The sequence below is a fragment of the Lepeophtheirus salmonis genome, chromosome 10 (assembly GCF_016086655.4).
Source record: "Lepeophtheirus salmonis chromosome 10, UVic_Lsal_1.4, whole genome shotgun sequence".
NCBI lineage: Eukaryota > Metazoa > Arthropoda > Copepoda > Siphonostomatoida > Caligidae > Lepeophtheirus > Lepeophtheirus salmonis.
In genome coordinates this window covers 14,733,132-14,877,310 of record NC_052140.2, presented here as the reverse complement: position 1 = coordinate 14,877,310, position 144,179 = coordinate 14,733,132, and the positions used below count along the sequence as shown (strand labels likewise).

Sequence of the window (144,179 nt, the reverse complement as noted above, 5' to 3'; positions counted from 1 at the left end):
TTCTAGGCCTGATTGAACATTCGTGTGTTCCCATAAATGCCAAAGAGTAACCTTAAGGATTTTTCTAGAATTACAGGACGTCCACAAATTGATGTTGATTTTTTAAGAAAATCATGAAATAAACTGAACAAGTCATTTTTTTTGGCAAAAACTTTATTTATATATCGGTTACAGGAAAAATAAATGAAAAAAAATTGTATAGGTATATATATATGATTTGCCAAAAACAGGACTTTTGTTCCTCCAAATTATTCCTTTGAGAATTTCTTGAACAAAAGTAGACAAGTAATAATTATTGATCTTGTGCCACAAAATTGCATAATATTAACTATGTAAATGTCGCCTTGTTTCGTCGTATTTCCTTTCAATACATTTTGTTCCTTCATTGTCTCGTAATTGACGTTTATCCTACATTTCCATAAGAACAGTCTGATATAATCTTTTGTTGATAATTCGTAATTATAATTACTCCTATATATAAATATTGGCCAACATATTATTTTTTTAAAGAAATTTTGGCTATCATTTACCTACAGATACAAGTGTATATCCACGCTTTTAATAAAATATTACAAAGCAATATTATACAACAATATCGAATTAAATACTTGGTAGGATTTTACTACTATGAAGAATACATTTATATACCTACATAGTTCATTTTAAAAATTATGGAGAAATAATATGACTATCATAGCCTTTGAGTACTGAAGAGATAAATAGCAGTTGGTGTGATTGACTTATTTGGCTAATTATCAAATGATTTCGAGCCTTTTTCTGTTGTTTTTTTTTTTCGTATGTGAGGTTGCGTGATATAATAAAGGATACTACATATTTAATCAAAACAAAAGAACTGTGCTAAGCGAATTGACGCGAATAATTTATAATTGGTAGAGTTGAATAGTTTGTAATGAAAAAAAAGAGAACAAGGAAAAGGCGAGAGCGAAACATATTAAGAATGAAGACCTTGGTTAGTATAAGCTGCTGATTACATGATTTTGAGGGGAGAAAATGAATTTTTGCTATTAAGATAAGAACCTTCTACATTTAAAATATCACTAGCTCTAGGAAAATATTGTAATTATATTTAAATTCATATTTTCATTTTATTTTGTAAGGCATTTCTAAAACAGTTTACAGGAAAAATAGGGAAAATTCTTCTTTAAGAGGGAGATGTTAAACCCACGACGACCAATTAAATAATGAACAAAAAAGAAGAAAGAGCACACGCATAAACTGTTTTTCCTTTTCTAATTTTTTCGGACAATAGCACTTTTGAGGATCTTGAAAGTAGACGGTCATTATTTGGAGGACGTTGTAAGCTAGTCTTTAATGAACTATTGAGGGAGAGAAAATATTACATACGTGCAAAATTCTAACCCATGCTCAATATTAAGCCCTCACAATCAGTCTTTATCCAACATATCGAGAAAAAATTGACAAAATTTTGATTTTTCCCACAAAAATCTGCATTATACTTTACAATTGTGATGTAAATTTTGATTTTTCCCACAAAAATCTGCATTATATTTTACAATTGTGATGTAAATTTTGTGATTCTTGTTTTTTTTATGTCCAGTAAAAAAGGGCGTGTTGCAAGGCTTCCTTGTCTCCCCTAGTCTCTCTCCTTATATATAATACATAAGTTATTATCATTGTTTGATCGTTTTTTTTCTCAAAGAAGGACTCAATTAAGTCATGCTTATTACTAATATTAAAAAAAAATGAAATAATTTCTCAATTTGATTAATTAGAAAGAAATATTTTACATATTTTGATTTTGTTTTTTAAAAGTATATCTTCAGAAAAATAAAATAAAATGGTAAATAAATAAATATGATGCTTGGGAGAATGCATCAAATATTTTCCTATGCCTTTACGAGTGCCGTATTGTTTTGTATTAATATTATTTTCATAAATTGTTTTTCTAGGTACATACAGAAAAAAAAACGAAGAAATATTTGACTAATCGTCAGAGTTATTCGATGGAAAATATAGGAAGATTAATGGAAGTCAGAGAAAAGGTATGTATTTAGATGTCCCATACTGCGGTCTTCTATGGACAGAGCATCATCCATTTACTACATATATAGGTATATATGTATACTTAAATATGTACATTAATGTACATAACTATACAACGTATGTACTTTATCAAACCCATTTATTTAAAACTGAGTTTTTATTTTATATAGAAAATTGAACAAATAAAATACTTCTTCATAGTTACTTAACGAGGTCGTTGTAATTAGCGCTGTGGAGTTGGAGTCAAAGTTTTTTTGTAGTGAGCCGAAGTCGGATACAGGAGTTGGAAAATGTATACTGACTCCGAATACGAAAATTGTTATAATTTATGTAAATAAAACTTATTAAAAAGCTAAGGCTTATATTGAGTTTTTGTAAAGTTATTTTCTAAATGGTTATTATAAGTAATAGGTATAATTGAATAGGTTGGTGAAAAAGATATTTTGTATTCTCCCCCCCCCCCCTCCTTTTTTTTTATTTCTAAGTATATCTTTTCATTATTGGCCACATTGAATCATACCATAAGGAGTAGTGTATACTAAAAACGCTTTTAGGACAGTGTTGCGTTCGGCCAGTTCAGTATTGAATTATCTTGGGTCGAGTATGGAGATCTCAAAAGCAGAAATTCTCCATATTTTACATTCTGATTTACTCGAACGGAAAAACACGTCGAAAGCGACAAAAAAAAATTATGATGTATACGGGGCTGATACTCTTTCGTTTCGTGTTCCACAACAGTGGTTCAAGCAATTTCGTTCTTGTGTTGTGGAGGTAAATGATACACCACACACTGGAAGGCCTGTAGTTGAAAATGTCGATAATATGATGGAAAATATCGAGATAGACCTTCATGTTAGCAGTAATAGCATGAACATTGATCATAGTAACTTTTTGAACCTTTTGCTGATGGCTGGATACAAGAAGAAACTCGAATAGGAGAGGAATCGTGTTTCAACAAGACAACACAAGGCCGCAAATAACGCACCAGAACCTCCAGGATCTCAGATGGGAAGTTCTTGTGCATCTGATAAAATACAGATCAGGCACAAAGTGACTAATACCTCTTACTTCTATGGCGAACGTGCATATGTAAAAATTTGACCTCAATAAACGCCTGTGAAAATTGATTGTCCGAGTGTTTTTTTCCAGTAGGGACAAGGGCTTCTACGTGAAGGGCATTATGAAGTTGGATTCTTGTTGGTAACATGCTCGTCTTAAGTCGGATGATTGTTACAAACCTTATAAAGCATTGAAATAAAGCGAAAATTACGAAATTACTTTTTCTCCAAACAATATTAAGTACTATTAATTTATAAAACTTGTTTTAGAGTTTATTTCACGAATTTTAACACGAGTTCTAGTCGGTTTCTATAGTCTATGTATACAATCAGAATTCCAGAACACCTCTAAAGTGTAAACTATTATCTTGTATAGTGCAAAGTCACAAGCCATGATAGTTCATTACTACTTCGTGTAAATAGTCCATGTCATAAGTGACAAGTATAACGTTGAAATGAGAGGTTATGTGTATTCTCGTTCATGAGTGCATAGATTATGTTCAGAAGCTTATGAATGAACTAGCAATAGGTATAAGTGATGAAACTTTTGATTACATCAATTTGATCTGCATCATATCATATTCCAAATATTTTCTTAATACCTGGCACAATTATTTATAACTAATAACTACCTACAAATATAAATTAATTCGATATTTATAGTACTTACACTCAAAATGACCTAATAGTATTTATATAGACTATAAAATATATATATGATTGTAAAATTGTATGTTGAGTTGGAGTCGGTGACATTTAAAAAATGGAGTCGGACATTTTATGTACCGTCTCCGCAGCATTGGCAACGATTCAAACGATTTTTATAATTTACGAGTGGCTGTTTCAAGCGGTCCCATAGTAAAATGAATATGAGTCGAATCTCAGCTTATTGACAAAGTTTACAACTACATTATAGCGTGGTCGTCGTAATTAAATATTGAGGTGTTCTCAGGAGTTGTGAAGGGGTAGAACTATTTTATTCTTTAAATTTTTGCTCTCGTAGATGTAGATTTGCATACTACAAGATTAAATATTCAAAGTACACTAAATGATTATAATTGATATTGTATAACATAACCTTATAAAAATTTAAGTGAGAAATAATAATGTGATGTAAAATGACTCATTTGTTTTTGATGACTTTGAGCAAACGCTTTGATATTGCATTGCATATGGCTCACAAAGTTCATTCAGGGATTTTGTTCAAAAATAGCTTTACATGTACAAAGAAGTTGCTTATTCTCTCTTTAGAAACTTTATTTGGCTTATTCTCTACTATTCCTTACACGAACCAAATTTGGTGAAGAGAGAGGCAAAACCTCCCATGCCCTCATAGGGGTTTAATGTTGTTCTTGCGCCAAGATTACATTTTAAAAACGGAATTAGATTGCGTCCCATGCTGTTGGAAGATAATATCTTGGTTTGAGAATGCTTAAATGACCCATGGTGCACACTTGCCATTAAAAACTCTAAATGAAACCTCCTGGTTGATTCTTACACCAGGAAGTATTCTATGTTTATGGAGCATCATAGCTTCTTTTCCTAACCTTTCAGCTTCCGCATCTCTACTCTCACGCATTTGAGGGGCGAAAAAATATTACAAATTTATTAAACATTCAAACAACAAATCTTAGTTATGATGTTAATTGAAGCGTCAATATTTATACTACTAGTAATATATCTCATTAAAAATCAAGGGGCAATTTAACATGGTCACCCTGTATATATATTTTTTTTTTAATGCTTCAACATATTTAACAACATACTATGTGTCCACAGTATAAGCGTATAGGGTGGCCACGATCATTTTCGGTTTCTTTTTTTTTCAGTATACCAGGAGTTATGTACAATTTAAACAAATTTATAAAAATAAATTAAGATATAATGTTATTCAAAGTCTTGGTTTTTGCTAAGATGGTTTTGAAAAAAAAAACCTTGTATAAAGTTATATTTTTTTTTTTTCAAATAAGAGCAAAAATTGACTAAACCAACTATGAGCAAATTTTATAGACGATAAAAGAACAACATTAACATCAATGATGTTCTTAGGAGGTCATTTTAATTCTGGAGTAATTTTATAAAGATCTACAGAAATGAAAAAATATGAAAATGGAAAAGTGGAGTTTATGTAGTCGCGAATGAGAAAGGGTTTTTTTTTGGGTTTTTTTCCAAAGCTGATTTATAATTTTATTCTTGAAGAGATAACAATAAGTATAAGGTAATCACTAGTGCGATTTGAAGAATGTTTTGTAGGAGAGCAGCTTCCCTGTCATGACGTTTCATAGCATCAGCTTCAAGCTGATGTTACGAGAAGAGAGGGGAGAAGGAAATAAACAAGGACATGAGGAATAATTACTCTGATGTCGATCCTCAATTCTACTCTGATTCCAACAAGGACTTACAATTATACTTACTCTTTTATAAGCTCACGCAGATATTCTCTCCGTTTTCGTATATATCGAAGATATGTTGTATTTTGTGGAAGTTCACTCCTCAGGAATTCATTAATATTGGCAACAGCTTAGGAAAATAAATTTTACTCTTATTTTGCCAAAATATTAAAAACAAAAAAAAAAATGGTAAGCCCATTTGATCACTACACTGATGATTTGTTGGTGAGTTATAAGGATAAACCCCTTTTAAAGTCAGAGTAGAATTGAAATTCGATATTTAGTCATTCTGGTCTTTACATATTTAAGGCTAAATAACAAGTGGGATAATTTTTTTATTTATTTTAGGTCATAGCTTATCACAAATTATTTATTGAAACTTCATGAGGGCTAAGCTATTCTTTTCCCCATACATTCTTGAAATTGTCAGGGTGACCACGTTAGTTTTGAGATTTATTTTTTTAGTATACTTTCATATTATAATATAATTTTCATAACTAGAGATCATTAGAGAACGTTTCCATGTGACGTCAGCGTTATTGATATCGGCCATTTTTGAAGGTATAAATAACCAAGTTACATCAAAATAAAAACGAAATATTTTCATTAAGATTTAGGAAAATGGCGGTGTATTTGAATGGAACTGAGAAATAAAAACCTCAACTGCCTATCCATAACCTATTTCGATAGCATCCAGCTTTAATATGTGTATATATATATATCAGATCCTAATATGTATTACAAATATGTTGTTATATCATTAGAAATCTAATTTACATAGTTTAGAGAATACATTAACTATTGCACTTACATGTATGATATATTGTTCTTTGATTATTCTACTTTTCTCGTCCATAATTGACCCCCAAAGAAGGATTGTCATTTAAAAATCTAACCATTTTTATGGAATTTTTGCAGCATATTAATTACATAGAATTGAAAAATCACTCCGATAGGGTTGTTACCTTTAATTATGATACAATATGAGCTCCTTGAGGACATTATATAGCAAATTGACTACAAATACAATATATTAAAGTTTTAAAATATATTCCAATTTTGAGTGTTTGAGTTACGAAGTATCGTAGATTTTTACTATATTTCATTTAAAGGTGCTGTAAGAATTATTGAGGGAAGTGTTAATATTTATTCTTTGAGTAACATAGAAGGGGGGAAATACTTCATTTGATTTATAATTTTAGTCAAATTATTGATCTTAAGAATGATAATGTTAACATTCAAAAGAAATATTGATTTTAGGGTAAGACAGTTTAGGTTTAAGGTAGTAGTTTACTAGTTTGTTATTTCAATAACAGCAATTTAAAAAAAAAAATTGAATTTCGGATTCACTTCGAATAAACGACAGCTGAAACAAAAATAAACAAGTTTATGTGTTATACCATATCTCTATATGTAAAAAAGTTGGAGAAACAACAAAAAAGTCAACACAAATGCAATCTCTTCTCCACCGATGTCAATTGACGAGAAGGCTTAAGAGACCATTAATATCTCCATTTATTCTACATACAGCATCAAGAAGTCCACCATGTATGGGAACGTTAATGAAAGGGCACGTACAGCAAAGAAGAGCCAAAACTTCTGCAACGACAATAGGACTACTGCCATGTAGCACTCCTCCAGCCTTAACCACAACCCTGTTGACTTTGTCGTAATGATGATGGCTTCCAGGCGGTAGCGGAAGGCCTAACACCCGCTGCAGATGTAGTCTGCTGTTTTGGATTCCCACTGCTGTCTCACAGTGTCTTTGATGGTGTTTGTATAACAGACACTGCAGACCCTCCCCTCAACATGCAACCAAATGATGTAGTCAAGGCCAACCCCCTCTTGACAGTCTAATGTGAAACACCGAGATTTACAAAACCCCAAAGTCCTCGTAGACTTTGTGGATTGATCTGGGCTGCTTTCTTTAACTCCTCCAGATCCACTTTGACCTTTTTGACAGTGCACTTTTCACTCATTAACATTTCAGACTTATTGACAGCGTACATTGTGGTCCTGGCGACGCCCAACTGCTTGGACTACACGTATGGAAATTTGTCAATCACATTCAAGTGTCATTTTCTCGACTTCAACGTACGCTAAAGAGCTCACGTTTGCTCTCTTTTGTACCTAATTGTTTATGCTTTAAATATCGAAATACAGATTAATTTGAATAACTTACCCTTCATTAATTATTGAATTAGTAAATGTTTAGATTTCAATGACCATCCCATACAGCAGCTCCTTTCTTTCTTTACAGCCAAGTTGTTGTAGCATTTATTCAGATTTGACTATAACAATGTCAAGTTTGTGTATATAGTGAGACCGTTTCAATATATTATATATTATGTAAAGCATTGATAATAATGACAGGATATAAAACAATTGAACTGACAAAGAATATTTAACGTTCTTTGAGTATCAAAGAATAACAAAAAAAAAATCATCTTTGTTCATTCCTCTAACTACTTATGTACATATGAACGAACTCTAGTTAAGAAAAGAAACGAAACAAAGAACTAAATATATTTATAATATTTTTTTTCATTGAGTCTTAGTATCTTGATTAAGATTTTTTGTTTGTTTCATTATCATTAAAGGCATATTTATTGTTGTTATTGATATACTTTAAATAATGTGAGAAAAAGTTATCTATACTGCCAAACAATATAATGACGAAAAACAATACTCACAAGATGTGGATCATTGGATCATACATGATGATGAAGGTGTAAGAACATAACATGGGGATATTTATAAAATACAGATTCTTTTTCGGGATTTGACAAAATAAATTATAATAATTTACTACTCTTTTAATTGAATATAAGTACCTTGCATAAAGGTAGCAACAAACAATTAAGTAATTTCCTTTCTACAAACGACAATAAAACTAGTTTTATTTTTGTTTCTACGAACAACAATAAAAAACTAGATTTTTTTTTTGCGATACTTTTTTTAATTGGTCAGATGGAGTTGCTTCAATATGTCCGTATTCATTATCAATCACGACCATTACACGTCGCCTGAAGCCCATGCAGGAGATGATGACAAACTCCGCTGACAAGTTGTCCCATACAGCAACTATGGAGGACTTCAATGAGTCCCCATTTGGATGTGAGGTCCTATTGGTTTCCCTCTCCAAGGTGCGCCAAATAGATAAGTCCAATTGGTTAAAATCTGGTGAGGAAGGGAGCCATATCTCTTTAGACCAGAATCTAGCTATGTTATCTTCCCTGAACTTTTGGCACTTGGCCGACGTGTGAGAGGGGGCGTCATAAGTCCACAAGTATTTGCCCTCAGGGTATTTGGTGTACCTAAACATCCTATAGTAGGTCTCCTGGCCGATTTTCTGTCCAGCCTTGAAAAAGCACGGTGACATCTTCTTTCCATTAGTGGCCACAACGCCGGGTACCATTGTGTGGGTCGGTTATTTGATGGGGTAACCCCCTTATACCTCTTTTGTTTCTGCAAATCAGTGGTCGTTCCGGTGGTTGTGGAATTGATTACCTGTGGAAATCTTCTTGTCCGATATTCACAATTGACCCATTTGGCTTGATCCATGTAAGGATTTCCCTTCACCTCTAGAGCCTTCCGGCTTTCATACCCTCTGTCAGAATGTGGCATGGAGTCCTTGTGAAAGAAACTAATCCCGAGTTCTGCGATTATAGCCTTCCATTGGTATTTGGAGCCACACAAAAGTCATTGGTTAGGCGATTCATCGACTTAGTGGAATCTTCCTTTATATTATTATCCAAACTTTACAAGAATTTAGTATCCCTCTTTAAATTATGCCCTCCACTTCTTGAAATCTTGGATTTGTCTTTTCCATTTTTTGCTTCTTTTTTTTTCTTTTTTCATCTTGCCCAACTTAAAAATCAGGCTCATAGAAAACCTAACAATGTCTGTTATCTTCATCACATCAACTCTAGCATCTAGGATATCTGAGATGTTCTGCATTTTTGCTTGTTGCTCGCTCATGATGATGAAATTACTAAATGATTAGAATAGTTTATTTATATAAAAAGGACAGGGGAAAGAGAATATCAAAAAATAATCGATAACCTTTTCATAGTAATGAGAAAATAAACATTAAATTACAGTCCACGTTTTGCTGCCCTACCCTGTATATTGGGCATCTTATTTTCTACGAAGAAATACTTAATACAGTATTGAGTAAAATGCTAAGTAGGAGTATATTTCCTTCACAAGGGAAGACCAGGGCGTAAACCTATACACATTGAGTTTGAGAGAATAATTTCTCCCGAGCACGTAGTCCATTGAGCTACGTCGTTCATTTTTTTACAGAAAGATGCATAATTTAATAAACTACATATCGTATTATGAAACTTTTTATTATTAGTTAATTAAATAATTGGTTATTGGCTATTAAAAAAAATGACTATAAATGTTAGTTTTTCTGGAATTAATCCGGCTTTGATTACTTAATTTAGAAAAATTGCACCCTTATGAAAAAAATCTGATTATATCAATTTTAAATCTCCAAAATTATTATATTTGGATTTATTTGTATCCAAGGAATTTTGAAACTTAAAATTATGAAAATGAATTGAAAAATTGTATTTTTTTTTTTTTTTTGTAGAAATGTAAGTAATTAATTGATTTTTATAAATCGCACCATTAATGACTCAGAAGAAAAATTGCAATTAGTTTAATTTGATTAAATATTATGTCAAATAAAGGGCTTAAAGGTAACAAAAAATCAAATTTATGATTTGAAATATTATTTGAAAGTCCATATCATAGCCCCCCGAAAATAACCTAAATTAAATGAAGGCTTAAACAAAGGATGTCCAACCTTTTAATATAATGGGCCGCATTACCATTTGTAACATTTAAATGTAGGCAAGAACCTATTTAATTAAATTTCATGAAAAATGACTTCATAAGACAAAACTTTATTCATTTTACTTTAAATTTATAAAAACATAAAAAACGACCCAATTTTTCCAATGAATTTTTTGAAAAAAAGTAAAATGTTTTTCCGCTGCATAGTTTCATCGAATTACCTTTTAAAAAAAAATGCATGATATTTTTTTTCTATTTTCTCATTAAAAAAATTTCAACCAGAGCGATATTATTTTTTTTAAAATTGACTTTTTCTGGAATATTTTTTAATGATTGTACGTATTATATACATTAACAAGAAAAAATTGAAAAAAAATTAGTTTTATCTCATTTTCATCAATGTCTATGACTTTAATAATATTTTTTACTTTAACACGATGAAAATTATTATGAAAAATATAGATCCATAGAATATTCTTTAAATTATTTGTCGGTGAAAATCCATCTGTTTTGCCCAGACTTAATTTCATATATAATGTTTCTCTCTGGCAAGTATGAAAGATTGGTAGTTAATTCCTTCAGAATGGTTATCATTCCAACCTGAAGACGCAACCGATCCCTTCTGGAAGGAGATTAATTGGGTGGAAGTTTGTTTTTCAACAAGACAATAACCCAAAATATACAAAATAGCTCTAAAAAAACTTATTGGAAAGGAAAGAAGCCTCTCACATCTTCTCTATTATGCAATGGCCAGCTCAATCTCCTGATTTGAAGCCATTAGAGCTATTGCGGGAACACCTTGCAAGAAAAGTTAAAAAAATAGAAAAATTAACAATTAAAAAAAATACCATTTTAATTGAGAATGAGCAGTGGGCCGCACTTAGACAGTAAGTGGGCCCGAAAGCGTCCCAAGAGCCACGGGTTATGTATCTCTTATTTAAACTATTGCTAACATTCTTAGTTATCTTAGCATGTACATAAAGTTTTAATATTAAACTGATATTTAATTCAAATATGTGGATATTCAATATTTGTTAAGTAAAAATAAAATTGTGATCTTTTCATTGTATATTTTTTTGTTTACACGCCTTTGTGTTTTTAGTTACTTACTATGTCAATTTTAACCAAAACAAAACTTGGAATTTCTTGTAGGTAAAATTACTAAGATAAATTGTATTCCACAATATCATATTAAAAGGTCAATAGATACAGTTAAAAACTAGTTTCTGTAAAAGAGTAAAATTGATAAAAAATACTTTATTTCATTACATATAATAATCCCATGGTTCAAAATAATTATTGTTTGAACATTGGTGGCACAATCCAGTTATTTAGTTCAAAATATTGATGTAATATCCCTTCAAATCTTGGGATGGAATCCTGCAATTAAAACTCCAGATAATTAAGAAAAAATTATATATTTTGGGGAGAACCATTGCAATTGTGCAAGGGGCTGTGTTTTTTTTAACATAAAAAAGTATAATGTCACAAAACAACAGTTATATTACTACAGAATCTAAATTATTGAGACCAAAATCTAGTATTTTGAAAACATTTCTTTGAGATATTGTATAAAAATTTATTTTTAGAGGAAAAATAATTTTTGGAAGGAGGAATCTTTTTGTAATAATTCATCCTTCCTTTTGCTTTAACTTACATTATTCGAACTAATGAATAATTTTGCTATCAGTTAATATAACTATATTAAGCTCACTCATTGCCGAGAAACTTTTGATGTTGTCACGTTCAGTAAGAATGTTGCAATCTTCCTTGTATTGTACAGAACTTTTTTTCTAACGTATAAATTGCATCATAATTAAAAGAGACGCCATCGTGGGGGCTTAAGGGGGATACTTTGATAACATATAATGGACAAATTTGCAAAACATCTTGACTAAACTCCATAAAACACCATTAAGAATAAAAAAATACCTTCAATGATAACAATGATTACCTCTGATATTTGAATTAAATCAAAGTAGTATGTACTAAAATTATCTAAAAAAAGATATTTTTTTTTTTTTTGATCGATTAGGAATGAGAAAAGAGTTATATTTAAAGAACAATATCATCTTTTTTCCATTGTAATAGTTAATTTTTATCTACGGCACGGAAATAAGATTGTACAAGGATATAATAACGTACTTTTAATAAATTTAGAGTCAGATATATATTAAACCTAAGCAGTAGAAAGATAAAAATCATAAATAAGCAGTAAAATTTAAGTCTTTGTGTTTGTTGGTCCCATTTTGACATGCAATAGTTTACTATGTTACATCAATAATGGCCGACCTAAACAATGATGACGTCACGTGAAAGTACTATATATTATATTTTATAATCTTATATACTTACACTTCACAGCAATTATATTTGTTAGCCAGGACCGGGTCTATAAGAAGTTTGTGCGAGGGAATTTATCCGATCAGTAATCAATAAGTCATTAATAGATAATTATATTTTAATACATTCAAAGTTAATGATTAAAACCTTTCAAAGTCTAATTATTTACTCTATAAAAAAAATATGTTTTTGTAATGTTTCCTTAATTTCTTACTCCAATTCAATTTTAAATTGATTCAAAAGTAGAAGACATATTTAAGAGTAGTGACCCAAAATTTTGCAGTAGCATTTAATGACAATTTTATCACCGTTATATTTATTTACAAGGTCATATTGCGCAACTAAACGACAGATGAAGCCAAAACAAACAAGTTTTGTATTTATGACCCATGTCTGTAACCTTAAGAATGTCGGAGTAACAATAAATAAGTCCTCTCGTCCGCGGGGTATCATTGCTGAAAAGGCTGCAAAGACCGTTTGCATCTCTATACGGACAGCCCACATCATCAAGAAGACCCAAATCGCACCATAAAGCATAGAAGAACCAAAACTTTTGATGCAATAATATGGTTGACTTCTGGCCTGCCTCTATGTGGGCATCCTTCAGTCCTGATTTCAACCCCCTGGACTTTGAAGTTTGGGTGTCTTATGAAAGAATGTCTGCTGGAGCTATTATCCAAATTTGGATGCACTCCGTGCTGCTATCATGACAGCACGGTACGACATAGACACGGCCATCCTCGTCACTAGATCCAATCTGCTCACCGGCGTGTACAGGCTATTATTGCTTGTGATAGAGGATATTTTGAATAAAAAATATAGCTACATAAAGTATTTAAGCAACTCAAAAATTGGTTTTGAGTTGTCTGTTCTTGATTTCTTAAAAATCATGTTTTTTCGGGATGTAGTCATACGACACGATGTTTTGGATGTCCACTATGTAGGTCTAATTCTAACCAGCTCCAAACAAAAACAGTCACAATTTCCTTCCATTTTCTCAATATATATATTAAATCTTTTCAAATTTCTGAAAGGTTGAGAGGAAAGTTGTGGGTGAGACATGGGACAGTGTTATTGTCTCTGTTTAAAGTTTTCTCATTATGTAGAAGGTTTATAGTTATTATTTTATTTTATTTTTGATATTATCTGACCTTTATAAATGTATATATAAAGGTGTTATGTTTAATGAATTCCATCATCTCTTTAATAATCAACTGATGTGACTGAGTAACTTTCATCCATATTAATTAAGGCATTTATTAAGAATGATAATGATATGAATTATAATAATAAAAAGAATCTAATGTTAGTCATCTACATCATCAAGCTCTGATATATCTCACACTCAACGTTGTATATAAGGAGGCTGCTCCTTGCTGCCTCCTTATACCTTTTTCTATCTCTATCTTCCTCTTAATTGAGATCTCTATTTTTTAATTATGAACGTGATAACAATACATATTTATGTACAAGGATGAAAAACTGTCTATAACACCATACATATATTACTTTATACTTTTTGTCTTTCAAAATTGATATGCAATGTCGTTCTCAAAAGATTTTTCTACATTTTTGATGAGTTTGCTTATAGGCGGATGATTAAAGGGATTTGAAGAAAGGGTTTATATAAAGAAAATATATGGATACATATATATTTTTCCTTTCTTTAACCACAGGCGATAATCAGGCCCATGACGAATGGGGAGCGGTATACCCAGTACTGTATAAAATATGTGTTGGCGGATTTAAAATTAAAAGAAGCCAAAAATGAACGGGGTAATCCAACCAATTTGAAGATTGTTTGGGAGTAGAGCAGCTTTTCTATCATGACGTTTTATTAAATCAAAATTAGATCATTAATGTAGCCGCCCTTAGAGGCAATGATGACTTCCAGACTGCAGCAGAAGGCTGTGGATGTAGTACTCTGTCATGTTCTCCTAGTGGTGGCTGAAAGTGGCTTGGAGGGCTTCAGTGTTTGGATGACATGCCTTCCCCGTCGACATGTTCCCAAAAATCCTACTCAAAGGGTTGGTATCAGAGCTGTAGGGGCCCAAAGGTGTCAAAAAGAAAGGTCAAAAGAACTCAAATGACTCATTCAAAACAGTCTTGTAACGGGGGGGATGGGTTTCTTTCATTGATAGTATCAAAAGTGGCCTTTACACCCTCACAAGGCTCTTTCCACCAACTTTTTCGATAGTTCATTGACCAGTCTGGTGAGAAGCCCATAGATTACTTGCATGGGCCCTCATAGACTTGAGGGGATTGACCTGGCTTGTTTTCTTTAACTCCAGTAGTTCCAGTTTGACCTTTTTGACAGAGCCGATCTCCCTCTACAACGTTTTGGACTTGCTGACGATAAAGACGGTGGTCTTTGAGACGCCCAACTGCATGGAGTGTGGAATGGAAATTTGTCGTTGACGTTCACGTTTTATTTTCTCGACTTGTACGTAAGCTAGAGAACTTTGTAAGTAGTTGTTTATGCTTTAATATTTCGAATTATTAATTAATTTCAATTACTCTAACTTCATTTATTAATTAGTAAGTGTTGAGATTTCAATGAACCATCCGATATAACAGCTATGAAAAATAAAAATAAACCTGTACAGTTCGATAACTAGAAATAGCAGCTTCCACTTTGTACGACAAATTTAATACACCTCTGGCAGTATAAGTCTTTTGTTGAAGGATCCTAATACCGGAAAGGGTTGAATACCCTTATAAAAAGATGGTAGATTTCCTTTGACTGTATGTACATATAGTTAAGCCTTGATTCCAGGTACGCTTTGCATATAAAATGATCAAAATAATTTTCTATTTTTATTATTATTTTATTTTTTTTAAAAGAGCTAACATTTTTTATTTGAAGTTTACGAGTCAGTGATGGTCTTATATCTTCTTAAAAAAATTACAAGACTTATTATTGTTTTGACTGTGTACATACATATATATAGAAAACAACTACTGGACCACACACATATCGAAACCAGAGTCAAGAAACAGATTATATTAATAATAACATAATATCTTTAATGCTTAGACATTTGTGGTTAAAAGATTTCAATGGTTAATTTCTATGAAATTGAATGATGGAAATTGTTCCTTTTATAAATAAAAAAACGTCAAAATGTAAATATATATATATATCGAAGCATTGGAAAATACAATTGAATAGCATTAAGCAAATGAGTATAAGATGGAACGTGACTCATGTGAACGAAGGGTTATTTATAGTTTTATACTATTTAGTCAATAAACCTTCCAATTATCTAATAGAAGGACAAGAGTGGAGCAGGTTGACCTTCTTAGATTTCTAGAAAAAGTTTCTACGAGCTGTGCTTCAGCACTTTTGTGGAATAAACATATATTAGTGATGTATTATTCATGGCTCATTGATAGTGGTGAGTAGTGTCAATTCTGAGCTTGACTCCTTTGTTTCAAATTCTTTTTTTCTTTTCTGAAACTCAATTGTGAGATAAATTTGTTGAAGCATATTTTTATTGTATGAAAATATGAGGGTCCGGTCAAAAGTTTAACGCCTGACAATCAAAGTCTACGACATTTAGTTCAAAAATGATCTTATTATTCTATATATTATTTTTTGACTGTTCCTTTAGTGATCCGGGGATTCTCCAACATCCGTATTTCATTCCCAGAAGTGAGAGTCTGGAGGGATGTGAAACAATTTAACCACGGCCCCATTAACTCTTCAGTGGATGAGAAAGACTTCCAAGAAAGAAATGTCTTTAGGTTTGTGAACAGATGGAAGTCTGAGGATGCCAAGTCAGAAGAATAAAGTCGAGGAAATAATGCCCAAAACTGGGGAAAATAAGGCAGAGTAATTTTTCTACCTTTTTCAAGATAGTCAATTAACAAAAGTTTATGGTTTCCGATGTGATTGTAGTTTTTGACCGACCTTAACGTGTTTCATCATCGAAGGATGTGCAACAACGTCAAAATTCAGCTGCCCAATGTTGACATGTAAGGAGCTGAGTCCCTGTTTGTGTTTGAGTTGGTTTTTTTACGTAAATTAATTTTAAAAATATTACATTAGAACACACTAAGGTTTATATTTATATATAAGTTTATATTTTAGAAATATTTTAGTTTTTGTAACATGGATAAAGAGATCATAAAAAGGGAAATTAATTTTAAACTAAAATAGTTTATTTATAACACAAATTTTCTGGTTTATCTATTTAATTATTTATATTTTATAATATTAAAATATATGGACCTTGCTCAAAGTAAAAAAAATCTTTCCCATCACTCAACCTTTCCTCCGGCAGTAAGAGATATTATAAACGGCCAGAAACTATGTACTGGCCAACCAATATTATTTACTCATCTTTATTTACGATTTACAATGCCATCCATGCACGAATACATGGAAAATACTATTCTTCGAGGCCCCAGTCTGCTCCACGATGGCCCTCTGGGCCATTCCGGACGGAGGAGGGCTGCTATGTCAATCTTCTTCTCATATTGTGTGCTCATGATGGGGACTAGGAAAGTGTTTTTCAATTGTTTGATAGAAATTTTAAAAATCCATAGCTATTCACAGAAAATTAAATTGATTGTGGAAAAAAATTGAAAAATTTAAATCAAATTTCAAATGTTAAATTGTCTATTAAAAACCTAAAATTTCTTATTTGAGGGGGGCGGGGTACAGCCCCTGCAGCCGAACTTTTACGGATACATCTGATTCTATATGGGATAACACCGAAAACACACTTATAAATATATATCAGATATGATGGGAATTTTGGTTGGCTTCAGAAACGTTTATAGGAGCTCGAGCCCCCGCCCCTTCAGAAAAAAGGGCCTAGCAATACCACTGGTAAGGTGATAATTTTTCCTCTACTTTTACTCCTTATTCCTGTTTTGAACGTTGATTGGTTAAAACCACGAGTTATCTCTTACAAAGGAATTATAAATTAATATCCTTACTATTATTGAGTAATATAATTCCTACGGCGTTACATCAACAACACAAAAGTTTAAAGTGTATTTTGTTATCAACTGTCGATGTGTCTACCTCTTTTTACCCAGTCAATGCGATGAATGTTGATTGGTGGAATATGAATGATCTCTTGTTTAGCCGTGAACAATTCCTAGCACGTATGGAGCAATAACCCTTTAGTTGTCTTACGGGTCAAATTGGCCAGTTTTCAACTTTAAACTACTAGGGAAAAACCTCACAATGATTTATTTTATGCTTGAAACTTCCATACTTTTCCTAAATGGTATTGAACATTAAAGTAATTAAAAAAAAATCACTATGTATCATAAAATTTTGTTTAAAATGACGTTTGTACCAACATCGTCTTACGGGTCATTTTGATATTTCTATGCATGAATATTATCAAAGTCATTTGATCCGACTTTGAGGAAAGCAAGATTATGCATTAGTCTAAAGTCGTTTAGTTCGAGCAACATTGAAATGTTGACATTGACATCCGTCGGTAGATCTTGTAATTAACACAACATCTAATTGTGGTGACACAGAGAGTCATTTTTTATTATTCATCGAATAAGTTATGTAATATATTACTGGAAAATATATTTTTTTATGTCACCTGAGGTAGTATTACAATGCGACTTAAGAAAAGGTGTGGTGTCGCAAAGATTCTTCAAGAAAAGCTACAATATAAGTTGAAGAGTTTACAATTTGTGCACAATTTTAAGGTCAAGATGAATCTTTCAGCTGTTGTAGTAGGACTACTTGATGACCTGGAAAATCCCCTTTGAGAAAGAAGAGGACCAGTTTGGAAGATAGAAATATTTACATCCAGTTAATTGTATTTATTCAAATATTGAAGACAATATATTGTGAGAAGAAAGTCCAAACGATCCTGAGCATCATTTTCAGTATCTTAGGAAGCAAGAACTTGTATTTTTTTTTGGGAGAAAATTATAAAATTATCTTTGAACTCTGCAATTTTGAAAGACTCATCGAACTCATACACTCTTCATTTGTCTATAAATGATATTTTTTGCTAAAAAAAGCATGAACACCCTATCTCGATCCGTGTTACAACTAGAGGATAGTAACTTCAAGAGTCAAATTGACGTCACTATGGTAATGGGTGAAGTCCAACTACTCACGTTGGAACAAAATCTCATTTATAGCGTTGAACGTTCCCAAACAAATTCCGTTCCGATCATTGAACACCCGTTCCATGGAACAGTTGTTCAATTTTGCGATCTATTCATAATATAGACTAACACTACCAACTGATTTTGAGTCTTTTTTTCTGTTCTCTTTCTAAATACTAGGTTGGGAGATAGAATACAAATTGCTATTTACTATTTATATACAAATAAACATACGTAAAAAGTAAAGATATTATTAAACAAAAAACTCGCTAAATGTACTGTAATAAATACATAAATATCGTCATCAAATTATGTATCTGTTCCTACATACTGTACAATACATAGGTATATACTACAGAATTAAAAAAAAAAGGAAAAAGAGCAGTTAGATGTAATGAAAATGATATCATCTTCCCCCCCCCCCTCCTTCCTTGTCGTAGAAGAACAACATGCTTAATAAATTTTCTTATTTATTCCATGTATATATGTAATACAAAAGTAATAAATTTACTTCATTTCTAGTTGATAATAATACTACATAATATGGAAAAGTTTTGGTAAATATGAAGGTACGAAGGAAAAAACGTAACTAACATTATTCTACAGCGTGTCCCAGCGAATCGTGAATGAAACTCGTGAAAGGTTTCATTGACTTAAGAAAAAAAAATTACCGATTTTATTTCTTAATATAAACTAGTAGAGTGAGAAAAACAAACATTGATTGTAAAAACAAATGTCTTTACTGGAGCAGGGACAAGTGAGATGGAGGGCAAACGAAAATCGTGCACACACTTCTTGACGGAAGAATGCGTTATCACGAGGGCTCTTGTATTGACCCATGCTCCAAGGGGCATTCAGAAGATTAAAAAGCGTAAGTCCTTATTTTTAGTCCAGTTCAGTCTTAGGACCGGTCCTTCAGACTGTCAATACTAGAACTAATGAAAACAAAGAAGAAATAAAGTTCACCAACGTCATCAACGATCGACTTTATATACTATTAGGACTGATATCCAGGACTGAACTGGACTGGCCTGAGACTGAACTGAAAGAAATGGAGTGATAATACCCCTGGAAAAGGACAACGGACTTTTGGGTTTCCATTGGAACTAAAGATCAAAATGTAAGTGTAGCTCGTCTTTTCTTGGCTTAAGGCCAACTACCCTAAAGGCAATTATGTTTTTTAGCCAGACTTACCCCGGCTACAAGGCTAAAAATACTCAAAAGTGGTGGTTAGAAAATTTGGGGAATTTCCACTGCAACTCTCTTGATTATGGGACGCCAACGAGAACACCTATGCCACCTCCCATGTGGATGCCCTAGAGGGATCGTGGAGAATAGAGTGGCTGACATGCCGGATGAACACTTGAAGAAGACTTGTAAGTCCTTCCAGCTTAGGGCTGAGAACAAGGATGGTCACTTATAGATTTAAATAGTTTTAGTTGAAGTAAAATATATATCTATAAGGTCTGAATAAGCGTACTTTTTGAGAGTCTTGATAAAGTTGAGCTTGGGAAAAAAATTTCAGGATTAGTAGGGGCATACTAAGAAGAGGTTTTAGGGCACAGTAACTAGTTTTAATTTATTTATTATTGGTTTGACCATTTTAAGCAACATTTTATCAGCTGATTAAGCACATTCGTGCCAATTAAGAGAGCGTTAAAGACTAAAATTACAGCTATCCTGGTTGGGGAGGGGAGGGGGGATCAACTTTACTTAGAGCTGAATAATTAAAAATGACTTCATTGGGTACATTGGGAATTGGACCAAGAACAACTGAGATGGAGGGCGAAATACTGCGAACGATTATTAATGCAGGAATGAGTTATGACGAGATTTCTTGCATCGTTCCCTGCTCCATGGGTCTCATTACCAAGATTAAAAGCTGAAGGACGACAAAAATAACCTTGATAGGAAGCTTGAAAAGCCACAGGCCCAAAAAAAAATGTAATCTTTTTTTTAATGGTATTTTACTATATTTTTAAACTAAACTTTTTTGAATGAAAACAAATCATTCATTATTTTTTAATAAAGACCTTTTTAAGAAAAAGGTAATTGTTTTTACAAAAAAAAAAAAAAAAGAATAAGCTAGATACTTTTTTAAAATTTTGGTCTCCTGTTCCCTATGACGTCGCTTATAACTATTCAGGCCTTCGTTAATTTAACATCTCCTCAACGCGGATAGTTGTGGTTTTAGGCTTTAATCCTCCCCTTAATGGTCAACATGGTTTGTGAATGTATCTTAAGTGAACGTGTTTAATTAGCTAATAATATGGTGGTCAAAATGGTAGAAACTATAAAAATCAAAAATAGATTTAAATCGTTCGAAAAACTACAAAGTACAACTTGTAAAAGAATAACACATTATAAATTTATTTCACATTATATAATAACTTAAATCACAAAAGCGGCCACCCTTGGCCTTCACCATGGCATCGATCTTAGGCATATATCTATACCGGGTAGTTCATTGAAATCTGAAACACTTACTAATTCAATAGTTAATTAAGGTTAAGGGATTGAAATTAATTCATATTTCGATATATTCAAGCATAAACATTTAGTTACAAAACAAAGCAAAATTCCATTAGCGCATTCCATGCAATTCCAGGACCACCATCTACACCATGACCAAGTACAAAACGTTGGAAAGGAAGAAGGGCTCTATCATAAAGGCCAAATTGGTTTTAGAGGAGTTAAAGCTAACATTCCAGGCAAATCTCCACAAGTCCGTGAGGGTCCATGCAAGAGATCCAGGGATTTCACACCCAATTGTCAAGAGAGCTATCAAAAAAGCTGACGGAAAGAACCTTGTGAGGGTAGATAGCCCACTTTTGACACCACCAATCAAAGAAACACATCTTGTCCGTTGCAACATTCTTTTGAATGATTTTTTTGAGTTCTTTTAAACTCTTTTTGACGACACTTTTGGCCCCCCTACAGCCGTGATGTCAACCCCCCTCCGTCATACAAACACCGAGGCCCTCAAAGCCACTGTTAGCCATCACTGGAATGTCATGTCAAAGGACTATATCCACAGTGGGTTGCAGGCCTTCCACCGCCGCATGGAACCCATCATTTACGCTAAAGGCGGCTACATCAATGAAAAAGAAAGCTCAGACACATATCTATTTATTTTAATAATTTTTTTTGAAATTCTATTGTTCATTAGTAAATTATGTTTGTTGAAGTTTAAAATTCAAAGTGTTTAGATTTTAATGTACCACACGGTATAATTGAAGGTCTTCTTCATGTATTCCTCCTACATGTCACTCCACTCCTTCTGTACGGCAGTCTTTGGGGCATACAAATTCACGAAAGAGGCAGCACTCTAGATCTTATATCCAAGAGGGTTACATTCCTGTTAGGACAGGGACCCCAAACAGTGCCAGATATTCACTAAGTTGTATTCCGTCCACTTTTGATTTGTTTTTTTGGTTTGGTGGCTTCCAGACATCTTCTCAGGGTTCTTCTTGTCCTCCTCCTTTAGTGATTGAGTTTTAGCAATGAGACCCTTGGAGCATTGGACGATGTGAGAGATCACGTCATCACTAATTCCCGCGTCAATATGCGCTGATATACGATTATTTTGGCATCCTGGCCTTTCTGACGAAGATATTGTTTTCAAAAGAAACGTTTGTTTTTATAGCTTTACCAGTTGATATTCCTGGAAAAAATCAGTAAATTAATTAGTAAGTGAATGAAACCTTCTCATATTTTAATTCATGATTAGCTGGGACACGATGTATAACAAGATCATATTTTTTTGGATCTAATTTTTGGAATTTTTCCCTCTTTTGAGGCACTGTGCGTCGTTTTTTCTGGTAGCATTAAAACTGAACCAGAAAAAAGTTCCATCTTCAACCAAGTAGCAACACTAATAGCTACGCCATTTAATTATATGGCAAGTTATTCATTCATTTTAATCATAAAGAATGCAAGTATACCTATGCATAAATGTATTCTATGTCATTCTAGTTAATTAAAGATAATGTTAAAGGGAAAGAAGATTGATAATTATGTTAAATTGACCAGAAGTTTTTTTAACATAAAAAAATGAATTCATTCAGACAAAAAAAAACAATAAAAACTAAAGAAAAAAGTTTTAAAAAAGTAACTCAAGAATATAATAATGACTTAAAAAAAAATAGGATAATATTAATTGTCGAACAAATTATAATTCTCTTGATAAATGACCCTAATAGTTGATCATGAAAGATAAGGAACAAATGAATTTATGTTGTTCGTGTTTTTATAAACTTCACTTGTATGTAACTTATCTCATGACGTTACGTTACTGAGAAGAATATCCAAAAGACTATCTGCATCTATTTGTAAAGAAAATATACTTCCCTCAAAATCAAGGTCAGGATCAGTTGCCCAAGAACAAGAATGTTCTGGCTTACGGTACACTAATCCAAAGAGGCCGATATTCGATATCCACAAAAACATAAGAAGTGAGTATGGCTCTTTGAATACTAAGTCTCAACAAAGTTTGAAGAGAAAGTACGACCTGGCTATTCCTACATACTATGCATCATTTACGTCTTTAAATTCGACTAACTTACATCCTAAAGGGAGTGTTTCCTTACTAATTAAGTCAGCTTTAAACTCAAAAATCATGTTCCGAAATCACGACAGAAATCTTATCATACCATATTCTCACCATTCAAATTCTAGTTTCGACGTAATTGGTGTGTATGGACCCAACAAGGATAATCTTTATTTCTTCAAGGCTAACCTCTTTTCAATTATATCGAAGCTACGCACCATTATTGGAGGAGACTTCAACATAAAGCTTAATATATATAAGGATTGTCAACCAGGATCTGTCAATGATCATCCTTGAGCGACTGGAGAATTAAAATCGATAGTGTCGTCTTTTGGCTTCTGTGAGGCCGGATCTGTGATGAAAAACTTCTCACACACCTCTCATACTAAAGACATGTCTTCAAGAATTGACCTGTTTTTATTGAAAGGATTTTTAACTGAATCAATAATGTCTTATAAGGTAATCGATACTCAACTATCAGAACATAAGGTCATCAACATTAAATTCAATCAAAAATCAAAAGAATTGAGACAAAAAGGCCAATGGCAATTAAGTTCAGTACTTTTGGATGACTCCGATACAAATGATTAAATTATCGGCATTATTTAGAGAACAGATTATAAATTAGCTCCACATGCAGACGTATTTATGCAAGTGGAATAAATATTTTTGAAAATCAAATTTGTAAAGATAATTTTTTTTAAAATAAAAAATATTGTGTAGTTTTACAAAACTTATTTTTTTCAAAAAATACAAGAGAATTTGTTGTAGTTTATCAAAATATAACTTTTTTTGAAATGAAACTGATTTTAATAGAAAATACAAACAAATCCTCTATAAAATTTACATTTTAAAATTTTTTTCTTGAAACTTGACCAAATTTTATTAATAATGTATTACTACACATTTAATTTTATAAACATATTGATGAAACTTGGAATGCTTACGACAGGTCAAACTTCTTTTTTTTGTGGTAATACAAAATGGAAAATTTGCCTCAAAATATCAATTTACTCCAAAACGTCAGGTTTTTTTTTTTAAACATTACAAATCAATGAATATTTAAATTCAAGAATCATATGAGTTAGCAGAGAAAAGAATAGGGCTTGAGTGAACTAAAACTATATTATCCGCGAGGTGGTGGGTCAATATGTAGCTTGGAGACATAAAATAATTTTTTGAAAGTTCCCTTTATTTGAGTAACATAACATTTTATATAAAGTGATGTAATCATTCAAGGAGTTGTTTTATTTTGCCACAATACTCTCTGTCACTTTTTATTACAAACTAATATGTACACGTAAACAACTACCTAAGTCGAAAGACGAATGCTAGTAATTTATATTGGCTGACCATTAATAAATTGACTCGTGACCACGGAGAAGAATTAATTAAAACTATTTACAACTAATTATGATTGATAAATTTTTGTATTTTCAAGATAAATTATAAAAATTATAAAAGGTAAATCATTTTTATTTGATAATGTATTTACTTTATCCATAATAAAAAATCGCAATCGTTCATAAAGATGATATTGGATTGTATCTCTATTCAAAACCGATTTGTGAAATGTTTATATACAATATTAAGCTATATTTTTATGGAATATGTTATCCTTCGCAAGCAATAACAGCCTCCAAACGCCACCAAACAGTTTAGTAGCTCTTGACTATGAATACCGTATGTATGGCGTATCACACTGTAATGATGGCAGCTTGGAGCTTATCCAAATTTGAATTAGAGGTGCAGTAGACCATCTTCTCCAAAACGCCCCAAACTGCAAAATCCAGAGGGTTGAGATCAGGATTGGAGGAGGGCCACATGGAGACAGGTCAGAAGTCAGCCACGCGGTTGATTCAGAAGTATTGGTTCTCCTTGGCTGTATGAGGTTGGAATGGACTTCTGGATTCTGTAGGCAAGTGGGATGGAGATTTAAAAGGTCTTTGACGTCTTCTCAGTACTGACACCGGCGTGAAAGAGATTGGAGACCCTTTGCCTTTTTTTGTTGATCCTCTGACATTTTTACAGTGGGAGATATTGGGTTAAAACAAAACTTATTTATTTTTGCTTCAGCTGTCGTTTGGTTGCGTAATATAACCATTCTATTAGTTATTTATATTCCAACCTATTGAATAGATTAATGCTTATAATTATTCTTCCTATATTATAATTGCCTGGATAATTTAAGAAACCATTTAGTGGATTTTAGTAATTAAATTTAAATACACTCATTTTCTACGCAATTATTGTCGAATATTTATTCATAATATCCCAAAGATTGTTGAACTATACATGCCTATATTTAAGGACATATTTTCAAATCCACATAAGGAAATGAATTAAACTCCAAACATTTATATGGTAGAGAAGATTCAAAATATACCCTATGGATTAAAACAATCTACAAATAATCCATCATGAAGATTGTAATTTCTGATTAATCCTTGAATATTTTTGCAAAAAAAAAAATTTTAAATATATACAAGGAGCGGGGATCGCCAAAATATTTTTCTACAAAAAACAACACAAAATATACATTTTTTAACTTTTTTATTGAAAATCAAAACTATAACGAGCATATAGGTATAGAGTAGCCATTCATTCGATATAATCACTGTTGGCATCAGTAACGGCCTCAATACGGCCTCTGAACCGGCCGCAGGCTCTTCTGACCATCTCATTGTCCATGTTGCCGAATACCTCCTTGATGGAGTCCATCAGGCTGGCCTTGGTGCTATGGGGATGTCTGTTGGTATATCTCTCGACATAGCCCCAGACAAAATAGTCCAAAGGATTAAGGTCGGAGAGTTAGGAGGCCACAAATCCTTGGGTACGACGTCATAACAGTTCTCGGTTAACCACTGCATGGAGATTTTGGATACATGGCAGGGTGCTGAGTCCTGTTGCCACACCCAGGGCCTGTCTCCAGCCACCCCTTGGATCCTGGGCAGAACCACCTTCTCCATAACATCCAGGTAAACCTCTATATTGACCTTTAGACCCGTTTTAAAAATGTGGGGAGGCATAACATGACCTTCACTGCTGACCACCCCGAACACCATGACCATTGCAGGGAACTTGGTCTTCATTACCTTCCTCACATGGCTGGTGCAGGTGGCTATCCACCTGTTGTTCTGCTTGTTGACCTTCTGATCTTGACAGAAATTATTTTCATCAGAGAAAAACCACAGCATCCCGGGCTGCTTTGGGTGCTTGAGCTTGTTGAGCAATTTTGTTGACTTGACGGATGTTGGCACAGGTATTGTCATTTCCCATCTTCAATGTAGCCTCCATCAATTTCGATAATGATCTTCATGCTCCGTTGGAAGCTCTGTTGAATTCCAATGAGCATCAACAGAAGCCTCGGAGTCTTTGAGATTCGTTGCCTTCTCTGGCAAGCCCTGGCCTCGATATGCGGCCAGAAGGAGAAGTGGAGCGGCCTGCCATCTAACAAGTATGGTGGCTGCATTTTTTTTTTTTTTTTTTTTTTGTGCTAGAATGGAATATTGGCCTCCAAAAAGGACTGTGTAATCTTTGCTGTGTGTGGCGGTGCACCATCTTTTTGAAGCTCGTGTCGATGCCAATGCCGTAATTATTGGTCTTCTTGATGTTGTAAATAATTGGTCGACTTCTCTTGAGCAAGTTTTGGATCTCTGTTATTGTGGTTATGCGTGAAGTGGAGAAGTAGTCCTGATTCTTCTGTGTCTTTGTGAGACCATTCTTCGATTGATTCTACTAATGTTTGTAGAAGGGGGGGAGTTTGTCAGCTAATTGAATGAAATATTAAATTGTCTTATCTGTTTTTCTTATTCTTCCCATTTATAAGTGTCCAGATATATAATAAAATGTTTTTTCTCAAAAATTAAATATTGATAATATTTGTATTCTTGGATGAATTTAATTCAATTTCTATCAACAGGGTATTATTATTAATCCTTTGGGTGTGTCGCAAATTGCATTTAAATTGATTGTCACAATATAAGAATTAGAATAGAATAGATTTTGTTTGAAAGGGTACATGTTGGGGGCCAAATAGAGTGTTTCAAATCAAATTTGGTATCTATGCTGATTCCCGAAATTTGAATAATGAGGCTATAGATGTCTCAAATATTTCTATGAAGTATTGGGCTATCAGGTTTATCTGCGGGGGTAGGCTGGAGGGGCTGAAACCCCTTTCTCCCAATATACAAATTTTAAAAAAAACTTTCAACAAAAAATTCCAAAACATTTATTTTTTTATATTTAATTTTCTGTAAGTAGCTTTGAATTCTAGAAAATTTTTTCCAACAAATTTTATAAATGAATTTTTTTTTTGAACAGCTGTGGTTTTTTAACCTTTTTGCGAAAAAATTAAATATTTGACATTTTATTTTTTGTGAACCTTTTAGGATTTTGAAATTTATTTTCAAAAATTTTGACATTTTATTTTTTGTGAACCTTTTAGGATTTTGAAATTTATTTTCAAAAATTTTGACATTTTATTAATTCTAAATACTAAATTTTTGAAATTCAATTTTTTTGTAAAGCTGTAGATTTAAAAAAAAATTATAAAATTTTAATTTCTGTTTTTTGTTTCTTTTTAATATTCCAAAAACCAAGGGCTTGAAATTTAATCTTTTGGACGCTTCTTGGCTAAATGAATTATCTCCTTTTCTTGATTGGTACTCCAGTTTGTTTTTATGTTGACGCAGGATATATGTACTTTAACGTACATGGATGAATATTTCATATCAATTATACAAAAGTATATGTAGGGTACATAGATTTTACATTTCTCATCCTGCTCGCATGGAATGAAATAGAAAACACTCAATCAAAAGAAAAGTGGGATTTGATGAAAAATCAATTTTAATAAGAATAAATTATTTATGTACATATATGTATTTTTTTAAAACATTGTTTAATAAACAAACTCCGGGTGTGAGAACGAAACAAATACGTATATAAAGTAATGAAAATTTGTTTTTCTTCTAATATTTTATTATATTATTTTTTTCTTCTTATTGAATTTCAATTGATGATGCATGAAATAAGTAATAATCATAACTAAAAAAATAAAAACAATAACAAAGTACATATCAAATTATGTATTATTCATTTCCATATGTAAATAACAACATTACTTATTTCCTTCAAGACAAAAGTGATTATAACTGTGGATAGTCAACATTAAAAACAATCGTGAACAAAATCAAGAAAAGGAGAAAATCCATATATATATAACCAGTGGTGACTGCAGGATTAGATTTGGGGGCATCCTGTATGGAATTTCTACGGGAAAAAAATTAAAAATTTTGATTTTTTAATTTTTTTTTTTCAAAAATCCATAGCCAAGAAATTTAAAAAATTAAATTTTTGGGAAATAGTTGTAAAAAAAACCCTCTTCACAAAACAATAAATTATTTACGAAATTTTTTTAAAATTAAATTATTTTGAAAAAAAATTGGAAACTTTAATTATTTGGGAAAAAAAATCCCAAAATTTTAGTTTTTTTTATTTCATTTTCTGTTAGTGGAAATTCTTGAAATTTTTCAAAAAATTAAATTTTGTCGAATAAAATGTTAAATACTAAATTTTTTCTATAAAATTTTAAAAAATTCACAGTTTTTCACAGAAAAATATTTTTTCTAATAAAGTTTCATATATTAAATTTGTTTGAAAAAGTTTTTAAAGAATTCATAGCTCCTTAAGAAAAATTAAAAAATAATATTTTTAGAAATTTGGATAGTTGCTGGGGGGGCTACAGCCCCTCCAGTCTACCCCCCCCTCTCCACGGACACACCTGATAGCCCAATACTTCATAGACATATTTGAGTCATCTATAGCCTCATTATTCAAATTTATGGAATCAGCATAGATACCCAAGTATATAAGTGTTAAGATTTAAATATCTTTATTTTAACTGAGTAAAAATGATCATTCCTTTTTACCAAAATAAAAAGGAAAAAACAAGAAAAGGAATACAAGGTACTCTGATGAATAATTAATATTATCCATACACGTCAAACTTCTACAGAAGCTATAGTTTAAAACCTTTATTTGATTTGAAATACTTATTTCGACCCCATTTCAAACAAAATCCATCACTTTCCTATTTTTTTATTGTGACGATCAATTTAAGTGCAATTAGCGACACGCCCAAAGGATTTATAAAAATAACATGTCGATGTAAATTGACTCAAATTCGTCTTATATATCCAAAAATAAATATATCTATCTTCCTCCTCCGTTTTTGCTGCCTAGCAAAAGTTTTTGTCTTCATCTAGCTCTATATACTAGTAAAAATAAGAAGTGAAGGGAGGATTGTATTAGCCAGTTAGTTCGTCTTGGATGTACACTTATGAGAATTCAATATATTCAATAATTTTTTAGATAGTAACATGAAGGTAGATTGCATTAGCCAGTTAATTTGTCATGGATTAATGCAATTAAAATGAACACTTATTGCCGCTATTCAAATGAACACTTATGAACATTCTATTGAAGCATTGGATATTACTCAGGATACTAATTTTTTTTGGAGGTAAAGTAATTCTAAAGTTGTTATGTAGTTGGTGCATGTATTAGGCGATCTTTACTTTAGACAAGTTAGGAGTAGGTTAGTTTATTGACCTGGGGTTGAACAGACTTATTATTATAAGCTTTTTATCTGTGATTTAAAAAAACATCAACAAAAAATCAAAAAAAATATTAGTCAGTAATTTGATTTACCTACATAGTGAGAGAATTGTCACGTAGCTACTGATTATTTGGTATCTTTGCAATTTGTTGAATCGTCTTCAAAGCATACGTAACTGTACAATACACAATACCTGTTCAGGAATAATTATAACGAACATAACCTTTTTTTTTATCAAACCCAGGCGGCTACCCAAAAAAAAACGTTCTTGGGCTTTTAATTATTGTTCTGGAAAAAATTGTATACTTTAACATTCGTTTCAAATAAACAAACATAAGTTATGAATAACATTATTTATTTGAATTTTTTGACCACCACTATTTTGTGTCTAACTGCGTCCCCAGCCCATGCGTCCATGAAGGGGCAGGGCCATACTAGTCCCAGAATACAAATATTATTTATACTTAATTTTGATAAAAGTAATTCTTGCTTCCTTTTATGTTGACAAGGAATATACAAGGTGAGATTTTAAATTTGGAACAAGTTAATACCTTAATTTCTTGGGAGCCTTGAGATATATATTTATAAAAGAGTGCTAATCAGATTCAACTGACAAAACTGTATACGAAAAATACAAAATCCTTGAGGTGCCCTCCAAACATAACCCCCTGTGGCCATTATTGTGTGCCTCCATGACAGATGAACGCCCAACGAGGCATATAACTCCATTGATAAATATTTTAGAGAGCTTAAATTAATGGATACATGGTAGAATTTTAAATTGGTGCAATTTGGTTTCCAAATCGGGTAATTGAAACCAAATTGATTCTGGGAAAACACACATTTTTGAGACCCTTATATTTTAGGTAAAGGAAATGCGGCTGCCTAGCTCGCTGGATCTGAACTCTTCGGACTACATTGTGTGCCCAAAATAATAAAGTCTTGGAGAAAGTGTCCAGTAAACGTCTACATAACACTGTTGACTCCTTACGTGCTTCCACTCTCGAGGATTTGGTCAACATGGAATTTAGGGTGAGCCAAAAACTAGGAAGTTAGAAAATCCAATATGGGCACTTATATTTCAATGTGGCGCATAAAAACAAGATGAATGAGAAAAAGCTTTTCCCTGCCGATACAGGATTGAAATATTGCATGGTAATTCAAAAAAATAATGCTTAATCGTCAATACACTATAAAAACTTTAATTGGCATCTTGCTTATACGAATTTTAAAAAGTACTGGTTATTGGTTCTCAATCTTGTTCTTTGACGTGGCCTTTAAAAATTGTTTGAGCCACGTATATATGTCCTACCTAGTCCCAAATATTTTTTTAGTAAAGAAATGTATATTTTTGGGAATATGTATACCCTGCCCCTTGGAGTATCTCCAGGTACAGATTTTACAGTTTTTTTATGTCAGTATAGTTTATAAAAAAGTATAGGGAGTTAAATTGTGAGTAGAGCTGACTTTATTATTGATTTTCTGAAGAACATCGAAGAATTTTATTTTTTTCCACCATTCATTGGGGACTTTATTTTTATTTTGTAGTACATTTGCTGCCAAGATTGTTACATTTGTTTCATCGTTTAAAAACTCTAGTTAGTTTCCTGTGCAAAACCAAATAAGATATATAAATTGCATTTTTGGTTTTTTACTGAAGTGCGCCTCAAAGAAATGGGCATTTTTTAGATTTAAAATGTTGCACTAGAGTGCGTACATTTAAGTTTGATTTTATGTAACAATGGATTCTTACGTACTTTTAAATACTTGAGAAACTGCCCTATTCTGCCTGCTCCTGCTCATATGATCAAATCAAAATTATACTATTTAGTAATTTTGGTTCTATTTATACTTTTTTGTCTCCGACGAATATATATTTATGTATTTAAATTTGAATGCAGTAGATTCGGATTGAAGTCTTCTTGGTTAATTTTCCGAGAGTGATTAGCGTGAATGGATCGTCGGTATTTATTGTTATCCTCTAAACCGCACTAAAAATATTCTTCTACTCCTGAACATCCGTTTCGTTCCATCAGTTTTTCATGGGCTTAATTTACAAAAATATATATTAAATATACATGACATCACGGAAAAAAAATTAAGAGGGAATGCATAAATAAAAACCATAAAGAAACATTCCAGCTTAAAATTGTTACCCACAATGATAGCCCACCATCCCATTTTTATTTCTTTGAAACATACAACACACAAAAAAAAATCATTAAAATATGCAAACATTGAGAGAGCTAAAACAAACACGTAATGATTAAAATTACATTGTAAAATCAAAAATACACAACTCAGCCACAACTAAAAAAATTGACTTAAAAACGTTCATAATAATACTATCAAAAGATCTAAAAGGCGTTGCTCAAATCATTTGTTACTTTTCAGGAATCATTCTATTATAGTGTTTAGTTTATGATAATATCCGACCGACCAAGAAGGAAAATATTGATCCAAATTCGAGGCAAAGTCCCAATTCAAGGAATTTTCCTTAGGAATACACAAGGACAAAGTGGCATATCTAGCATCAGATGCAATAATTGCCTTCCTAATTTCCCCGAATCGTAGTTCATTGCCAGAAGTAAGCCGACTTGCTTCAAGAGCTTTATTAGCTTATTATTGCATAATTTTCTGCACAAATTTCGAAGCAGGAACTCCTTTGTAGGAAACCCCGAACAAAATATGAGCTTTCCTGTAGTTTGAAAGCAAACCCACCAAGGTCAACCCCTCAACATTATGCCTTTATAAATATAACATCTCCAATACCGCTCGACCCTCCACGAAAGCATGTAAGACTGAATTGTATATCATCCCACAATCCTTGTAAGGGGTATTCAATCAGTAGACTGATGTTAATCCAACTATCATCAACAAAGCTGCTAAGGATTATTTGATAATTTACAATGTAAAAGAGACGACATCTTGTAATATGGAACTTTATTTTGAATGTGTTCACTATAAAATATACCAGAGTCTCTATAGAATCTCGGAAAATGCTTTTCTATGACAATTTACATACTAAAGGTGCTGTTGTTTGTTTTTTTTCGATTGATTTGCACAGGAGCTACTGGTGAAGTTGTTGAGTTATGGTTGGGTATGCTTTAAATTATAGTACTTTTAAAGATCCAGGAAATATTAATTTTGCAATTTGATTTCTCTATAGCCATATATTGGTCACCATGAACAAGAATTCAAATGTAAGGATGGGGCAAGGAATATATTTCAAGCTATGATTCTTCTAGTTATAGAAGAAATTGCCTATTTTTCTCGTCCTGAAAGATAGACCTAAGATGCTAAAACGGCATTATATATTCACATGCTAGTCTTTCACAATCGTACCTTAAATTGTTGAAGATACCTTCGTTAAATTTTTAATTAGAGTTAACTTTATGAAAATTATAAAAGTAGAGATGGCTGACCCCCCCCTCCTCTCACCACCCACCAATCCATTACAAAATATGTATCGGATAAGTTAATTGATAGCAATATCATATCACAATTCAAGAGCTGTTCATTTTAGACAATACACTCGAAATCTTAGAAACTTAGACTTTTTTGACTACCCTGCATATAAAAATATTCCTATAAAAGTGCTTAAAATGCCCCCCTCCCAAGACAAATCCTACTCGCCGCTTACTCCGGCTAACGCCTCTGATGATATCGCCCATAAATAATTTGGCCCCTCACTTGCAATAAATTACTGCGCATTTCTATGTACATATCTATAGACCAGTCTATACACAACACCTCAAAAAATAAGAGAAAGGGGGTTTCGTACTGCGTTCCTAACCCATTCCGTGATGATCCAATCAAAAAATCCCTTTTCATTCTCTCGGTGTTTCTACATCTGTAGAGTACATATAAAAATCGAATAAATATATATAAAAAAATAAATTGTTAAAAAACAACAAAGGAATAAAAAAAAATATCAAAAGGGTGAATATTTAGAAGATTTCTAGGGATGGACATATGCAGGGTATTAAACATAGAAAGGGGGGAATAGTAATAACAAGAATAAAAAAATGGGGCAAACCCCCCATCATATCGATTGAGTTTAACCCTTTTTTGTTCCTTGTTGTTATTATTCAGAAAGAGAAATATATATCTACGTTTGTAGTTTCTTGCATTTCAAATTTATTCAGTTTTATATCATCTTTCGAAATGTGAATATGTGAAAAGTGTATTAAATAAAGAATGAGGAAGGAGTTGAAGTGAGCAAGAACGAGACTTTATTATTAAAATATAAATAAATTTGTTAAATAGTACCAAGTAAGCTCTAATACAGGGATTCTCAACCTTTTTTTTAGTGATGTACCACATGTAAAATACTTATTTAGCCTAAGTGTACCCTTATGAGCACAAATCATTTTTAGGTTCTGTGACAGGGGTTTCCTAATGATTATATTTTGGAAGGGGTTTGGTTTTTGTAATTTTTTTAAATACAAATACAAAAATAAATTTCAAAAATCCATAGTTATTCTCAAAAAATTAAATTTTTTAGACTAAAAATTTCAAAAATCTATATTTATATTGAAAAAATTAAAAAATCCCCTACTGTTGGCAATAAATTTAAAAATACATATCCATTTTAAAAAAATTAATTTAATTTCAAAAAAATTTCTAGTAAAAAAAAAAAAAAAATCTTCATTTTGGGGGGTTACAGCCCCTCCATTCTACCCCCTGCGGACTCCCCTGAGCTATGTACCACATGTAAAATGTTCTTTCAAAATCTCAAGTTCCCATTGGAGTGCCTTCAAGTAACCCAAGTGGTATACATAGCCCCATTTGAGAACCACAGCTGTAATACAATGTTCCTGCCTATAGATGAAAAAAATATGACGAGCCAGTATGTAACAAGTCGAAGGAATGTCAGGGGAAGAGAAAGGCAATAAGAAAAGTGCTCATGATTAACGTTGTAAATCCTAAGTACTTTTTTGTGATAGAGTTTTGTTTTAATTGGGAACCAGGCCCAGTTTTTATATTTAGGTCCGCAAACAAAGGTAAAAGCGGGTTTTTTTTGTCTCTGTTTGTTTATTAAGTAGTCCCCAGGATATCGGCAATTGGAGATCGATTTTGATCAAACATGGTACAAAGATTATATAAAATTACAGTAAAAGGTTAACAGAGGTCAAAGTAAAAGGTCATGGTCAAACTATACCAAACGTAAAAAATGCATAATCCACCATAACTTTGGAACAAATTGAGATACATCACTCAATTGGATTTTAGGCAGAGGGCTTGCGCTTTATACCCAGGTGATTTTAGTCTAAAGCTGTTATCATTAGTGGTGTGTCCATTTATTTGGTCCATTCATGTCTTAGGAATGGTCCTATTGTAGTCTCACTGATTTCCCCAAACGTTGGAAAAGCCATTGTACTGAAGCCCGTCTAGAACCTGCCTCGCTACTTCCCGTGCAATCACAAATATTAACCCTTAACATACAATATCATCACAAGACACATATAATAAATGAATCTGAATCTATCCCTCAACCCTATAAGTATAAATATCTAAACTCTGAAAACCTCTTTGTAGGAGATTATTTGAGCCACCCCTTGCACCCTACCGATGTGTGAATAAATACAATTGAACCTTCATCCTATTAAACATACAGGACAAACTGACATAAAAATATATAAACCTAAGAGTAATTACTTAATAATGGGAGTTATTTTACACCAAGGAGAGACTCGACAGGAATGAGTTTACAGGGAGCCCCTGTTGACATTTCTATACCAAAAGTGTTTTCACTTTTGCCCAAACATGATATACAATACCTCATATATTGGTTGGTTGTTTGTGTTATTAAAACAGTCTGTAAATGTTTCTGATTTGAAATTTGGGGAAAATGGAATTGAAATTGCTGAAATTTTGAAGCAGGGATTCTTTTGTCCAACTGGTCATTCCCTACTTTGCAACTCCCCCATTCTTTATCCGTGGGGAGTTCCTCATAGGTTAAGAGCCACTGGTGAAGACCATGAGCTACCCCCTACTACTATACCAAAACCTACCCCATCTTTCTAGAAAAAGGCCTACGTCTAGACCAAGAGCTACGCCAATTACTAAACTAATACATCCCCCTACTTCTAGACCAAGCCCTACAACTACACATGACCTTATTGCTACAACAACACCTGACCGTATTACTACAACCACGCCTGACCATACTCCCTTCCCCAAGAAAAGTACTAGGCACGGGCCCTAACGGACGCCTCTGATGACGTCTCCATTATATAATTGGCCCCTCTCTCCTGCTTAGAAATACATTACAGTTCTGCTCCTCAAGTGATTATTCCGCAAAAGTGACAAAGCACGACTCATAGGAACTTGTTAGAAAAATAAACTGTGTCAACTCGCCCCTCTCTACTGCAAAAAAAAAAATGTATTTAGCAAATAAAAATAAGGTTCATTCCATAAAAAAATTTAAAAATTAATTTTTAAACCAAAAGATTATATGAAAGTTGTCAAAAAATAATATTGATCCTAACTTTCTACAAATATTCTACCAATAACCTATTGGGAGGCCCCTGATGACATCACTATTATGTAATTTTCCCCCTTACCCCAAGTGCAAGTACATGGTGGTGCCACAGACTAATGGATTACTTCACAAAAGTGATGAATCACGACTCTAAAAAACTTGTATTCAAAATTAAAGTCTGTCAACTCACTTCTACCTATTTCATAAATATTTATTCCTTAAAATAGTCCTTAAAAACAGAGTATATTAATATTCTTTTGGTTATGGCAAGAAGGTTAATGATTATACAATCCAATAAAGAGAACTTTATTTCAAATGAAAAAAAAAAACACCTCATTAATACAAAGTTAGAACACACCACATATTTTTTTTTTTTTTTAAATCTTCGATTTGAATTCAGGTTATTAAAACATATTTTCCTGCTATATCAAAATAAGTATAGATAATGACGTTATTAGTATACTTTAAATTACAGATAATTCCCATATTTTTGTATGTATTCTTTTTTTAAACTACAAAATGGTAATATAAATTCGAGAGCTTCAATCGTGTTGTATTAAATTTTGGGGTTTGATATGTAACCACTAGTGGCTATGTGGAATCAAAAATCAAATGACAGTCAAATAAGGGAATCGTAATGCTTATTTAAATGTATAAATTATAAGCAATACATAAATAATACTTTTATTAAAAGAAATATATTATATTAAGAAATGGTATACGAGGCTGTGCAAGAGTTTTGAGACAAGTTTTTAAAAAATAATTACTAAGTGTACACATGTTGGGATTTTAAACCGGAACAAGTTAAGACTGTAATATCTTGGCAAAGTGTGCTCATTAGATTTAACTGCCCCAACTTTTTATGAAAAATAGAAATTCCTTGAGATTTACTTTGTGTACGAACGCAATTATTGTGCGCATCCATTAAATTCAAAACATTGAAGTATATTACCATGTTGCAAGAACAACATAAACGAAAGATTGCAACCTTTCTCGCCGCTAGAATGTCCCCAAAAACAGTTATTTCGGTCAAATATGGCTGAAATACAACCGTGTCAAGGAGCTCTTGAAAAGAGTAAAGATTTCAGAGAATCCCACAGGACTGGTCGTCCAAGATAATTATTTACTGAAGCTGTAATCAAAGCCCTTAAAGAGAGGCTGGATTTCTCCATTACAGAGAGGGCCGTGGATGCCACTGTCTCAAAGTCCACCGCGTAGGGGTGCATCAAAGAGGCAGGTAGTATTTTGACGAGGCAAAAATTACAAGTTATTACAGCAAAACTAGTAAAAAAAGTGACCAATCGGTTCCGTTCCTCTTCTTTTTTTTTTTTGCAGACTCTTGGCCTCCTCAAGCAAAAGATCAGATATTTTTTTTATAAATAGAAATAGAGACCTGTAGAATCCAATTACCAAATGTTGATGCCTTAAAGAAATTTGTCAACCAGCCGTAGGCTGTTACGTCATGGGGCTACATCAGAAGTAAACTCCGCCCCCTGGAAGATTTTATTCCTACCTAGAGTTATTATATGAAGTGTTGTGTAAAGTCCATACATTGGAATAATCCTAAGCCCAGAATGGACTGGACTGAATAAATAAGGAATGATACAACATTAGTAATATGCAATATTAATTAATTATCCTTAATATGATAATTATAGTGTCAAGTAAAATTATGTGGGTAAATAGGTTGCAGACAGAATCGTTGGAGTAACAACGTGGTGTTATACAATCGTGGTGCAACATTATACAAAAAAAAAGTGTTGTGGGGTGGGTAATATCTTCTTGAAGCAACATCACTGATTACACAATGCCTCATTATTTTTACCAGCAGGCTGAAACCCACATTTATTATTGTTATTTAAGTCATAGAACACAAATATGACGATTAAAACTTCCAATTTATGAAGGGGAGCACTTTACAGCCTTTTTTCAAATCAAGATTTTAAGATATAACCAAGATTCAGTGACATATTTCCACATGAAAAAACGATATAAAATCAAAGTAAATAATAAATTGATAAAAACATTTCAGTTTTTAACAAATAAATTATTTATTACATTATCTTGATTACATTGAATAAATAATGTATATAACCACCCAAAAATTGAGTAAAATGAAGGACCTTACTTATATGTTAATGCCTTTTTATTTTTATGTATCAATTTTTTAAAAATTGTCTTAAAAAAAGGTCGATTTTGATTGTTTTACGCTCAATTAAGTTTATAGTATTTATTTAAAAATTTAAATATAATAAGCCGGTTAGGTTGCGTGAATATAGATAACAATAATATTCTGACAAAAAAATTAATTACATATGAGTAGATATAATTACATAATTTATGTGTATACTAATATATAATTATTTACAGTAAGTAAATACGAATCAATTAATTTGAATTTTAAACATCGATTAACTTGTTTTTTTTATCTATTACATATAAATTATGTAGACTTATAAGTAATTAAAAAATTTCGTCGGAATATTATTGTAATATATATTCTCGCAACCTAACAAGCTTATTATTTTTAATTTTTTCAATAAATATTATCAACTTAATTGACCATAAATCAATCAAAATCGACATTTCTTAACGGCATTTTTTTTTAAATTGAAATATAATGTCTATTCTATAAGTTGCAATGAAATTACCCACAATATTCACGACGATATTACTAAGAATAATTTTGTCACACAATGCTAATATACATCGCGATTATACCATGTACCTATATTATTCCAACAATTTTGTCTGTTATAAAATACGTAAATTACTGTACAATATCCTTTGGAGACCTTTCAAATTACATCAATTAAATAAAATTAAGAATGGATGGAAGAAGGAATATATTGGGGCCAAATTAATCTTCTCATATAGATACTCAAGATTTTTAATATTGATAACAATTTTGTGTATCCCAATTCATCCCAGAAATTTGAATAAAAAGCCTACAATTGACTAAAATATGCCTATAATATATATAGTTGTGTGTGAGATATTTTTTGTGAAAAGGTAATTTTGGCATTTTGCCTTTTCTTGATTTTTGTTTAAGATTGATTTTGTGTTCACTTACCATATTTGTAAATTATTTGTTATAGAATGACTCTTTTGTTGATCTCCTTCAGCAAAATATAAGATAGAATTTGCAATATTGTATTGAATGATACATATAAATTAAAAACTAAACCTTTTTACATGTTTTCAAATGATGTATTTTGATATGATATGACTTCCTTAACAATTGTAAATACGGAAAATATTTATTATTTGACGTCACTCACTAAATGCTTTCATTGCAGTGAATAAAGTGTTATCACATACGTCACAGATTACATAATAAATCAAAAGTGACGTTACGTTCCAGGATTAGTTGGTAATATAATATGAAGGTATAAGTTCGAAAGTACTTGATTCACTTTCTGATGTACAAGAACTTGGCTTGGAATCACATGGACTCAGTATGGTAGACCATTCCTTGTCGATGGAGACCTTCATGGCTTCAATGTTCGGGTTAAAGATGCTACAGGCCCTCCTCTAGATATACGGCCAGGAAGAAAAGTGTAAAGGTTTAACATCTGGAGTGTATGGTGGCCACGTTATCTTGTACTAGAAAGCGATGTTGTTAGCTAAGAAGGTCTTTGTAATTGTCGCAGTGTGAGTGGGTCCTATCTTGCTGAACGACGATATTGCCCTCTGGGAAATTGGCCTTAAAATCGTCGATTGTAAATGGTAACTCTCCAAGAACTTGACGATGGGCGCCAAAATGTCGTTCGATGCCAATGATTGTGTTTTTTCCGGAGTTGTTCTTCCTCTATTTAGTTTCGTTGTAGTCTAGCCTCTTCCTACCAATCTTAAGATGGACTTACGAGCCATTCTCGTTAGAGTGTGACCCGCACAGAGAAGAGTTGATGCTCTTAGCCTTGAATCTCACTGCGATGACATTCCTTGTCCGATTTAAAAGGTTCAAAAAGCAACATGTGCTTGAGATACATGGCAACCTATACAATTAGAGACAGTTCTAATTTCTACGCACAGATCCACTCAAATCAATATAATATGAGTGTGTAGATTTCAAATTTATCCGGTATATTATTCAAAAAGAATTTCTAGAATTAACAAGGGTTAAATGTTCAATTAAAGGCATTTACTATCATAATGCATTCAACGGTTAATATAATACTTAATATGCATAGATAAAAGAAACATAGAGGGAAGTGGGAAATAGTTAATGTTATAGCTGTCCTTATTACATATCAGTCCTTAAATCTTATAAATTTTGGATTTTTTTGTGTGGGCGTGATCAAACGACAAACCAACCGTAACCCTTTAATTCACCACAGACGAACTTATCAGTCGGATAAAAAAGAAATTCCAGGACTTGCCAAGGGACGATGTGGCGAAGGCCTGCTTGCACTTTCGGCTTCGTATAGAGACTATAATAGAGGCTGGAGGTGATTTTTTTTTTTTATATAAAATCAAACAAGCTTTCAGAATCTGGTTTCATTTTTTTAATCATATTACTTCTTGGAGAAAAGTAATTGCGTTTGAAAAAAATCCTTATCGCGGGACAGATAGTTTCTGCACCCTGTATGTAACAAATTATCTCTATACCTATATAGTTTTATTATTTTTTGAACAAGTCTATTTCTCTCTAGGAATTGACATATAACAATATTATTATTTTCATTATTATTATTATTGCTCTCCCTATATATGTTTTTTTTTCATCTGAAAGGAAGACCAAAAAAAAACTTTAACAATTGAAAAAGTCATTTATAAAGTTTATATCACAAAATGGAATAGAAAAGAAAAAAAGGGGAAAAATTGTGTAAAAGTTTCACAATAAATTTTTGGCATCTTTTTGATATAAATATCATAACCTAAAAAAACTTCTATTTTTAAAAAAAAAAAAGTAGTCTGAAAACAACATTGTCGTATAACGAGGATATATAATATTTAGTATGTGTAATAAGATCAATAATTATCAACGGATATTTGACTTAAATTTTCAAAGTCATAGACTATGTATATAGCAGATATCTATTTAATACAGGGAGGGATTTTAAATCATAAACAAGTTAAGACCTCAATATCATGGCAGCAATGAGATCTATGTTGATGAAAGGGTGCTATATAGATTCAGCTGATAAAATTGTATGAGAAAAAAATAACAAATCCATGCGATACCTTCCGAATACGAACACCGAGTGGCTATTATTTTATTCTTCTGTTCCGGGCGTAGGCCCATGGATTTCATTGAGCTCACGAAGCTACCCATATCAACCGTTTACGATGTTGCCAAGGCTTTTAAAGAGTCCAATCGGTCGGGAACACCTGCAAGGAAGACTCGTGGTACTTCTGAGAGCAAACCCACACAACAGACATACTGAAGGCCCTGTATGACATGATTGACGACGATCCCAGTAATTCCATGAGGAACCTTGCTGACATGATGAACGTGACTCACACACCATTATAACCCCCATTACTTGTTACCTGACGTGCAAGAGCTACGTCTTGAAGGTCAACATGAGAAATTATTGGTAGATTGCACACGATCCTGAGGATGAACCAGTCATAGGATGAACGACGTTTCCAACTTCTGTCTATGTCCTCCTCCTTGTTTTCAGCGAAGGTGTTTTCATAAACCTGCATTTCTTTGCCAAGGGGTAAAACATCACCAAGGACGTCTACTTGGATGTCATAGGCAAGTGCACAAACCTTTGATTAACTTGTTTTCTCCTACACGGCCATATGGATTCTATGGGACTCCAGTCCACACTTCCCATCTTGTCCAAAATTGGTGTTCAGTCAATTTTGACATGATTGGGCAATGTGGTCTCCTAGGTAACTGCATCTGAGTCCTTGGACTACTAAAGGGTTTTTCAATAGAGACCCTCACACTTTACGTTGATAGGTTTCACAAACAATGTCATATTTGTCATTGTTTCTTTGACAGCTGTGCTCAAAAAATAATTTTAGTTTCATCATGGAGCAGTACACACTCGAGCAACGCATGCAAATTATTAAAATTTATTACAAAAGGGGTGAGTCTTTGATCCGAACTTTAAGAGCGTTAACGCCAATTTATTGTCAACGTAATCGAGCTACATAATGTTCCTGTGCAAGTGAGACAAAGAAATGCACGAAGTGTAAAAAATTATTGCTTCTGCAAACGCATCAATTCAAGATGACCCAAATTTGTCTCTTACGCGCCGTTCTCAATCGTTGGGTATCTCTGTGACATCATTGTGGTGAATTTTGCGAAAAGATCTTGGCCTAAACCTGTATAAGATCAAGTTGACACAAGAACTGAAGCCGCTTGACAACTTCAAACGTTGGGAATTCGTAAAATGGCTGAAGGAAAATTCGAAAATGATCTTGATTTTCAAAGTAAAATCATCTTCAGCGATGAGGCACATTTTTGGCTCAATGGCTTTGTTAACAAGCAAAATATGCGCTATTGGCCCGGAAAAAACCCACACGTGATTCATGAGGCACCATTACATCCCCAAAAAATTACTTTTTGGTGTGGATTGCATGCTGGCGGTGTCATTGGGCCGTACTTTATCGTCGACGATGACAATCGCCACGTTACTGTGAATGGAAATCGTTACCGCGCCATGATAACCAATTTTTTTTTGGCCTGAATTGGAAGATATGGACTGGGACGATATGTGGTTTCAACAAGACGGTGCCACTTCACACATAGCAAATGTTACAATCGATTTATTGAAGAGTAAGTTTGGTGAGCGTCTTATCTCCAGAAATGGACCAGTCAATTGGCCGCCTCGCTCGTGCAATTTAACGCCTCTAGACTATTTTCTTTGGGGTCAAGTGAAAGCCCTGGTCTACACCAATAATCCGTCGATGTTAAAAGAGCTCAGAACAAATATTTAATGCGAAATTGCTGCAGTTTCAGCCAATTTATGCGGAAAAGTAGTCGAAAATTGGGTTCAACGATTAGACTTCGTAAAACGTGCACGTGGTGGCCATTCAAACGACATCGAATTTCATTCATAAATTAACTTGAATGTATTTTAACGGTAAATAAAGAAATCGTCGATATCTCAAACCGTTTTCGTATTATTAAAAAAAAATGTGAGTGCTGTTAATGAAAAACCCTTTATATGTTAGAGAGAGACTACAATAAACGTGCACAAAACACTGTTTGCATTTCTTGAGACAGTGGCTAACATGGACAATGAGTTTCTCATCAAGACCTGTGCCATGATCAGAGCAAATTTGGAGGCTGTGGTTAAAGCTGGAGGTGGGTGTTTTGAGAGTTTCACTTCACTATGGACCCCTAAATGTAACAGAAAAAGATTGTTAAATTAATTTTGGGAAATAAATTGTAGTGTACGTCATTCTTAAATTTTCCGGATTTAAAATCAACACCTTGTATGTTAAATGGAGAAAAGTGTGTTTCAAAAATAATACAGCAGAAATCGGGGTTCCCTCACACAACATATTATTTGTGAGTATATTAAGATATGTATGGGTGCCAGAATTGGATTATTAGCAACAAGCTAAAGTACTACCTGGCTCAATATGTAATATTATTATTTTTCTCAAGCTGTTATTATTGTTATTTTTTTATTCTTGAGGAGGGAAAATCTAGGTATTGAGCAACTACGTTTGAGTGTCCTAATGGAAAATGGAGAGTAAGATCTTATTTTTTATATTAGATAATAAAAAAAGAAAAATATTTCTTAATCACTGAGCCTCTTCATTTTAAAAATCATAATTGTTGAGGTTCGAAAATTATATAATGCAAAACCCTTGAGACGTTCCAAAATTAAACAAATCGTTACGTTAAACGATTGATATATATATATATATATAAAACTCACCTTGACCCCGACTTAAACTTTCAGTTATTAAAAGGTCAATTATGTCAGTATTTCCCTTTGATCATTCATTTACTAAATCATGGAAATATTCAAAGTTTTAAAAGAACATTTTAGAGTTCCTCTGGACATCCCTCCTAAATATTAACCCTTAATTTACAGTAGAAATTTATCCATTAATAATAATGACTGAGTTTATTGGACACTGTATATCTGGGATCAAAAATAAACCATTATTTTCCAATTTTATTCTTTTTTGGAAAAATATAATGTTATTTTTGTTTTGAAGAGGTTGATTTTTAGTCAAGAGAAATTGATTTTTTATTTTACAAGATTTTGACATTTAACATTTTTTATTTAAAAAATAATTTTATTTAAAACCTCGTAATCTACGATTTCTGCTCCAGCAGACTCCTCCCGATCTCGCAAATTGAGAGATCCTAATTTCACAAATGAACCATTCTCTTTGTTGTTCGAATTTTGTATGCCATTTTGCAACTAAACTTGAATTCTTCGCTATACACGAGAAAATGTATACAAAATCAGCTGATATAAAACAAACTAGCTATCCCATTTCAAAGGGAAAATCATTTGCCTACGCCCTATGGAGGCCCCTCTGAGACGAAGCTTTTCTTTAGGCTGTTATTGTCGACTTAAATAGTTGCTATCTGTTGTTTGCGGATTTATGTTTTATTTGTAATTATGCGAACTTTATTTGTAGTTGTTGTTTTTTCTATTTTTATTGGTAGCGCTAATATAAACCTTATCTTGAATTCACGTGTGTTTCAACTGTATACAAAGGTTAGCCCAGCCATAAATTGGATATATTGTCTTTCGAGCCAAATATCATTGGGATATTTTTTTATCGTAAATTTGTAAAATGCCGCCAAAAATTGGACCTCAAATATACCAAGGAACTCTAAAAGGGTTCAAACAGAGCTTTGAAACGTTCATTGGGAATTTATGCAATGAAATAGACGTCGAAAACGTTCATTATTTAAGTTTAAAAGATCGTCAAAAATGTGTTTAAGAAGAATTTGATAATTTGATGGATATATATGCTTCTCTTTATTTGTTTGTGGATGAAAATTGTTACTTGGAGTTATTTGAGGGATAAAAAAGTATTGACAGGACATTTCGTGAAGTTAATAAAGCATAAATTGAAAATAATAATGTTAAAATGAAGTGTTTGAATTATGATGGTGCAACTCTGAATCAAAATAGTATACCACATAATCCAAAGTTAGAACTCCCTAAATTTGATGGAGCTTAGTGAATATATCTGTTAAGAGCGACACATTCCCTTCTATTTTACATCACGAAGAATTAAAACCAATAATCAAATTAACTTACTTGAGATCTTGTTTTTTCTTAAAGATGGAATTGAAAAAAATACTAAGACAAAGTACTTTCATGTGGCAAAGTAATGAAGATTGAAGGTGCTAATGTCGGCTTAAAATTTATGTGCTTAGCATCGACTGATTAATTGAAAACTTTAAAAAAATACTAGATAAATACATTTAATAACGTCCATTATACTTTTATTTTATCCACTACACCTCATTTGTGATTTTTGTAACGTACCTAGGACTCAATTATAAGCTGGGATTGAGGCCAAATGAAAAAAAAAGTAATCCCAATGAACAACTTTTACAAAGAATGTAATGTTAGAGTTCATCAATTAATCTTCATCAATTTTTTTTTAATAAAAATCAATATTTTTTTAGCCTTAAATTAAGAATGACAAAGTATTCAAGTAAATGTCAGATACTTAAGCTAAACTTTACTTAACCAAGAAGCCCACAGGATTTTATATATATATTTTTTTTTTTTTTTTTTGGGGGGGCTTGGATTTTTTGAATTTTTTTGAAAAGAAATTCAAAAATTAAATTTTTTTTGAAAAAATTTAAAAAAATAAATTGAAATATTAAATTTTTTCCTTAAAAAATCCAAAAAACAACGGCTATTCTAAAAAAATTAATTTTTGGAAAAAAATAAATAAATTCTACAGATGATAAAAAAAATTGAACAATTAAATTTTTTGTAAAAAAAATTCTCAATTCCACAGTTCCAAAAATAAATTTCGAATATTAAATTTTTTTCAAAAAATTTACAGATGTACACAAAAAATTCAAAGTATTAAATTTTGTGAAGAAACATTTCAAAAATCCATAGTTATTCAAAGAAAATTAAATTTTGAAGGAAAAAAATTGAACTATTAGATTTAATTTCAATTAATAAATTTTCTAATAAAAAACCAAAATTCCTTTATATTTTTTGGTGGGGCCCTCTTTCCCTCCTCCTGCGGACGCCCCTATAAACTAATTCAATTGGCAAACGGGCATAAATACTTTACTAGACCACTCGTATAAGTGAAATTAATGTATTTTATATACCAAAAACAAGGTCAGGATTGTACTGATTATATGTACAATATTACTTACTGATACCCCTTTAGAATAACTATGAATTAAGAGACATGTATAAAAAATATATGAAGTCAATTTACTTAGAAAATAGAACGAACCTTAGGACGGAGGCTATTATATAAATTACTTTTAATTTTCTCAATAATAGAAATATTCAAAGATTTTAAAGAAAATTTTATAAGTAATTTATTTACAAACACGTAAATGACTTCTTTGATTCTAAAAATGTAATTGTTAGTGGCGTTTTCTCATCTGCCAAGCAAAAAAAAATTAAATTACAGAACGTCTTCATTTTATAAAGGATAATTTTTGAGGTTGAACGATTATAAAATAGAAGTTTGTACATTTAAATTGTCCCTTGAATCGTTCCTAAATTAAACATTCATTACGTTAGACAATGGATACATATAGAATCTAACCTTGAATTTTTTCTAGAGGCGGATTAAATGCCTGGGAAAAGAGTGATATTTGAATAAAAACAAAATTTTTAGGTGGTGAAAATCCTCGTAAAATGAAATTTGAGTTGTTTTCACCACTTATAGTAAAGCAATAATTTTAAAGTGTATAACGGAGATAATTAAATAATGGGTGAGGATTTTTTTACCACCTCTGACCAGTGCTAATTACGGTAGCACTACCTAGGAGATAAGATTATTGATCAGTTGACTCATAGCATTGATAAAGCATGGAACAATCTCCATTGATAAGGGAGTATCAATAAAAATAAAACCTGATTTATAAATTATTCTCTAGACACTCTCTTAACCCTCATGATGAGTACCCACGTTCCCTCCCCATGAATAATGAGCAATATCTTGGTTCAATAAAAAAAAATACAACACTTGGATGATTTTTTTCTTTCTCTTTCCCAAGATGTGTGTGTATATGTATACAGATGGTTAGAGGAAGGCAATCTGCAGTTAGGGTAATATCCTTTGGGTCATGAGGGAGACTGACTGACTCTCCTCTGAATGACTTTGATGTATTTCTTTGAATTATCTAACCCCAGAAAATGAAAGGGAAAAGGGATTAGGACTCCAGCAAATAGTAGGGATGTGAGTAATACAATGATTGCAGTTCTTTATATGCTCAATCAGCTTGTTTGTGATTTATACTAGTTACAAATTTGAATTAAATCCATCCCTAATCTAAGTACGTTAGGGCGGTTTGTCTTTTAACTTTTTTCGAATTTTGACTACTGGACGAATGAGGAAAAGTTATTTTGATATAAGAAAAACACATATGCAAAATTTCATGGTTCATTTGTATTTAGAACATCTGAGCAAAACTGTAACCACGAGTTTCCGTGCTTCAAAGAGAGTAACACAGAAGATTTGTTGTGGAGTTATTAACAGGGCTCGAACGGTCGTTTAAATTAACCACTACATACAAGGCTGGTCTAATATTTATTTTTTTACTAGACCCAAAAACCACTAATATTACTTCCTTTTTAGACAACTTTTTTTTTTAAATATATTTTTTTTTGAGAGTATTTAGAGAGCATCCAATGTTTTCCATTTCTATTCGACATATGAGACGTTGACACAAGGTAATACTTATGGTTACCTCTGTATATGCAGTATTTACGATACGGTTATCCATAGCCAAACAGGCTAGAAATAGGCCACCTTGTACTAGCACGACTTATTTTTTTACTAGCCATGGGTAGTGTGGCTTTCAATGCCTATTTATAAGAGTAGTCCTTATTTTTTATTTTTTTTGGGGCTTTTTTTTTTAAATCAAAAAATTAATTTTTTTGGAAAAAAAATTGAAAAATTTAATTTTTTGGATCTTTTTTTAAAATGACATTTTTGTTGGGAAAAAAAAATTAAATTCCAAATAAAAAAAATTTACAAAATAAAACTATTAAAAGCAAAAATACTAACATTTGAGGAGGGTTAGCCCACCCCCTGCGGACGCCCCTCAAACTTTTAATAGCTAAGCTGCAACACAATCTTCAAATTATCAGGGTTACCATGTCAATTTTTTTTTTTTTTTTTTTTTACATAGGTAAAACTCATGAGAGTTTGAAAAAAGTTGAAACGCAAACCGGCCTAATGTATATTCATTGTACACATAGAACAAGCAATAAAATCATCATCCAAGACGAAACAATAAATGGCGATAACAATAAGAATAATAATACTCTAACACCATGGTGCTAAAAAGATAAGGGATACAATATATAAAATAGCTAAAACTATTTTTCTTAGTGTGTTTTATATATAATATGTATGTATATCCCTGGTCATTTATTTACTTGATCCCTCCCCTCTTTAATTTTCTTTGATTTTTTTTTATATTTAGAACTAGGTTGTTGTTGTTTTTGCTGCTCCCTCTTTTATAGCAGATGAAGTAAAAAGCTTTGAGCGTTTTATCGCATTATTTTGACAATAAAACCCATTCCCACCGATGGTTTAACATTATTTCTTTAAATTTCAACACCTCCTTGTTATGAAATGATATTTTTTTTTAAACAAAAATGAATGTATAAGTGCTTAAATTTACACATATGCGTGGTGATACCATAAAAGAAAGCTGGGATGTTTTTTCTCAATATTGCGACAATATGATTAACGTATCCGATGATATGAGTTCTATAATTTATATTAATTCAAAAAAGTGACAAAGTCCTTAGGGGCCCCGGTTTTTATGGTTAATTAAACCTATTAAAAATCGGTTATTTGGTAACATAGATCCTAAAAATTCCTGAGACGTCATGACGTGAAAATTATTTTTAAGGAAGAATGTGTAAATATTCACTTTGCGAGAATAACAAAAAGAAGAAAGGGATTAACTGTTTTAGAACAAGCCTCACCAACTGAAATTGATTACATTAATGATATCAAAATTCGATTTAAAAATCAAACACCGCACGATCAAATTGACTGTATAAGATTATAATATGTTCATATGAAAATTTAAACAAATATCATTCATATTCATAACTTGTTGGACAGTTTTTGAGTGGTTTAATATTGTATTTGCCTCTTTAAAAATTCCTTTTCGGTTTTTCATTGAAGTAAAGAACTTATATTGTTTTTTTCTCTCTACAAAAAAAAACTTCTTTTATGTTATCGCCACACATATATTCTTTGACTGTTAATTCACAATTAAGTACTAACATGCAAAAAGTATGCTTAAAAAATTTATAGAAGAGACTCTTTTACAGAGTTAGTCAAGTTCATGCAACTTAACTTAACTTCGATAAGTTAAGTTAATTAACTTTGAACTTAACTAGTTAATTATTCAAACAGCGTTATGGTAACTTCAACTTAACTAGTTAATTATTTAAACAGGTTTATGTTAATTTCAACTTAACTTGTTAATTTTTAATTTATGAAAATTAACTTTTAATTTACTTTTTAATCTACATTATCTTAATTTGAACTTAACTTGATTAAGTTAATTAGTTAAAGTTATATTTATTTTGTTATTTTAAGTTGAAATACTAAAAAAAATTCATAAAATAACCGTTAGTTATTCGATGAATTAGTTAAATATTGTGTTGACACTATCTGTTTTATTAAACTTTTCTACTTGGTCCTTCCACATCAAATCGATTAAACGGATATTTTCTCAGAGTCGTAGAAAATGTAATTTTTAAATTATTTCCAATATTTTTATAATTTTACATATAGTTTAAAATTAGATAGAAACTTATAAATCTAAAATTTTAGCTGTCTTTGACTTTTATTTTAGTAATAACTTGAATCTGTATTTTTTTTCTTGACCGTTCAATTGGAAGTGGAGAAAATTTCAGCCAGAGAGACCGACCGAATAATTTTTATTATAAAGTCTTGATTTATCTCTGTTTGAACTAACTTAAATAGTTATTTTTTTAATAGCAAAATTAATTTCAAATTAAACAAGGTTAACTTAAACTTAATTAGTTAAAAAAATAAAGTCGAAATTAACCACCATGCAACTGGTTATAAAAAAAAGAAAATAATAATGAACTTTAACTAAGTTGACTTGTCCCTCACTGCTCTTATAATTATTGTCCAAATCAGTAGAAATTTGATGAAGCCTCCCCTATTTCGAAATGATATTTTTTCCTAAATAAAAAATAGATTTACAAGTCTCAAAATTTGTAGATATATCAACTTGTTTTACTTCTAATGTACATATTCTATAGAATAAAGAAGAAGTTCATGGTTTAAAGAAAAGTAAAATAATGTTGGTACACTACTTTCAAAATGTGAGTGTTGCCATTTTGAAACTTGTTTTTATGAATATAGTTTCATATATTAATATTAAAAGTACTTCATATCTGAAAAATATAAAATAAGGTAATATCTCAATCATCATGAACGTCCTTTGCATAAGCAAAAGTTAAAATAAATTGAATATTCATGGAAATACAACAAGTTCAAACTTGTATAAATAGCCATGTAGAAAAATATACACTTTGCAGAGTAAGGACCAGCCTTATACAAATGGTTCCAAACGGGTTTCTTACTAATCTTCAGTTCCTGGACAATGGAATAAGTGCTCACAGCCGGTCCAACTCGAAAATTTCCATTATTTTATCAAAATTTTTGATAAGCGTGCCTCATCTTCGACATATAATCAGAACAGAATCGTTGGAACCACGACTAAGTTGTTGCATTCGATACTGTATTGTGTCCATAAACACAATACAATTTTTTCGGTCGCCTACTCCGCCTTCTCACCTTGAGTGTAGTGATACTCAAGAATGGTTCGAGCTTTTTCTTTTTTTACTTCCATTTTGGAAGGGTGTAACAAGCAAATGGCTTCACCAAACACAAAACTGTAAATCCACTTTTTGTAAGTGTACGCTTAACGTTTAAGCATACTTTAAACTTTTTTTTTATGCAATGAAATGTAATCGTGAGATATAACTCTCTAAAGACATCTAGCGAAAAACGTTCATAACTTTTTATTTAACCGAACACTAATATACATGTCGTCCCCGCATAACGCAGTATTTGGAATTAATCTGACTCCTAATATTTTAGGATATAGTCCCTTCATATCGAGTTTTTTATTTTATGATAATAAATTATAAAAAACCATCTATTGAGTTAAATAAGAATTTTTGCAATGCTTGATGAGTTCCTTCATACTAAAGCATTAAAATAAAGTAACCAAACACGATCATTAGCTTGAGGAGATACAATGCTCCAGCGTTTTGATATTTTTTCGCAAGATGTCGCTTTTGATATGACATTACTCATATATTTTTCTAATTTACCTAGCCTACCGTTACCTCGATAGCACAAAAATACCCGCTGTATTTTGTTGTCAGCTGTCAATCCCCTTGTCTCAATTGATAGCTAATGGGAATTTGATATTTTTTTTTTTTTTTGATAAATGAACAAAGTAATGACTTAAATGACTTATAATACTTAAAGAACTAAAGAACAATAATGTCATTTCTTGTTCATCCCTTGTAATAAAATATTACGAAGCCATTTAATAAAACAGTATCGAATAAAATACTATGTAGGAAATATATTTATTTAGTTCATTTAAAAATATTGTAGAAATAATATGATAGTGATAGTCTGGGCGTACTTAAAAATCTATTATATTACTTCAAACACCTAATTATATCTTCAAAAAATAATCTAGGGTGCAAAAAAAGTTTATATGTAGCAATTCATTTTTCAGCTATTGATCACGTGGGTATTCGTTTCTCTACTTGGATTAAAGCTTTAGATCATACTATGCCTATACCAAGGATAATAGAAATACAAGGTTAGACCATCATATAATCGGGCTTGCTAGAACTGTCAATTTGATGTATCGTACCGACTGCTGGGTAAGAAAGACAGATTTAGAAAATACATGAAATCACTCTTACACTATGACGTCCATATTAAAAAGCGTGGTGGAAGTGAAACATCAGTCAACAAGGCATAATGGTATAACCTTGTATTTTCATGAGCTTTGGCCTATACATATATATTTATGGAATGGAAGCGTATAATTTTGCATTGGGGAAGGGGGACTACCATGTATTTTAGTATTTGATTTGATACCTAGACCTAAAACTTCTGCTTATTACTTATTATTAGGTGTATATCGAGTCAATAAGTAAAAATAGTATCTAAAATAATACCGTCGTTAATGTTGTACTAAATGTCACAAAATCTTTTTTATGTACGAATTAAAGGTATGTAGATTAGGGTTATAACAAGTCTTAAATTTAATAGCCGGGGGGTCATACGAGGGTTGTTTGAAAAGACCGTTCAAAGTCCAGGAAGATGGTACTATTTGCGCGTATCGAGGTTATGTTTAGTTAGTAGCATCTCTTGGAAGAACACACACCAATTTTCAGCCAGATAGGTATATTTCTTTCTGTTTGGCATTTGTTTAAATCGAGAAATCGTCCAGAAGGATCATTGCGACTTTCTTTTGGAATAATCCTGATCGACTATCTAGAAAAGGAAAAACTATTACACGTGCATATTATTCATCTTTATTGGAGCATTTGGAAAAACGAGCTGCAAGAAAAAACCCCACAATTTGCCAACAAAAAGTCATTTTCCATCACGACAATACACGAGCTCAAACTTCAGTAGTTGTGGTCGCAAAATTCATGAAAATAGGGTTCCAACTCGAGATACCACAGCACTAGCAATCTCACACACCTTCACTCTTCTGTCATCCATCACCATATCATGGATTTTATCAATGATTTCTGGAGTAGTAACCTCAACAGGGCGTCCAGAACGTTCAGCATCAATTGTGCCCATATGGCATCTCCGAATATTTGAAACCACTTATAAACTGTTCTAATCGAAGGTTCAGAGTCCCCATAGTGTTTATTAAGCTCCGTTTTAGTCTCTTTTGACGTTTTACCTTTCATAAAGTAATGATTAATCAAGACACGAAAATGCGTTTTCGTTCGTTTTTTGAAAATCCCTCTCCCTTCCTTGATTGAAAACAAATGTCAAGCAGAAAGAAATAAACCAATCTGGCTGAAAGTTTGAGTGTGTTCTTCCAAGAGATGTTACCACCTAAATATAGGCTCGATACGGACCAGTAGTGCCATCTCTCGGACTTTGCATGGTATTTTCAAACAACCCTCGTAAAGGATGAAACTTTACCTAAAACTCGGGGAAATTACTTTTATTTTGCCAAACATTGGTTAAATCCTCCCTTGAAATGTAAAAAATAGTGACTGAAACTCTCTTTATTATTTTATTTCAATTTTATAAAAAAATCATGAAAATGAGTAAATATAACTTTTCTTATTGTTTAAATAGTGTTTCAAAGTTGCTTATTAGTGTGAATAAATTTGTTTTTTCAGATATTTGATGGCTTTTGAAAGTTCAACAAACATTCGTTATCAACTTTACCCGGACTCATGAACATTTCTGGAAACTCGAGGTCAAATATTTGTGATGTAGGTAAGTATGTCTATAGAATTATGATTTGTGTCCATGTTTTTTAGGAATGAAGACTGCAATCCCTTCCAGTTCAATCTTGCCCTTTACAGTCCTTGATGACGTCACTCAACTGTATTTTTTTTCTTTAGTACTGAAAGTCCGAAGGAGGCTCTTAAGGACCAGTACTAACAACTGAACCAAATAAACAAGGACTGACAATAATACATACAATCTCAGGGGCGTCCGCAGAGGGAAGGCTGAGGGCTGTAACCCCCCCCACAAAAAAAAAAAAAATAATAATAAGGATTTTTTTATGATAAATATTTTGGTTATTTGATGTATGAATATTTCTTACAAAAATGTAATTTTCTGTGAATAACTATAGATTTATGAACAAAATCCAAATAATTTAATTTTTTGTTAACAACTGTGGGAAAAAATTTAATATTTAAACTTTTTTCCCCAAAAAATTTAATATGTGCATTTTTTGGTTCAAATATTCAAGTATTTTTATTTTTTTTTTTCCAAGCCCTTTAATTGTTTGAAATTTTTTCAAAAAACAATTCAATTTCAAGTTTTTGATTTTTGAAATTTTTTGCAAATACCTATGGTTTTTTGATATTTTTTTATGAATAGCTATGGACTTTTGATATTTTCTTCAAAAGAATTGGATTTTTTTTTCAAAAAAAATTACAAAACCATTCACTCCCGCCAAAAAAAAAGATATATACATATATAAAACCTGCGGACGCTAATATACCGTGTATATGTACTTCATACTAGAAAAATAGTGTATTCGTCTTACTTTCATATTGTTAAACACGTCGTAGGCTTATTTAACCTTGCAACCTTTCCTTCAAAAATAAACTGAACAAAACCTTAGCTGATAAGAGGACAATAAGTAGACATCTCGACAGTTGACAAAAAATTCAATGTAATATTGGTTGTGAACTGAACTCCCAGAGAAGTACGCCATTCCCTGATGATTTTACTGTAAATATTGGAGTAATATCTACAAAAGATTTGTTTGCATAGCTTTAATACTCGAACTAGCAAAAGTAGGTTTTTTCTACGTAGGAAATTGACTTCCTATCGATCAAATCCTTGTAAATAGGAATTATGTATGAGCATATAAATAATTTATTAATCCTTATAGAAAATTATCACGCGACGTCATCATTGTTTATGTCGGCCATTTTGGGGCTTAAACAACCAAGTTTTATAGGAAACCCTCTTTTCATGAATGGTAAGAAAACAAGTAAACTGTTTGACTTAAACCTTACTGTCAAATAAAATTGTATCCATCTATTCCCAAGTTTTATTAGTAGTTGACTCTAAAATGTCTTAAAAATATATTATAACATCGTTATACAATCTTTTTTCTAGATTATAGATAAAAATGAACTATTACAAGGGAAAGAAACATATCTTTTTTGTTAATTACCCCTCTTACATAACATAAAAACACCCATGCTTTGTACAAATTACTTTGATTTAATTCAGATATCAACTTTAAGCTTTGCATCATCTTCAATTATGGTGCAATTTATGTTGTCAGTTAAAATTATGAGCTGAATAATGTATGAACATAGATTATAGAACGTTTTTACTGACGTCATAAATTGCATCATAATTAAAGGGGACGATATCTTAAAGACTCATAGTTGATATTTTTGCTACATAAAATGGACACATTTCAAATTAATCTTGATGAAACTTGATCAAATAGCATCAAGAAAAAACTGCAGTGAATTCTACTTGATAACAATGATAAATATGATTATTTTAATTAAATCAAAGTAATATGTACTGAAAATCTTTATGAAATGGATAGATTTGTTCAGTTAAATATTATTTTAGATGGATTTGGGACGAGAAAAGTAGCGAAAAAAATATTAATATTTTCATTGTTATAGTTAGTTTATTATTTACACTTTGTTGAAATAAGATTGTATAACGATGTATAAACATATTTAATTACATATTAGGGGCTGATATATAATCAAACATGGAATTAGAGAGATACATTTTTGATAGACATTAATAGTTTAAGTAAATTTATTTGTTGGTCCAATTTTGACATCCAAAAACATGGGAGAGTAACTTTTTTCTTTAATATTACGAAAAAATAGTTTTTATTGTTATAAAACTTGGTCATTTTAAAGAACTCAAGAGACTCCAGATGAAATGTATCAGAAAAGTAATGATGAGGATTCCAACAGATCTTCAAATATTTGATTAGAAATGAATGGTACCAATTTTGAGCCAAGGAGTGAAATTCCTTTCCTACTAAATACAATTATTTTTAAAACCTGATTGAACATTCTTTTCTGCTCTTAAAAGACGGAGCGTAGTCTTGAGGATTTGTTTCGGACTTATAATTATAAGTCCTTGTTGGACTCAGAATAGAATTGAGGATCGACATCGGAGTAATTCTCATCAATGTCTTTGTTTATTTCCTTCTCCCCCTCCTCCCTTGTCACAGCTAATTGTAGTTTATGTATTGCACGGAATTATGGACACAGTCTACAATTCCGTATGACAACTAAGCTTGCTCTCTTCCAAAACATTCATGAAATTATCAGGGTTACAATATGGATTCTGGTTGATTTTTTTTTAACATGCCCAAAATACACCAGATTTTCATCACTAATTACAGTGCTCCATGAATGCATAGATGAAAAATTTATATATTTCCCATTTATTTATGTCGTTGTTGGTAATTTTTTGTCTGTGCACTCTTTTTTTTTGACAAGACCAGACATCAGCAAGAATTACTCCGAGGAATTCTACTCTGAGTTCAACAAGGACTTACAATTATAACTCACCAACAAATCCTCATGGTTACTTTCCACCTTTTATGCACACACACAGATATTCAATCCTGTTTTGTATATAGTTATTTGTAGTAGGAAAGGAAGTTGACTACTCAGGAGTTAAATAATAATGACAAAGGCTAAGAAAAAAAATACACTCTTCATTCTGCCAATAAAAAAAAAGATTTAGTCAATAAATAAACACAATTTACATCACTAGCAATACATAACTTGTTAGGTTTCTCCAAAAGCAAAATTTTTGATATCTTCATTTTCTGGAAAGTATGTAAGAAAAGTTCAAAGTGTGACAAAAAAAGAACCCCTATCTTTGTTAATGATATAAAACGATACATTAGGTAATATAATCATATTAGTACCTTGATCAAAAACCACAATTACAGCCCTTTTAATGTCTCCAATGCCATTCATTTGGACTTAAAGATGAAGTACTATAAAACCAAATCTTTACAAAAGAAGAATATAAGTAACCAGGGTCACAAAAGCTAAAACATTGTTAAAAAAAATGACGTTCATTGGAGGATGAAGAATTTTCATAAGGGATGAGATGAACGATAGCTAGTTTATAGTCTTCATCATGTCCCTGAATGTCTTTGGGAGCGATAGAAGTGATACTGGACTGCCACATTTCTCGCAGATATGGTAAATGCCTGAAAGGGTTATTGACCCTTTATCGAGTGAATTATTGCTGACAGAAGGGGATCCAATTAAATAAATGTATAATATTAGGTCTATATAATATGTCCTTTATTATAACTTTATTTTAATATTTCCTTTGCATGTTGCTCTAAGTTCGGGTTTAGAATTGACCGGATTTATTTATTGGAACGTGCATTTCCAAAACCCTTATAATATAATTGATTATCCTACAAAAAAAAAAAAAAAAAAAAAAAAAAAAATGATATTCGAGCTCAGAGTGTCACACGTCCAAACAAATAATTAAAATTATAGTCATTGCTTTTACATTTTAATACACTTATCAAATATAATAGATTATACAAATCATCAAAAATTTTAATGCAACGAAACACATTGTCAAAACTATAGTTCATATGATACATATTTCATCATAATAGATCTATGTATCCTTTGATCATTTAATTAATTAATATTATTATTATATATATCAATTTTACTGTATTACTGACTAGAGAATAAGCTAAGAGCAGGGATCTCTGGATATTTTTCTATAAATGCGTCCAGAAGAATAAAACACTATCTACATAAAATTCAATAAATGAATAATTTTTTGACCAAGTCACCAGTGGCTTGATCAAAATATTAAATTGAGGACTGTTCCTATATCTACACTACATATATATTATACATACATAGAGATCAAAAAACTGTTTCTATTTGATCACAAGAACTAGACCTTGATTCACTCAAATGATTACGAAATTTTACAGATATCTTCGCATTAAAAGAGTCTTGGAGTCGTCTAACAGATCTTCGCATCTTCTTAATGGAAACTCTCCTATGATATTGTCGATCAATTTCATTATTCTCCTTTGCCTCAGCTGATTGTCGAACCAGAATCTGATCATCCCATGGAGTATCAAAATTAAGTTCAAAAAAAAGTGGAAACATACTCTACTTTCTTTGAGCAAACACAAATAAATATTACTAAAATTAATAGTATATTAAGAGATCCTGCAAGGAGAGCCGCAAAAAATATTCGTCCAAATCCAAATGAGACGTGTGTACCTTCTATGATAATCAATGGATCCCTATAAATAAATGAAGACACATCTCTTGAAATATAAATTTTAGAGATGATAATGAATTGAAGAGTGGTTCTTACCTTGGAACTTTAAGGAAATACAATAAAACTACACCTAATAATGAAAATCCATCAAGAGCTATGAAATATATCCCATATTTTGGGGTAAGAATTAAAAGAATGATTCCAACTATGAAGAAAAAGATGACAAATATGAGTGCATCCGCGACTGCAGTTCCTGCATTGGACCAACTTAGTCCTTCTCTATTTGGAGAAAAGCTCAAGTGGTCAAGAATACATATAATTGGATTAGGCAGTCCATTTTGAAGACTACGCTTGAAAACATCCTGTAAATTTCGCTTAGGATGACTCGAATCAAATCGAAAAAGTTCATTATAACTAAAGCTTAAATCATCATTTATATGATCAAGACTTGCATAGCTGACATTAAAGGTTCGAAGTCCAAACTTCATTTTCACTTCTCCTACAGCAAAGTTATCTGCAAAAGACAAAAATATATTAATCAGCGTATCTCATATTATGTCATATCCATATTATACTAATTATAATTACCTGGTTGTCGTAAATTATATGTAGAATTGATTATAACGGAGCCTGTGTACCAGAATGGATCTACATAGGAAAACGCCAAAACAGAGCCAGTAAAGATAATGACAGTACCAATAAAGAATGTAGGAATCTTTCGACGTCTTGCAGTGATGACAATGAGAAGGAACATGAGGTAAATGAAAATGGAGGCCAGAAGGAGTGAGATGCAGGAAAAGTCAATGTCTGGAGCCATTCGATTATGAAACTCGAGATAATGAGAATTTGCAATTGCCCATCGCGGAAACTCCATGATTTCTAATAGTTCTTCCTCTTCTTCTCCTATTCCCGTGGCACTACTAGGACTGCTGTGATTAAAATCCATGTTGATAGACAGGATCTATTATTATTATCTCTTCGTCTTGTTATTATTCAATCCCTTGATCCGGTACTTTTTGATTGATTCCTATATTTTATACATACAAGAATGGGATTTTAATTTAGGATAAACGTCTGTTGAATAAACAAATAATGACCTACTAAAATAAATTCATAAACAAATTATGTAAATTGACATAATTAATGTAACAGAATAATATTTTTAAATAGTGTTTTCATGCTCCGTCAGCTTGGTAGATGTTGGTCATATTGGAGGTCTAATTAAACAACTACGTTTTGTAACAATTAAACCTTTTTTTCATTTATTTTGTAAAATAATTAAGTATTGCTCTGTATTGGTATAGCAAAATGGGACGAACATATAAAAGGACCTTAGTGTCTGTAAAAAATGTTCTCATCTAATGCCTAATTTTATTATTTAGACCCAAATATTACATTTTAAAAATATCGTTGTAGAATCTAATTTCCATTTTGTATTTTAAAATTAACTATTATAATGCAAAGGATTATATATTTTTATATAAAGACCCAACTTTTATCCTCCCTAATCAATCAAAAAACGTCTAATAATTATACAAATCTCTCCTTTTACAGGGATTTTCAGAAAATATTTCTTTGATGTAATTCAAATATAACTTTTTTTCATTGTCATCAAGTAGTATTCAGTGCAGTTTTTTATTCATTAAGCTTCATTTCAAGGAGTTTCATCAAGATTGATTGGAATTTTGTTCATTTTATATACATTAAAATATCAACTATGAGCCCCCAAGATGGCGTTATTACCTTAAACTATGATGCAATTTATTACGTTAGCGAAAACGTTCTATAATATAATACGATTGAAGAGAGGTTTTTCACTGACGTCATAAATTGCACCATATATAAAGGACACGCCATCTATTGGGCGCAAAGTTGATATTTTTACACTTAACATAGACACATTTCCTATAAACCTTGATAAAACTCCATCAAATGGCTTTATGAATAAAAAAGACTGAATACTACTTAATGCAAATGATGTAGAGCTATATATGAATTAAATCGAAGTAATATATACTGAAAATCCCTGAAAATGGTAACATTTTTCCCCATTTTTTTTTATCGATTAGGGACAAGAAAAGGGGATAATACGAGAAAAATATAATCTTTTTTCCATTGTAATACTTAATTTTATCTACAACACGGAAATAAGATTGTATAACGATATAATAACATATTTTTAATACATTTTAGTGTCAAGTGTATATTGAAACAAGACAATTGAGCAATAATTGAGTCCTTCCATTTGTTGGCTCCATTTTGACATCTAATAATTAACTATTTTCCTTAATATCAATAAAAAAAGGGGTTTCACTTTTGTAAAACTTTGTTGTTTAGGGCCCAAAAATGGACGACATCAAAACTGTGACGTCATGATCAAGTTTCTATCTTATACCTCTTTATCAGGGAGCTTGATATGATGAAATAAAAAAAATATCAACTAATTAATCCGTGATATTGATTGATGAATACATATATATAAACACTTGAATATAATTATGTATCACAAACCATGTACAAAGATCGATCAATCAGTGTATTATAAAAAACCTTCTTAAAATATTTTAGATCCTAAAGTGTTCAATAATTATTTCACCATGATCACTCGCTACCTATATAATAAATGCAATGGCAATAATTGAACAGAATAATGATTCAGATTAGAATAATATAGTCATTGATATTGTGACTAATAAGAGGTAGCATACAACTAATATATATGTACATATTGTCAGAAAATAGGGGATGTCAAGTTGAATATGAGACTCTCAACGACAAACACAATACAATACATATTATGGAAGTGAGAAGTAAATTGAGGGGAAGGGATCCGTCTATGTACTCGTATGTTGTTGCATCATATTTCAAGTCCAAGAGGGGCTTGTTATATTGATAATAGAGTCTAATAACTCGGTGTATTGTATGTAGTTAATAGAGCATTTCCACGTGACGTCAGTATTATTGATGTTGGCCATTTTTGGGCCTACAGAATCAAGTTTTATAACTACAAAAATCCTAGTTATTAGTATGAAGGAAAATAGCGAACTATTGGATGTCAAAATAGGAACAACAAATAGATGGACTTAAACCTCACTGTCTATTTAAATGTTATGCCTCACTCCCTAGTTTTATGACCCTAAAATGTATTAAAAATATGTTATTAGATTCTTATACAATCTCATTTTCATATTGTAGCTAAAATTTACTATGACATGGGCAATAAACATATTGTTTTCACTAATTATTAGGATTAAGTCAATTTACATACTTAAAGCTATTTGATGAAGTTTTATCAGGATTTATAGGAATCAGTTATACGCAGAAAAAATATCAATTTAAGCCCCCAAGAGCAAGATAGTGCCTACTCTATGTGGAGTAGTGATGTGTCGTTCTCGAACATAACGGCTCTATCAGCCAGCTCTTTGAAGTGAACGACAGGAGCCGGCTCCCAACCAATCAGGAGCCGGCTCACCCCAAACCATGGGTTTCTTACCTTTTTATTGTACAATTTTTTCGTCAGGATGTAATTTGATGAAACATTTGGTTATTCGAGTAAATTATGCAGCAGAGTAAAAACTTTTTTTTAAATCGGTGCAGCCGGTTCTTTTTAGTGAGCCGAGCCGACAGAGCCTGTTCTCTAAAAATAGCTGGAATTCCCATCAGTAATATATATAGTGATTTCACTGACGTCATATATTACATCATAATTGAAAGAGACGCCATCTTTGAGATTTATCGTTGATATTTTGCTAAATAAAATGAACAATCATAAAAGAAATCTTGATACGGCTTAAAAATAACTTCGTTTCAGTGGTTTTAAACCTTATCTCGGAACAGGATTCTACTCTCCCCTGCACAACTACCCCCCCTCCCTAGTCCCATAACCCTGGATTTAGTACCCTCTGTTCGTTTAACCCCTTAAGCCCCACGAACCCTTTACCCTCATCCATTTTTATCATTATTATTTAGAATACAGTTAGTAAATGATAGACGGGCTAAATCATAAATGAATATTATGGTTGTTTGGAGCGGTTGTTAAGCAATGAACCTTTCAAGTTCTAATTGGAAAATAATTATGAGATCTATAAGCCTTCAAAATTTTAATAATAAAATAGAGAATTTTTTCAATTAAAATAGTTCTTAGCCTTATTGTTTTGCTATAGACATGACCTATAAGCTTCAATAAATATTCATACTTTATTGTATAATAAAAATTGCAAAACATTGTGTTTTGTAGGATATTTTATACGATGAATTCAGTAATGGATTTTTGATTGAGTATGCACATGATGTTATAATAAATATCGAGAAGGGATATTCGAATAAATTCTTATATACGTTGAAATAGAGTCATAAATATCAAAAATAAATATTCAAAAAGGAAATTATATCTAATTTTTAGTATTTGTGTTATTTTAACATTACAAAATGGAAGTAGGATCATCTCAAATCTTATCAAGTAATATCAAAGGCATATTCATAATGGAATTTTTTAAGTAGGGACATAGATGTATATCATTCATAACTTATATTTGATGAGACATATTAAAACTTCATATTACGACTATTAAAAGAGACGGATAACCTAGAAAATCCAGCTTTGCGCCCCCTCCAGCATTAGAACCTTTGGAGCTCTTAAGTATTAATTGACTAATGTATTATCACTAGAGGTGGTGGATATAATTCGAGACCTTACAACTCAATTTGGACTTGAGTTTATATTTTGAAGACTTAGCGACTCGTCTTGATCTAACTATCAAAGACTCGCTACTCGACTTTGACTGTAAAGATAATTTATACTGAGCTCAAGAAAAACATTAACAAAAACCGTAACCTTACATTATAATCTTGGACTTGAAATATCTGAAATTAGCTAGAAAGAAATTTAAGGATTCTAATAGGACTCGATGAATTGATTCAAGGACTTGGACTTGTAAGCAAAGACTTGAAAATAGACTTGGAACTCCAAATAATAAGGTATAATGTAGTATAATGGGGGTAGTTGTCTGGGGGATGCCCTAGAACCATTTCATCTACAGTAAATAATTTCTTGTCACATACATTTTTTATAGGGGGATCCATTACGTTTGAGATAATTCAGGGTTTTTTTGTGTTGTTTTTACTGTATACCATTCAACTTTCCTTCAAAGTTGTTAACAGTAGATTTCAAATGATTTCCATGCAAGATTCTTATGTTTATCTTTTCAAAATGTGTTTTCGATCACATTCACGTCAGTGACAAGTATCATCATTATAAACCTTGTGATCCATGATAAGGATGAAGTTAGTATTTCTCATTATTTTCTAACCGATACTTCCTTGTACCCTCTCAATTCCTAATCCAGCATTTTTGACTTGAAAGACGCTCTTAGCGGATAAAAATGTTTTGGAGTAGCCAACTTTATTAGACAAATATTGATCACGTGCCCTTTGTATTATCATTTGCTTTATTGCTTTGTGAGGTGTAAATACACTTCTTTAAAAAGAGATGCAAACTCTGTCCATTGTAGGTAATTAACTAAGGAGGGGTGTCTACAGGTGCTGGGCTGGAAGGGCATTTCCACCCTCAAATTACAGAATCGTTGCTTTTTACTAGAAAATTTTATATTTGAAATATAATTTAATATTTACATTTTTTTTTCAAAAAAATTAAGTTTTTTAATTATTTTTCCGAGACATTTAATTTTTTGTAGACTCATGGATTTTTGAAAATTGTTCTCCAAAAAATTTTAATATTTGAGTTGTTTTTCACAAAAAATAATTTTTTTATGAATAGCTATGGAAATTTGAAAAAAACAAACCGATTTTTTTAATTTTTTTGTAAACAACTAAGGATTTTGGTAAAAAATAAATATTTTGAGATTTGGATTTTGAAAAAAAATTAATATTTTGAGATTTGGATTTTGAAAAAAAATTAATATTTTGAGATTTGGATTTTGAAAAAAAATTCTTTAAAATTTAATATTTGAAATTTTGTTCCAAAAAAATTAAGTTTTTGTGAACAGCAGTGGATTTTAGAGTTTTGTAATATTCAAAATTTAATTTTTGATTTTTTTTCATAAAATTAATTTTTTGTTAATAACTGTGGATTTTAGAATTATTTTTATAAAAAATTTAATATTTGAATATTTATTCCAAAATAATTTATAAATAGCTGTGGATGTTTGAAAAAATTATTCCAAAACATATTTATTTTTTTGTAAACAGCTGCAGATTTTTGAATATTTAAAATGGAATTTTTTAATTTTTCTTTTAAAAAAATTAATTTTTATGTGTACAGCTGTGGATTTTGAAATTGAATGAATTATCACCAATTCTCCTCTTCCTTCCCCCGTATAGTCCCTAGATCTCGTATATAAGAAAGAATTTATGGTTTATGTATGTTTATCGTATTAATATTAATGTATAATGAATCTAGGAGCTATAAGCGCACGGCATCCATGGACCATCTACATCAATATTTCTTCTTTGTTTAGAAGCACCCTGTCAACAATCACATTTATAAATACACATATTGAACATACAATTGCAGCAAACATTTGATATATAATAATGAAAGATAATACAACAAACGAAGGAAAGAGGATAATATGTACATTTAGGGTGAGACTGATGGATCAACTTTGTACAAACAAGCTCTACCTGTTTTTAGTACGACTGTGTGTCGACAAAATATACAGATACTTAAAGTACAAAGTTTATGACATTTTTGAAAAAGTGAAAAAAACGATACCTCACACATTTCTGGGTTTTTGATGGGTAATATTTTTTTTTATAAAAAATGAATTTTATATAAAGATACAATTATTAGAAAATATATATGGTATTTTTTCAACAATCTACTATTTGTTACCAAAATATGTCAATATGTGTATGTACGTATTTCATTGGATGTGTGCAATCAATACATACTAAATTCACTTCATAACTGCCTTTTTCCAAAAGGCAATAAAAAAAGTTTTATAAACCATTTGTTGGTTTTTGTTTCATAATGACACATTTAAAATTTTGCTTTACTCTGTTTTTAAAATACTATTAGATAGTTTATTGTCCATACACTGAATAAACTGAACTCCAGTATTTTTATACCTGGTGATTTTTTTCATTTTGTTACTTCTCTTTAAATACTTTTCAATTAGAGGTTTTAAAGGATTAATGTTTGAAACAAAAAAGACTAAAAATTAATTTCAATGTATCTTATTTTATAGTTGTGAATAATTGGTGGATTAGACAACTAGTTATTGGCGACTGCGTAAAGTTCTTAAAAATGTGTGTGTGTTTTTTTTCTCTAGAATGAATTCCCTTCTAATTACGCAATGTGAACAAACTGCACCAATTTAGAATTTTTGTATAAAATTGGATCTAAAGGGCACACATTTGTGCGCTTTTACACTCTTTTTTGTGGAGTTATTCATGTTTAAAGAATTTTGCAAATTTCAAATTATGAAAATAAATTGAAAAAATAGTTTTTGGAAAATAAAAATAGAAGCATAAATTGCACCAATAAAAACTAAGGAGCTAAATTGCACTTAGTCTAATTTATAAAATATTATGTCAAACCATTTTTTGGCAATATTTACTTTCAACTGCAAACCCACGTTGCTCGCTACTCCAACGCCAAATAAGGACTAACTATATTTCCACAAAAACTTTAGAATCTCACCTCTTCAATGAAAGTATATTTGAATTCTTGACTTTGGTCTTGTAATTTTATCAAATATAGTAATAAAATAATTTATGGTCAAAACGTTTTCGAAAACTGAAAATAACAAAATTGAACACAAGCTGAATGTTTGTTTTCTAAACATATGCGTTGGGTGCAGCTATTTTTATTTTAGTGTAATACATTTTCTAAAATATAATACTTGTTGTTTCATATTTTACAGTATCAGGTTATCGATTAAACACGCTTGTATTGTGGTAACATCGGCTAAACATCAAGTGCACAAGTGTACTTATGGCGCTCAAACCAGTATTTGTTTTAGGTTACTGTAAAGATATGATAAGATTTAAAATAGTTTTAAGACCATTAGTAGTGCTATAAATAGTGTCGGAATCGGTAGAAGAAGGTTTTGTGACTATATCAGTTCATTATTATATAAGGTGTCATAAAAAGTAATTCATTATTTTTATTGATTAAAAAAAAATCCTTATAATGTCCTAAGCAATCTTAACAGTGCTTAAATGACGTTCGAAATCGACGATTTTCATGATTTTATTAATATTTTTGATAATTGGCCTTGCATCTTTGACATTAAAATTACCAAAATAAAATCAAAGAAACCAAAATTACATGTCAGTATCAGAACCATCAATACTATTATAATTTTCAGCCGCCAGGCTTGACTTATCACAGAAAAACTCTAAAATTTGGCGTATTTCCTCTTTGCTGGTGTCCAACTTTGACGACCGCTCAAACAATATTCAGTCAAACAATCATAAAATCAGTGGCGTCCACAGGGTTTGGGCTGAAGGGGCTGTAGCTCTCCTGAATTAAAGAATTTCTGCTTCTTTTGTTTAGGATGAAAAAAATTTACGCGGAAATAGGGGTATTTTTTTGTTAAATTTATAATTTGACATTTAATTTTTGAATTTTTGTGAATAGCTTTGGATTTTGGATTTTTTTTCCAAAAAAATAAATATATATATATAGATACATAATCCTGTGGACACCCCTGACAACTGTGACAGAAGTGTTTTTTAATACTAAATCTTATCTTTCTAATGCTCGCCAGCATAAACTGATCGCACTTATATATATGACACGAGATATACATTTCTAAAGCCATCTATTGGAAAAATAATGTATTTTTTTAATTACACCTACTATTATTTGCCCCCCCCCCTCCCCCGTTTCAAGTACATTTCGCACAGCTGACCTCACCCTAATCTACGTTCGGGCGTCGAAGTTGTATGTACATATATATGTAGTAGAAATATTAAAAATATTAAGGGTGTCTGATGGTTTGATGTCTACTCATATGGAACGAGGAGAAGGAGGAGGGGGGAGAGTGAGGGGGAGAATTGAAGAAAATACATAATAATATAGGGATTCTTTATTCCCCGTATCCAATGTGGGTGTGTGAGTCAGTAAAATGAATGTGTTTGTAGAGATATCTCCTGGTATTGCAATTATAATAATATGGATCTAATTTCCAGTCTTTGTCTATCTATGTATGTAATATTATGTAAAAAGTAGAATGGGAGGTTGTGTGTCCTAAAATGACGTCAGGTTTCAAAATGGATTCTTTCCCACATAATTTATCAGGGCATTACTTCGATCACGACGTTACCTTTTATTGTCTCACGCAAAACTATTTTCCCAGAATGAAACAGAAGAAAGGCCCAGAAATCAGTTGGTAGTTAGACAAATAAGTCAAAATTATCAACTGCTATTTTAACCTTAAGGTCATTGTCATATTATTTATTCATAATTTTAAAAATGGATTTACATATACGAAGGTGGTCTGAAAAGTTCGTAAATAAGCTTGCTAGTAATATCTATTTAGTATTGTACACGGAAAACTGCCCTGGGAAAAATTGGTCCAGGGGTACCCCAAGTACCCACTGCCCAACCGGAGAGCTTGGAACAATTTTTTGGTATTAGAAGGGTTTCCTTGGATTAATTGTCGGTGGCTTTTAGCAATCCCACACTACGCCAGGGAAAATCCGATGGTGGAGGGTATTCAACCATATTTTATGAGGCCCTAAGCTATTTATCCCTCCGCTCTCCTTAGCAATCCTCTCGATCCATATCTTAGAAGACTGGATTATATTAAAAAAATTGCAAGGAAATTGTATTGCTCACACTTGAAGGTACTCCCTTGGGGGATGGAACAAACAAATATGTTTAGATATTTGTCATTAATAATATTAAGAGAATTTATAATGTGTAATCATGAAGTTTGAACAAAAAATGGCTCCAATTCCCCTGTCCACGGCCGAGGATATTTTTTAATTTTTCTCTAGGGATAAAGATGCTAGACTAATAGTCAGCTTATTATAGGGTTAAGTGGCTCAAGAGTGGTAGGGAACACTTATTTTAATGATATTGTAAAGTCAAACGGAATGTAGGATTAATGTGGTTCCAAGGCCAGAACTGATAACAATGCAACGTTTTAATCAAAAATAAAAACCGTATTTAACTATTATTGATGTTGTGCCACCAAACTACTTATTGTCACACGCCCTTGCAGATATTTTTTTTAAATAGTTTGCTTATGTCCCAATGTATGAGAATTGAGAGCCAGCCATGTAGCGCTATCCAATTACTAAATTGTAGTTTATAATATCCTTAAAAGTTAATATTTTAACTTCCTAATTAATTTTTAATTGATGCTGAATTTTATAATATACTATGATCAAATTATTTTTTTTACCCTTTTTGTTGGAGGGAGGCTGGTCTGAAAAAATTCTTAAATTTTGAAGGATAAAGCTTAACCTTTTCTTAGTACTGTGTTAGCCTCTAAAATTATTAACACGAGCTCAAAGCAGCTATGTACGTCGACTTTTCAAAGACCAACATGAAACCCTGGTTCCAGGCCAATTTAACAACATCGCTTTCTGGTACAAAAGAATGTAGCCACCATACACTCCGGATGTCAATCCTCTCTTATTTTATTTCTGGCCGCACATCAAGATGAGGGCCTATATCATCTGTCACCCGAACATTGAAGCCATGAAGGTCCACGTCGACGAAGAGCTTCATAACGAATACTTGCAACTCTTTTCGCAAGAGACTTGTCGCCATCTGTGAGGACAACGACGGCCGAGTAGAATAAATCAATTTGACATTGGCTATGTATAAGAAAAAATGAATAAATATTTTTGTTAAATGGCAGGCCGATTTCTTTTTTCTTTCCAAAAAGTTTCCACGTTTCACCTGGTATATAAATAGTTTTATTTTATTTGTATCCTAGAAGGGGCTGCCCACGTACTAGGACTCAAGTTGTAGTACGGTCAAAAACAGGCTCTTGATGACCTTGGAGGACCCAAAACATACCATCAGAACAGTCTGGATTATTTTATACGTCTACTTGCTAAATTTCAGACATATCTTCTCTAATATTTTGGATTCTATATGTGATAACACTAAAAATAGACTTAAAAAATATACTTAAGATATGATAAAAAATATTAGGAAGGGAGTCTTCAGAAACTGGTACCGTGTCTTAATCTAATGAGTAGTAAATATAATTTGTACAATGTATATATTTAGTTGGAGCATCAGACTCACCCCTAATCCGTAGGTCCGTAAGCCTTCATATATCACACATGAGTATTAAATAAGAGAAACCTAATTAATAAGTAAATCAAATCAATGTCAAAATTAATTAATTATTTTTATATATAATAATCATTCTTCATAAACACTCATGGAGCGTTCATAACTTTACTATGAAAAAAAAAAATAATAATAATTGATGAAGAAGTTATTAAACATTTGTTTACGGTTATTAAAAAATATTAACACACACAAATTAAAGAACTTTGAGTCGTCAATTAAAGAACCAATTAAAGCTTTTTATTGCTCAAATACGTAATGAGATGTCAAATTTGTAGGTTGGTAATTAAATTGTTTTGTGGAGAACAGATTTTCACTTACAGGACTCTACACTTTTTTTTTCTTCTCTTTTTGAGAAGAAATCAGAAGAATCAAATCTAGTGGAAAAACTTGAAGGATTGTATCATACGCAGTGATTCATCAAATATGTAAAAATTAATTGAATTTTGGTCATGGACAAACCTCTCGGGAGAAATGATTCTCTTGAAATCAATGCGTGTAAGTTCGCGTCCCGGTCATTCCAAGAGAAAGAAATATACAACATGTATATTGACATTAAAGAAAATTCCCAGTTCTGAGGGAGCAAATGTAATACTATAACGTTTACTGATACTTAATCAATGCAACTCCCTCTAACCAATTACAGGAGCATAAAAAGAAACGAAAATCGTCATTATGACTATTTAAAAAAGGTTTGGGAAAAGATCAGCTTAGCTGTCGTGATGTTTTATTTCATCAGCTGCAAGAAGCCATGGTAGGAATGAATTAAATACAAATTTTACTCCATATATATCATGGACATATAGGCTGAATGTATTCCGATGCAAATCCTCCATTCTACTCATAGTCCAACAAGGACTTACAGTATTGGGTACCCAAAACTTATAGTAGCATGACTAAATTACGAAAAATTTAATTTGTATGGAATCAAGAAAAGATAACTCAAAGCCAATTTGTGAACTCTTTAAATACTATATTCAAATATATTTTCATTCAATATATTATTCTTCAAAAGCAATAACCCCCTCAACAAGATGGCGAACAGATTAGCAGCTTTTGACGATGAAGGTCGTGTCCTTGGCGTACCACGCTGTCATGACGGCAACTCGGATCCAGTCTAAATTTGGATCAGATGTGCGGCAAACATTTTTCCCTAAAATGCTTTTAACTGCAAAGTTCAGAGGGTTGAGGTCAAGATACCGTTGTCTCTGCACCCTTCTTGGTATAGACAATAGTGCAGACATCGTAGCCTTTTTTTTTTGTTGTTGCTCCGACATTTTTACACTTAACTTGTCCTTTTTTGTTTCAGCTGTCGTTTGGTTCAAAACGAAAACTTGTAATTAAGAATAACAGTGATAAAATCGTATTTAAATGTTACTGAATGTTTTGGATCACCACTCTGTATATTTATAACTCTTGGACTCATCTACGGAGTTTTATTCTCCGTCTATCATTAGCACACTCACCATTGATTACTTTATACTTATATATTCTCTCTTCAAGAACTAAACAATAGTGACAACAGCTTTGGAAAATAAAAAATACTCTTCAGGCTGTAACTTCAAAAAGTTGTTCCTGCTATCTAGGACATATTTTATACACCTCTAATAATCTGTCGCAAAAGTAGACCTCTCGTCCAGTTTCGTACTAAATCTTCCAAATGCATACAAACGGGACAAAAAAAACCGAATCACCGAACAAATATTGCAAAATTACGTCATCATTGATGTTTTGTCATCATCAATCTACCTTTTACCAGGTTAAATGTTGCGAGTTACAGAATTATAAAAAATATTAACTGCTAACCTAACAATCTATCTCGATATTTTCAACAACTTTATCGACATTTTCGACGACAGGCCTTCCAGTGAGTGTTACATCATTCACATCCACAACAATAGAAAGAAATCGTTCGAACCATTGTTGTACAATACTAATAGAAAGAGTATCAGTCCGTATACATTGCAAATTATTTTGATCACGTTTGACGCGTTTTTCCTTGTTACGTAGTAAAAATGTAAAATATGGCGATTTTTTTCCCATTCCGACCTTCACAATCTACAGACAATCATTCACGACTGCTTCACAATTCATACTTTTACAACAACTTATCGTATGATCTGATCTGACTAATAATGAAAAGATATACTGAGTAAAAAAAAAGGTAGAAAATTACTTTTTCCCCAAATTATTAGTCCAATTATGGTCCCCTTCAATTAAAACCTCTCCATTTCTCATTTTTTATTTGCAACGATCAGATTTGGTTATTTAGAGGGCAATTTGCGGCCTTTACTAAGATTTAATTGTTGATAAAAATTCATGTTAATTTTCGTCAAAGAATACGGATGTAATTCATACATAATTTTGAGAAAAATCACACTAGCTTTCTTTTGTATTGACGGGCTGAGATATGAATGATGGATATTCTTTGTAAGAACAACAAAAGTAAAGGGGGGAATGAGAATACCTAATATTATGTACTAGGGAAAAGGCAATAATGAAATACAATAAATACTCTCATCATATCGATTATTACATAGATCCATCCTCTCTTGCCACAATTATCATATTATCCAATTTATTCAATAAATATTGAAATATGCATCAGATTTACCAATATTTCATTATACCTACGTTTTTCTGTTGTGTACAAGTTTGTGATTTTGTTAAGGTTTTATCTTACAGCAAAATGGTATCTTCTAAAACCATGCATGCCCAATTGGGTCGTTTGTTTTTCAACTTTTTTCAAATTTAAATTACAAATAGTGCGGAAAAGTAGTAATATGGAACTTAAATAACCTATGTAAAATTGTTGTCCTACAAAGTCATCTCTAGGTCACACATCTCCATAAAATTATGAAAAAAGGCTAAAACTCTTTACTTGGTAAGTATAGATACCAAGAAGACATTTGTAAAAATTCTGAAAAAAAAAAAAAAAAAAATTATATCCTATAAAAAAATTTTTTTTATTTTTAAGATTGTATTTTGAAGCAAAAATTACAAAAAAAAGTCCTGATTTTTTTTTTAACATATTCTGAAAGGAAATATAATTTTTTTAACGTTATTCTCACTCTTTACTACATAAGGCAGCTTTAGAAAAAAAAACTTTATTAATATTTTTTATAGGTTATGACGGGTGGGGGGAGGGGGGTTATCTTAAAAATGGTGCTAGGCATATACATTCCTTGTAAATTCATGATTCGCCGTCTTTATATTCCTAGTAATTTCATTCCCTGCAAAATTTATCATCGAGTATTTCATTTCCAAGACAGATATTTAGTCACGTCATACGATTTATGTTTTTAAACTAGTATTTAGTTTCTGCGTAATGCTGTACAGGGAGGTCTGGGCAGTCGGCAAACGGGACTGAAGATGTCTAATAATGAATAAAACAGTAGGACACGTATCTCAACTTGACTTTATACGGAGGTTTTGTGCTCTACCAAGTGTCCATTCTAATTTTTTTAAATCTTTTATTTTCAAAAATAAACCCCTCTTTTTTTACAACAAATAGAAGGCCATTTGTAACTTCCTATTTTTTCTTAATATCTAAATAATTAATTCGATATTCTGATGACCTATTTCTAAATACATATATGTAAGCAAAGAAAAAAAAAAGTTGTAGATAAACTTGCTGGATAAATTGAAATAAATACAGAATAAGATAAATACGACTCATCAGCAGAAAAACTTCTAAGCAAAACATTCTTCTTAACGAATTAAATTCCCACTTATATTAAGTATATACAGTGTGTGTATGCTAAAATTCCCAATCTGATAACGTAAGGGCTTAACCCTTTTCATTAATTAGATGTATCAGAATAAAATTTGAAGGGCAATGAAATGTATTTATTTGTAAACAAATTTATTATACAGTGGACTACGGATATTAGTTTATAGTGGGCATTTTTGAAAGTCCCAAATGAGTTATAATAGAATACATAATTTATTCGATAAGGCGGATTTCGTTTACAGTGGACTCATTTTGTCGGGTCCTTAAGATCCAACTTTAGTGGGATCTATTGTAAATGTCCTTCACTAGCCTTGATCAAAGCCTCGACTCATAGTCTAAACCTTGTACAAGTCTTACTGATTGCATCTTCATGATATTTGATCAATTTCTTGGCAATTTTAGCCCAGAAGGACCTTTTACTTGGATGAAAAGTGCATAATTTATCTTCTTCTGTATGGTGCTCAACAGCAAAAGTAAGGGGAGAAATTGATCAAATAGGACATGAGTGCTGCTTACTCATATTAGTTTGTCAACAAATAGACAGAGTGTGGCGCCGTCTTGCGGCAAAGTAACCCAACTGCCTGAATGATAATATTATTTGAGAAAAAATATAGGTGTATTTTACTCACATAGAGGGCACTGTGAAAAAATAATATTCTGTTCCAAAGCTACAGTCTTTCACACCACTTTGCAGATAATAAAGTTTGTTTTTTTAATTTGCTCATCGCCTTATTGCTCTACACGGTTTTTGAATCATTACTGCAGCTATGGGAGAATAGTAATGTACCTCAGTATCTTGTAGTTAGTGTTGTGACATTCCTAACTTATTCAATCAACTCCGAATCTTAGAACCAGTCCTATCAGGTCTTGGGACCGGCAGTACTAGAACTAATTAAAACAGAAGAAATAAAGTGGAGTGATGTCACGAAGGAGGGAACTTTATAAGTTTAAGGACTGATATGCAGGACTGATCTTCAGTCCTAATAAAGGACCGACACAACACTACTTGTAGTAGGCATCACTTTTATTTTTTATTTTTTCTTGAAGAACTAGTGAGCATAGTTTAATAGTTTGAGTCTAAAACACCCAGGACCATCATATATGCCCATGTTGTTTTATTTGGAAAACCCCTTGAACCTCTTCTGTCAATATCGTAAATCCTCGGTCATTTTGTGGGTTGTATAATGTACACCTCATCCACAGTAAATAATATATTCTCAGATAACTTTTTTTAGTCATTACGTTTGAGCTATAATTGGGGTTTATTTTATGCATCTTTCTAACTTTTCTTGAAACGTGTTGACAGTCTTTTATGATTTTGTGCCTCGGCCAGATTAAAGTGTGGGGCAAGTCTCATCATCATTGATCCTGGTCTCCAAATGAAGTTAGATCTTCCCCTCTCTTTGTATTCAATACTTCCTTAGTATATTCCATGTATCAACCAGAGCGGACATCCACTCAAATAATTTCGGTAATGTCTTTTATAGCCAAATGTGTGTGAATCATATAATTGATTTGTTGTCTTTTCCCTTGATGCTCACTCATTTTAACTTGTTAGATTTGTGTCAAAAAGATATAACAGATTTGTCAAATACTCGCAGGAACTCCTCGAATCGCTCAGAGACGTCAAAAAATATATAAAGAGGCAGACAAACCCTGCTTTATTAATATAGAATGGACTACTTTGGTTATAAATCTTGCTTAACCACTCTGTAACTGATACATAGAGGATTGAACCAAAGGAAATCTTAATCTCTATATATTTAAAAATTAAGAAGAATCTTAGTTAATGATACAAAAAAAAAAAAAATACCTTAATCCATTTGATCATATCCCTCCACGCAATGGATAAACCAAATAGATAAATAATAGGATAATTATTAAAAGGTTTTACTTAATTCTTATGTATTTTTCGCTTGCCACATCTACTAAATGTAAGTAAACAAATCTTAATTATAAGGCTTTGATTAATAAGGACGATTAATTCCTCATCAAACAGAACACAAAATATATATGAAGAGCATCAAGAGATGTTTGAGATACACATACACATCTATAAACATATGTATTATATTAATAGAGGTTAATGGGGTTTTAAAGTTTGTATAGTTATAATCGTTTGGTATTAGAACAAAGTTGTAGCAATATTACGGATCAGAGAGAGGCCATTAAGAAAATAGCTCATGAGCCTCATATAGATACATATGTAGGTGTTGGAAGAATTTTTTTTTTTTGAAATAAAGGTGGATTACAACGTCTATCATGTGCTTGTACCATAGAGATCATGCACCTTTATTGTATACAGCAACCTTTCCTCCGAAAAGAAACGGAAAAAGGTCCAAAATCAACTGCTACTGATCTCTTAAGCGCTTCTTGACTATCATTGTCATATTATTTATCCGCAATTTTCAAAGTTAATTACAATTTTTACAACAGGATCACAAAGTGATATACAAATCTCGTTAATAAATGTTATAGATAAACTTGTTGAATTTGAAGGATCATCAGGATTGAAATTAAACATAACTAAAACAGAATTAGTCACCTCTCTAAAAAAAAAAAAGAAGCTGGAAACGTTGTGGTCTCGTCAATATTCCAAGAACATCTTATTAAAGAGAATTACGAAAAAAATTTGGAGACAGTGGCAAAGGAAGTCAACAGATATATTTTGCTGAATATTACAAAATTAGAAAAACGCCAAATCTGGGACAAATTGGTCTTTCTCAAAAAAGTCAATATCTCGAAGTACACGCCATTTTCCAAAAAAAAACATGCAATATAATAGATTTTTCCAGGAAACACCTTGTCTGGGGAGACAAACGACAGTTTATCTCCAACGATCGGCTTATTAACTAACTCAATAGCTGAGGATTGGGTTCAGTCGACACAGAAGTATTATAGAAAAATATGAAAAGCGAAGACGTTTGGGCCAAAAGATACAAAAACGGGTTTTAAAGATCACCGGATAATAGTTCTCGGGCAGATATTTTTGGGACCAAATGAAGGTTTTGAATTAATAAAGACCTTGTGTAATTATTGGTATAGAATGGCAGTTTCTTGGGGAAGTTCATTCGTTGGTACTCTCATTCCCTTAGGTCCTAATGAACCACTCAACTTTAACCCATGCCTTAGAACTTTCGATCAGTACAATAAAGAACATTCTCTAACTTCAACAGACGGGCTGAAAAGATTTTCAGGAAATATTGCAAACTGAATTCTTCACACAAGGGTCACTTCCATGTCTCGTACCACTAATTTCCTACAACAAGGCCATCCAATCCCTTTCTTTATAAGAATGGGGTTCAGTGGAAAGGAAAAAAATAAAAAAATCCTGACCGAAATAAAAATAAAATCCCAACCAAGCTTGTTGGTTCTAAAACCCTGGAAGAAACTTAGTATCGAAGAAAAAGCAATCAATCCAAGAATAATACACTCAAACTCCTTTACAACAAAGTCACAGAAGTGGTTTCGCTATAGGGTGGCGACATTCTTGATATACACCAGCAAGTCGAAGAAGTAAAGAAAATCTTCATTCCACCTATTTTATTTCTGTGATCGAGTGAGATCACGATTATTTACGCTTGTAGAACAAAAATAGTACCTCATTAATTCCAAAGTTATGCCCTATTATTCATTTTTAATTAATGTTTTGTATTACCGTGACCTTGACCTCTTAAAACGGAATGTTCTCTTAATTTGACCAAATATAATCTTTGTACCAAGTTTGATCAAAATTGATCCGTAACTTTAGTTACAATCCTGATGACTATTTAACAAACAATCAATATTAAAAACGTAACCTCCTTTCAACTTAGTTGTGAAGCTAATAACGGTGGGTTATCGCTATAGTTGTGAATAATATGACCTGCCTGGATGTTTAAAAAAAAGAAATTGAAGAATGTTTGGGAGGAGAGCGGCTTAGCTGTCATGACGTTTCATTATGTTAGCTGTGATCTGCTATAAGATGAAGAAAATAAACACCAGTCCCACTCCGTATCAAGAAAGGACATGGGAATTCTACTCCGAATCCAATAATGACTTAACTTCCTTAACAACTTCTCAGTATTATTATTCGCCTTTTACTCACTAGGAATTACTATATACCTACATCATGGAGAATAAAATAATAATTATAACAGCCTGAGAAAATAAACAACTCAGTATAGGTCCCAACAACAAAATAGAAAAAGTCTTGCCTTCTTCCATGATATTTTTTACGACTACGAGGTACCACATCTATCATGCATGTACATATCACAGTAGATATGGAAATCTAATAGAATCATTTAGAAGTTTGCAATCTCAACATTATCTCGTCCAGTGCGGATCGCAACAAAGACACTCTGCCTTTTCCACGATTGTGGAATAAATAATTAGTTGATCGATATTATTTATCGATGTTAGTTTCTACAGTCTGCGAGTCCGGTTTAAAAAAAAATCCGTAACCTGATCGTACTTGCATAATAAAATAGTTAAATAATAATCAATGAACATGTTAATTAATGCTGGGTTATTTTTAATTGATGATAAATTCCCGAGGAATACTAGGAATCCGGGTACTCCCTCTCGTTTACATACTATATAGCGAACAAAAAAGTTATCAGTTAGCCGATATATTGGTACAAATATTGATGGTATGGGCTTCATTTTGCCATTTGACTATAGAATTGTCATGGGACAATTTCCATTCAAATTGTGAGGGGGTCACCATGTCAATTTTTGGTGTTTTTTCTTACTGATATTGCTTAGAATTTACTACTCTACCCTTTAATGTTGCAAGTGTTGAATCGCACTTTTTATATGTATGTAGTGAGTAACTTTGTGTACTATTGTTTGCTCTGATAGGACAAGGATGAAGAAAAACCATAATTTAATTTGTATGTATTACATATGTATATAATATATAATTACTATTTAATATGAGATGAAGACGCTAAAATAACAAAAACAAGAATAATAAGAAGAAGGGCATAAGTCTTTAATACATAATAATTTATCGTTGTTGAGAGATACATATAGCAATTAACAAAAGAAGGGATAGAAAACATCTTCAAACTCTTTCTTTGTATAATGTAGAACTAATTCTAATAATTATTACAAAGTTTTTTTTTTCTTGTTTTCTTTCTCTTGTTTTCTTTAATTGTAAGACATTGTCGTTGTATGTTTATTAATCTGTTACATAAAACAACTCCTTCCCTCAAAAACAATTTGATTGCAAAGCCATTTACATCTATAAAGTGGGCCTGAGGTCAGGACTGGAGGAGGGCTGCATAGAGGCAGGTCATATGGTTGCAGTAGAAGTTTTGGTTCTTCTTGGCTGTTATAAATTAATAACCTAATTTTTGCTCAAATGCTAACTTTTAATAAAACTCGAATTAAAGCACTTTCTTGTGAGTATTTTGTAATAAACATTTTTGGGATCACTGAACTCTGGACGAAGGTATGTCAAACTGAAGTTCTAAGACCCTTCGATAGGGGGTACATTTGAAGGACTCTCATACGGGCTCTAAAGGTGTAGCCTTATTTAAGGCCACAGTCCAGTCTAGTCCAGTTCCTTTAGTCGGTTCTTAAAGCAGGTAAAATCAATCCCTGACGTCAATGAGGGTGTTTTCCCTTTTTTTCCATTCAATTATATAATAGAATAAATTAAAATAACGAAATCAGAATGGCTCTAGGATGTTACGCCCCGGGCAGTTCCGCCCTGGGAAGTTCCACCCTGCAGAAGTTTCGCCCTCATAAAAATATTGTGGCATAAATGTAATTTAAGATTTAAAATTAGTCCCCCCCCCCATTAAAGTCATTTTTAATGCATTTTTGCGTTCAGAAGTGTAAAATGAGTCATTTAATTCAATTGTAATATATTTTAAAATAGAACAAATCAAAACGGTTCGAACTCATAATAATAAGAAACAAACATTATTTCATATTGATTACTCAAATGTCATAATTTCATAATTAATTACGAAGGACTTCAAGTAGAAGTAAAGGAAGACCTTAAATTATATGCAGAAGATACATTTATGCTGTAATATATGTATGTGGGGAAACTTCCCAGGGCAAAACTGCACAGGGCGTAACTTCAGGTCACGAGTATGAATATGTGGGAATTTTTATATTATAATGGAAAAAAAAAAATGTTTTATAGATTTATGCAATATTTTTTATACGTATATCATACATATTATTTGGCTTTATAAACTATAGGTATTTTTATGAAAAAATCCAAGAACTGATAGTTAAGGACAGGTCTCAAGGACCGACGGTCTTTAGCAGCAGTCCCTATGATCGATATTAATAAGGCAGGGGCGTCTGTAGAGGTGGGCTGGAAGTGCTGAACCCCCCAAAAAAAAAAAAAAAGAGTTTTTGGCTTTCTACTATAGAATTTACCAAAGAATTTCAATTTTTTTGTTGTTTTTTTCCAAAAAAATTAGTTTCCTCTAAATAGAAATGGGTTTTTGAAATTTTCCTCCAAAAAAATTTAATATTCGAAAATCTTTGAGAATAGTTTAATTTTTTGTGAACAGTTGTGGATTTTTGGAATATTTTTGACAAAAATTAAATTTTTTGAGAAATGTTATGTACTTTTGAATTTTTTCTGCAAACAATTTGATATTTAATTTTGAATTTTTTCCTAAAATTTTAATTTTTTCAAAAAAATTAAAAAAAAAAACCAATTACCCCCCCCAAAAAAAAAAAATATATATATATATATGATTCCTCATTATTGAGTTTAGTACGATATTTATTTTTCACCAGAATTGATCTTCGAATTTACTGCACTAATGTGTATTATACAATAATTTTTAGAGTTATTATAAAATACTCCCGCGGTGTACCTGTTAAGAATCCGTGATCTAATAAAACGTCATAACAACGAAGATGTTTTCCTCTAAAATATTCTACAAATGATTTACTTTCGTTTTTTTTATTTTTTAGACGTACCCAAAATGCTAACAATTCACAACAATAGCTTTCAATTTGTACCAAAATACATAATTAATGTTAAGATTTGAGTTCATGTTGAATAAGCAAAAATATATGTTAAGAAATAATAGAAACTGTACCTTTTGATGTGACTATAATACTTTGTAACTATGTACTAACAGTAAACGATGCCCTTGAAGGGAAATCCTTAACTGTAATTTTCTTATTTAATTTTTTTTTAAATATTTTTTTTGCAGTTAAATGTTTTTGGAGGAGGTGAAATGCAACGTTGAACGGAGGAACGGAAATTATTCCTATCTGAAAATTGACCTTTATTTTATAGAAACTCTCTTGTATTATAAGTTTGTTTCTATAGAAGCATGTTCGTTCACTTATACGTAAGTAGAGATGGGAAAAATATGTTAATTTTCTTGAAAATTGTGCACGTTTAAATTTTTTCGAAGCATTATTTTTCTCAAAAATAGTAGTTATTCAAGAAACAAGCAACAAATATATGTACCTTCCGAAAATTGAAGGGAGTCTTAAGCCTTTTTACTCAATTTCCAAAATATCATAATCTACAAAAACTATTCTTATCTCATTTTTCCTCTGAAAATTAATTTTCATTTTTTTTTTTCATTATACGTATTTAATGGAACATATTATCCAATGAATATATCAGAGCGATGGGGGTTTGAGTAGCAGTTATTTTTCCCTTCCATTTAGTTGAATGGTCCAGGGAAGCCTTTAGAGGGTGGGCGTGAAGGTCTGTAGCTCCCTCCCAAATGAAGAAATTTTTACTTTTTACTAGAATCTTTTTTCGTCATTTGAAATTTTTTTCCAAAAGGTTAAATTTTTGTGAATAGATATTGATTTTTGAAATTTTTTTTCCAACAAATGTGATTCTTCAATTTTTTTGGGGGGGAAATGTTATATTTGAATTTTTAATAAAAGTTGGAAATTTTTGAAATTTTTTCGAAATAATTTAATATTTAAAATTTATTTTCCAAAGAATTTAATAGTTGAAATTTAGTTTTTTGTGAATAACTATGTTTTTGTAAATTTTTTGTGAATAGTTATAGATTTTTGAAATTTTTTCCAAAATATCTAATATTTGGAAATTTGTTTTCCAATAAGTTTAATGTTTTCTGAATTTCTATAGATTTTTGAAATAAATTTTTTCAAAAAATTTAATTTTCTTATTTTCTTTTGAAAATAATTCCAAAAACCAAGCCCCCTGCCCCCAAATATAATCCTGCGGCCATCCTTGTTGTCCTTTACATAGGTACATATAGATTGCTTGAAGGTATGTTTAAAGAATGATTTTGTTTCAGCTGTAGTGTGTGTGTGTGTGGGGGGGTAACATTAAATATATATATATACAAAAGTAAAACAAAATATAAGTGTAGGGTTGTAAATCCAGAGCCTTTTTAGGGTGTTATTTGCAAGCTCAACACTGTTGTTTTATATTTTCTAAAGCTGTTATTATTATGTTTTAATTCTGGAGGAGAGAAAATCTATGTATAAATTGTAACCATGAATGTGAGTGTCCATGAATTATGGAGAGTAAAAAAACAGGAGTTTTGTGGAGCTGCTGTAAGGGTAATTCCCTGTTGGGCTCAGAGTAGAATTGAGGATTGACAATGGAACAAGTCCGAACAATGTCCTTGATAGATAAGGAGTGGGATTTATGTTTAGTTCCTTCCACTTATAGCTGTGTGCATTCTAATCTAATAAAACGTCTTGCAAGTTCAGCTACTTCCTCTTAAACATTCTTCAAATGGTCAAGGTTATTAGTTTTGTTTTCGGTTTCTATTTTTTGGACAGAGGGGGGGGGATTAATAATAATATTGAACCACTCTGTATTTATATAGAACTTTATTAACACATTCCTCCAACATTGCAATACTATTATAATATTAGCAAATAATATTTTATTTGCATATTGAGAGCCCTGAAATTGTTTCTTTGCTTCATTTTAAGGGATTGTTTCTTAGTCATTCTGTTAGGCACACGAGTGAGGAGAATACGGTCATTTCAATATAAAAGACGTTTAAAAAGAAAAGACCGCTCGACTTATACAAGGACTATAATAGGTGGAGATATACTACTCTGTCAAGTGGTTCATTCAAATCTAAACACTTTGAATCTCTGTCTTCAACAAGATCTAATTTATTAATTAACAACTAGTGCAAACAGATTATTTTAAAGATTACATTTATATTTAGCTTGTTTATGTTAAAATTGTCAACTGAAATGTTCTACTATAAATACATTATAGGTAAATTTATATTATCAAACCTCCTTGTATACAATATTTCTTGTTGTTTTTTGTCCATCTGATGTAAATATAATCAAACCTCTATCCCCTTTTGACACTTTTGAAAATGAAACAAATCAAAATACTGATTTCTATATTGTTATTGAAAAATTTGTCCATTCTTCTATGTCTAATGACTACGGATGACAATGGCGTGTATTACCGCTAGTTTTGAATAAAATTAATTGTTAACTGACATGACTATGTTAAAAAATGAAGTTGAAATTAAATATTAAGCTCATTGGAATAATAGTGCATAGAGATTTTTTCTGTAAATATACAAATTTGAATGTCTTATGCAGTTGAAGTAGTAAAATGATGCGCACTATACGCGGTATATAAATTGTCTTTTTCTAGATTTCACGATTACTTTTTTCCACGTCGGGACTTGCGAGGTAGTACCCTAGTGTCCGTATATGTTTATTCATTAATTAAACACATCATTCCATCATAAAAGCCAAAACATGACGTTTCATTTGATTAAAGCCGATACACGTTTACTTTATTAACTCAATAAAAGAGTGATTTATCTCAATTACAAAGTAAAGGAGAAATTAAGCTTCTTCAAAATACCATTTTCACAGCACTATGACGTCTTTAATTTTATTTGTTATAATTCATATGTGTCATTAATTAGTTTTCTCTTTTGTGTTCACCTTTTCCCTAAAGAACATATGCATTACAGATACGAAATGTCGTATTGGATTGACATTTTAAGAGAGGTCAAGAACCATTTTAATGGAGGTTTTTTTTAGACTACATCCACATACGACTGCTTTAAAACATGTATATGCTTCTACTAATCTGTGTGATTTAATGTTTGCTTGAATGCTCGCGAAAATATGTTTTCTAATCTAAATTTATTATTCGTTCTACTCTGATCGAAAAGAAACCGTTATTTTCTCATTCTGAATGCAATTCTGAATTTTCTTTCTGTTGATTCACACGTACACAGTAAATGTTGAGATTTAGAACAACTGGGTGCTCCATTGAAATCTGAATAAATATTGATTCAATAATTAATGAATGTTGAGTGATTGAAATTAATGCATATCTCCATATATCAAAGCCTAAACAATGAATTACAAAACAAAACCAACCTGAGCACCCTGGTTGACTTACAAGTCTAGAAAATGACACTTGAACATCAAAGACAAATTTTATTATTTGGGAGTTTATTCAAATATGTCGTTTACTTGTTACATCAAAAGTTATGTTAATATGTTTTTATAATAAAAAATAATCTAAGGTGGTGTTTTGAATTACTACAAAGGACAGGTGTGTAACATATCGCCTATAACAGCTGCTTTAATCCCCACTTTTTAAAGTCTCTAGTTAATAGATTGGCAAATAAAATATTGAAAAAATCCTACAACTGCTTATAATTTTAATAGTTTTGTATTTATTTGGTGTTAGGCCAAGGAATTTAGTGATTAAAAATGTTTATCACTTTTTTCATTAAACAAATTGTATTGTTAGCAAAATGAGATGATCAGTCATATTCAATTTTAAAGACATAAATGCAATGTTACGTAATTGTAAGTACAAGTTGTGATTTTGTACAAGTTGTAAGTTGTACAAGCAGACTGTACAACTTGAAAAAAAAAAGATAAAACATTTTAGTTGTGATTATAATAATACAATAATTGAATACACCATGCAGGGTCGATAAGAGATGGAGGACTTCTTGGACTTGAATTGTTCTCACAATTAAAGACTCATTACTCGGAATCGATAGCTAAGGCTTGCAAATAGACTTGCGCTCGAAAGTTTATTCATACTGATCACAAGAAAAGCTTTAACCAAGGAGACCCTACTTATATTATAATAATGGCCTTGAAATGAACTCAAAAGAAATATTCAAGGACGCGGAGTAGACTTGAACTGCTTTTCAAACACTGGAGGTTCTATATCGACTTGATGTAGTATTAAGTATTTTCCATACCTCTGTGTCGATACATTAATGGTATAATTGTTGACCATTTTGATTATAAAAATGACTTATTGATAAGCATTATAGGCATTTGTGGTGTGATCGGTAATTTTATTTCCAGTAAATTCATTCCCTGTAAAATTCCTCCCCACATATTTCATTCCCACTTTGAAGATGGATATTTTGTGACGACATACGGTTTATGTTTCTAAGCTAATTAGTAGTTTTTGTGTCTGGTTCTAGAGGGATGCCTGGGTAGTGGGAGTGGGCACTGAAGATTAGTGATGACTAGTGATCGATGACTCACTATTCATCTCTATCCCTGACGTCCCAGGCCTCCCTCTACAGCCCCACACAAAAACTAATAAGTATTTTAGAAACTTAAACCGTATGACGTCACTAAATATCCCTACTCAAAGAGGGAATGAAATATCCAGGGATGAATTTGACAAGGAATGAATCTACTGTGAATGAAATTAAAAGGAATAAAAAGAATGAGTTTACTAGGAAATCAATCACCTAGCCCCATGGCGTATAATATATTTCCCGCCTCTTTTTAAAAATGGCAGAAAATGAACGTGGTAAATTTAAAGAATGTTTAGTAGAAGAGATGGTTAGATCTGTTGTAAGCAGCTATGAGATTAAGGAAATGAACACATATCCAATTCCTTTCACAGCAAAGATATATAGGCTGGAGTAACTCCAATATCAATCTTTAATTCTACTACAAGTCCAACTAGGACTTACACCTGTAAATCCCATGCAAACCCTCATTGTTATTCTTCGTGATTCATGAGCCATGCCCTGGTTATTACTTTATACTTAGATGCCATTTCTTCAAGTATGAAATAACAATAAAATAAAAATAAGAAGTACTGTTTAGATTAGCAACTACAGAAATCCGCTCCCGCTTTTTGAGACATATATAATTAGTGCTGAAAATCATGTGTATTTTGGGCATATTAAAAAAAATCAACTAAAAATCAACATGGTAATCCTGACAATTTGAAGAATCCTTTGAGGAGAGTGTCTGACAAGACGTTTAATTAGATTAGCTAAAATCAGCTGTGACGAGGGAGGAGAAAGAAATGAACAAGGACATTGGCAATAATTACTCTGATGTCGATCTTCTATTCTACTCCGAGTCCAACAAAGACATACAATTATAACCTCAGCACAAATCCTAAATGTTCTTTTCTGTCTTTTATGAGCAGACGTAAATGTTCAATCAGGTTTTATCCATAATTGAATGTAGTAAAAAAGAAAGTTCACTCCTCAAAAGTTAAATAATTATGACAACAGCTGCTACAAAGAAAACTCATTCTTGAAATTAACAATTCTAAAAAAAAAACAGGCGAGATAAAAATACACTGGACTTTAATCTTCACTTCCAGGCATATGCATGCCCAAGGAATATAGTGGTGTAAAGGGAAGATTGTTTATACACGCAATGCTGTCGCAACGATTGTAGCCAATATTTTGAGACTTCCGCCGGGAAAAGGTGGGGGTGTATTTCTCCCTCCCCCGGTTGCAAAAGCCATGTTCAAATGCTTATAGTAGAATTATGCTATATGCATCATAAATGCATAATTAAGAAATAACCTAATGAAATAGCGGGCTTCAATGAATAGAGGTTAGTAATTAAAATAGTTGCTCAGTGCTCATATTGTAATTAAATAAGATGTATAAATTCTAACTTGAACAATCTGGGTATTGAAGTTATAACTTGTACACAACATCTTGGGTAGGATATAAAATGGAAAAAGGGTAAAAGGGAAAATACTTATAAAATATTTATGCCAAATATTTGCGGACACACTTTTTTTGAGTGGGGAAAAGGCAGAATAGCAATCATACTGCTTATATGTATAACATTATAATAGTAATAAAAAAAACAAAGGTGACGACAAGAATCCGAGAAGTGCCTCATAAACATTCAAGCACATATTATGTACATTATAACTTACTATTTGTAGACCAAACAAAAAAAAAAGAAAAGAAAGAAGATCTTTATTAGTGATGAAACGATTACAAAAAAAAAAATATTTTAAATAATACTTAAAAAATATCATTTTCCTATCAGGGGTATCCACAGAGTTGTATATATATATATTTTTTTGGACGGGGGCTTGGTTTTTGGAATGTTTTAGAACAAAAAATATTTTATTTTGTTGAAAAAAATTCCAAAAATCCCCAGCTTGTTTTCAAACAAATTAATTTTTAGGATAAAAGTTTCAAAAATTAAATTTCAAAAGTCAAAAATCAAATTAAACTTTATTATTATTATTTTTCATTAATTTACCACCAACAAATAAAGTTATATTTTACAGATTGAGAATTGATATACATATACAATAAAACGTTTTTAAAATATACACATTTTATGCTATAGTTTATTTAAATTCAATAGTTATATCCCCACATTTTATGGAAATTCTGATATTAATACAAAATTTATCCCAGGTTAATTGAACAAACATATTATTTCATAATTATTGAAGAAAGGATAATACCGAATTAGATTATACATTCGCTACTTGGAGTATCAAATATTACTTCAAGTCATAACCATAGAATCATAATGTAGGGAATTCAAAAACTAATTTTAAAGTAAAAACTCCATTTACGAAGCTGAATGGTATTAAATAGAGGTGGAATAGAGTCAATATGCAACAAGTCATGTCTAGACTTAAATCTTTGCTCACGTGTCCTAGTCTTTGAATGTTTATAGTCCATAATTACTTATAAACTTATAAATTATAAATGTTTATGTTTAGGGATGGAAATATTGTCTAAATTGCAGCGAGTGTAAATTTTTTTTTCAAAAGAGCAGAGTGGGAAGGAAGAAAATTACAAAAATGTAACCTTCTTTAAATTTTGGTATATATTTGCGATAAAAAATCACGAAATCGACTTTTTTTTACAAAAATTATAATGGAATATTTACTTGGTTTATTCATTTTACATACATAGTCGCCATTGGTCTCAATACTTGGATAGAAACTTTAATATGCCCGTATAATTTCTGCTTTTGGAAAGCTGGAACAAGCACCACAAACAGCTGATTTTAGGGACTCCAAATATGGGTGTCGGGTAGATTGGAACTACTTTCGACTACACCCAATCAATTGTAGTCAAAAGAGTTCAGGTATAGTCTTGAATGAGGCCACTTTGACTTGTTGCATTTTTTTTTTAAATTGGCTGTAGTAAAAAACTTCTGGGTTTATTTGCCATTGTGACAAGGAGCACCCCGTCTGGCTGACATACATAGTTCCCGTTGGGGTAATTTGCCTGAATCCAAGGTAAAAAAACATATTTAAGGACCCTGTTTACTCCCTGGCTCCGATTTTAGCTGCCAGATTAAAGATGTTTTCGGGAAATAACTTTTCCGTCATACCTTATTACTTCAATGACTATTATTTTGGCATGCCTGTTTGAGTTGGGCAACCCTACTACTTATTTTACTTGATTTTAAGAGCCATTGATCATTGTGGAGGTTGTGATGCTGATGAATAGGGATTTTTTTTTTGTCGGAATTTACATATGTGATTGAACTATTATACTTCAAAACGTTCAAATTGCACTGGATATCTTTAATCTTTTTTTTTTTTTTGCTCCTTTTAATAGAGTTAATAGGTGTCTTGGAGACCTTGTGTAGCTCCAAAGCCCAGGAAACTTTGTTTTTGCCGGAATGATTGAGGGGGATACCTTCAAAATCCTTTCCATTGGGTGCATTGACATAGAAGTTGAATTTACATCCTCTCATCTGGCCATTTTCTTCCAACCTGGACCTGGGGACCGTTTTAGAGTGTCGTCCGTATCCATTCCATCCCTATTCGTCTTTTTCAATATGATACATAGTCCGAATGAATACGGCTACGATGGAAGGTATATATTTTTGGGGTATATGAGCGTGAAGCCAATCAATGAATCGTTGTCTTTGATGCTCTAGTGACGACATTCTTTATTTCTACTCACACAATTCATGCGAAATAGAAAACGCTTTGTTATTTTTTATATCAAAAATGACTGTTACATTCATAGAGTCAGATAAACTTTGATTTATGAATTTATATCCACCCACCCGATTTTTAAAATTTTGAAATACCTTTATCAGCGAGAAAGGAGTAGTTAAAGTTGTGCAAAATATGACCGCGTACGCTAAAAAGAAACAAAAGATCTAAAAATAAAACATATCACTTCTTATTAAAATAAAGTCATTCAAAATTTATACTACTTATAATAGACTTTCTTTAAAAGAGCGGCAATAATAAATATATTTTACTTTAATATTTTCAATGGGGACAACATTTGAATTTGAATCAAATCTGTATAAAGTAAAGGCATATGCAAGAATTGCTCCGCTTATATATATATATACGAAAAATTAAATAAAAACCACTGTTTTCACTATAAAGTAGAAAAAAATCTCGCACACGTTTTATGTCGTATCACAACAATTGTATAAATGCACACCTTTCTAATCCTGCAAGGATGAAGTTGTGGAATCGACTTCTTTTTACCTGTTGTACTTCTTGTACAAGCGCACGTCAATTCTTATCCATGTAAAACAGGTATGTTTTTGCTGGGCCGTTAATGTGTAATTGGTAGTATAAAGAACGAATTCTATTTTCCTTATCAGTTGTTATTATTATTTAATTCCTGGGTAGTGAACATCCTTTCCTATATAGATTCAATTATTATATTCAAAACCTGTTTGAATGTTCCTGTGTGCAAAAAAAAAAAAAAAGGGAGCGTAAGCCTGAGGATTTGTTGCAGAGATATAATTGTAAGTCCTTGTTGGACTCAGTGAAGAATTGGGTATTGACATCTGAGTAATACTCGCAATTGTATTTATATCCTTTTTTCCTTCCCTTCTAATTACAGGGGATTGTAGCTGATCTAATGAAACGTCATGAGCATTATTCTTTCTCTCCTCTAAAACATTATTCAAATTATTAGGGTTACCCTGTTGATTTTTGGGTTCTTTAACATGCCCATTCCACACTGGATTTTCATCTTTGCTTATAATACTTATATGTTCTTCTTCGAGAAGTACCGGGTGGTCCAGACAAATTTGAACACTTACTAATTCAATAATCAATTAAGGTTGTGTGACTGAAATCAAATCATGTTTCGATGTATTAAAGCATTAACGATTAGTTACAAAACAGAACACATTTGAGCTCTCTAGCTTAGGTACAAGTCAAGAAAATGATACTTGAACGTGATTGACGAATTTCTACTTGCTAACTCCAAGTAGTTGAGCGTCTCCAGGACCAGTTTCTACGCCTTCGGGAAGTCGAAAACGTTGTAGGGAAAGAAGGGCTCTTCAAAAAGGCAAATCTAGAACTGGAGAAGTTAAATAAAACAGTTCAGGCGAATCCCCTCAAGTACATGAGGGCCCACGGAGGATATCTTGGGGGCTCACACCCGACTGTCCAGGGAGCTATCAAAAAAGTCGGTGGAAAGAGCTTGTGAGGTGGATATGCCTCTTTTGACACCAGCAATGAAAGGAACCCCATTTTCTCCGATGCAAGACTCTTGTGAGTTCTTTTGAACTCTTTTTGACATTTTTATGCCCCCCCCCTAAAGCCCTGATGGTAACCAACCCCTTGACTACATTTTCTTCCCAAAGCAGAATTTACCCTGTAGATACATTTACTTAAAAGAGTTAAAGTCATAAAGACTACGTTGTTAGTGATATTTAACGCTCCAAGCGGACAAAAAAGTAATCTTACGCCCACTACCTTGTACAATTATTGATCACGTGTTCTTTTTTCACTATTTGGTTAATAGTTTTGATGATAAAAATTTGGTCAATAAAAAGACTCTTCCAATTACCAACTATAAAAAATCGCACATCCCTTTATGTCATATTTTATACAACTTTATGAGTTACATTTATTCTCAATCTAAAGATCAATTAATGGATTTGATTAAAACACCCATTATGGGGTGCTGCTAATTGTTGGTAATAAGACAATATCATAATTGGGATTTTTTTTCTTTTTTACTATCACAGATGTGTGTACATTTCTATATAAATTATTAATAAATGCTATCAATATTATTATTAATTAAACCGATTTGTAATACAGAAACAAAAAAATAACAATAATAAATTGATTTGTTGCTCTCATTATATTGTGATCATATTTCTGGATAAATACATAACATGACATTTTGTTATAAGTATAAGAAATAACATATAAATTGCCGCAAAAACCATCACCAAGTAAGGAGGTCACTGCTCTATTTCTTATTTTTTTTGCTCGTCGTTAAAAATTCAACTACTACATTGGCATTTCTCTTTTTTATAACTCTAAATCAATCAATTAGCAATATACATGTACCGGGTGTACCACAAGTCCCTGCGAAACAAAAAATATTCATACAAAAACAAGTATTGGGACAAAGCTATGAATTTATTAAAAAAAAAAAAAGAAATTATCACAAAAATTTTATTTTCAATTCATCATTTTTTCAAAAATTCCTCCCTTGGCAACAATATAACCCTCAATACGGGACTTAAACTTGTCAGACGTGTATTTTACAGTAACCTTGGGCATGCTGTTCCACTCTTTGGCCACAGAGGCCTCTAGGGTATCAACATTGGTGTGGCAAGCTACACAGACGTTGGACTCTAATACACTCCACATAAAGTAATATCCATGGAATTCATGTTTGGTGAATCAATTTGTTCAGAATGTTCTTGCATTTCTCAAATCTTTTCTAGCGTTGTTGACAAGTCATTCCTTGAACTTTTGTATGCGATATTGATTTTAAACCTAGGTCATGCCTGACACAGCTGACACGTGGCTTTTTTATCAGTGTTTAACTCCCTGTTAATCTGAAGTTACTACAGAAAGCAACTTCAATTTTGGTCTCTTCGATTCTGTGCGTACTGAACGTGGCTTCCCATTCTGAAAACGATTGGGAAAGTTCTTGGTGGCATTGTAATTAGTCTTGACTTTGTACACCAGGCTTGTGGAAATGTGTCCTGGAGAAGCCCATCTGCTTGAAGTGCGGGAATGGAAATTTGTCGATCCCGTTCAAGTGTAATTTTCTCGATTTGTACGTGAGCTAGAGAGCTCACATATCCTTTGTTTTGTAATAAATTGTTTATGCTTATATACATCCAAATATAAGTTATTTTTAATCTCTCAATCTTAATTCATTATTGAATTAGTAAATGTTCAGATTTCAATTGCCCACCTGGTAATTCTCGTAAATATATTTGTACAGCTCATAAATCCGAGTAGAGGAGAAAATTGGTTCATAGATTCATACAAAAAAAGAAAAAAATCATTTCACGGTCAGAGATCGTGGTCTGGACCAAAATATTGGTCTTTCCCATTGATCATCATGTAGTCGAGTAGATAATACTCTCTATTGAAAAGACATGGAAAACCGCCCCAGGGGGAAAAAGAAAGAAGGATAGGCACTTAACTACAAATGACGATATTTAAGATTATGTTTGGACCCTCACAGAGATGATAAAAAACCATGTCATCCCTCTAATCTGATTCCTCATGGTTTCTACCTTAATAAATATAACTATCATAAGGAAAAACTTGGATATAAAATCCTTCCATGGTTTAAGAACATTATCCTATGTGGAAATTACGTCCTGTAGTAGGAAAGGACCTTCATATTACTATAAGTCTATCTAGTAGTTGATTGATTTGAATTTACCTTTTTGGAACAAAAAAAAATGGTCTCACTACAATCCAGGCGGAACCCGCTGGATTATGATATTTGACTGCAAACCCTTTAGATGACGTGACTAGAATATCAACGTCAATAGGGAGTACATCATAATGTGTGGACTGCCTTCAGACTGGTATTAGAGGTTGTTATCGAGGCTAAAAGAGTTGAATTTAAAAATTAGTGTACAATGTTTCTGCTTTCATTTAAAAAAAAATATTCAATATGGGTCGATAAATTGAGAGGTTAGTAGACGTTATAAAATAAAGTTGTAATTGTATAAGACTTTTTCGCAACACCCGATATAAAACATCATTTTATTAGGAAGACAAATCATTTCTTTAGTTGCATTTTGCACATAATATACAGAGTAGGAATAAACGTTGTATACAGAGTTAACACTAAATTTAATACAAGACAAAATTTCTTTATTTAGTCAACTAGATTTAGAGGGGTTTTCATTCTCCTTGGTAGTTCTTTTTGCATATTATTATAAAATCTAAGAAAGAGAAAGGGAGTGCAATTTTTTTTACAAAAAGCTTGTATAAAAAAATAATAGAAAATCTATTTCAGCCACCAATAGCGAAAAAAAAAAATATTACATAATATTTTTAATCATTATTTTCAAATTCAATTTTTTGTCTGTGAATACTAAAAAAAGTTAAGGAGATATTCAAATCTCAACAATATGTATGTATGTATGTATGTATATAGGAATGCTTGGAAAAAATATTTGGGTGACCTTGTATAAGAATTTATACTGAATTGAAATAAACATATCTGATTTGATAATAATATTATCCTTTGTTACAACATGTCTATAAAGAAACAGTTAAGGGGCATTCATAAAACATGGGGTCATCTAAGTAAGAAGCAAGGGGAACTTAGACCACGTAGATTTGAAAAATGTATCAAAATGGCATAAAAGACGTCACAGGGAACGTGGGACAAAATTGGGAAGAAATAGAGAAAGGATTGACCTTTTGTAAAAAAAAAAAGTCATTTTAAAAATAAAAGGAAATGGTATCCGTTAATTTTGTCGCAAACTTTTTGCATTTGGTAATTTTTCCTATAGTAGATTGTGAAAAATTTGCCGCCTTTTTATGTTTTTATATTATAGGATTGATTAGAAGAAGAAGGAACATAACGAGAAAATAAAGTGGGAAGATGTTTTTATAAGGATGAAGGAGTCACAGATTCTGTGATCATGAGTCTATTTCGATGTTTCCCATTCATAGTAGTTATCTCACTTGAGGCTTGTAAGAAATGAAAGAAACTCCATCGATAGAAAGAAAGAAAGAAATAGTTCAACACTAATGTTAAAGTCCGAACCTATAATATAAAAATCCACTGAATTATACACTTTGGCTGAAAAGCCTGCAGACGACGTCACACCCCAATAATGAGTCATGAAGAGCGAGTTTAAAACTATGACAGAGGTTACAATGCAACTACGTATCTTTGACATCGGGAAGAGCAATAGCTAATTATAGCTCAATTATATTATTCGTTCATCAACAAAAAAGTTCATTTCGTGTGATTAGTGCCTTCAAGTGCCATTTTGTGGTCGTTATTGACCCAAAAGGAGGATATGGCGGCAATATGTTGACTGTAAAATTTCCTCGAATTGGAATAAATATGTTTTTTTAAAGTCATACATTGAAATCTGGAACAATTCTTCAAAAGAACACTAAAAAAGGTGAAAAGCCCATATTTTGTTAAATTTAAAATAAATTTGCGTTTTTAGGAGGGATTAATAACAAAAACACGTGGTGATTCTAGGGAGGGGTGAAGTACAAAACATCTTAGGTTTACATGGGGTGGGGGGGGGGTGTTACAATTATGTGAAAAATGTACGATGTGACATATGAATGACCCCTTACACTACTAAATAAAACATTGATCCAAAATGACAAAAAAACAACAACTGAAGCAACGATGAAGTTGATCCTCTTTGCTCTGTGTCAGTTGATATTGAATACTCCCATTGCTGCTAGAATGATGAGAACGAGGGTGAGGATGATGATGAAGGCCAAAAAGGAGAGATAGGCTAGATTTTTGTATTTGGCTATACTTCTTATTCGATCTCGAGCCTTTTGAAGATTCATTGCACGCTTGAATTCAATCGCTGTCTTCTCAATTCTAAATTGATTATTAGGAAGATAAAAGAAGAAAAAAAAAACATTCTCAAACAATTTGCATAAAAAGTTCTTAACGAAAAAAAAAGATATTTCATTTTCTAAAATTTTACCAGGTACAGAGAAGTGAATATCTTTATGAATTTCTTAGCATAGAAAGCTGTCTGACGTGTCCATAAATTGTGTCATTGTTGTGATCAATACTAAATTTATTTCAATACAAAAAAAAAGTTTTTTATCTTTTTGCATCGGCATAGTTTATTTGAGGGGTGGAAGATTGTCATATAACACTATTATGAAATTCAAAGTGATTTAAAATGGACAAATTTTTTGGATATTTGCAGCGTAAGTCATTATCTACATTGAATAAAACTTTATATAATACAAAATATATTTACATTAGACTCGAACAAAATATATGATCGAAATAACAAAATAATGTGAAAACGTCATTTTTGGATTATTTATATTTAAAATATGAATTTTTACTGTTATAACTTTCTATTTGGTTTTATTGCCACAAAGCAATTCACTTAAATATTTAGTAAAAGTACACGGAGAAGTATATTTTATTTGTTGACCAATTATTCAAATTCCAAATTGAATTCAAACATCAATTAAAACCAAACAAAAGAATTATTTTAGAAAATGTAATCCGATTATTATTTTTACGATTTAATGTGTTAAACGTTAAAAGCATTTTATTGTATGAATAGTTATTTTTAAAATAATGATTATTGATATGTTTGAGCTTTATTTTTAAGCTAATTTGAAATTTTAATAATCGCTTTACAAATGAACGACTACTTTTGCATCGTACTACATATATTAAACATTTTTGGTTAATTACTATGTAGAAGTCCAACTAAATGAAAATTTCTTTTTGAAGGATATTTGGACATACAATGGTGGTCCTTTTATGATCTTATTATAAGGAGGTACTGTGTAAAACAGACTACATTAGATGTTTACTTTTTTAGATGCTGCAAGTTGTATAAAAGTCAGCCTTAAGCTGTTTACGTGAAGCTATTACATTCTAAATTACATATTTATTTATTTTCAACATTACTATTTGACATTTTTGAAAAGGAAGTTGAATTTCTTACATAATATATCATACTGTCTACTGCGTAATGTTCATCATTTAACACGTTATGGATGTGATTTAAAAAAAGAAACATTACCGTTTTATACTCCTTGTGAGCTCTATAAAATGCTCTGATCATTTATTGATTGAAGGTGCGGGATTGAGTGAACATGGTTCATGCATATAATAAATACTAAATACCTGTGAACAAATGCTCCATCGCGCCCAGGCCAAATGGAGTAGAATAACTGAGAAAATACTACAATGCCCTAACATACGTTCATAAAGCGATTTGTCATATTTTTATGAACAAAACGCGTATTTATTAGATTCAAAATGTCGAATGTATACATATACTTAAAAAAGAGACTGTTTATAGGTTTGATATAGGAATTAAATGATTCCATAAAAACGGTGATTTTTTTCCTTTATAGGGTATTGAGTATCCTTGAATATTACTTAATAAATAACTATGCAACCTCCGTAAATTCTAGACGAATTCTGCCAATTCAGCATGTGGAAAAATGACAAATGGACTTTTTTGTGATATAATAAATATCTACATCTTACCACTTTGTTTTAAAGCTTTAATTATTATTTCGTTTGCCTCTTCTTTCCTCAGAGTACTCTATAGTCAAAGTGATCACCGTAAATATATACATACATGAGAGAGAGCTCTTTGTGTCTATGTCTGTAGTTGGTTGCTTTTTCAGAATTGAACAACTTCTACAAAAGCCTATATTTAACCAAATATAAATAGGTTTACCAATCAAACAATGTAATGTCAAACTGTATTACAATATAGATATAAAATATATATAATCTAAAGTAACTGATTGACTGATCAAATTTGATTTGCAATAACGCACATTATAAATGACCAAAGTCTAATAACCGATTATGTATACAACATATTTAAAAATGTTTAATCAAAAACCCAAACAAATTAAAAAGAAAGAGGATTTCGTGATTAATTAATCTGTTGTGTGATAAACAGAAGGCTCTGAAGTGTATTCTTCAATTAATTATTATAATTATTTTTTTGCAACAAAGAAGCCATGGAAAATGTTTGATAGGGATATCAACAAGTGATCATGGACTACGATCATTGAGTTGATACTTTGCAAATTAATTATGTGTGTATATATTTAGTAAATGCCTAACTATATGAAGGGTTTCTACTTTGAACATATATTAATTGTTCAAATATCATTAGAGATTTATTTGGGATGTGTATGACATTTTTACAGCTCCTTACTTCCCGGGGGAGACTGAAATATCCTTGTAATACCTTGTGGGTATCAACTTCTTCCTCTACTCTCTTTTTAAATTCTAAATGTATCCTATTCTTTCGGTTTTCATTTTGTTTAAAGATGATTCTTTTTTATTCAATATGTTATTAACAATTTTTGAAATCAATTACTATCAAGATTTCAAAGAATATGTTTTATACGTCCTTATTCAGTATAAAACATGTATTTTTACATGATAATCTATTAATTTATCCTTTCTATATATCCTTTATCAGTCTACATTGATCTCACCAACCAGTATTTTAAGTTATGAATTCATGGGTAAGCATTAAACCTGAATTGTATAAAATTATTCACTCACTGATGCTTATAGCATCCCATCTAAAAACTCCTAAATGCATATGAAGTTTTATACTACAAAAATAACCATTTTTATGTTGAGGGAGCTAAACACTCCAAGGAAGTACTCCTGTAAAGATTGAAATGTGAGTAAAGAAGGATTAAAAAAATCTTTGGAAGGGATAAGATCATCACATATTTTAAAGAGGAAATGAAGTATAATAAATCATCTTTTATGCAGAATTAATGGCTTTTATCTTTCAAAGATGTGTGTTATGATGTGTGTCGAATACATCACATATCTTTTTAAAATAGGTGGAAGTATTTGTTATTTATAAATTGAAATATTGATGTAGGAAGATGAAAATGTTATTATTATGTTTATAATTCAGTGTTATGGGTAGGATAAAAATGTCAAAACTATCTGGCTGCTTACACTCAAGGATGAAACTCACTCTTTAAAAGGGGCCCCTTTTAAGAACGTCTCAGTACTATTTACAAGGATTTACAACTAAATAACTCAAATAAAATTCTATGCAAATTGTAAAAGAAGGTGGTTTGCCGAGTATTTCCCTGGCTTCATCCGAGAGTCCATCTTGGCATCCCGAATAAGTACAAACGGCAACAGCTGCAGCTGTTGCAACAGCTGAATGCTTGAAGTGAATATGTGAAGAGTCTAAGCAGGAATGTTCATCGCAGTAGAGTTCTGAAACATTAACGGAAGCATGAGATTCTCTATAGTGATTTCCAAGATGATAATGCCCACCAGCACCTCCGCTTCCGATTTGATCCCGTTCCCGGTTCGAGGATGATGAATTTGCACCTCCTCCCGCATTAGGAGAGGATGAACTTGCCACGTTGGCTGTAAACATGATGATACCGTTTTGTTGATGGAAAGATGTTTGATGCGGACTTTGCTGTGATTGTGGGGTTTTAAAGCCAATTCTTCATATCGAAAAAGCTAAGAATTGGCACTCACTCAGAACTATAAAAGTATATGCACTACTTTGCTCACTCAATAATACAAATCCACTTTTCAAATATCTATAAACTCTTTGAATATACGAACAACAATGGAAATGAACTGAAGGAATATCAATACAAAATTACTTTTTAGGTCTACAACTGGACTTTCTTAGAAGTTAAGACAAGTATAAAATAAATAAAAGCATTTTAATTTGAAAGAAAAAAAAAAAGATAACATAGAGAATATTCTTACTTTGGAGGCCAACATTATTTTCTTTATTCAGCACGCGTACTCGCTTGCTTCGTCAGATTTGGCCTGATTATTCATAACTCATAAGTGTGGATGGAGAAAAAAAGTGCTTTCACTCGGGCCAGGGTGTGATTGAGGGGAGGTAACAGAGTGTATATAGGCTTAAAGTGAATCATTTGATCTTATTTATTGAACCCTTGGATTTCGAGTGAGGAAAAAACGGATTTAAGGATATCAAATATATAATAATGGTGAACAAAGCATCTTATTAGGGTTTGAATTGCATTGTTTTCCAATCATTACCAAATTGCAAACCATAAATAGAATTCGAATTCGGGGTTTTGGATACACTGTATTGCATCAGATGTAATCAAATTGCATTAACGAATAAAAGTCAAAGTGAATGTGTGTGTTCTTTCTCACAAAGGGAGTTGTCAAGTTGTAGTTTAGCAAAGTAGAACTTAACTGCTCTTAGTGAAAAGATGATTGAAGATCACTCTATCTCGTTTTATATGTTGTACAAAACATATCTTTGAGGTATATATACAAATATGTAATTTTGCAACAAAGCAACATAAAAACAGTTACTGAATATGAGGGAACAGAAGACAAAATTACAATAAAGGAAAGGTGCGACTTTTTTTTAGCAAATAACTTAATTTTTATTTTTAAATGTCATTCTATCTATAGATTTCAAGAGAGATTCATGTGTAATTTAGTGATAAGACCGAACTTTTTTAACGGTTCGGTCTTAAGGGATTTCAATACATGTTTTTAGGTTCATGGATATTTCAATCGTCTTGTTGCCCCTTTCCTTAGACTTTCTTTATTAGATATATGCAGGCCTGTAAATGTTTCGCTCTCTTGCCGTTCCGTTCATTTTTTTTTTTTTTTTTTGCGTTCAGTGTTCATCGGTCAGCCATTATTTCTGTTTCGTTCCGCGTTCTAATTATCAGATAGTACCATATACACTATACGACAGCAAATCGTTGTGTCAGGGAGGCCTTATTTGAGCACTAGGTTTCAAGATTTTTTAAACACAATAATGCAGTGAATATTAGCAATTGTGAATAATTATTTGTTGCATATATCCAGGCTTGTGGACGGAACGCAAAATTGAACGGCGTTCCATGGAACATGCTTTCAATGAACGGAACGTATTTTTTTTAACGTTGAAGGCTAAAAATCAGATTTTAGCGTTCCGTTCCAATGGTACTTACAAAAAATTCTTGGAATCTAAGTTTATACATATTTTTAGTTCATGAAATATGATTTAAAGGGACGAGCAATCAAAGACAAACGCTTGGTAGACCTACATTGTGGACAGTGGCACAGTGGGGGGCACTTTTTAAATCGAACATATGAACTTGACCTGTTCAATAATTATAATGATGGAGCCGAGGGTCATCATTTGGCCGTGAATATAAGCAAAAGGACCACTAAAAATAATAAACTCTGCTCTAGTGTGTTGCAAGGACCGCAGTATAGTCCTGCTGAAACACATAGTTTTCCTCTGGGTAGTTGGACTTCACCCACGTTAAGACCACCTTCATAATGAGGTCCTGGTACTCAGGTACTGGGTTTTCAGGCCTTTTGGGAACCAAAACGGGGGATCCCCTTCCCGTCTGATGCAACAAGTCCCAGTGTCATTTTGAAAGATGGGAACTTAGTCTGGTTGACCGGCAGAACCTCATCGTCCGCGTAGACGAGGTAGCAGTTGTTCTTGGAGTTGATAGAATAGTCCACGTACCAGTTTTTATTTTCTTTTTGCTCAAATGAGGCCTCCCTGACACTATCGAAGTGGAAATCGCGATTTGCTGTCGTACAGTACGTATGGTTGTACCTTATGATTGGAATGCGGAACGGAACAGAAATAATGTCTAACCGATGAACACTGAACGAAAAAAAGTTGAACAGAACGGCAACATTTCGGAACCCTTAGAGGCCTGCATATACTTAATAAAGACACTCAAAAGAAAGATGCAACAAGACGGTTGAAATATCCACAATTTTAAAACCCACACGTCGTCATCAACGATTCAGTTATAGAATCTGTCCAGACCGAATAATATACGAGACTGATTCAGATCGATTTTTTGTGAGAGCAATCTTGTACAAAATTATCTTTGAGACCAACAGAATCAGTTAGGTCCAATAAAAATATTAACGGTCACAGACCGGTCTAGAATTTTCAGACTGAAACTCAACACTAATTCACCTATTTTGTAAGTACATTAGACTGTTCCGATTTCAGGATTTTTTTTTTTCTCGTTATAAAAACAAATTTTCTGCTGAAGACAATAGAAAAATTGAATTTCACAAAGTTTGAAACCTCTCCAACCCATTTTGAGTGTGGTATAGATCATTTTAATTCGGATAAAAAGTGACCTTTAGATAGAAATTGAACATCGTCTCTGATGAGAGGAGGATCCACTGTCGATCCAATTATCAATTAGCAGAATATATTTCCTTTTATAACATCAGGAAAGTATCTGTCACCAAGTGATGATGTTAAGAGTTTTGGCATCAACTGGGAACAAGATACTGCCAGTGTGGTTCACGAAGGAATAGATGTGTATTGGTGCGGACTACTAGGAGATTTTGAAGACAAGGTCAAGCCCTAAGGGGTTTTCATACTTCTTCCAACAAGATGGGCGCTTGCCCGAATAAGGTACTGCCCTGTTTGACCTAGAACATGTCCCGTTGGGCAATTAAAATTAGGCCCCCAAAGAGTCCAGACCTTAACACTCTGGATTACAACATCTGGTGGTCTGTGGACCATGGTACAAGAGGCATAAAAATAACACATTTCCACCAAAAACATCCCAATTTCTTAATATTAAAATGGCCTGTATCGAATCTCAAACTTAACTGAATTCCGTTTATCACTATACCCAGTAGAAAAGGTCTATCTGCATGAAAAAAAAGGATAGTAACCCCAAAACAAAACAGTTTAAAGTGGATACATGAAGTAGTTTTCTGTAGTAATGCTCAAGGTATATGTTGTTGATCTTACTCACATAATACTGATGACATGGAGTTCTAGGGAGGAAGACAGTCTGTTTTTATTGCCTCTATGAGAATTCCCCCTTGGAGGGTTTTAGTACCTGTAGTATTAGTATATTTGTTATTTTTATTATAAGTAGTAATTCTAATAAAAAGTAAGGGATTTGAAAAAAAGAAAGACTTGTATTTTGCAAAATAAAAACACACTACGTAGAAATCTTAGAGAAAATATGAATGTAAATTCGAATTGATTTACAAGTCTTTATACTCTTTTAGTAGTTTTTTCAATATTTTATTCTGATTACATAGCATTATTATTATTATTATGTAATTAAAAAGAAAAATACAATTCCACAGAATTGCTTGTGATTTGAGTGCACATATGTGGTGTGTTAACATAAAAACAATCTTGAACCAAAAAAACAACAGAAGAATTTATTTGTTTACTTAATATATATAAGGTGGTGATTTATAACCGGAAAATTTAATGGAGGAAAAAAAATAATTCAATCACTCAAACCAACCACTTCCAGCTTCAAACATTCAGGGCCTCTTATCTGGCCCTGAAGCTGGTACAGACCTTGATGAGGAACTCATTGTACATGTTAATTACTGCCTCTAGAATGAAAGCTCTCAAGGAGTCAACAGTTTTATGAGCCTGTTAAATGGACTAATCCTCCATAACGCCGCACACATAGCAGTCAACGAGGTAAGAGACTACATTTCATTTGCCCAAAACATGTCTAAATGGTCTAAACATCAATTTTGGGCAAAATTGGAAGTGTGGACCGGAGCAACAGGTACATTCGTTGCTTGTACCCGTCCTTTAGAACATCCAGATAGGCTGAATTAATTATGCTTTGCCCATTGGAAAAGAATTGAGTGTTCATGTCATCATCCTCACCAGAAAAAAAAGAAGAAGAAGATTACGGGGAGCGAGGTTAGAAACTTGGCCCATACAAGGATTGGGACATTTCAGGGTTGTGTGCACTCTACCTGTTGATCTTGGTACTCACACAAAAGTTCTTATCACCGTAGAATAACCAAATCCTGCAAGCTGCTTTATTCTTCAGAGGGAGTAGGAACTTCAAACTTAACTCAATTCTCATGACCATCATAGCCTCCGACAGCATATACCTGACCTTCATGACGTAGTTCTTGTACCTTAGATCACAATGTATGGTGGTTTTAATGTTGTGCAGGTCCACATTTTCCCTGTCAGCCAGGTTCATCATGGAAATGCTGAGATCATCGTCAATTAAGGAAGTTTGGAGTGTGTTTTTTTGCTTTTAGAACGATCATGAGTCTTCCTTACAGTTGTTCCCTACCCATCAAATTATTTTACAACACCGATAACAGTTGGTTTGGGCAGTTTTGTTACTTCACTTATCTTCTTTGGCGTGCGCCCAGAACGGAGGCACACAATAATACTACCTGGTGTTTATATTTGGAGTACATCTCAAAGAGTTTTTTCTTATATAGTTTTATCAGCGAAATCTGATGAGTACACTTTAAGGACATAGATTTCAGGGTTGCCAAGATATAAGATCTAAAATTGTTCTGGATTTAAAATCCCGATCCTTTAAATATAGCCCAATATTTCATAGATATATTTGTGTTAATTATAGTCTGATTACTCAAGCTTGTGGGATGAGTTAAGATATGAAAGAGTTTTATCTACGGTTTAAAACCTTTATTTGATGTAAGACACTTATATACCCACTTTATGGCCCCTTTTAAATTCAAATTATCAAATCCAATTTGGGTACTTGCAGTGCAATTTTTCCGTTGCATTCAAAGGGGCCATAGAAATTACTTGTTGATCTCAATTGAACTTTATTCGTCGAGGATTACATATATAATCCAGACACAACTTTTGATATATATCCTTTTAGCTTCCTTTTGTATTGACGGACAACCTACATATATGACTTGATTCATTGAGTAAAACCTCAAGTATCTTCTATACCCAATAATAGTTTGCCACAGGTTCGTATCCCTGACATCAAAAATGCACCATGCATTCTAAGTACAATTTTCGAATATGTGGATAAAATAACGGAAATAGTCGAACGGGACCGTCATGTTAGCACTGTTTTTATTTCCATGGAGATAAACTTTATTTAAAAAAATTAAAATCTGTGTTTGCAAGTTTAAATAATGTGTTAGAATTTGATATGAACTATTTTTTTATTTTTTTTCAAAAATTAGATAATTTTTAAATAAGAGCTAAAATTAACACTTGGGTATAATTATTCATAGAAAAGAAAATGCAATTGACCATACAATACAAAGAATGTGGATAACTAAGGCGTTGAATAACTTTGTGCTATAATTTAAATAATAATTTTGAGGAATGCCAGGTATATTTACATTTTTGTTATAAACATAAAAAGCTTTAATTCGATATTAAACTTGACCAGGCTTAAGGGGAAAAAAATAATAAAAGTAAGGGATTTTTATGGAACGACGCCGCTCAATAGACAACGCACTCGGGATAAATTATTCTCTTGAACACAATATGCGTAAGTTTGCGCCCCGGCCGTTCCTAGAGAAGAATAAATACTTTACGTATATCAACTTCAATGAAGATTCCTACGTCAGAATGAGTAAATGTACTACTATAATGTTTACTCATAGCTAATCAGTGCAACTTCATTAATAAAACCGATAAAAGGAACATTAAGAACAAAAAAGTGAAGGATTTTGATGTTATGGTTAGGTAGTGATGTGTCAGTCCTTGCACCTAACTGTACATAAATGATAGATTTGAGTATTAAAAAAAATGTCTTAAAAAGAAACACCTTACAATTTTGAAATACCATATGATCAAATCTGTTCTAAATGGCGTATTCCTGCATATTTAATAACCACCTCTTCACAGAACTGTATGACTAGTATTGTAAATCCCAAGCATTTTTTAGTGTGCGAGTGTTGATGTTGTTGGTAACTTGAACATTATTCATACACCTGTTTTTTATTTTTTCATCCTGGAGCAGAGAACATTGAAGTATAACACGACTCTTAAGACGAGATCCCATGAAAAGTGATCACTCGGTGGATCTCATCTCCTTTTATGGAAAGATCGTTCATCGTGCAGGTACCTCTTTATATCAAGGTCCGTGAAAGTGACTTCTCAACTCGTTAATAATTGTCTCTATACACAAATTCCTTCAGATCTTCCACGGAATCAACATATACTTCCACATATAAGAACTAAGGAGTTTCATAAAACGACAGAATAATCTAATGATATACCCTATGAGGAGTAGGGAGAGTTCTCATCCTTCACCAACAGCTCCTTCTTTGAAATTATTGGATGTCAACTCTGCTTCGTCTCCTACTCTAGGAAAACTATTCCATTTATAAGATTCCTTCACTCATCTCTATCATATTTATATCAATTCCATTTATAAGTTGGATTTCATGAAATGCGGTGTTCGGATTATTATATAATCTAGACTCTTGAAGCTCAGTCCTGATTGCTTTATTACTACTCAGTCACTTGACATTGTAAAATAAGTGGAACATGATTCCAGACTGGTAAAGAGAATGTGCTTCTCCTTTCTCGATATTTTGGTCTACAAAGCATATTCTATTCTTCTAATACCTATAAATAGTTATTCGGAGCTGTTAAGAGATTATGTGTTTTACAAAATATATAACAAACCTCTTAACTTCTGTAGATTTATGTTGAAATATCTGAGCGTCATTGAAATTCTCAAACTTATTGAGTGGAGAATCCTTCTCTAAACACCCAAATTGTTTGTTGGAATATTTTATCGCAAAGATCTAGGATTTCAACACAATTAAATAAAATTATTGATTTTTTTTCATACTAGATAATTATAAATAATTTTACTGAAAAAAATAGTCAAAATGTAACAAAATAATTATGATACGATTGTTTAAATATTGATTGAAAAAATAGAAGTATATCAATCATATTCTTCAAAATTTACTTTCTCTATTTATGAATTCTGTTTTATTTTATTTTTTATCTTATTGATTCCTTCGGTTGTGTTTTGGACATGCAAATGCTATTTTGTTATTGTGATTGTTGTCAGGCGAGTAGAAATGTCAAAATCCTTCCTATTATTAGTTTTTGAACTATTATTGGTCTGTATTATTAACTATTGATAGCAATATGAAAGTAAAAAATCCTTAGAAAATTTGATTTATCGAGTCTTATTCAAATATTTTACTAAAATATATCTCTCTTTCTGGAGAGATAAGTAAAAATCACAAGGCAACAGAGGCTTATTCAATGCATCATCTTCAGTTCTGTTAGTAAGATAAGCTCTATATCAACATAAATGACAAATTCAGATCTAGTTGTAAGTTTATTTGTTCACATGAGCGTTTCATTTTAAGAAAAAATAATATCCACTTATTTTTAATAAAAATTGATTTCTTCACTATAATGATTGTTTTTTTATTATAGAACTTCACCAAATATTAAGAAAATGGTGTATATACCCTATCTAAAGAAAATGGAAAACATTTCACACATGATTAGATGCAGCTGTTCAAAGTTACAACTACAAAGCAACTAATAGTAATAGTTGTCTACTGTATTATATTCATAGACGTTGATAGATATTTACATATTACATTAGAGGCTATACATAGTATGAAAATAAAATGTAATTCCCCCTTTATATAGTACTAGGCCCAGTTTGCGAGTAGCAAATGTTACATTTTGAGTTAAATTCCTTGTAATCTTAGAGCCAGAGTTTTTCACATATTCGTTACGTCATTAAAATGTGCTTGCTTACTTCTATCAAATTATAAAATTCGTGAGCGTCACACCTTTATTATCCACCATCTTGCTGAACATCAACATAATACCCCTTACAATTTGAAGAATGTTTTGGAGGAAAGCAGCTTAGCTTTCATGACGTTACATTAGATCAGCTACAATCAGTTGTGACATGGAAAGAGGGGGAGAAGGAAATCAACCAGTATATAGATAAGAATTCCTCTGAGTCCAACAAGGACTTACAATTATAATCCTGCAGAAAATCCTCTGGGTGACTCTCTGTCCTTAATGAGCAACTGCAAATGTTCAATCCGATTTCGTATAATTCAATGATTGCTTATATGATGAAGAGAAAACAATTATTTTCTCAGATATTGAATAATAATGATAGCAGGTAATGAAAAAAAAAATCCTTCTTGAGGTTGCAAACTCTAAAAAAACAAAGGGTGGGCTAAAAAATGCAACCGATGAGTACCACGGGCTATTAGGGTATGTTTCTATTGGAATCGGAGTAGAATTGAGGATTGACAACGGGGTCATTCCCGCCTTTATCATCTCATAACAACTAAGCATTTTCCTCTCATACATTCATATAATTGTGAGGGTGACCGCTAATGTTGGAGGATTTTTTACATATCGAAAATGCTTATGACTAGCAACCTTTTGACTATATTTTGCCCATACATATAACCTAGTTAATATGTGATGTCATTAAACTAAATACACATGAATATATTACTACTCCATAAAAGTAGTAGTGATTGATTGATCCTTGCCTAATCAATATATGAACTAACAAATTGCAATGGATAATTAAGTATTATTTTACATTATACGAGTACATAGTAAATACTTGAGCGACCTTGTTTTATGAATACAGTCAAAGAATGCTTCAAACTTTCAAATTAATTTGTAAATTTAGTGCATTTGCACACTTTTGAGAATCATAGATTCATTTTATCTCAGTACAATAGGGTGGAGCTTATTTCGAAGAGTTTAGGCTCTCAAAATTTCATACTGGTATAAAAATATCCTATTATGGACATTTTAAGCTCTATTGAAAAACGCACGTAGGGGAAATTCCTTATCTTCTAACTATTTCTGCTCACGCAAACAGTTGCAACAATTAACAAGCCGTTTCCAAGTACAATTTGGAGATAACTTAAACCTTTAAATAAGTTAGAACAATAGCAGATATTTGTTGGTACGTAGGGTTAAATTTTGGTGAGCCTAATTGAAGTAAGTTTCCAGTAAGTGAGCCAAAAGCAAAGAGTGTTTTCGTATAAACAAATTGATATAAATATTTAGCTATATTTAATAGTCAATATGTTCTGTTTCCCAAGCAATAACAGCTTTGACAGACAGGCGTACAGATTAGCAGCTCTTGACGATGAAAGCAAGATCCTTGGCGTAGCATTCTGTCATTTTGGGATCTCGGAGCGAATTCAATGTTAGATGAGAGGTTTTTGGCAACATTTTTATCCAAGACACCCCAAATTGCAAAGTACAGAGGTTTGAGGTCAGAGCTGGATCAGGGCTCATGGAGTATAAAGAACTTCTTGATGTTGTAGGTATTACGGATGGAGCTGTGAATGGTCTTTTGTGCCTTCTCGGTAGTAACAGAGGCGTAGAGGAGACTGCACACGCATTATCCTTTTAGTTGTTCCCACGACATTTTTACACTTAGAGACCTGCCATAAAAACAAAACTGGTTTATTTTTGTTTCAGCTTTCGTTTAGTTCTGTAATTATACTTCATGATTATTTTTTATACTACTTCTCCGAGGATGCCGCTCCATGCGACCACCTAACTCGCTTATAAAAATTGGAACTGACCAGCATTTACGGCTTCCCGATCAACGATAGCATTACATAGTAACTATATGTTTCCAGAAAATAGGTTGAGAAAGAACTTGATCTCAACCGAGTAGCCGCGTCAGAATCAGAACCGTCGCTAAAATTAAGATGATTATTAATTAAGAACTGAATACTGTAAGAGCAAATGAATCAGAACCACAATTTAAGGACCTGGTACGTCTTAAGTATAATATAATTTTTTTTTTAAATGTAAAATTTCAAACCTTTAGGGCGGTGATTGATCTACCTCTAAATACTTTTCAAACCAGTTCAAAATTTCTACATATATCTTTGTAGTAAAAGGAACCTTTTAAGAATCTACATCTTTTACATTTTGGAAACCTTATACATAAAATAAGGTCCACCCTAATGTTAAAATGATTACTTACAACCTTATGTTCTAAATCAATGCAAATATGCAATAATAATATACAAATAAGTTAGAATGAATATTATTCCATTGTTAATTTTAAGGAAACAGAGAATTTGAAGAAACAATAATAATGAAAACTGAATAAAAAAATGTTGGTCAGAATACAATTTGATTTTACAAATCATTCTTTGTGTAAATCGATACAATATTGTAAAAGAGATAATTATGCACTTTCAAATGTGGCAAAATAAGTTAAGTAATCATCATTTTAAGACTAAAAATACTTTATTATGTTCAGCAAGGAAACTTAAATGAAGGAAGCATTCATTTTATAAGGAATACCTCGACTTACGATTAGGGATGAACTGATTAGAAATTTAACCAATTATTACCTATTAATCGCAGTTATTAATCAGTGGATTGTTCATTAATTAGTTTTTTAGTAAATACTAAACATAATTATATACACCCAGTAAAGGACAGTAATACGAACATTGTAAAATCATATACCTAGTACTACCTACTTTGTAAAGTCTCTTATTTGGATACTTTCTATCTATGTTTATAAAAGAAGGTGATGTACCCTGAGGATTTGTTGGGAGTTAATAAGTTTGAGACCTTTTGTACTCGAGGGAGAATAAAGGATCGCCATTGGAATAATTTTTTATTTCTTTCACACCATGTCATGGCTTCTTGTAGCATATCTAATAAAACATCATCTTTCAAGGAAAGGCTCTAAACCAGTTGCAACCAAATTACAAAAAAAAACCTAATTAGAAGCATTTTCCAAATACATATTCATCGGCAGTATCTTACAGATGACCGATTCATCGGTAAAGTGGCTCAATATAGATTAGTTACCGATCCTTCACGATCGATAAAACATTTGACAAACCAACACTTAGTTACACGAACGTTCAGACGCTTTGCCACCGCTCCTGCTTACAGATAGTTCAGTCTTAGTTAGGGCTCCAACTTTATTATGAAAAGTATCAGCAGCGATGCGAATTGGAAGCATTTTGGACATGTTAAAAAAAAGAAAGAAAAACCAATAATCAATCTGCTAATCCTAATAATTTGGCAAATGTTTTTGAGGAGAGCAATTTAGCTGTCGTGAAGTTTCATTAGATCAGCTACAAGGAGCTGTGATGGAGGGGGAGGGGGGAGATGAGAAGGAAATAAACAAGCATATTGACAAGAACTACTCCAATATCAATCCTCAGTTCGATTCTGAGTCCAACAAGGACTTACAATTATAATTCTCCAACAAAACTTTAAGTTTACTCGTCGTCTTTTATGAGCACAGACGAATGCTCAATCCAATTTCGAATATAATTGAATGAAGTAGCAAAGGAAGTTGACTACTCAAGAATTAAATAATAATGACAACAGCTCAGGATAAGAAAACTTACTTCTGAGTTTCCCAACTCCAAAAAAACGGGCGACCTAAAAAATTAAACTAATTTTCATAACTAAGTATCAGTACCGTAGATTAAAAAAATGTGTGTATGGTATTTTGTAAAGTTGATCAAATTCAAAATTATCAAGAATCACGAGAGATTTTTAGGTGTTGGTAATTACCTCCTAAATTTTTGTTTCCTGTGCCATCAAAAACCGTTACTCTCCATCCAATCAAAGTTCCATCGTACCGGAAGTACTTCAAAATGAGGTCAAATTAAAAAAGAAAAAAAATCTTATTATAATTAAGACGTAAAAAAAGTAAAATATTCAATGAGTTTTTTGAATTTGTTTGTAATTTTTTTGTCTGTATTATGTAGTCGGTTTTTGCAACTTAAAACTCAGGAAGTAATTATTGTCGGTATACAAATATAAATAAATAATTATGGATTTTCTATTTATTCAGCAATTTATATAATTAAACTTTTTCAAGAACATGATACAAATGTCCATAAACATACAAAGTTTTTAAATCTTTGAATACTCTGTAAATTAATTGATGAAATCAGACTTTTGAAAGTTTTTATTCAATTTTGATCTGGGGGGTCTTTGTAACAATTAAATTTTAAAGTTTTTGATGGCACACAAAAAAAAAAAAATATAAAGGTCATTACCAATATCTAAATATAATTATTTAATTCCAATATCAAGCCTTACACTGTCCTCTTTTTTATGTATAAGTCTAGATTCGATTATTTAAATCAAATAAATGTGTGTTTTTTCCATACAAAATTAACAAATGACCTTTTGAACTTATGTTAAGTGATTTTCGTAATTTCTCAGATCTGCTACCCCTTTGTAGCGGTTGTGCTTGAGCACTTGCTTACAAGTTTCTAGTATGATATGGGCTTGGTATACATGTATTTGTTTCGAGATAAGAGCACATTCGTGGAACGAATTAACTTCGTAATTAGAAGTACGACTACATTTCTATGTACGTTTCTTATTACTAAATAAATAATATTTATTTATATGAAGAAATGCTTTCTTCAAGAGTCAAAGAAGAAGTAAAGCATATGACACAACAAGATTGTTCATTTTTATTTTACAATTTTTAATTTATTTATTTGATTTTTTGAGTGCGTGTATTGAATTCCCAAGAGATAAAAAAACATACATTATGATGCAGTTATTATTTGAATATTCTTATACTGGGTGGTGCATCAAATTAAATTTCTTTTTCCAAGCGGCAAACGAATAAGTTTTATTTATGTTTCAAAATGTAGTATACATTTTAAACTAAAGTTTTGAAAATCCTTTCAGATAGGTGACGTCCTCCATTGTCATGCAAGCTTTGTTATCTTAACTCTCTATGCTTTTTTCATCATTTTTTTGTTTCTCTTTAAATAACTTTTTATTGGGAAGTTTAGAGGGATAATGGTTTTTACTAAAAAATGCCAAATTTACTTAATAACACCTACAATAATATAATATTATAGTTTGTTTGCCTGCTGGTAAAAAGTATTGGGTATTTATTTCAAAAACAGAGACAGATACAGACTTTATACACAAAATATAAGTTGTTGAGAGTTATGAGTGGCGTAACTAGGCTATATTTCATTCTGATTAGATCAGATTCCTGGGCTCTGGAAGGCAAGTTTGTTTTTTTCGTAAATAATATGATTTTTCTTATAAAACAAGATCTTCCCCGTGTCTCAGTTTTTTTAAGGTATGGGTTGTTGATTCAAAAATGCACAAAAAAAGACTAATTATTGTACTTACAGAAAAAGGTAGAAAGTATATTGAGTACGAATTAAAAAAAGGAAGAAGAGGATTAGCAAGTTAGTCTCATTATTTATCTTCTTTGCGGTTGAAGTAGGAACATATTTATAGATTTTAAATATGATGGGCTTTCCTAAATTAATCCGCTTTGAATTGCCCAATTCTTACAAACTGCACCATTTTAGAGTTTTCCCATGACACCCGATGTGATGACAATTATCTAAGTTCACAAGCATTATTTTGAGAGGAGTTCTTTGCTCTCAATGCATTTGGCGAGTTTCAAACAAAAAAAAAGTATTAAAAAAATCGTTTTTTTGTATATTATAAATTGAAGTAATAAACTGATTTTCATAAAGTTCACGTTCATCACTACTCCAACGCAGCATGATAGCAACTGTCTGGTTCCCAAAGAAAAACTTTGGAATCTTTCTTCTAGAATTAAACACCACATACACGGCTATTACTTTTACAGCCTGATTGTCGTACATTATAAAACATCAAGTCATGTTCTTGCACCCTGTATACTCGTATACACAATATAAGATTGTTTTACACTGTCCCCTTTCTCATCTTCTCAGGTCTCAAGTCATATATTACTTATCTTACGTATTGACAAGAAAATCAAGAATGGAACTAATAAATTGTTAAAAATATATGATTTATGTTCTTTAGAATTGACTACTTCGAGTTCATACGGGTACAATCTCTTTGACATTATGTCATTTTCTTACATTTCTAGAGCTAAGGGGAAGGGGGTTAAAAAAGATTTAACAAATTTACCTGTACAATTCATCATCAAATACTAACATTGCATGGCCTATTGAAATCTGAACACTTAATGATTAATACTCAATGAAGGTTAAGTGATTGAAATTAATTAATATTTCATGCACCCATAAAACCTGCAGTGGAATTTATCCAAACAACGAGGTCTTCAAAGCCAATGTCAGCCAGTACTGGGATGCCATGACAGAGGACTACATACGTAGTGGGCACAAGCCTTCTTCCTCCCCTGGGAACCCATCATTTCTGCTATGGACGACTATATTAATGATTAACAGAGGTCAGAAACACAACTATTTAATGTATCAATTTTTGTTTAAGTGCATGCGTTAATTAATAAATTATATCTTGTTGATGTTTAAAATTCACAGTGTTCAGATTTGAAGGGACCACTCGGTAGAAAGGATTATTAGGCTCTTTACAGCAACTTAAAAAATATATAGAACTCCAATCATCACCCCCATTATGACACAACTAAATGTACCAACAATGTTTAACCCAGTACTTATGATGTCCCTTCATGAATCACTAGAGGGAACTTACGTAGCACAGTTTTGGCACCACTGAAATGCTATACAACTCACGTTTACATAGTAATAAACATAATTGGGTTTAATTTTATTATTCCAAAAATTACCCTGGTAAAAGCGAGTTACTGCGAATTTGTTGGTGACATATAGCATGTCAGGCATGCCATAGCATGTCAGGGTATATCAATAGAACTGTTATTGCTCAATTTGTGTAGCCACACGTTGGTCTATAAGCAGTGATGTAAATTTGATGAATTTTCGAGTTGCCCCATTTTTTGGAATTAGTTATCTGAAGCATGAATTTTCTTTTCTAGAGCAGTTGCCATTATTATTTAATTCCGGAGGAGCGAATATCCTTTCCTAAATAAACTCAATCATACTCAAAACATAATTGAACATTATTGTGTGCTCATAAATACGGATCATAACCCTTAGGATTTTTTGTAGAGTTATATTTGTAAGTCCTTGTTGGACTCGGAGTAGAATTTGGGGATCGACATCGGAGTCATTATTCCCATTGTCCTTGTTTATATCCTTTTCTCCTTCCTCCCTTATGGCAACTGATTGTAGCTGATCTAATGAAACGTCATGTGCATCGTTCTTTTTCTCTTCCAAATCATTCTTCAAATTGTCAGGGTTACCATGTTATTTTTTGGTTTCTTTTTTTTAACATCCCCACCGTACACAAGATTTTCATCAATAGGGAATGTCTAACGACGTCAAATGAATCCAAAAATCCAAAAAGTTGTAAATTATTCAAAAAGTGACCGATAAGAAGCAATGTCCGATTAATTGTAAATAAAACTTCCCATCAAAAGTATCATAAAATCTGGATACAATGACCTGCGTGTACAGAAAGTTCACCGCAGCCTTTTCACCCCTGGAATGTTAACCTCCCTCTTTTCACCCTAGGTTCATGCCAAGACAATTTCATCCCGAGGAAAGTTCATCCCAAGGAAAGTTCATCCTGCAACAATTTCATCCCGTGGAAAATTCATCCCCAACAATACATATATTTGGAATATATCTTAATGAAAAAAGTCAACTTTGATATAGTATTTTATTCTAATTTTAATACAAAGATTTAATCATTCAGTAATATAATCATTCTCCTACTAAAGAAGTTTCTAATTCAAATAAGAACTTAAATTTCTTAAGCCTACTGAATAACTTGATTAACCCTTAACCATCAATTACAACAAATTTGCTCCATAAATAGATTGAATTGAATATTTATATATTACTTATGTAGAGTACAAGGCACTCATTTTACATTCTCTCATAAATATAATTTAGATTATATAAAGATGTGTTAGTTCCTCGAGATGAAATTGTCTTGGAATGAATTTTCTTCGGATGAACTTCTCTTGGGATGAACTTTCCTCACGGTAAACTTGCCTTGCAATGAATTTGTTTTGGGATGAACTCTCCTCGCAATGAACTTATCTTGGGATGAACTAAGAGGGAGGAGGTATACTTCAATTTTTAGTTGACTTCAACTTTTCTTTCCACTTCAAATCGGCGATTTTAAAAATTTAATAATAAAAACACCGAGGAAGCTATTAAAAGAGTACATGTCCTGTACACGAGAGCCGTTAGTCAACCTTATGTAGAGTGCGTTGACAATTTATTTTCTTAATAAAAAATCTCTTTAACAACTTGACATTTCAAGTGTGGAAAAATGTAGCTAATTTGGGGTGGGGGGCGGGGTAATGTACCTTTGTGTGCCTAATATGATCATCTAATAAAAATGTTTGAATAGAAAAATTAAAAATAATATATTATTATATTCAAAAGTAAGTGCGAGCATGTACATAAGTGATACAATGTTGTAGATAGACTGCCTATAGCAGTTATACCGAGTGTCCCATAACTACTTCGCCATTTTTAAAAGTGCTACAGAGTGGGGTCTCAATATTTGAACTAATATTTATTTATGATTTTATCCGTAATTTTGCATTCATAAATTTGATTGAGCAGTCAAAAGACGGCTGAAACAAAAATAAACAAGTTTTGTTTGTTTGAATCCCATGTCTCTTTGTGCAAAAACGTCGGAGCAGCAACAGAAAAGGCAACAGGTGTGCAATCTCCTCCGTGCGTTTGTCAGTGGCGGTAAGGCTCCAAATACCGTTGGCATCTCCAACCGGAATGTATAAAAAACTAAAAAATCAGGAACTCATACAGGCAAGAACAAACAAAACCTCTGCAGTAACAGTATGGCCGACTTCTGGCCTACCTCCAAGTGGCCCTCCTTCAGCCCAGACCTCACCCCCCTTAAGTTCACAGTCTGGGGCGTCTTAGAGAAGAATATCTAGCGCACTCTCATCCAACTTTGGATTCAATCCGAGCTGTCAGGCTGACAGCGTTATTACGCCATGGATACGGCCTTCATCCTCAAAAGCTTCTAATACATTTACCGGGGTGTCAAGGCTGTTATTGCTTGTGAATATGGAGTAATATAGTATTTAAACAATTCACAAAAGGGTTTTGAGCTGTTTTTTTCTTGACTGCAGACAAATCATGTTTTTTTGGACGTAAGTTATGATAACACAGGTATTGAGTCCACCCTCTATACCAGCTGAGATTGAGTAAGTCAATTTTAACAATTATACAGCAGCTGAAAAGTAACAAAAACCCCATAGCTTTATTTGAATACTATTTTGCTCAAATACGATCTTGGGGAAGATAGGAAGAGACAATGTAATAAAAAGTTATGTTCCTTGCGTGGGACACGCTCAAACTAAGTTCAAGTGTAGCAATTACAGTTTTGTTATTGGAAGACGGGAGGACCCCTGATTGAAGTAATTATTGAGGGTCCAGACTCCAAGTTATTACAGCCTTGTATTCAAATCAGACCCAAGTTATTGTCATAGGTTTAGACCAGGTTTATAAATTATTCTTGATAGAAATTTTGTTTCCCCATATTTGTTATTTTTCACAAAAAGCTCTTATAGATACTTTAAATATTATATATATAAAAAAAAGCATTTGTTTTTCCTTTAAAATCGTCTAAAATTTCAAAACTTTAAGGCTTCTACCTCTAAATATTTTCCAAAAAAGTGCAAAGTTAGTCAAAATATAGACAAAATAACAAAAAAATTGAGAGCCTCAGAACTTTGTATTTTGAACATTTAAAAATTTACTCCAATCTAGTAAGGATCAAGGTTAATAGAAATACAAGGTTAGACTATCATGTAATCGGGTATGCTAGAATTTTCAATCTGATGTACATATTTTACCGACTGCTGGGCAAGATGGGTAGATTTTGACAAAACACTCAACCATTCATAGTCTTTGACGTCACTGTTGCTATAATTTTCAATTTAATATATCGTACTGACAGTCGTACAGTAAAAACAGATTTTGACAAAACACAAAACCTCTCCAACACTATTACGTCAATATTCAAAAGCGTGGTGGAAGTCAAACATCAGTCGTACACGTTATGGTATAACCTTGTATTTCTATTAAGGCTGGTAAGGATGTATATTTTTTGTGTTGTCATAAGTGTAAGTCCCTCTTGACATTTTAGTAACTTCTTTCCTGATACAAAGTGAGACTTGTGTTCATTTCCTTACTCTCATAGCTATTCTTGCTAATCCAATACAACGCCACGATATTAAGCTGCTCCCCTTTAACAAAATCAAATTGTCAGTGGTACTATGTCATTTTTTTTTAATACACCGGGAGGGCATATTTTATACAACTCTATTCTTGATAAAGATCATATGTTTAGGTTAGTTTTATGATGATACCCAACAAATTCTTTAATTTAAATATTGTTCAAATGGCCCAAATGAAGATATCTTTGTAATTTTATGGTTGATATGTTAATTTTTAGTTGTTTTTCTTTTTATATACTGCTTACGATTTCCAGCCCGTATAATGTCTTATAGAGACTTCATATACCTATCGGCTATCAGTGTGAGAAAGTTTTTTATTTATCGGTAAAACTGTCAATTTTAAGTGACTCACATTTCACAATGAATTATGTACTACTCCTTTAAGAAGACGAATAAATAAATACCTTTACGCCGTTATGGACCGGTCAATTTCTACAGGTTGATGCATTGTTTTATATAATGTACTATATTCGATAGTTATTGAAATTTTAGTGTTGGGGTTGGGTCTAAAAATTGTAGACTAGTCTAATTTCGTTGTAATTTTTGTTTGATCAAACTAGTTCGATCCTCCAAAGAAATTTGCAGTGGATCGGTCCTACTAAATATTTGGTCTAGTCCAATTTTATCAATGAATTATGTTTTTCTAAAATGTTAACATTGATAAAAATGACGTCATATATAATTTAAATGCATTTGTAAATGTTCAACTCTTATAAAATTCGTTGATCTCCTTTAAGTGTTATTTTCTTTACTAGACAGCTCATGTTTTTTGGTAACTAATTATTTATGCTTTAATATATTGAAAAATGAATTAATTTCAATCCCTCAAACTTCATTAATTATTGAATTAGTAAGTGTTCAGACTCTAATGGACCACCCGATATTTAAAGTTGGTTGGAGAAGAAGAAACTATTTAGATTGTGTGCAAATAAGAAAAGAGGGTGGAGAATATGTAGGAGTCATTGTTACTTGTTGTCAGTGAAATGCAATTACTCAAGTAAAGTTATGAATCCGAAAATAATTAGTGGAATCGCAGTAGTTCATGGACAACGTGCTCGGGAGAAATTATTCTACTTGAACTCAATATGTGTAGGTTCGCCCCAAGTGATTAATAGAAAAAGAAATATATAGTTTAAGTATATAGACTTCACATAAGATTCCTAGGCTAGTTGGAGTAATTGTAATACTTTAATGTTTACTTATACTCAATCAGTGCTATTCCATCTAACCGATTAAAGGAACATTGAAAAAAGCAAAAGCTCTAATAACTCAATGATGGGTCATTGTTTTTTCAAAATAAACAAAGATAATATGTATTTTCCACAGATTTCGTCAGTGAACACTTTCTGATTTATAGGAGCTAACTCTACGTATTTATGAATTCAAAATTGTGTTAATACATCTATACTTGCCTGAAGGGACCTTGGCTCCCCAAGCTTCACTTGCCATAGCAAATTGGCCCAGAGAGTGTAACGGGAAAAAATCGATTCATAGAGTGAGACCTATAAAATTAATCAACGATTTGAAAAAAAATTAAGTTTGTATCTGCGATCATCGTAGTCGCCACCGAAATATTCATCAAATTTGGTTTAGAAAAAGTCCCTTGAACTCAAGTGAAAAAAAAATCGGTATTACAGCTTGTTTCAACACTAATACATGATCGGCGAGGTTTTGTGTGGAAATTAGAACTGTCTTTAATTGTATAAGTAGCCATGTATTTCAAGCACCTGCTATTTTTTGGATTTTTTAAATAAGACGATATATGTCATCATAGCGTGATTCAAAGCTTAGGAGATCAACTCTTTTTCGTGCGGACCACACTCCAATAGAGGTTGGAGTGTTAGCCAGACTAACAAGAATGGCTCATAAGACCTTCTACAATATTAAGAAGAGGCTAAACCAACACGAGACAATATAAATGATGGTGGGCTCTGGAAAAAGACATATTGTTCATGTGAATGACCTCAAGGACGCCTTGTTCTTGATCCCAGAGGGTTATAAACTCACAGCCTCCATGTAGATTGACGTTTCCAAGGACAAACTTCTTTCCTGGTCCAGGGAAATTTCCTCGACGGTAAAGTTGTCTTTCAGCAAAAGGGGGGTCCCTCTCCCACTGCAAAAATTACTCAGACCTTCTTAGCTAACAACATCGCTTTCTGGGACTAGAGAACGTGGCCACCATACAGTCCAGATGTCAATCCCTTCGACTTTTTTTTCTGGCTGCACGTCGAGAGGAGGCCCTGTAGCATCCGTCACCCGAACGTTGACTCCATGAAGGCTTCTATCGACGAGGAGAGGCTGCCATGAACACGTACTTCATTTGCAATATTCGCAACACTTTTTGCAAAAGGCTTGTCGCCATCTGTGATGTCAATGGTGGTCGAATAGAATAAATCAATTTGATATGCACTATTTATCTATCAGAAAAAAACTATTAAAGATTTTTGTTAAACGTCTAATTGTAGAATGGAGGACTTTCTAAATGTGTAAGTTTCAAGTTTCCACCCAGTATGCACGGATTGGGTTGTAAATCCAAAATATTTTTTAGTGTGGGAGTTCTATTATTGATGGCAATCTTGACATTGTTTTTTTCTTTTTCTAAAGCTGTTTTGAATAGAAAACATCTTAGTATAAAGTAATCACATGTGCAAGTGGTTATGAATGATGAAGTATAACAATGAGGAACTGTTGTGGAGTTATAAGGCTAGGTCCCTCTTGGAGTAAGACCAGGATTGATTGAGAATCCACATCAGAGTAATTCCTTCCTATATCTTTGCGTGATACGGGGTGGTACTTGTGTGTATTTCCATTCCCTTACAGTTGCATAGAGCAATCTAATGAAATGTCATGACAGCTAACCTACACTACTCCCAAACATTTGTTTGGGTTAACATGTTCGGTTTCTAAATCTTACATATTAAAATGTTAACAATTTAAAAACCTTATGCATCGTAGTATATCTATATTAAATATGCAACATTTCAATTAGTCACTTCAGAAATGCTCAAAATTGATTACAATGAAGATAAAATTATCTAAGTATTAAATGTAAGAAGGTGTGGGCATGCTCATGTATAGTGTTAACTCGGTCCTTATTTAAGCCTGAAGACTGTATTCCCGTCCAGTTCAGTAATTAATACGAGTCCTAAAACTTATAAAGTTTGGTCACTGATGACATCACTCCACTTAATTTATTCTTTTTTATATCAGTTCTAGTACTGACAGTCTACATGATCATCGGTCTTAAATACCACCCACAAGAACTGTTTGGTCTGGTACTAAGACTAGACCAGACCGAATAAATAAGGACTGCTCCCAAGAACTCACAGAACCGGTTCTATGACTGGACTGACACAACTCTCCTCCCGAATGACAGAGAGTAATACTGAGATTAAGGATTGACATTGCATAGCTTCTCACAGCTAATGTGATAAAATGGCATGGCAGTTGCACTCCTCCAAAATATTCTTTAATACGTCAGAGTCACCATGACTGTTTTTCGAATTTTTAAACTTTTTATATATGGGAAGTGCATAGAATTGGCAGCTCTGCTGCGCATCTTGATATTCTTTCCGGAACTAATTATGGTACAGTTCCAGGGTTTTACTGTATGCGCATAAAAGTATCAACATTAATTCCTCCTTATATTTGATATGCCTTGATCCTTGAATGATTCATTTCTGCATTTAAAGCAAAATTATTATGTACTTACAAGTACAGAATGATGTAAAGCGGGGTGGATTTTCCGCTCCTCTCTGAAAAATAAGGGACTGCAGATGTATCATTAATTAATATATATATAATATAATTATGTATACTCATTAGTATGTATGTAATAAAGAAATTAGATTCAAATTTCAAGGAAAGACTCTCTATTCAATACCTTAATTACCCTCATACATAAACTCATCTCTTATTTCTTACATTTTTTTTTCTAAAAAAAGAGGACATTCCGAATAGAATATTAATTAGGATGGAGCACCATATTATACAGCCTCCAACTCACAAGGTATCATCATGCTTACTTTTTATTATTGTTGTTAGTGTAAGCTAAGTAACACAAAGAACATGATATCCCACAACATAAAAGCAAATAAGTAATTCAATACTTATGTATGCTTATTGTAACTGTAATATGACATTAAATTCACCTATAAATACATAAATAAATATAATTAAAGTTGTACACACAATATGACTTGCTGGTATGCTGAAAAAAAAATAAAGCCAAAAATGGCAAGTGTTGAAAATCATGTGTATTTTGGGGCATACAAAAAAAAAAAAAAAACCTAAAATGAACATGTCACTCTGGCAATTTGAAGAATTATTTAAATGATCATAGCTTAGTAGTCATGACGTTTAATTAGATCAGTTAAAAACAGCTATGACATTGGATCAGGGAGAGAAGAAAATAAACGAGGACTTTGGTAAAAAATAGTCAATCTTCAGTTTTACTCCGAGTCCTACAAGGAACCTCCTGTGAGAAGCTATGCAATATCAATCCTTAATCTCAGTATTACTCTCTGTCATTCGGGAGGAGAGTTGTGTCAGTCCAGTCATAGAACCGGTTCTGTGAGTTCTTGGGAGCAGTCCTTATTTATTCTGTCTGGTCTAGTCTTAGTACCAGACCAAACAGTTCTTGCGGGCGGTATTTAAGACCGATGATCATGTAGACTGTCAGTACAAGAACTGATATAAAAAAGAATAAATTAAGTGGAGTGATGTCATCAGGTACCAAACTTTATAAGTTTTAGGACTGGTATACATGACTGAACTGGACGGGAATACAGTCTTCAGGCCTAAATAAGGACCGAGTTAACACTATACATGATACAAGGAACAATAATAACTCCTCAACAAATCCTCAAGGTACTCGCTCCATCTTTCATGATCCCACACGAACTTTCAATCAGGCTTTGAATGTACTAGAAAATGAAGTTTAAACAATAATGACAAGAGCATAGGAAAAGAAAATTCATTCTTCAGATTACCAATTGTCAGATAAAAATTGCAGACGATTTGTGTCACTAAAAACCAAACATGGTTGGATTTAGTGTCATTTCAGATTCTTCCACTGATAAGATTATCAATTCAATGTGTATAATAACTAAGAACTATTCTCTAAAATCAAAATAATAATCAACAGTTGTTAACAAGGAAAATCCTGAAGACTAGCTAACATATGTTTTTTCCTTTCCTTATTGACAGTGGAGGTTGAGAGTGGATAAAAAAAGCTAGTCATGAACATCGTGTAAATAGCAGCAAATTTCAAGTACTTGACTCCAGGCTCCATATCTGGGGACTCGGACTCAAGTGCGACTTCAAATGTAATTTTTGTTCTCGGACTCGACTCTTACTCGCAGTTCAAGATTTGTAGTCAAAAGACTTCATACTCGATACTTCAGGTCATATTATCATTATCATTGGATTAATCACTATTTTGCATATTATATCCTCAAAAAACTGTTCAAGTATTTTAAAAAAATGATGCAAAATATGTATTTGAGGAATTTAAGTCTAACTTTATTTTAACGTTCCTATTAAGGAAATTTCGCTTGTTGTTTGTCATAAATTAATTATGTATCATACATGCAAGTAATAAGTTATTAATATTTTGATGATTTTCATCACAAAAATAAGTCTTTTCTACCCTCAGAGGCTCAAAGTGGCATAATAAACAACATATATTAATGAGACGCTTAGTCCTAAAAAATGATACTTTTCCTATATATGCATTTTTTTAAATATCACTTGCAACTATTTGCGATGCATTTTAACTCCACTAAAATAACTCAAAAGTAGTTAAATGCAAATCAAAACGGAGATAGAGTCGTAATCACTGAGGGTCACTACAATAATTAATCGTTTCGTTAGCTCTATGTCTGTAAATATAAATAATACTGTTGGCTCATTTAATAGAAAATAAATAGTAGATAAGGAACCACAAAATCACACAAATGAGGTATATTAATATTTTTATTCCATAATCCGCTAATCAAATCCTGGCCTGACCGTCATAAGAACGTCCGTTATTTCATCCATCTACTATAATTAATTTAACATGTATAATATGTGATAACTGATAAGTAATAATTTAAACAACGAATCGCTCCAGGAATCGTGTGCATGACAGGAGTTAATGTGAATTTTAAAGATGACTCATTCATCACGACTTTATCAATACATATATTATGTGGGCTATTTAATGGGACTAATTGTATGTATATGGACTGTTAATAATGGAGCTTTATAATAAGAGAGAGTATAAAGACACACTCCCGTCGTGAATCAAATATAATAAATAGTCATACGCTATTAATAATTCGGACCATGAATCCTTGACAATTGACATGGAGCACAAAACATCAACGTAACAACGAGTGAGCTCCGTGGTATATAGGCGTATTTCTTTTAAACATGAACAATATAGTAATAAAAAAGAGGAGTAAAAATTTGAAGTCTTAGGAGCAGCTTAGGCTGTTACTTCTTTTATAAAGCAGCATCTGAGTAGCGAGTGCATGTAAAATATAAAGCTAAATGAAAAGAAGAAGGAAGGAAGAGCAAATAAGTGCGGCCAAAGTTGAAGTAGTCCAGCCGTAGCAGGCTCATTTTCCCTCTCTGCCCTCCCCTTCCTAATAATATTAATATTTCTAGCCGTGTTCCTTTTCATCTGTTGTCTTCCTCAGTATTTTTGACTTTTGTGCCTCCTTATTATTAGTTATTCAAGTTTGGGATTTAGAAATCCTTGATCGAATCATCTCCAATACTAAATATCCAAGATGTCGAAGTCAGATGCCCACTTGGAAGAGACCCGCCGTCAGGTGGATGAAGTGCAGAACATAATGAAGGGAAATGTGGAGAAGATGTTGGAAAGAGACGGAAAGTTGGGACAATTAGAGGAAAGGGCGGATCGACTCCAGGAAGGTACAGAGCAGTTTCATCGCTCTGCTGTGAGGATTAAGCGGAAACAGTTTTGGCAAAATATGAAAATGAAAATCATCATCTGCGTTGTTATTTTTGTTGTACTCGTCATCATCATCGCTCTGCTCTTCTCTTAATCCTCTTCATTTCATCCATCAAGAAGTCACGGAAACATATTTCGTTATTCGTTGATCTGATACTATAAAGATCTGTCATTAGGGTTTTTTTTTTTTGTAATGTTAATTTATTGAGTGTTAACAATACGATTGAAGAAATATTAAATTTTATATATTATATTATATCCATGATAATTTCATATATTTAAAAAGTAATTTTTATATTTTTTTTTAAGAAAATTTTTGATAATAAATGTCTTGTTGAGTTTTAATTGAGACTTTGTTATGAAGGGAGGAATGCCTTTTACAAAAACATTAAAATTGAATTACGATATGATATGAACTTGACTGTAAATATATTTGACGTGGGTGTTGAAAAGTAATGCTTAAGAAAATCTTTCCGTTGTCATTATTCCTTATTTTATTATTTTTTTTGTATTATTTTCTAGATTTGTTAAAGTCTTTTGTTCCTATTTGACTCGCCGGTTGAATCTGTAGACGGATTCTCACGTAAGCGAAAAACAAAGAGTGTGAACTGAGAGAGAGAGAAGTTCAAAGATCCCATTCAGCTGCAGTCTATGAATTGGAGATATTGTGTTCATAGCATAATAGGCTGATATATGCGGAAAGCAACAAAAAGGATTCATAATTATGTATTGAAGCTCTTGTTTAAAGCCCTTTCATTGACGAAAAGAATTATATTGCAGTTATTTACTCTAATTCCGTCCCTTTAATTTGTACAATATGTTATTCGCAATCATGGGCAGATCAAAGGCCTAAACAGTACTTTTTATGTAAGGTAAATGAACATATTTGATTAATACTATGTGTCCAGAGGAACATTATTATCGGCTTGTATGTCTGTTATGTACCTAGTAAGAGTAAAGGTCTTCTGGCTAGTTCACTGTCATATAGATAGACGTAGAGGACTTGAGGCTTGCAACTCAACCTGGATTTGAGTCCATATTTTGAAATGTTGCGAATGGACTTCGACTCGACTGTTAGTAATCACGATTCAAAAGTTATTTTATACTGAAATTCAGTGGCGTGAAAGTTTCAGAAGCCACTCAAAAATTTTAATCAGATATATAAAAATATATTTATAAAAGTGACTATGTAACGGTTTTTATCATTTTTGGGACTCGGTCTCCAAAATGATAAAAGCACAACGCCCAGGGCAAATCAAAAGAACCTTCAACACTATAGACCCCATATCATAAAACTAGTTAGAGTAAATGTCCAGGAATTGCCACTGATTCCTCCTCCTCATTTTATATATCAGTCCTATATATCTATGCAGAGGAAGGGACTTGCAACTCGACAGGATTTAACAATCAAAGACTTGACTTGTGCTCGATAGCTAAGACTCGAGAATTGACTTAACACTTGGACTCGAAAGTTCATTTTAAACGGAAGTCATTTAAAACTAAAACACTATGAAGCCTATATCATAATTATGATAGTTTAAATGGCCTCCAAAGAAATATGAGGACTCGATAAAAAACTCCTAAGATTGGACTTGGACTCGAAACCCCATTTTATGGTCAAGTCATTTAAAACTAATGCACTATGAATCCTATATCATAATTATGGGAGTTGAAATGAGCTCCAAAGAACTATGAGGACTCGATAAAAATATCTTTAGACTTGAGAATGGACTTGCAGGATAAGGGCCTTTTTCACAGCTTTGTATCGACATATGTCTACAAACACGTATAAACTTATGAGTCATGTGGGATCTACACAAAAAATATTTACTTCGTTATCAAAAACTATCGTATTTAAAAAAAATACAAAATACACACTTGTATCAATTTATTGAAGAAGACGTCCGAGACTTGTAATTATATGTTTGTGAATAACGTACTACGTAAATGTTTTTATTAAGTGAAATGATATAATATTATTAATTTTTTTAGTAGCCTCTTGTATCTACTACAAGTATATAGATCCTTTATCTAAAATACATGACTAAGGATAGGTACAAGAAGCAACACAAAAAAAGTATGTATAGGAAAGTTATAAATAAATAATTATATTAATATAAAAGTTATTCTAAACGATATTGCCTTAAGCTATTAAGGTAATTATTACATACATACATTCTTAAATCAAAGAAAGAATAACAAAAGTATTTGCCTTCGTATCTAAAAACAATGTCTACTTTTTTTTTTTTTTGAAAGGGGTTGTACGGAGACCTATATAATATATATAAATATTTCACTAATTAAAGATTTTTCGTATCCATGTTCGTTCCTTTTTGTTTTGTTTTTGTACCTATGTAATATAATTAATTATTTATTAATACATATTATAACGAAATGGCAAAATGAGGGGATCATCTGCTTAATTACGATCGTAATTCATTCACTTATAATTATAAAGCTGGGAGATCACAACAGTTATATCAATGTTGATTATTTTTTTCAATTTGCCCAAAATAAAGACTTCATTTTGATGGATGTTTTTTTAGATGGAATAGTCCATAATTTTAGTTGAAGGAAGTTAAAATTTGAGTAAGTGATTTGGGAGTAATATGGAACTGTATGCAATTGTAAACGTGCTATTTAAAAGAGGTGTGGACTCGACTCCTATTTGAGACTTATAACAAAGTTAGTCAGCAAAGATTTTCAGTTCTTACAAGTGCTGGATCGGTCCTATGACTGGTTTCCTAATCAATCTCTTTTTTTCATACTGATCCAACCTTTTTTTACAACTCAAAGGTCCCAGATATCTTTTTATTTTCTTCTTTCTTAGCTAGGATTGAAGAAAATATAGAACGTATAATAATAATTTCTAGACACACACCTTCTATTTTAAACCTTAGTATATTGGCTCTTTAAAAGAGGTTATGATGAAACATCTACAGCTAAAACTAGTTATTAATTAGTAACTACGTCTTTTCATCTGTTTTAGTTACCGTAAAATACCGATAAGGACCGTTCTTAGGACTGGCAAATTTTGTTAGGACTTTGTTGAACTCAGAGTAGAATTGGGGATCTATAGCGTGTTGGTTGAGGGCAAAGGAAATAATATAGTGCTCCTATTGAATGTTGGTAAAGAACTGTTTTATTTTCACTCGTAGATCCTCAAGAAAAAGACCCACGGTTTATTTATATATAAGTACACTAAATGATATAAAACTACTAACGACTAAATTCCTGAGTTACCAGAGATCTACATTCTAGTAATTCTTTCCAATGTCCTTGTTTATTTCCATCTCTCTCTACTCCCCTTGTCATAGCTGATTGTATTAGTGTACCTTGTAATACAAGGTTATACCATAACGCTTTTCCCACTGATGTTGGACTTTCACCACGCTTTTTAATAGTGACGTCAAAGATGGTATTATACTATTGCTATTAATCATATAATTTCTAGTATTATATGGTGTTCAAATACTGTTGTTTATTCTCTATGACGTCAAAATCTGTCTGAATTGCCAGCAGCCGCTACATTACATCAAATTGAAAATTCTAGCAAGCCCCATTACAGTATGGTCTAACCATATATTTCAATTAACCTTGAAGGTTACCATGTTGATTTTCGATTTCTTTTTTGTATAACATGCCCATTATACACTCGATTTTCATCACTAGTAATGGAACTGTATGGAATTGTATACATGGTATTTAAAAAAGGGTGGCCTTGAACAAGGTTAATAGAAATAAAAAGTTATACGAGAATGCGTGTACGACTGATGTTTGAATTCCACCAAGCTTTTATATTAATACGGTACATCAAATTGAAAATTCTAGTAATAGTGACATCATATACCATGAGTGGGTGATGCTTTGTCAAAATCTGCCTGTTTTCACTAACAGTCGGTACAATACATGAGACTGAAAATTCTAGCAAGCCCGATTACATGACGGTCTAACCCCGTATTTCTATTAACCTTGGTCTCGACTACAGTTTGAGCATTTTATATTTTTGAGATTCAATTGTCTATTTTTGAGGGATTAGAAAAAGTGAGTCAGTAAAGTCAATGAAGTCGACACTGATGAATTGGTACGACTTCTAAAGAGGATGTCATTGCTAAATTTTAGACCCACTACGCCAGTGGCGCCGGAACCATAGGGGGCATTGGCCTCCATTTTTGCATTAAAAAAAAAAATCTTTTATAGAAAATATAAATGTCATACATTTTGGTTGGAAAAAAATTTATAAAAAAAAAGCATTAACATCCTTTCGAAATTGTCAAAAAAGACCAGCGGCCCTGCCTCCTTCCCTCCACGATTAGCTTGTTTATCCCCACTCAGCCTCGAATGACAAATGAATAGGAAAAACTTGAAAAAACACACAATCTTTTGTATTTCCTTGTTGCCAACAGCAAATTATCATATAAATTGAATTGATAATCTTACCAATGACATAGTATGAAATGACATGAACTCTAAACGAAGGCCCCTGACCTATTTTAATCCATATCAAACTTCAAAGTCCATGTAATACGTCTGTTTTTGTTCATAGTACGTAGAGTCAGCCACTTTATATAATTCAAGAGTCAACTAATGAAAATTAAAAAAAAAGACCGGAAAGGAAAATACACTTAATTTTTGCTTATTTAAAAAAGATAATCGTGCGCCCCCCCTATAATGGATTCCTTTGATGACGTCACAATTATACAAGGTTGTGGAAAAAGTAATTTTGTATTTTTGCATTATTTCAATTTGTTATAAGAAGGGTCACAATCATCAGAATTGTTCAAATTCTGTTCAATAACTTGTTGCCAACGAAAACTATCTAACCCTTTTCGTAGAATACCTTGTCCCTATTGGCCAAAACTCTGACAACCAATTTTTACTGGACACTTTTGAGGCCAAATTTCTACTCCCAAACGTGTTGGACATTGGCAGGAACAGGTAGTAACCAATTGGTGCGAGGTTCGGACTTTAGGGGAGATGCATAAGAACTTCGCATCCGAACTTCTAGAGTTCCGACGCGTCATCAAAGATGTGTGCTGTCCATAGCCATTAATTACACTTCACATCAGTCATACTTTTCTAGCCAGAGCAGGGCTTGAATAGTCTGTTTTTATAGGGCCTGTATCGTATCTGTAATCCTGATTAGGGATCTACAATTACAATCTTACATTATAATCTACGATAATATATTGAAGTTTAAAAATTCAACAACATAAAAAGTATTATAATTAGTTTGAGTTTTCGGCTCAACTTCGATATTTTTCAACTCTTGTAACTGTTCTTGTGGTGTAATCAAATGAAATTTGTGGAACAATTACTGATTGGTCTAATCCTTATGAAGCTTTAAACAGTAGTTGTTGACACATGTTGGATATTTAGTGCTAAAACTTGGGGAGCTTAAATTAAATCAGCTTAGAATACTTGAGCCAATGAATAAAAGGGTTGCAATCTCCCCTACATAATAAGCGAATATTATGTTCTTTTTTGCTTGACTTATTCAATTAATCGAGCTGTCAGGGACTCGCTTTAATTGACATGGATAATAATAATATTTATTATAATGATTATTGATATACATACTGTTCACCTTAAGTAAAAGCAATGATCATAATGTAGTCATTAAAAACATCAAATGTCAGAACTAGGCATACATACATTTATATATAGCGATTGTATGCATCCCTTATTGTGCCATACTCTCCAAATTTGTATAAATCCGATGGATTCCCGATAAATCCCACTATTAATAATTAAAACTATCAAAACTCTTACGAATGTGATCAAGTTTGCGGAAAATTCAAAGATTTAAAATAAAAAATGCAGAATATTAGTACGATATGTTACTAAACACGATATCAAAATATTGCTCCAAATACAGGGATGAGGCTAGAGGGACTGTATCCTCCCACCCCCAATATATGTTTGCTGTCAAACTTACCGTAAAGAAGTAGTTTTTCATCAATTGTCTCTTGTTATTGTCACAATTAGGCGACTTACACAGTTTCTGTATTCAAAAGTAGTAGTAATACATGCCATTGGCCGAAGTTATTAGGTTAAGAAAAACAGACAAATTTGTCTTTATTTATTAATTTTTTAAATGTTCCTTTAATTGGTTAGATGGATTTGCACTGATGGAATATAAGTAAATAGTATAGTATTACATTTACTCCACCCAGGAATCTTGTGTGAAATCATATAAATAATGTATATTTCATTCTCTAGGAACGACCGGGCAAGAACCTGCGCATGTTCAGTTGAAGCAAATAATTTTTCTTGAGCGCGTTGTCCATGAATTATGTCGATTCCACTTGGCTTTAATAATTTGGAAAATAAATCCTCAATAAATCTTCAGTATTACTCTCCGTTTTCATAAATACACTCACACGCAGTTACTCAATATTTAGATGTTCTCTCCTCAAAAAATGAAATAATAATAATAACAGATTGTTTCTTTTTTTTAATATGACATGATGAGTCTGAAGACTAAAGTATTTTCTGGTTCAGAAAGTCACATTATTTTTCCCTTATTATCTCCACCATTGTTAATCATAAACTAGTTATGTTTTAGCCTCTGTTAGTTTGTTTGTTAGTCACAAGGAGTATTCCAAAAGTTATTGATCGATTTGGATCAAACATGGTACAAAGATTATATTTGCTCACAATAAGAAGCAATTAAATTTTGAGAAGTCAAGGTCAATTAAACTTTAAAAAAATGTATAATCGACCATAAATTTTGAGCAAGAACCAAGTCCTTGAAAGGCCAGTACTAAGGCCAAATCATAATTTTTAGTATAGAGTTGTCGGTATGAGTTAACTTCAACTCTTTATATATTTAATTCATTTAGCAACTCTATTCATATAATCAATGATAAAAATCCAGTGTATGTAGAATTGGCATGTTAAAAAACCCCCAAAAATCAACATGGTAACCCTGACAATTTGAAGAAAGTTTAGTTTTATATTTGAAATTTTTTTCTAAAAAATTTAATTTTTCAAATGGTTTTCCATTAAAATTTTAATTTTTGTATTTATTTCCGAAAAATTCTCCAAACCAAGTCCCCCCCTCCCCCCGTAAATATTATCTTGTGGATGCATTTAGTAGCAAAATATTAAAGAATTGGAATCGGCATCACTAATTTTTACTAGAATTTCATCGAAATCAGCACAGCATTGGGATTTTCTTTTTTGTAATTGTCCCATCAGTAGTATCTATATTAAAAATGACTTTGCTTTACTACAGATTGTTACCTTGATTGTATCACACAACCTTTCATCAAAAAGGAATAGGAAAAAAGTCTTGAAATTATCTGGTAGTTAGCCAAATAAGTCAATCATACCAACTGCTATTTATTTTTCAATTATTCACAGACTACTTCTGTCATATTATTTCTTCACAATGTTTCTAATGGATTACATATATAAATTTCATAATATTCAAATCGTAAAGTATTTATATCGATACTGTATTATAATATTGTTTTTTAATGTAGCTATACATTATATTTCTATATGATAGGTAAAACTTCTTCGTAGAAATAATAAGAGGGCCTATATATATATATATGCGCCGAGGGATCTACAAGAAATTATGATAGTGTCCTTTTGAAAAAGGAGCATAAGCAAAGGGGAACTACAAGCAAATGTTGACGTAATCTTAAAAAAATATTAGTGGCCTTTAGCAATATAGCTTGATATTAGCCCAAGCTACAGTGAGTCACACCTCTGACGGATAATGTATGTTTTTTTAGTTTGCTCATGGACTTTTGAATTTATTTAGGAAACGATGTTCACTTAAACTTCATCTTTATCTATTAATTACTAATTAACTGCCCAGCCAACAAAACACCGGATTTACATGTATGAATATAAGTATTCATAACTTATTACTTTGCTAATTAATCAAAAAGAATAAATTATGAAATAACCATGATGTTATCAAGTGAGACAAGGGAATTGACAGCTGATAACAAAATACATAGGGTACTTTTGTGTTAGCGGGGTAACGCCATGACTAATAAAAATTGGATTCATTTTGATTTTTAACGAATTTCCAAAACCTTTATTTTTCAATTTTTCTTTCCTAAATTAAAAGGTTATTTCGTGGGCTGTAACTTAAATGTTTACTTTACAGAATTAAGCCCTAAACACCTTTACAAAAGGGCTAGAAAATTCATTTAAGATCGAATGGAATACATCATCACTAACTAATAATTGTTTACTCTCTAAGATCCCTTATATTTGTCTGTCTTTAATTCATTTTGATCTGATTTAAAGTCCAACTTTTTGTACCCCTTTATCCACTTCAAAAAATGAGTTCTTCACTCATTTATTTATGTATACACAAACAGAAACGTAATTTATATACAGTACCAACCAACTACAAAAGAACACAATACATTTTTTCCACTAGAAGGAGTAGGAAGTATATGAAAAATATAGCACCTTCATTCTGATATTGAATAATATTAGAATTTAATCTTATAACACTGCTATATATTTATATATATATTAGACTACCTTGTTTTCAGGTTAATTTTTTATCCTCCCTGTATACAAATCTTTCTTGCTAGGGACGATGAAAAACTAAGATAGACAAAGTTACATGGATCTCAGACTCTTTTTGCCGTGCTATTTATAACCAGGACTTTACAGTCGTTAAAATCAGCCACTAACTAACAGGTTATTCAAAATTTTACTAGCTCAGAATCAGGACTGTTGACTCGGACTCGTGGAATTGCAGTTATGCTAGGTTTTCTTAGGGTTCAGAAAACCTAGGACCCAATTTAATGCTAGTCTCGAGCCTCTCCTTATTTTTTCTATTCTGTATACCATCTCTATCAAAATTATTTTCAGATCACTCTGAATTAAAATATTTCAAGATTAAATTGACTGATTTTAAAACTTCTGACTGGAAATGATCACAAAGAGTCTAAGCTGTTTAACTTGCTGGTTTTGTTTTGTTATTTCACAACTATGGAGCAAGTGAACGGCGTAAAAATTGCCACTTTGTTTTGTGTGCTGTCAAACAGACCAGTGTGGACTCCAAGAGTGTTGATATCATATCCCCCACAAAACACCCGGCCTCACTTATGAGTCTGGAATTTGTTATATCAAATGTCTCAAGATTCCTATTGAATGGAGTTGAAAAGGTATAGGCTAACAATAGCCGACATTCGCATCCAGTTGAGGTCGAAGTTGATCAACATGCCAAGGTCAGCTTCCAAGCAGCAATATGGTTCCCCTACAGGATGGAACACCTGCACATACTGCTAATATGACAAAATCGTTTCTCCACAAGAACATGGCTTTTTGACGTGAGCCCGTGGACTTTGCTCTAGAGCGCATATGGAGAGTAAGGCTAACGACACAACAATACCTGTAAATAACTAAGCAGTCTTCACAAATTCATCATTATTTTTATGGGGCATGAGTGTTATTTACTTATTAATAATTTATTTGCATACCCGAGCATAGTGTCACCTCCTAGCTTTTGTTATTAGTTTGATTTATCGTCAGATGACTATTTAAACAAAATATTTTTACCGGAGAACAGTTACCTAAATGTACATCTTTCTGGAGGACAATTGGCCGAATGTACATTTTGCCGAACAGACATTTGAACGAAGGACAATTTAGGACATATGTCAAATAAATGATATTTAATATATAGATAAAAGTGATTCAATTTAAATGATAAATAGGTATTTTTCAAAATACAAGGGTCCCCCTTATTGCAGTTTTCTGGAATAAGAAACATCCACGATACATGAAATCCTACTTGTACGGATACTTTTTTAGTACTAAAACCTGTCAAATGAGTGAGATTATTTTTCAATGTCCACTTTTTAATAGTGTTTCTTTTTTAAAGTATGATTAGGCTATAAAAACATTTTACTCATCATAAATTATATTAAATAATGCATGCAAGACAAGCTACCTGTAAAATAATTGCAAAATTTAATCTTAATCGGGCATTTACTTGATTTTTGTTCCGGTCATTTCAGTACTAGAAAATTTAAATAATCGGAACCTTACCAATATTTATTTTGCAACACTTTTAATGGCATGTTTTTATAATAAGTAATATCCAAAAGTTTTCAATCTAGATATCAAATTAAATACTTACAAGACACCCCCCTCTCCCTCCCTCATATGCAAAATTTCACAATTTTATTATATGAATATAGGTATAGGCATAGTATGAACGAACTCATCAACAAATAGAAAAATTATTTTTTATCTCAATATATAGTTTTTATAATTAAAAAAACCCCAGTTGATATGAGGGGGAAACAGTACTTCACTATACAGAGAGTCAGAATAATTCAAAAACTACGTTACGCAAAATCTTCGGTGTTTGAAACACTCGATAGAGCGCAAAACCTCAGCTTGAAATCAAACTGAGTTATGAATCTCAATTTGTTTCGAACTTATGGACGATTTTGCTTTTTTTTACGTTTTGGATTACCTTACCCCTCAAAATTGGTATAACTTTTATACCAAGTTTAATGAAAATCGATCAGTAACTTTTCCCGTAATTCTAGTAACCAACAAATAAACAGGGGAAAAATATAACCTCCCTTCAACTTCGTTGGTGGAGTTAATGATAAGAAAAATTTAAACATTAAAAACGATCATTTTACAATTAAACAAATTTAAAAATTTTCTAATGCTTTTTGTACTCTTTTATCTTGATCAAACTTAGTTTTTTTAATATTTTGAACATGTCCCATTGAATTACGCAAATTGTTTAAAGGGTAAAAAAAAAAAATAATAATAATACATACGTCATGAAGGAAAACGATAAAATAACGTCATCTTCAGTATCATACAAAAACGATATCTTTTTTGGAAAAAATATTTTAGTATGCAGGAGAATCTGCTCAAAATAGCAGGACCGTTTTACCACTTCATGCACAGTTTTGAGAAGATATATTCGTTCTTCAATGTTACAAATACTTCTTTTTTAATGCTCACGAGGATTTTGACAATTTTCACATTTCTATATTTTTTTATTTTATTTTAATAAAATGTATCAACTATTTTCAGGTTTTATGATCCTTTTATATTTTATTCTTTAATTTTTTTTTCCAGAATGATGATAAAACTATATACCTTCATATAAGTAGCAAACGATGGATAATTAATTAATGAAATTTATAGATTCTGAAGAAGAATAGTCCAATCAAAGATGCCACTCCGGGAGATTCATCGCAAGATCTTTGGATATTTACGTTAAGTTAGGCATTAAAAATGTCGAAATTTTTGGATTCTATACATGTAATAATAATTAATTACTTTCATTTGATTATATTAATCATATCTTTAAACTTGGTTTATTTAAAGCATCAAGAGTTTACTACTCGTTGATTTGTTTCCAACTCGTTCTCGTTTCGTCTTATTTTAACTGCATCTAAATAATATATCAGAAAAAACGTTGGAATAGATTTTAACTGGTAGCCTCTTATATAAGACTATTAAAAACGAAAGTTGATGTTTATTAACAATACAAAGATATGTTTAAACCGGATACAGAGAATGAATCTATGCACATATCAGCAGATATTATGTAAGGATATTGTTGAAAAATAACTGATTCAAGGTGAGTGTTAAATTGTATTGATATTCTGTAAACTATTATTATTTTCTTAGAATTTCAGTCTTGATTCATGGGATTTTTAGAGGGAATCTAGGAATATTAGCATCTCTGAGTCCAATGCTTCTGATCTGTTACAAAAAATGTTCCTCAATTTTTACGTAATGAACTTTGTTTTATTTTGTCTCAGAAAAAGAATGCTTGATCCAACATAACGTTTGCTGACCAATACACGAAACTAGACGGTATTATTTTGTTAGCTTTTGATACTTAATTATATATAGTACTTTACTAATATTTGAATATCCCTACTACGTACATACAGGGAAAGATAGGTCGAGAGTTCACCATGAGTACTCAGACCCGTGACCGTGAGGCCAAGGTTGTAAGAGTAAACCAAAACTAATATAGAGTTTGCATTTTTAAAATTTAATTTATAACCATTCCACAATTAGGGGTTTAGGGAGAAAGGGCACTGTTAACTAGTATCCGAGCCCTGTGCTTTAAGTAAAAATAAGGACAATTAGCTCTTAAGAATTATACTTTAGAAAATTCAATATAATTAATTGAACTGTTGTAAAGGCAATGCAAATCTTTCTTATGATCGGATCTCAGCAACTTTTCAATGGTCAACGCGTCTAATTTCAAAAATTGGTTCTTGCATATCATATTGTGTTACGTACGGGAGAGGGTATTATAACCTGGACCTGCTTAAACCCCTCTCCTGGACGTCATCTAAAAAAAAAAAATTATCAGCCTGTTAAATGTTTACATAATAGGTGACAAATTCAAAATTATACATTGTTTCAACTTTGGGACTTATGTAATTTTTACATAGGCGAGTATGTTAGAGAGGGATGGGCTTTGAAATTGAAAACACAAGCTACAATAAAGTACGTACTTCATGTATACCATATGTAGACATGTGAAAAGGGAGGAGCAAGAAATGCCCAAACAATACAAGTGTAAAATACACTTGTAACTATTCGACAGTGAAATTCTTAGTAGAGCCTTGTTGACGAGTGTCAGGACTCTGTGCTATAATGTAAAAATAAGGAACACAATCCTTAACAATTATCATTAGAAAAATAATTAAAAAAAACAACTACATATCTTTTTTTGACCATCTATCAGATATTTTGAAACCAAGATTGCCATTTGATGGTTAACGTATTAAGTCCCAAGAAAGTAAATAGTTTTTGTTACCTATTATGGATTTTTATCAATGATTTATGTAAAAAATAATAACAATTCCTCCGCTTTATTGATAAATTATGTACTCGTATGTTATGTACAATATATAAAAAGCAAATAAAGAATAATGATTTAGAAAATGAAGCAAAATTTTTAATATCAAAATATTATTAAAGATATACACACTGCATTTAGAGGTAAGATATCCTGAACTGCAATGGCTGTACCGAACCGAACCACTGTATAACCCCGTAATGTACCACCCGAATTTCTACTTATGTATGCGTAGGTTATAGTATAAAACTCTCTTTAATCAAGTACCTCGTAGTCTGAGAACTTACTGTAGTTAAGACTTTGTTATTTCCTTACAAATAAAAGAGCAGGTCCAATAGTAGCTAATTTAATCAATTTTCATCTTGTTAAAAATAAATAGGAACATTTCTTCTTTGATATATGTATGACATTTTATCAAACACCCCCCATCCCTATTGACTAAAGTGATTCCTCTCACTATTTTGTCGTCACTCAATAATGGAAAGCCTTTGAATAAACTGACTAAAACAACTACCGTTAAGAATGTATTGACGACATTAGGAGTATTATTTATAATAGGGTGGTGTGTGATTCAACTTTTTTTGAACATCAATTACTGCTAAGGGGGGAAGTTATTGAAATGTAAGAAACGTTACAGATCGATTTTGATTAAACTTTGTACGAAGATTATACATGATCACGGTAAGAGGGTATTAAATTCCAAGAGGTGAAGGTCCAAGTATAGATAGTAGGAAACGTAAAAAATGAATAGTCACCCACAAAGTTGAACAGAAGTTATGTTTTTGATTCTGTTTGTTCATTTGTTTGTCTGTTGATAACTAGGATTAGGGTAAAAGTTATTGATTGATTTTGATCAAACTTAGTGCGAAGAATATATATGTTCACAATAAGAGGTCATTAAATTTTGGAAAGATAAATGGCCTTAGTCAAGGTATATATATGTAGCATAAAACGTACAAAATGTATAATCGACGATAATTTTAGAGGTAGAACTCAATTTGATTTTAGGTACAGTTTTTGTGCCCTATCAAGTGACTATTCTAATTGTGCATAAAAGCATTTTGATCGATATTTTTTCTAACTTAAAGAGACGTAAGGAAATTTTGATGATCTGAGTAATGTGTTTATTTATTTGATCCAGTCCAGTTCTTTCTTTGGAGGTGTTCTATGGAGCTTGTCCTTAAGACCGTCGGCCCTTCAGACTGTCAGTACTTGAACTGATTAAAAAAAAAAAAAGAAATACAGTTGAGTGGCGCCATCAAGGACCTAACTTTAAAAGTTTTTTATGACTGATATGACTAGTCATGTAAATCGTGTTTATTTTTTAAATTGGTAATCTGAAGAATGAATTTTCTTTTCTTAGGCTATTGCCATTATTATTTAACTCCTGATTAGTGAACTTCCTTTCCTGCTACATTTAGTTATATTCAAAACCTGATTGAACATTTGTGCGTGCTACTAAAAGACGAAGAGTAACCTTTAGGATTTGTTTTGGAGTTAATATAAGTACTTGTTGGATTACGAGTAGAATTGAGGATCTACATCCGAGTAATTCTTGAGTCATTATTCCTCTACTCCCTTATAGCAGCTAATTGTAGCTGATCTAATATGCCAGAACTATGTCTCATTTGCCCATATAACTTTCCCAATTGTCGGTAACTTTAGTGGTTGAGTCTTTAGGCCGATTTTTGATGGTGTATATAGTAAAGAGGCAAAATAGATCTATGAAATCAAACTCCACAAAATCCGATAACACCGATACAGACAACAATAAAGCACAATAAGCTATATTTCTTCCTTCCTCCACCAAAAATCAACCTATTATTCTCATCACATGATATTACTAAACTGGAGCGAACCAAGACTTAACTAGACGGAATTGCAGTATTTACTCCTAAATAAGGACCCATTCAACACTAATTGCTGGTATCTTTTTTATTTTTAAATTTGCAGAAAGGAAAGACCAATATATATAATCTAAATTATCCTATATTATTCAATCTTTTTGACCACATAGGATGACTTTAGGATATAGCTTTATTAATATATTTTATAGATTAGCAAAATGTCTATCAAAATGATTTTATGCAACAAATAATATCTTTACGTTTTTTTCTTAAATAATGTTTGCCTTTTTTCTAACTTTGATCGAGATGTGGACCCTAAAGATAAGGATGGAACAATGTCATTTTAAATAGATTGTTTTTTTTTTTGGACAAATTTGCAACTTTTCCGGAACTAGTAGTAATTGAAATTCGAAAAAGGTTGAAAAGCAGCCTCCCTAACGTCCAACTTCTTTTTTATAATAAACGCTTTTTACGAAATGAGTATTCATTACATATTCTAGAAGAACGGAGACTGTAAATCTAAAGAGATACTATTTTATGTATGTAGAAGAGATGAGAGGGTGTTATACAAAAACTGAATTGGTGTAGCTACAATATACATATTTATTACAAACATACAAACATTTACTCTTGTACAAAGTATTTTTTTTTTCATTTCCTAATGCATGGAGTCACTTTCTTAAAGTGCTGATTATACATTCAGTCTCCCTAATATATACAGACAATATATTTACATGTATGTATTACAAAATAGTTTTTAGCTCCTCCATAAAGCATACATACACAAATATTGTAGGTAACATGGAGTTTTATGGCTGACTTGGTGGAAAAATTATTAAAGGAAGACAAATCGATCGTTAATCGCACTTACAGATTAGGAATTCAAAATTTGAATTTTATCCTCGTGGTTGTAGGTCAAAACATCGACGAACAGATCGTCAAACGGAAATTATTACATTTCAATATATGAAAAACAGTTTCTGCGTCATTTCACTCCAGATATTTCCAGGCCGTGCCCTAAAACAGGCGTGAATAGGGATTGTGAGAGTCTCTTAGTAGTTGCTTAAATAGTGGCAGTTGGGTTACATGCCATTTTGGACATGGTGTTACCCAAAAACAACCCCCACATTAGGGTTGTATAAGGAGGTTGAGAGGGACCCTTATTGGTAGTTTATATAATAGTGGTGAGGGTATGTTTCAGCAGGGATTGTCTTAATGGGTTATATCGCAAAACAATTTGGAGGAGCTCCTTACTTTATATTCTATGGTCGCCATTTTGAACATTCCACGTTCTGTCAGTCGTCGTTTTAACAGTCGACGTTTGTCCACACACCATCCTCTTTGTTAATAATAACGCTGTTTCATAACTCATCCAAACGACAGCTTAAAAAACACGTTTTGTTTTATCCTAAGTGTCCAAGTGTAAAAATATCTGAGCAGCAATATGGCCCGGTTTCTGTACCAAGAAGATTGCAGAGACCATTGGCATCTCCATCCATACTGCATACACATCGACAAGTCCATTACAGACCCATGCAGACAATAAGAACCAAACTTTACCAACAGCAATATAGCTACTAGCCTAGTTCCATACGGTTTTTCTCCCCTCTGATCTCCCCCCATTAACTTTGCAGTTTATTGTTCCTTAGAGAAGAATGTCGTCCATAAATTTCATCCAAATGTCGATTTGCTCCAAGCTACCATCATGATAGGGTGGTACACCATGGACACAGGGGTTTCTTTTGTTTTTGTACCGTGTCTCCAGGTTTAAAAATGTTGGAGCAACAGCAAAAATGGCAACGTGACTATCATCTTCTCTTCTCCAATGTCAGTGCCGAGAAGGCCACAAGAAGTCCATTAAAGATGGGTATGGTGTTGAAATTTGTATATGAATCTAATTATTTTTCATTTATATAAGTAACAATATGGCTGATGTCTAGCCTACATCCATCTTGCCCTATTTGAGCCCTGACATAAATTACCTGGACTTTGCTGTCTTGAGGAAGAATGTTTGCCATACTTATCATCTAAATTTGGATGCACCTCTACCTGCCATCATGACAGCATAGTATACCATGTACACGGCCTTCAGTTTCAAGAGCTGCCAATCTTTTGGCTGGCGTTCACAAGCGATTACGATTTATAAAGGAGGACATATTGAATAAAAATATAGCTTTATATAATATTTAAATATATCACTGATTGTTTTTAACCTTTTTATATAAAATACTTTTATTTAAATTACTTTTATTTAGAAAATCAATTTGTTGATTTTTTTTGTTTTCATTTCTGGCTTTAAAAATTAAATTAATTAACCTAGCATAACAATCAATTTTTTGAATTTGAGGAGGGGCTAATTTATTATCATAATTATTTTTTTAAATTTGATTTTCTTGGAGGAGAAAATAATTTTAGTGTGCCCTTATTCAATTAAATAAATAATGTTTTTTTAATAACATATTAAAAATTTGTAAAACGGTCTTTTTTAGAAGAGGACAATCCTTTTTAATAGTTTCTCTCCCTATTTTAATTAATGGCGTTTTTATATAATAATATTTGTTTCTAATTAGAAGATGATCTTTCTTTTTTCTAAAATAGGTCATTTAACAATAATTTTTTTATTATATTTTATAAAAAATTATTGTTAGTGTATATTTTACATTTTTACAAATTCATATATTTTTGTGAGCCGCCAGTCAAGCATGAGGCTGGGGACAAGGGCTCCAATCCTGAAACTGGTCCTGTGCCTATTTCTTACACTTTTGCTCATAATGTTATCATTTTTCGATAATGTTATTTTATTTGCTAAATATATTTTGTTATAAAGTGTAGTGTAGCGGATCAAATTATGGTTCGACACTCTACCTTTCCAATTCTAGTAAATATGGACATTATTTCAAGTTGAAAGAATGAATTTATGAGCAGATACCCTTTTCAAAACCATGTAAAATGGCGGCGCTAGAATATAATGTATATGTAGGAAGTACTATGTGAATATCAAAAAACCTTGAATTTCCATTTCAATTAATTAAAGAAAATATGGAATGTTAGTCATTGTACCTTTGCGTATTTGGGAATTAATTATCTTTCAAATTAGATTGATAACCTCACAAGTGGATTTTGCCTTTTTGGGTATAATCAAAATACAATTATATCAAAGCAAATTTTAATAGTAAAACCATAATTTATAGTATCTTTTAGCCCTCCCTACACAAGTACGTTAGAGTGATCACCATTTTTGAAATGAAAAAATATGAAGGTGCCCATAGCAAGTATAATATATGGCATGTAGATTACAAAAAATAGTTTTGTTTTCTTCACTATAAGTCTTTTCAAAACTCACCAGGGTTATCATTTTCTTAACCGTGACAGATAGATCTAACAAAAATAGAACAATAAATTCATTGTCCGATAGCCTACCACCATGGGACACTGGAAGTACTCGATAAGTGATATGTGTATAGATTTCCTTCACTTATAACTGTAAGATTTATACTTATTATGTCACAACATTTGGCGTATTTTCAAGGGTTTTTTTTTCTCTTGAAGGCAGTGTTTCTGACATAGATTCGAATAATATGAAAGGTATGTAAGATAAAAAGAAACTAATAACTAACGTGGTCCCCTGAGAACTTGAACAATGATGAGATGATAGCTAAGCTGTTATGACGTTTCATCTCATAGCTATGAGATGATGGAAATGAACAAAAACCTCCTACGAAATCTACCATTGATAAAGGCAGAATTAATCTGAGGTTGATCCTCCATTCTAATCCGATTCAAACAAGGACTTACTCTTAAAACTCCATAACAAGTCCTTAGAGTTATTGTCTGTCTTTTACACACTAGTGATTAATGTATTCCTATTGTGTTCTTTTAAAGAATAAAACAATAAACAAAAAGTAATCGCCGTAGCTCATGGACAACGTGCTCGGGAAAAATTATTCTCTTGAACTCAGTGTGCATAGGTTCACGCCTATGTGATTCCTAAAGTAAGAAATATGGTTTATGTATATGGACTTCACACATGATTCTTGGGTTAGTTGGAATAGTTATGATACTTTAATGTTTACTTATACTTTATCAGTGCAACTTCATCGAACCAATTAAAGGAACTTTAAAAAAACATGATAGTAGCTTTTGAAAATAAAAAACTCCACTTTGGGATACTTGACATACTCGAATATTGTACTCTTTCTCATATATTTATTAGATCACAAGTTAGTCATTGTCAAATGGTCTTATGAATTATCAAATAACCATCAATGATATTTGAAAGGTTTGATTCTTCTTTCTTGAGGTATTTTCAAAGCGAAATATTGAATTTTTGATAATATTTACATTTTTGATTGTTTTGTGTACTTTTTTTTAATGCTCTGCAAAGAAAATTTGGTCGGAGTACTCGTATACTTTAGATACACAGGGTGATGACTCAAAAATTAGAAAATTTTAAAAGGCATTTTAACTTCTACATATTTTTTTTCAGTTTTTTCAAAATTTTCTGCCTCAATTCTGAATGATGGCATCAATACGGGAACGAGGAGAAGCACAACTGGCCTTGATTAAGTTCGAGGACAAGTTGTTCCACTCCTTCGTGATCACAGCCAACATTTAGGTGAGAAGTCTTCTTTGCCTTGCCCTCCAGGAAACAGGGAAATCTAGGGGGTTCAAGCCAGCCATGTTCTCCTTTCAGAAATGCTGCACCTTTTGGACACGTGTACCGTGGCGCCGTCTTGGGTAAACACATAGTTGTCCCTAGGAAACGTGCTCTTCAACCATGGTAAGAAATGGCACCTGAGGAACTTGTATTAGACGTCCATATTGACTTTCTCGTCGACCTTGAACAAGAAGGCAGGTATCTTGCTGCTGTCAGAAGCCACGGCGCCAAGGACCATGACCGGAGCTTAGAACCCGCACCGAAAGTGACAACATAATCATTTCTCGAACTCAGGGATTCAGTGAGATGTTCGACCACAAGCTTAGGAGGGAATTTGAGGAATCCTATTGATTTTTTTCGTAAAGGTTGCAGTTATTTTTTTAACATGCTCAAAATACACACGATTTTCATCAATACTTATCAAGCTTGTACAGGCAATTTATTTGTAAAAAAGTTGCAATTTATAATCTTCAAAACCTGAATAACTATTTCTGTCAAAGGAAGGAAGTTCTGTGATTTATAATGCTTTGTGAAAAAATGCCGTGATAGTCAGTTTCATATTTTCAAAAGTAAATATATCATGGCATATGTACTCTTACAAGGAATCCTCATTTTAAATCATGCAAACCTCATCAATTTGGAGGGGGAGAGTTGTCGAGGTTTGAAGATTATATTATACAAAGTATTTGGTAATGAATTGTGTATACACATAATAAATGTGGTAATACACTTTTAGAGTGAAGCCAAAACTATTTTTGTAATTCTTAGACATTCAATATTCATTATTTAATGGGCACTTTCATTTTAAAATTAGGTGTCACTCTAATTTATATTGTATATAAACAATTTAGAAGATTATTTGTCCGAAATGCACCGATTATCGTAATTATAATTAATAATTGCATAAATTCTACTCTAATTTGCAAAAATACATATAAAAAAAGGTATTCAATATATGGAGTAGTATAATATTTAATCCGTAATAATTACATATTATAATTTAGTTTTTAAATAATTTGTCAAATTATGTATGTATGTATTTCACATTATATTCAACCTAATGAAATATGTATGAATTTGTGGCCCTCAACACAAAAACAGGCTGTAATGATTTGTCTCAAAACTGAGTGTAGATTACATCTGTATTCTTATAAGAATATGAGTCAATTTCTATGAACTAATTATTCTTTTTAACCTTTTGACTGTGTCACAAATTTCACGTAACCCTTTGTTAGTAAACTGGGATATTATAGACT

General features: G+C 32.0%; 2 protein-coding genes and 1 long non-coding RNA gene across 9 annotated transcripts; 1 reads left to right on the top strand and 2 right to left on the bottom strand.

Annotated features, from left to right (window-relative positions):
- The first annotated feature begins 53,935 nt into the window (after positions 1 to 53,935).
- Positions 53,936 to 135,001, top strand: LOC121125037 (uncharacterized). Its single transcript, XR_005866537.2, has 3 exons — positions 53,936 to 54,040; positions 134,670 to 134,855; positions 134,922 to 135,001. It is a non-coding gene; the product is annotated as an uncharacterized lncRNA (long non-coding RNA).
- On the bottom strand, positions 57,799 to 80,740 carry LOC121125033 (uncharacterized). Of its 2 annotated transcripts, none has more exons than XM_071891396.1 (4): positions 80,643 to 80,740; positions 59,150 to 59,588; positions 58,658 to 59,075; positions 57,799 to 58,607 (listed from the first exon to the last, which is right to left on the bottom strand). In XM_071891396.1, exons 2-4 carry the CDS (start codon positions 59,505 to 59,507, stop codon positions 58,424 to 58,426), a joined length of 960 nt encoding a protein of 319 aa, XP_071747497.1. In that variant the 5' UTR covers positions 59,508 to 59,588; positions 80,643 to 80,740; the 3' UTR covers positions 57,799 to 58,423. The 2 variants fall into 2 exon arrangements, with proteins under 2 accessions (XP_071747497.1, XP_040576059.1); XM_040720125.2 differs by having other exon boundaries at positions 57,799 to 58,583.
- On the bottom strand, positions 92,718 to 98,473 carry LOC121125034 (uncharacterized). 6 transcript variants are annotated; one of them, XM_071891321.1, is made up of 3 exons: positions 98,049 to 98,472; positions 97,845 to 97,988; positions 92,718 to 94,607 (listed from the first exon to the last, which is right to left on the bottom strand). In XM_071891321.1, the coding sequence occupies exons 1-3, from the start codon at positions 98,152 to 98,154 to the stop codon at positions 94,570 to 94,572; spliced, it is 288 nt and encodes a 95-aa protein (XP_071747422.1). In that variant the 5' UTR covers positions 98,155 to 98,472; the 3' UTR covers positions 92,718 to 94,569. The 6 variants fall into 6 exon arrangements, with proteins under 6 accessions (XP_071747422.1, XP_071747423.1, XP_071747419.1 ...); XM_071891322.1 differs by having other exon boundaries at positions 98,055 to 98,471; XM_071891318.1 differs by having other exon boundaries at positions 92,718 to 94,609; positions 97,858 to 97,988; positions 98,049 to 98,469.
- Positions 135,002 to 144,179: the final 9,178 nt, after the last annotated feature.

What these genes read in the sequence shown, in the direction of transcription:
- LOC121125033 (XM_071891396.1), bottom strand. Translation starts at nt 59,507, where the DNA reads ATGGATTTTAATCACAGCAGTCCTAGTAGTGCCACGGGAATAGGAGAA. An exon ending in ATATAATTTACGACAACCAG is followed by an intron (nt 59,076 to 59,149) that starts GTAATTATAATT and finishes TGTCTTTTGCAG; the next exon opens with ATAACTTTGCTGTAGGAGAA. An exon ending in TATTTCCTTAAAGTTCCAAG is followed by an intron (nt 58,608 to 58,657) that starts GTAAGAACCACT and finishes TTATATTTCAAG; the next exon opens with AGATGTGTCTTCATTTATTT.
- LOC121125034 (XM_071891317.1), bottom strand. Translation starts at nt 98,154, where the DNA reads ATGTTTACAGCCAACGTGGCAAGTTCATCCTCTCCTAATGCGGGAGGA. An exon ending in ATGGACTCTCGGATGAAGCC is followed by an intron (nt 94,610 to 97,857) that starts AGGGAAATACTC and finishes AATAATCAATTT; the next exon opens with AGAATTGAGAAGACAGCGAT.